Source organism: Melospiza georgiana, chromosome 19 (assembly GCF_028018845.1).
Source record: "Melospiza georgiana isolate bMelGeo1 chromosome 19, bMelGeo1.pri, whole genome shotgun sequence".
Taxonomy (NCBI): domain Eukaryota; kingdom Metazoa; phylum Chordata; class Aves; order Passeriformes; family Passerellidae; genus Melospiza; species Melospiza georgiana.
Window position 1 is genome coordinate 13,511,832 of NC_080448.1, and position 136,018 is coordinate 13,647,849.

The 136,018-nt window shown below is 43.5% G+C and overlaps 5 protein-coding genes and 1 long non-coding RNA gene across 11 annotated transcripts; 3 read left to right on the plus strand and 3 right to left on the minus strand.

The window, feature by feature from the left end:
* The first annotated feature begins 560 nt into the window (after window positions 1-560).
* PITPNM3 (PITPNM family member 3) lies at window positions 561-37,158 on the plus strand. Of its 2 annotated transcripts, none has more exons than XM_058037360.1 (19): window positions 561-751; window positions 8,758-8,853; window positions 12,022-12,129; window positions 13,318-13,394; window positions 15,351-15,586; window positions 16,590-16,779; window positions 17,981-18,100; window positions 18,748-18,929; window positions 20,222-20,391; window positions 21,863-22,033; window positions 23,090-23,284; window positions 24,080-24,228; window positions 25,879-25,995; window positions 26,683-26,799; window positions 27,945-28,093; window positions 29,129-29,278; window positions 30,108-30,291; window positions 30,691-30,819; window positions 31,205-37,158. In XM_058037360.1, the coding sequence occupies exons 1-19, from the start codon at window positions 730-732 to the stop codon at window positions 31,511-31,513; spliced, it is 2,871 nt and encodes a 956-aa protein (XP_057893343.1). In that variant the 5' UTR covers window positions 561-729; the 3' UTR covers window positions 31,514-37,158. The 2 variants fall into 2 exon arrangements, with proteins under 2 accessions (XP_057893343.1, XP_057893344.1); XM_058037361.1 differs by lacking the exon at window positions 561-751 and adding an exon at window positions 7,788-7,912.
* A 1,603-nt stretch (window positions 37,159-38,761) lies between these two features.
* Window positions 38,762-43,351, minus strand: PIMREG (PICALM interacting mitotic regulator). The gene is made up of 4 exons (XM_058037712.1): window positions 42,996-43,351; window positions 41,862-42,193; window positions 41,049-41,144; window positions 38,762-38,984 (listed from the first exon to the last, which is right to left on the minus strand). The coding sequence occupies exons 1-4, from the start codon at window positions 43,284-43,286 to the stop codon at window positions 38,858-38,860; spliced, it is 846 nt and encodes a 281-aa protein (XP_057893695.1). The 5' UTR covers window positions 43,287-43,351; the 3' UTR covers window positions 38,762-38,857.
* Window positions 43,352-46,499: 3,148 nt separating this feature from the next.
* On the plus strand, window positions 46,500-49,766 carry FBXO39 (F-box protein 39). The gene is made up of 3 exons (XM_058037713.1): window positions 46,500-47,513; window positions 48,290-48,466; window positions 49,503-49,766. The coding sequence occupies exons 1-3, from the start codon at window positions 46,500-46,502 to the stop codon at window positions 49,629-49,631; spliced, it is 1,320 nt and encodes a 439-aa protein (XP_057893696.1). The 3' UTR covers window positions 49,632-49,766.
* A 577-nt stretch (window positions 49,767-50,343) lies between these two features.
* On the minus strand, window positions 50,344-57,258 carry TEKT1 (tektin 1). 2 transcript variants are annotated; one of them, XM_058037814.1, is made up of 8 exons: window positions 57,172-57,258; window positions 54,636-54,879; window positions 54,097-54,262; window positions 53,759-53,887; window positions 53,181-53,324; window positions 51,796-52,018; window positions 51,011-51,207; window positions 50,344-50,722 (listed from the first exon to the last, which is right to left on the minus strand). In XM_058037814.1, the coding sequence occupies exons 2-8, from the start codon at window positions 54,823-54,825 to the stop codon at window positions 50,563-50,565; spliced, it is 1,209 nt and encodes a 402-aa protein (XP_057893797.1). In that variant the 5' UTR covers window positions 54,826-54,879; window positions 57,172-57,258; the 3' UTR covers window positions 50,344-50,562. The 2 variants fall into 2 exon arrangements, with proteins under 2 accessions (XP_057893797.1, XP_057893796.1); XM_058037813.1 differs by lacking the exon at window positions 57,172-57,258 and adding an exon at window positions 56,072-56,659.
* Window positions 57,259-58,223: 965 nt separating this feature from the next.
* Window positions 58,224-76,745, minus strand: SMTNL2 (smoothelin like 2). Its single transcript, XM_058037613.1, has 9 exons — window positions 75,864-76,745; window positions 69,907-69,997; window positions 68,971-69,213; window positions 68,241-68,291; window positions 66,698-66,773; window positions 64,505-64,675; window positions 63,821-63,938; window positions 62,357-62,508; window positions 58,224-60,656 (listed from the first exon to the last, which is right to left on the minus strand). The coding sequence occupies exons 1-9, from the start codon at window positions 76,266-76,268 to the stop codon at window positions 60,530-60,532; spliced, it is 1,434 nt and encodes a 477-aa protein (XP_057893596.1). The 5' UTR covers window positions 76,269-76,745; the 3' UTR covers window positions 58,224-60,529.
* Window positions 76,746-97,800: 21,055 nt separating this feature from the next.
* On the plus strand, window positions 97,801-104,598 carry LOC131091519 (uncharacterized). 4 transcript variants are annotated; one of them, XR_009115401.1, is made up of 5 exons: window positions 101,156-101,206; window positions 101,897-101,972; window positions 102,091-102,350; window positions 102,460-102,859; window positions 103,632-104,598. It is a non-coding gene; the product is annotated as an uncharacterized LOC131091519 (long non-coding RNA). The 4 variants fall into 4 exon arrangements; XR_009115402.1 differs by lacking the exon at window positions 101,156-101,206 and adding an exon at window positions 97,801-97,947 and having other exon boundaries at window positions 102,091-102,859; XR_009115403.1 differs by having other exon boundaries at window positions 102,091-102,859; window positions 103,454-104,598.
* Window positions 104,599-136,018: the final 31,420 nt, after the last annotated feature.

The following is a 136,018-nucleotide window of genomic DNA, read 5'->3' on the forward strand; positions in this document are numbered from 1 at the left end:
CAGCTTTGCAGTTGTTCCACCACTGCATTGACACGGGGCTTGGCAGCACTCGGAGGAATTTTGCTCTTCAAATCCAGAGCAGCCGCTCGCAGGAGCAGCTTGGCAGGGGCAATGCGGCAACCGCAGCCGAGCCGTGCGCGCCCTAGCACCACGGGCCGGCGCAGGGACAGCGCCTCTGGGCCCCGGACAGCTGAGGGCACGGCTGAGGGCGGGCCTCAGCCCCCTCCGGCTCTGCGGGCTCGCAGCTCCGAGGGGCGCCAGGACGGCGGGGGAGCCGCGACCCCTCGGCGGGAGGGAGGCGTGCCGTGAGGGCTGCGGGCGAGGCGAGCTCCAAGCAGAGGGACGTTGCCGGCAGCGCCGCGGCGAGACCCGCCGCCGAGCCCTTGCCGGGAGCGGGGGCTGCTCGCACGGCGCGGCCGCTCTCTCCAGGCCGTATATGCGCAGCCACGTCCCCGTGCTGGCCCGGCCCGGCCCCCGCTCTCCGCGGAGCCGCTCACTGCGCCTTGAGCGACGGCGGCTGCGCCTTTAGCGGCGGGCGGGCGGCACCGGGCGGCGGCGGTGGCGGCGTCGGCGTCTCCCGGCCGCGTCTCTCAGCGCCGCAGGCAAGGGGGCGGCCCGGGGCCTCTGCCGAAAGCCGATGGGGCGCCGGAGAGCAGGGTGCCGGAGCGCCCAGCAGGCGAGCACCTGACACAGCGGAGGACGGCTTGGCTGCGGGCGGGCAGCCCTGAAATGGCGAAAGCTCCGCTCCCAGGTAAGTGCTGAGCCTGCGCGGCGCAATGGGGCAGTCCCGAGGGGAGAGCGAGGCCCCCGGGGCGGGATGGGGCGGCCCCGAGGGGAGCGCGGGGCCCCGGGGGCGCGGCGGGCATGAAGCTCCGGCGCGTTCCCCGCCCACCCGCGGCTCCGTGGCAGCGCCGTGTCCGCGTCCTTCGCCGCCGGCCCCGCGGGGCGGTGAACGCCAACTCGTGTGAACGAGGCGCGGGTACATTCGTCCTCGTCGTCGTTATCGAGCACGGCCCGCTCTGCTTCGGCGCCCGCATCTGCCGGTGCCGTGGTCAAGGCACGGCCGTGCGGGTCTGCGGGGGCATCGCAGGCGCCCTCGCCCATCGCCGCTGCCCGGCCTCCTCCCCGCGCTCCGCCGGTGCTGCTCCGGGAAGGGTCGCTTCCAGCTCCCGGGCAATTCCGTGGCTGGTCCCGGGCAATTCCTGGTCGGGCCGGTGCTCGCTGCCGCCCGCTCGGGAGCAACAGACTCGAGAGCAGCAGCCGTGGTCGAATAGCAATACAGGTGTGCACTTGGGTGGAAAGCCTGCCCTGCGCCTTACCCATTCATGTGACTTGTGCTTCCTCTGGAGCCTGAGCAGTGTGGAGCTTGGATGCCGGTTGGCTGGGGCTGAGAGCAACGCTTGAGGGTGCTCAGCGGCAGCAGCAGCGCCCAGATGTCCCGTGCCCGGTGGCAGGTGCGGCCTCAAGGAGGTAGCATGTGTTCTGTGTGCACGAAGCCAGAGCAGATGAGAGTGCAGTTGCTGATGAAGAAGTGGTTTTATTCTAGGTTGCACACAGAACCCATTGCTGTTGCAGGTGAAGGCCCAATTGCTGTGACTGAATGAATGGTCAGTATGTGACATTTCTGGTGTTTGGTGCCAGGTCTGGACACAGCTTCACAGCAGCATGGCAGTATTAAAGCTAAACCCAAAAGGGTGGTTTTTTCCAGCACTGTTTATTTCTTTACTAAATAAAAAATTTTGTAAATTCTTTATTGTGATGGCAATAGTTATTGCCATCTTTGCAATACTTATTGCAAAGAAGAGACCATTCACAAAGAAGGTCTGGAAGAAACTATCTGGTCTAGGCATAGGAAAAATGTGCTGTTTTTATAAATTGAGCTTACTGAGTTTACCAATGTGAGCTGCAAAATGCACAAATATTAAAAAGTTGTTTTGCTTGTATGTATGCTACCTTGCAGCCCCTGCTAGTGCTGTAGCCTTACCTCAAATAGAAAGGAGGACCAAAATTGTAGTGTTTGCTCACTGTTGAATGACAGGTGTGCTTGTAAAGGGGTTTTAGACATGGTCCACACTTTACTCATTTGAGTAGCCAGATCTCACCTGGTGAACTCCAGACCCTAAGCACTTGAAGTCGTCCCTATGCAGAAATGCTTGGGTATTTGCAAGTGTAGATTGTAAAACCACATAAAGACAATTGCAGATCACCACCTGGCATGTCCCCGTGGGAGTGGTAGAGTATCTGCTTTGCAGCTCTGACTTCATTTTTAACAGAGCACAGTGACTCAAAAATGCCAGAGCCTCCTCAGAAAGCCAGAATCTCTGCACTATGAAAGTAAAGACTTTGGGATGTGTTGCAGGCAGTCCACCTACAGTCATTGCAGGAAAAGACTGGAGAATATTCATATCTTCTCTGGTTTTGGGGAGTCAGTTTGGAGGAGGTAATGACACTGCTTGAGAGGGAGAGTGAAGTTAATTTCAGCTGTGGGGAAGCTGGCATCTGAAGCATCAAGAAACAGCTCTGGGAGATGTACAATGTTTACAGGAAACTTTGATCTAGGATTTGAAGTCTGCACAGTCATGTTAAACCTCTTCTCTTTCTTCCTCCACCTCACTAGTAATCCTGTAAAGTGCAAGACTGCAAATGTCACTGGTACCTTAAAATAGGGGCTTTAAGACCTGCATGGCTTAGTTTCTTGATTTGTTTTCTGTACTCAATATTCAAATACATGCCTATCCTTACCATCTGCTGCAGAACTGCCAGTGGAGGGATATAAACAGCAGACAACCAGGGATTTATCACTGTGAAATTGCTGTGACATGAAAGACACTGAATGAGGAATGGGAGAGAGGAGATGATTGTGTTGGCCACTTCTGACCGCAGTGGCTATCAGTTAGGTCTTTCACTTCTTGACAAGAGAACCTGCAGTCTTTGTGGACTTTTTTCTATCTGTAATTATGTCTGGCTTTGTCAACTGTGTATTTTGACAAGGGAGCTTGACATCTTGACTTGATCTTCCGCTTTTTTCTTCCCCCTCCCCTTTGGCATTTTATGTTCTCTCCACCCTCCCTCTCACCTCCCACTGTTATTTTTTTTCCTCTTCTCTGTTAGCCTCACAGTTTTGTAGACCTCCCACTCCATGCCCCTCCTCAGCCCCTTCTGCTGAGTGTGTTCCATTTCAGCTTCAACTGATTTTATTTCAGTTCCAGTCTCTGATGCAGATTCATTCTGTGATTTTGGATGAGGAGGCCTGCTATCAGTGATGGCATATATGGTCCATCTTTTTTGGTGGTCAGTGTGCAGGCAAGGACTTCTTCTGATCAGCATCTCCCTCTGTCTTGTATGAGCTCCTGAGTCTTAGGAGTGCCTCCAGTAGTTAAATTCACATACGTGTAATGTACGTCTTTAGTTTTACGATTTCCAAATAAGAAATAAAAAATAAGTAGGAAATAATAGTGGGTGAAGTTGGCCTCCAGTAAGTCTTAACTTCATAGTCACTAGGTAACACTGTGTGGGTAGCTCTGTTAAATCACTTAATGGGTAGGCAAGAAGCATCTGAAAGCAGCAAAACAGAAGGAAATATTATTATGCAACCACAGTTGGTAGCAATAGCAAAGGTCATTCCTCCTACCCAGCATCTCTATCCAAATGGAAAAATGACTTGTGCTTTTAAGTTTTATTAGGACAACTGCCCCTGAATTCAAAATAATGTGCTTCTAAAACAAGTTTTGACAGGTGGAAATTTTTTAATCTCTGTAATAGAGTCTATTGTTTTGGGTTTTTTTTAATTGAGGTTAATTCAGTCCTCAATATTTGACTTTGTAAAAGACTGAGTTTCCAGTAGCTATGAGAACACTGTGAGCTGTTTCATCTCTACCTAGGTGTGGTGATAGTAGTCAGGAGTGCTTTCTTTATCATTGCCTGTCTTCTGGCATGTGCTTATGTCTGGGCTTGATTGGAAACTGGAAGATGTTTCCAAGCAAAAGATGTGGAAAAAGGTTTGGTCTCCTGCAAAGCTTGAAATCTGTGATAATATAACAGTGAAGTGAATAATATTGAATTCATTTGACAGCAAAGCCCAGTGCTGTAATTGCATCCAGTGAAAACTGCAGCTCTTAGCCCAATCAGCTTGAATGCCTTTTCCTGGCAAGTCTGGTGTGAGCACACCTGAGCTGGGATGGCCTCTGGAACTAGCCTGTGATGCTGCCGCTACACAAGGGGCTGGCATGGCTGGCATTTGGGTCATCCTGCTCGCTTTCTGTCTGTCCTGCTTGCCTGACAAGGTGGCCAGTGACACATGCACTGGTAAGGAGAAGAGGGAGATGCTGCAGTGACTCTTAGACTGATGCGTCTAGACTGACCCTACTGTGCTGCTACTCTGCCCTCACAAGTATGTTTCAGGAATGAAATCAACATACTCTCATTTCCAAAGAGTATGTGCCAGTCCTGCCCATGAAGTGCTTCTGTAAACAGTGATGTGATGACTCCAGTAATGGGGTTTTTTTTTCAGTTTCAGTAAGAATTTTTAAAAGCTTTCAAAATTAGGGGAAGGCAGAACCAGTGAAGAAAGGTAACATGGCTGTGTTTTCACAGCAGGGCTAGGCTTACTTCCTGCTGCATTTGAAAATTAATTTTCTGCTTGTTAGATCCAGTAGCAGATTCAATCCCTGTGCCTTGGTAAAGTGTGCTAAGAGAACATAATTTCCACAGGAAATTGTTCCTTCCTTTCCCCAGAAGATATTCTTGTGCTCTCACATGTTTCACCTCTAGGTGTATGCCACCTAAGGACCTGGAGCCCGTACTGTGTGGTGTTGCTTTGTGTTGTCAGAATTGATGCCAGTTACTGGAATGGAAATGGAAAGTAGATGTCTTTTCTTTCTCCTGACATGGTGTGCATTTTGAATACTATCTTTCTTAACAGGTAATATTGAAGCAGCATTTTTGGTACTGGTAGCAGAACATGTGCATACTGCTGAGTGACAGTGGTGAGCTGTTTTGTCTTAGGGTGCTTGGGACTTCTATGATGAGTGTGTTTTGGACACTGGGCCTTCCAAAGGATATAGGAAAGCAATTAAAGTTGGGAATCAACACCATTAGCTGTTCAGTTTTCAGAGAAAAAGCTTCGTTTTTTAAACTTTTTCAGAGCCACTTCAGCCTTATTTCACTTCTTACCTGTTTATCTGTTGCCATTTCCTTAGTCCTGAGAATGTTGGCTAAAGACCAGTAGGGTCACTTTAATTCCTCTTCTGTTTTTCTTTTTTTTTTCTCTCTTTTAGAATCACCCTCATATCACTTGTAATGAAGCATGCTCATGCACTGCTCTATTGTCATATCATTGCCAGCTTGTAAAAAAAAAAGAGACACCTTTGGAAAGAATTTGGGTTTATGCCTCCTGACCAGAGGAAGCTAGAGCTGATTCTTGTCTTATATGTACTTTTCAACTGCTGGTGATTTCTTGTGGAGCTATGGAAGAGTGAGCCCTGCTGGTGTTTGTGGGTGAAAGTAGAATTGGCATTTTCCATGACTGTTCTGCTCCTTTGGTCTATTTGTGGAACATATCAGAGATTGCATCATTTTAGTGGGTTGTTCCTTCTCTGGATGGACAGTATTAGAAGCTGCTGGTATATGAGTGGGAACTGTTTCTTCTGCTGTTTGCTGGAATTATATACACTCACTAAACACCAAGGATTAAATTTGTCTTGCATCTGAATTAGGATGACGTGTACAGAGGTGCAGTCTGCCTCGCCTTCAACCAAAGTGCGAGTGTTGCATAATAGAACACGGAACTATTTCTGTAGCAATTTTTAGTCAAATAAGATCCTGGCTATTTTGCTGCTTATCACAAGAGGTTGCAGCCGATTATCATCTGTGGCTCTTCCCCTTATGGAAGCTGTTATGCAGGATAGATTTCAGTTGTGATCCTTACTTATACATAGTAGGGGTAAGGAAATCAGTATCTAACATGCATCACAACACCTCCCATCAGTCACCAGATCACTGATGCAGCAAAGTAGCAGTGAAATTCCAGCTGTTCTTTGTTGAAGAAAAGAAGACTTTTTTTTTTTTTTTTTTTACTGCGGAGAATCCCTGATTGTATTCTTAATTACAATTACTTATGGTTAGTGCTAGCCTACTAGGGGATTGAGCTTCTGTTCATAGTTCTGCAGCGATGGCTCTGCTGTTGTATTCTCCCTTGCTTTTACTGTGCCTCTGTGCTCGGGGCAAGCCCCTGCCAGCTGCCTCTGTGACAGGTGACTGTCACAACTTGCAGTCCTGTGCAGAGAGAACAGGTTAGATAGGAAACTTTACTTCTGCTTCTTCTAGAAGTAAAGCACCTGTGCATTTCTGTGGGCTCTCCTTCCTCCTTTGGGAAATGTTACTCTTATATCCTACTGTCTCTCTGTCGTGCCGCCCCGACAGCTTGTGGGGAACTACTGTATGTGCTTCCAGTTCAACTATTGTGACTCACAAATTTGTCACGTAGTGTTCAAGGCATTTCTCCATGCTTTCCCCTACTTTGATCAGAAATTGTGATACTGAACAACTGAAATGAAATGAAAGTTGCTACCTGGGTGCAAAAACTTCTGAAATCTGGCTGCTAAGAGTCAGCTGACTGATCTGATAAAGGTAGGATCACTGCTGTAGAAGCATAAAGTGTCATTACCGAGGAGCTCACCTGTGCTCTGAAGTAGGGCTGGTCTTTTCATTCTCTGAAACAAAATTATAAAATAAGATATGCAGCAGTTGACAGTGTAAATCAAATCAGTGAGTCCAGGAAATGCCAGTGTCTAATAAAATCAAGAAATGTTAATAGAGTCCTCTGAAGGTTAGCCTAATGCTAATCTGCTGGCACTGAAGGAAGCAGACTCAATAGGACCAATGTATTAGGGCAATGCAATGCAGTCCAGCCAGCAAATCAGTCTAGATGTGGAGAGCTGTGAGCTTTATGCATATTTGTGCTGCTGACTGTGGTTATGTTTAAGCTGCTTCTAAATCTAGAAGCATTCCCAGTGCAATATAATAAAACTTATGCTCCCAAGATCTTTTCTCATAACCAGAATTTATGCCTGGATATTTGTGACTCTTTTCCCTGCCCTCCCTTCACATTCTACATCAAACTCCAAGGTCCCTGGAACCATGGGCTTTTTTTGTGGGGTGAGTACTATTATTGATTTTCAGCCAGGCTAGTGGCAGTTCTTCTCCAGGGAATTGCTGTTTGCTTTGGAGTACCTTTGAAGTTTTTACAATTTTTTATTTTTATAGCCTCCTCCCTTGCTCCCTTGCTCCCTCCCTCTTTCGGTCCAACCCTCCATTCATCACTCTGGTTTTTTTGTGGTGCTTCCCACTTTGTGCTTTTGGAATTTTGGAATGCTTTCTGTTCCAAGCATTGACCCAATGCAGACTTTTTTTCATTTGAAGGTCAGAATAGTGTTCTTTCTCCCACTATTTTGATGACTGTAGTGGTGCGTTTTAGGATAGATATGTACCTGAATGGAGGGGCTCCAGTAGCTGCCAGATATCACTGGACACATTGCCAAAACATACTGTACTCTTGGAATGAATACTGACTCCTTAATAGCCATTAAAAAAAAATTAAAATGCTATTAATTGACTATTATTTTTACTTACTTCTTAATAGCCAATTTTTTTAACCCTATTAAAATGATATTAATTGATTATTGTTTTTACTCACGTCTTGGCCAGCTAAAATCTGCTGCTTCTTACCCCCCTTCACTTATATTTCTGATTAATTCAGCTATAGGTGGAGTAAATGAAGAACAGAAGGCCGTGACCTAGTGGCATATTTTCTCCAGAATAATACAGAAGGATGCATCCTCTGTTTGAGTTGCTCTTTTACTGCTGAGAGAAGAAGAATGCTTTTGTGGCCAGGGGCTCAGGATATTAGAATCAGGTCTGATGTCATCATTTGCGGAAATGAATCAAACGAAGGACACTATTCTGGTGGGCGATGAGTGTCCTTTCTACAATAGTGTTGTTAGGGGTATGGTGGATTTGATCCCACTGATTGTGGGGAGACTTTGTTGTTAATATAAGGAATATATTTCACTGCTTCTTTCTAGTGTTGGGTTGCTTAGATGTAAGGAGAATTCAGATATTTAGACAAGGCTGGCTTACTAACTACAAATTAGTTTGAATATGATAATCCATTTGGACCATCTAAGCTGTCATGACTATATCTATTCCTGTACCTATTGTAATGTGGTTTTCCCTTCCTATCTTCAAATGGCAAGCTTCAAGTGAAAGCCCCAGGCCCCAGCATAGCAGAGCTCTCTGATGAAACCAGTTCAGTGAGTGAGAATTAAGTAGCTTGTCTGCAAATCTGTGAGCCAAATAAGATGGCACTTATTTTAGGAGTTAAATTGAATTTAAGTGGGAGCTACTGTCATGTCCTGGGGAAATGCTGCTTTGTGTCTTAGAAACAATGTGCAGTTTGAGTGTTGGAATGGAACAGTCAGACGAATTCAACAGAAAAGAGTTTATCTTTTGAGGTCACTGCATTAGCTGAATGCAGGCTTATCTTTAACACAAACTTGTTTTAATCACTTTCGTTAAGTGGAAGTATTTTTTTGCCATCCTGAGAGCTATTGCTGGCTGACAATTGAGATTAAAGTGTGCATGATGACCATCTTCCTGAGGCACCTACACAAACTGGTCATTAATGTGTTGGGTCAGGGTCTTTTCTGGAGCAGAGGTGAGCATTCCCTTGTGTTAATGTGGGTCTCCTTGTGTTTTCAGCCGGCCCATGCCGATTTGGTGGTGCTCAGCGGCACATGCAGAGTGTTCTCAGAGACTCTGTGGAGAGCTCCGATGATGAATTCTTTGATGCGCGGGGTGAGTACACATTTTTGTCCTCCCCTCCCCTTTTTTCCCCCCCAGTTTTGCAACAACTAACTCAGCTCCTTCATGGGTGAACTGACAGCATTGTCCTCATTAGACAAAACCTCCATCAGTTCTATCCAGGATTTGTGCATGGACCTGAATTTACCGGACTTTGTTGAGGTGCTGGGGTGGATGAGTGAGCTGCCCTGAGCTGAATCTGGTGTCAGAAGCAGCAAAACACCAGCAGTGCAGAGCTCATGGGGTCTGACCCTGATCCTCCCCAGCTCAGACAGTGTATGAGGTTACAGTGGGAGTGTTCTTGATCGCAGTTCCTGATGAAGGCCATCAGTGTCCATGTTGTCCACTTTAAAGACCAATATCTTAGGTTTTCCACTCTATCAAAACTTTTCCCACTGGGTACTCAGTGAGACTAGGATACCCAATTTGTTTAAGCTGCATTTAAATCTTAAGCTTTAATGAATAGAAGAGTTGGAAATAGAAAATAAATATACCCTATGCTGATCTTCCTCCACATGCCTTTGTGCTTTGCAATGTTCTACCATGTGCTTAAAATAGCTCTCTTGATGATTTCAGAATGTTTCCAAATTCCGCGTGAAGCTGCACTTGTAACTTTGAGCACCAACTCATACTTCAGTTTTTTTCTCCATAAAGAGAACTAAAATGATGATGTTTCAGACATTCTAGATGGCATAGTTTTCTTTGATGTGAATAGATCAAAAGTCTGACTAGATTCTGTCTTTGGGAGTATGATCACTTACTGTGCTTGATGGAATATTCTTTTGAATCATCAAGATTCATTGTTCAGTAGTGCTTTGAAGGTCCGTTTGGTGCCTGCATTTTTGGAGCTGGCGAGGCATGCATTGTAGACTGAATTTGCTGGACATAGTCCATATTGAGTTAACACAAATATTTCCAAGTTTAGATTACTTGATAGTTAGCTTGCAAAAATGCTCTTCAAATCAAGTTTTGTTTAGATAGATTTTTATTTCTTCAAATCCTGTCACTGGTCACGAGAGAGATATCAGCAACTCCCTCTCCATTGCCCACCTTGAGGAAGTTGCAGACTGCGATGAAGTCTCCCGTCAGTCTTCTCCAAACTGAACAAACCGAGGGACCTCAATCGTTCCTCATAAATCTTGGTCTTGAGGCCATTCAGCATCTTGGTTGTCCTCCTCTGAATGCTCTCTAATAGCTTTAGATCTTGTATTATGGCACCAAAACTAGACACAGGACTCCCATGTGAGGTTGCGCCAGAGCAGAGCGGGGCAGTCACCTTCCTTCAGCTGGCTAGGGTGCTGTGCCTGATGCACCCCAGGACACTGTTGGCCTTTCTAGTTGCCAGGATGCACCATTGACTCATATGCAATTTACCATTAACCTAAACCCTCAGGTCTCTTTCCCCATGGCTTCTCTTTAGCCCCCTCTCCCACAGTTCGTAGGTCTAACCAGGATTACCCCATCCCAGGTGCACAATCCAGCACTTGCGCATGTTAAATTTCATATGGCTGGTGATTGCCCACCTCTGTGGTCTATCCATATCTCTCTGCAAAGCCTCACTACCCTTGAGGCAGTCCTTAGGTCCTCCTAATTTAGTATCATCTCTGCTTTCTCCTGACCAGCCTTTCAGAAATAAAGTGTTTAAATGTCAGGAAAATAAATGTACACAGAAATAAATACTAGCAAAAGAGGCAGAAGGCATTTCTACATTCAGAAGCTCTCTTGGTGATAAGGGAGCTTGTGTCTTTGGTAGAGGAAGACATATGTGTGGGCTGAAGTAATTGGCATTATCAGTAGATTAAGTTTAGCACCAAAGAAACAAGAGGAGTTTGTTTGTGCTGGAGTGAGAGAGACCTGTCCAGGACAGAGACTGTGGCTTTCACCTCCTAAAAATGAGGTAGCTTGATAACCTTTTTCTGTCTCCAGCATAAAATTTTCTGCAGTGTTTCTTACCTATATTCCTCACCCATTCTCTGTAACTTATACAGAGTGCTTCATCAATGTTTGATATTCTTGCAGCTGCAAAGTGCAGCTGGAGTTGAGTACTATGGGGTTTCTTCATGGGAGAATTTGGAAGCTACTACCCATGTGTAATTTGTACTTCATAGACAGGCTGAAGTAGGAAACAGTGGGCACAGCAGGAGGCACCATTAAAACATAACATTAGTGAGCTGCTTTTGTATTCTGAAAAACAGCTGGGGTCAAATCTCAGTTTCTCAAACAAAGTTTCTGGCTGGCAGCCTTGTAAACATAGAGTCAAGCACCTGTGTTTGAGATGAAGCAGCTGTACATGTTTTGATTGTTGATTCATCTGTCATGGCTAACTACTTAATTCAGTGAAATCCATATGGAAATGGAGAAGTAATATTTTACTGTTTTATATTGCCTGGCTTTCCTTTGTTTCTTGCTTTCTATGTGACATGCCATAAGTTAGGCAGGAATTTTACAGTGTCAACATGCAAAATTATATTTGATGCAGGAAACTATCTTATAATTTAATTGCGACATACCTCTGATCACAGAAGATGAAAATTACAGCTGAATACATCATCACAAAATTGTCAGAATATGAAATTCCATGTTTGACTAACATTTTTTTCCTCAGATTTGAAAAGCTATTCAGAGAAGCCTGTGCATTCCCATTTGGTTGTTTTATCAGACTTCAACAGCAGACAGGCAAACACCCCTATACCGATCTCCCCACATACCTGCCCCACAGCCTTTTAGCTGAAAAAAAATCTTCCATAACAGCCCTCTCATTTATTTTCCGTTCTTTTCACTGGTCTTTGTGCCTGCTGCACACACCTGCCAGTGTTCTTCTAATAAAAAAGTTAAAAAAAAACAAAACAAAACCAGCCAACTACTCTAACACTCAAAGTGATTGTTATAGACTTTGTTTTGCAAAGTGGCTGCTCAAGAGAGAAAAGATTCAGGCAGTCCTCTCTTTTCCATGTTTTTCCTGCACATAATCTATGAAGCGTATAGGATTGCTGTAAAGTATATGAGTAGGCAAGAAGCTTTCCTGGATAGTCCTGCATAACCTGTTACATGTTCCCATTAGGGGTTCTAATGAGTGTTTATTTCTCTTGATTGCTAGTTCTCACTCTGTCTTTTTTCTCTTTTTTGTCACAGCAATTTATTTTGTTCTATTTCCTCTTACAGAAGAGATGGTGGAAGGAAAAAATGCTATTCTTATAGGCATGAGCCAGTGGAACTCAAATGACCTTGTTGAGCAGATAGAAACAATTGGGAAGCTTGAAGAAAATCAAGGTAACATTTAGCTTATGTAACATAATGCTTAAGAGTTAACAAAAACATCTGACTACTGAAGCAGTTCACAGTGAAATGTCAGTTCTTTATTCCTGCAGCTGTGTTCATGAGCACATTGTCACTAGGTGCCAACTCCTTCCCTTTTGGAAATCATACTTTTCCCATTTTGCCTGGTCTTTTAACTGGAATTGTGGAGCATTTTGAGTTGAGATTCACAGCTAAATCCTGTGTGCTTTTCTTCTTCTGTGCTCTGTAGTAGTAATTTATGAGATCTGGTGGTGTGTGTATGTGTAAGACTCATTCAATGAAGAAACTGTGGAACTTAACACAGGAACTATATCATGCTGTGATTTTCAGAGCAGGATTGGACTCAGTGATGCATGCCATTATTTTCCTATAAACAGTGCAGTCTGCAAAATGCATCTGCAGTATATTTACAGTATTCTTTCTCATTTGTTAATAGAAAGCATATGTCACAGCCTTCATGTGAACATATTTTTTATGACAGATTTGTCATTATGAAGGGTTAGCAATAGTGAAGCAGATGGCAAGAAACAGCATCATTTCTCATGCGAGCATGATAATGGAAATAGCAGTTTTCTTTTGGGACTATCACCCCTTTATGCTTTGTAGCTAACACAAGTTCTCTTTTTCTTTTTTTTCCCCTCTAAATTTCTCCCTAATTAGCACAGCAAAATATTAGGGATATTTTAAATGATCTGTGTAATAAAAAAAAAGAGGACCTGTCTTGATTCTTAGTATGGGTCCAAACTTTACCTCATGATCTCAGAAGTTTAGGAGTGGTCGTATGAATTGTCTTCTAGATTCAGGGTACAAACCTTTTTTTTTGGTCATGTATCAAACCCATGCCTTTCATGCCTGCTTTAGGGTGTGGAATCACTCAGTGTTTTTCCTTTCACCTGGCTTTCTTCTTGTGGTGATCTTGAGATCTGTTGTACTCCACCTGAAGAGGCAGGGCAACAAGTTACTTCAGGAAAGCCAGAGACGCAGAACTTGCTTAGTGTCTCTGAATCACTGGTGAACGTGTATTGTTCTGTTTGTCTACAGGATTTCCTGTGAACAGAACTTTCTGTCTCGAAATCAGAAATGGGCCTTACCTCCACAAATGTCTGTAAAAGATGTAACAGACAAATATTTATATTATTAATATGTCTCTTTTCCTTTCAGGTGAATTATATAGAACTTCTTTAAGAAAACAAAGGTTCCCTGCACAAGGCAGTATTGAAATACATGAGGACAATGAGGTGAGATTGTTTCCTAAAACAAGCTGCGCTGATTTTCAAGGAGTAGACGTGTGGAAGTACTCTCATATTGTGTTATGTAACTGTAAACTCATCTGATGCCTTAGTGTGTTTTTCCCGTGTTTAGTAGGTGCACATGTACTCACTGAAAATCATCACAAGATTTTTAGACATTGCTTACTTACATGGAAATAGGACTCAGTTTTCTGAAGAGAAATGGTTATGTCTGCTTAGTACTTGACTGGAAATGCAGGTTTTGTGAAGCAGATTCAGCAGCAGTCATGAATTTGGTAGTAACAGAATTGCCTTTATTTAGAAGCAGGAAAGAATCTCAACGAGTGGTCCTTCCAGAAAACTGATTAAGGTCCTCTGTCCACACATAGGACAGGTAATGGAAATGTCTACTTTACCATTTTTGAAGAACTCAGTCCTACAACCCCCATAAAATGATGACAGTCATTGATTGGCTGCAGTCAATTAGTCCTTGAGCACCTTGTCTAAGTCATGGCTGAGCTACTCCTTAGAGACAAATTAATTTTATTCTCTTTGAATCTTCCTGTGAAAGATACCAGTTAAATTTAGCTGAGAGACTTCTCATACCATTGACTTCAGCAATATTGACCCACTTGATTTTTTTTCTTTTTGAAGCTTTCAGTTTCATCAGCTCCTCAGCGGTGGTCCTTATTTACAAGCAGACATTGTCCATGGAAGGAAATATATTTAGCTTTTAAAGGGAATTAAATTTCTCTTCTGAAAACTGGAATGAAACCTTATGGAGAAGGAAATTGTAAATCAGTGCATGGAAAAGTGGAACCTGAAAAATGCTTACATGATTCTCCTGTATTTAAGCAGATACAAGTCAGGTCAGCAAAAAGCCTTCAGAATTAGTACTTCTACTGGATACTAAAATTCATGGGCTGAACAGAGATAGTGGAATAACCTACAATTCTCTCATTTTTGGCCATTTCTCTGTCACCATAATACAAGTGCTAAAGTTACCCATTTCCTTTCATTCCAGAACTTAAGAATAAACTGTCCAGAACATTGCCTGATTCTGAATAAATCACCCAATCTAGCATTTAATGATCCTTAGTCAAAAAATGTTACTGTCATTTTTACAGTGTGTTCATATTTGGTCAGGAACTAGAAATCTTAAGGAATCCTGACATCCAAAGTGAAGAAGAAAATAGCAGTCAAGATTTAACGACAAAAAATCTAACCTTTTAATGTATTACTGAGTTCTTCAAGTGCACACGAGTATCAAGGGGTAAAGAGAAAAAAAAGGGTGAAATTGTGAGACATTCAAAATGCTCTTCTGGTTTCAACAGGAAACATCTTGGTTATCTACAAAACATGCTGATTATTGTCTGTGTATGCACCTGTTCACATATTCATAAATTTGTTTGTGAATTTTATGGATATCAGCAATGATGCATTTTTTTACTTTTTCAGTAAGTGTCTTTCATTTTAATGAGAAGTTACCAGTCTCAAAAGCCTGAGATAACTGCATCATCTGCTTTTGCTGAATGTTTTCATTGACAGAGGAATTTGTCTTTTTTGGACTCGTGATGGTTTGAATGAAAACCTTGCCAGTAAATTAAGCAATCACTAGGATACCTAGACGGATAATAGCTTATACTGCCTGTGGAGTTTGGAATTTTTCTCCAGTCTCAGAGTATTTAAAGTAACTTCTGATGTACACAAAGCTATCTTAATCTTTGTTGATCTGAAACCTTCATCTGTGCTGCACAGTTTGTGTCAGAGCATAGTGGGCTCTGCATGATTCAGACATACACGAATTAAATGGAACACAGGACATGCATATATGCACACACATGCCCCCACCCACTCCAGTGAAAGGCAATATAAAAAAATTACCATGATGGGTGTTGACACCAGGTAAACTAACAAAGTCCATGAAAATGCCTCCTCCTTTCCTATTTCGTGTTTTTCTCATAGGAAGGAGTTCAACACCAGAACTGCAAAACTCATGTGTTAATTTTGATCCTACATGGGGGGAACATATTAGACACTGGAAGTGGGGACCACAGCAGCAAGCTGGCAGACATCAACACCTTCAGTTCTGTGTTTGAGAAAGTGACCCGAGCCCATTTCCCTGCCTCTTTGGGCCACATCTTAATGAGACTTGTTCCCTGCCCAGCAATTTGTTCAGCAGCTTTCTCTCTTGTTTCCAGGTAAGTTGATTTGCATTCCCTGTGTTTGGTTATGCATTGTGGTTTTGAATGGCTTTCTGTGACCTATATATTTCATAATGAAATTTTGTGATTCATTCTTAATCTTCTGCCGACTGGAAGACTTGCAGAGATCTTTCATCCTTGTCTAAGTGGATTAATTTGTTTAAAAATAAATTTTATTGGATGTATCCACTTCAGGAGTGGCTCTTCCTCAGCTGCTTTTTCAGTCTAGAAATTCTGTCATTGAATGAGAGAATATTTTCAAGTAACCTTGCTTTCCATGACATAAGTATTTTAAATGGCACAATAGAGAAAGATGAAAGAAACACATACTCCTGCATCAATTCTTCTACAAGTGCAAACTAGGATTAACTGCTGAACTCTGGTGAAGGGAGGAGAGAATCAGATTTCCTTGGTTTCTGTTTTTCTAAGCAAAGAGATGCTTCTCTTGGTTTTATCTGGGGCTTCCTTAAGTGATACTTGCTTTTAGACTATTTTTATTTCAGTATAGTGCCCAGGGTTACATTTGAAGCTCGTGATTTCAGATTGTTTGCAGCTTTGTTTCATCTTTTTGAAAAGTTTGGACACTGGGAAAAATGTCATAATATGCTTTTGAATAATACACCTGTCATTGTATTCTTGGAAACTATTCCATTGTGATGGTTGGATTCTGCTCTCTGGTGCAGTGAGTTATTATATGGGGGGGAAACAAAAGCTGAAATGTAATCATGTCATTGCCATTTCAAATTATGTCTAGTTGTATGTAGAACAATTGCACCAAGTGTGTTTAACTACAGAAATGCCTTCTAGTGTGATCCCGTTCACCTGAAGCAGTAATGATTTGGTTTTTTTAAGGAGTTGAATTCTCTGAGAAAATGATCCTTCCTGTGTTTGCTCATTGTGAAGTGCAGTAGCCCAACCCATTTCTGTTAGTAATTGCTCATTCTCTAATGCTGTGCGCTGCCTCTTGCAGCTTTCCTGATGATAACATGTCCTTTTCCAGCCTGAATCCCTACAGCTATGATGAGAGCTGTCTCAGCAGCAGTGAAGACCACATCCCACTGGCTGCCTTGCCTTTGCTGGCTGTTTCATCTCCTCAGTACCAGGATGCCGTTGCCATGGTGATCAGTAGAGCCAATCAAGTTTATAACGAGTTTCTCAAATCTACTGATGGGGCTGGTTTTAATGGACAGGTAGGACTGTTTTCTCTTACATCAAGGTAAAATTTCTTCAGAGCAAGGCTGTTTGGTTTTAAGCCATTATGTTGAGGGGTTGGAGTTATGAGTGTGGGATGCTACAAATATGAATGAATGTTAGCATGGGATCATCTACACAAAATGTCCTCTCCGTGTCCAGCACAAGACAGGCACTTTTGGAATCCTGTGCATTAACTCACATGGATTTACATAGAAATATGATATTGATACCCTGAGTTACTGATATTATTTTGTAATGGGGCCATCTACAATGGCCAGAAACATGCACTTCCTTTAAGTACAGTGACCTCCACACTTCAGAAAAAGAAAGAAAATACATTTAATATAGAGTACAGTGTAAACTTTGAAGGGAAGCATGTGTCTTATTACACAAATTCTTTTCTGTGGCACTAATAAGATTATGCTGTGATATATCAGTATTTTTAGACTATAATTTGGTTATAAGCCATTTTTACTGTGCACAGTAAACTGTTCTTGGTTAAAGCATAAAACCAGCCCAGCTGCAGTGACAGAACATTATGAAAGGTGAAATTATGTAAAGAAGAATGACACCAGTTACAAAAATAATATGGAAACTATCTCAATAGAACTTTAGTGTTATGATTTTTTTTCCTTGGCAGAGCTACAAAAAAGTCTCTCTCTTGTGGTTTACAAATAATATATTGTATTTACTGCTTGACCTCTATATGTTCCACAGAATTTTCACCATCAACTACCAGCACAGTTAAAATGCAAGTGACTTCTCTGTGCTCTCCAAAGTACTTTGCTTTCTTCCTTAGATAGAAATTTCAGCTCTGACTCTGAATAAGCCCTGTACTGATTGAGTATCGTATATCCTGGCATGCACCCTGTGTGGATCTTTCCTATAATATTTTTGTCTCTTCTGTCAATTTGCATTCCAAGTTCATTAGATCAGAGATTGCCTTTTTTGATTTTATATTGTATGTGGAACAGATTAACTCCCACTCATTAAAATAGTTCCTGACACAGATAATCTTTGCGCAGGGCATATTTCTGGTAGTAAAAGAAAGTAGAAAAAAGTAGCTGCAATATAAACCTAAGTGTAGAAACCAGTAACAAGGGAATGAAGTAAGATAGAAACTCTTCTGCAGTACTGTGATGCTTTTTGTCTCTTTTGAAAACTTGCTACATCTTAAAATTAAAATCTTTTTTTCAGGTGTGTCTTATCGGTGACTGCATTGGAGGAATTTTGGGCTTTGATGCCATCTGCTATAATTCTAATACCGCTTACGAGAGTCAGAACAGTAGCAGGAGAGGAAGCATCAGCAGCATCCAGGTGAAGAGGAAAAAATACACAGAGCTGAAACCCCATAGATGCATTCCATGGAGGAAATCAGCTTCATATAAATCAGAGGAAAGTTAAGGATTTGGTAAATTACCGTGATAGAATGGGATTCTATCCATGTATCAAACTTCCTCTCATGAGGGTTCTATAGACTGCTATGAGGTCTCCCCTCAGTCCCCTTTTCTCCAGCCTGACCAAGCCACGAAACCTCAACTGTTCCTTATATGGCTTCCCCTCCAGACCCTTCACTATCTTTATAGCCCTCTTTCAGGCACCTTCTAATAGCTTTTTTATCTTTCTTGTTACTGTGGTGCCCAAAACTGCACACAGGACTCAAAGTGAGGCCACACCAGAGCATAGTAGGACAGTCACCTTCCCTGGACTGGCTAGCAATGCTGTGCCTGATGCACCTCAAGATGAAATTGGTCCTCCTGGATGCCAGGGCACACTGTTGAGTTGTATTCAACTTGCTATTGACCACAGCCTCCATGGTGCCTTTCTGCGTGGCTACTCTCCAGCCTCTCGTTCCCCAGTTGGATTAAGTGAGGTCATATGTATAAATGCAGGCATTTCATATAAGCTCTTTTGTATTTTGTTATCTGTCTAAATCTTCCCTTTGCTCTGTTAATTTTCTGAAGGATAATCCACTCTCAGCAGAGGACTCCAGTCTGGGTGACAGCAAACACCTGAGCAAAAGCAATATTGACATCTCGGGAATCCTGGAGGATGAGAAGCAAAGGCCACCGCTGCCTCGGAAACAGAGTGACTCATCCACTTATGAGTGTGATACCATAACCCAGCATCATGCCTTCCTGTCCAGGTAACCAGTGCCCGATGACTGAGTCAAAGAAATGGGCTTGCCATTGAAAGGAACCTGTTAGCAGCAGAGCATAGAGGCATTATTATTGTTTGTGGTGTGTTTCTGGAGGTTTGCCCAAAGTTCTTGTCTCTCCCTCAAAGAAAACTATGGATTTAGTGGGTCTAGTATGAACATACTCCCATCTGGAGAGTTTTTTATTTGATCTTTATTAGTTGTGAGGGTTTTGAACATGCAAAAATGAATGCACAAAGTTCTATTTCTTAAGTCCACTCAAAACAAGATGGATGAATACTTGATAATTGTAAATTTCTGTTACCTATTTCTTTTTAACAATCCCTCTGACTTCACTTTCAGGACCTTTATTATTCTCTAGTGAGATAATTGCTTTAGGTGCTCCCATTGATCTATAAGCTATTCAGATCAGCTTTAAAGCAACAACAGAAAAAAAGCCCTGCATAAACATTTGGCTTAAATGAGGAGGGAACTGGAGGGAGAAGTTAACTTAGTTTTCCTTTATCCTAAAAAACCTTTGAAATACATGGGATGGGAACACAGCCATTCCTTTTGTCTCATTGTTCCTGCTGGTTCTAAGCTATTTGGTTTTTTACTTACCTGAGCTATTCAGGCTTTTGTTTCTCCTATCTATCTTCCTATTTCCTTTATTTCATTGTGAGTGATGCAGAGGAGCAAGAATTACTGTGTGTTGAAGATTCAGTTCTGCTTGAGTTGAGTATAGTGCAGACTTACTACTGTGCCTTACTTCAAGTCTGGCATTTTTCTTAGTAGCAGGTTAAGGTAATTCTGTAGTCTTGCTGCAATGGAATGCCCTTTGCTTTGTTTTCTTTGACTATTCTGCATTTATTTTGAAACCATTGCATTTTCTGGACATCAATGTGTTGTAGATTGTTTTTCCTCTGAGACAGAATGGTTGTTTTTCTCTTGTCTGCAACTGAAAACATGAAGATTTATTTGGTCAGTCACTTTTAGGATCTTTTATAGGAGAAATACAGTGTTTTATTTAGAACAGTAAACTTAAATATTCATAGTCCTTGCAAAACTTTACCAAGTATTGTGTAGAATAATTGCAGGAAACTCTTGCGTGTTGAAGGCAGTAAATTTGCTGAATAGCCACACTGAAAAATCATGGCTGCTATACTGCAATATCATTTTACAATTTTAAGGTTTGGATCTAAATGCCATTGCTGGAACTTTCCAAGTATCCTGTTTTGGTACTGTTATATTTTTCTGAATGCTCTCTTTATTATTTTTGATTCAATATTTTATTTGTTCAGCATCCACTCAAGCGTGTTGAAAGATGGTGCAGAACTTCCTCCTGTGGATTCCAGTTTCTCAGAAGTAAATCTGGGCCGATTTGAATTTGAGGTGTCTGATTTCTTCCTTTTTGGATCACCGCTCGGTTTGGTGCTGGCCATGAGGAGCACAGTTCTGCCTGGTCTGGATGGTAAGTTCTTGGGGTTAAAATACAAGATGCATGAAGACCTTTGTAAACAAAGAGGCTCACACAAAAAGAAGGAAAACAAAGGAGCCTGGTTAAAGTCAGGGAGTGAGGTAAGTTTCTTTCTTTAAGAGATGGTAATGTTAATGTAGGTAGGTACTGAGGGTGATGAGGATTGCTCTAGCACTTAAAAAAGTGTATCTTAAGTTAATTGTATACCCAGTGTCATACATCATGAAGCTCACACTTCACCAAGGATGAGTCCTTGAAAACAATACCAAAAATAACATCTCTTCTTGGTTCAGCATTACCTCTTGTTCATGTCTGGCTTCGCGGGTGGGTTTGGCCCTCGGGTGTGTTGCTTGTGAGCCATTCTTCCTCTCTAGTAACAGAGCCTACTGATCAGACACAGAGAATTTTTAAAATCATCTGGATTTTTTAAGTTTTTCAGTTAAAAGATTACTTTACTTTTCATTATTCAGCACATGCTTTGTCTCTTTGCATGGTATGAGCTTTGGATAGCGCAGCATCTTTATAGGAAATGATGCATTCATTTATTAAGAGGCGAGGGAGGAAATCTGTTGCAATAATGAGAAGAGACGACAACTCAGAGCTCCAAGGGTTTTTTTTTCCTGGCCAGTCCTTTCCACAGTCTCCGCTCTGTTACCCTCTGGGCACTTTGAAAGGAAAATTTCATGATAATTACTAGTATTTTAAACTATTTTCTTCAAATTAGCTCTCACTTTCATCCTTCCTCAAATATCCTACAAAGGAGTATGCTTTGAAAGCAGCTCAACTGATGGGCATTTCAAACACATTCTGAGGTGAGCAGTGTCTACTTGAAGCATAATTAGTCTTTAGAGGTGCATATGATAAAAGAATCCCATTTTAAAGTGATAATTGTGACACAGTTGAGAGGAGAACAGACAAATTTAAATCTATCATGCAGACAGTTGGAAATTGGTTGAGAAGAGTAAGGTGCCCTCTTTACTGAAATGAATGGTAGAAAGCTACCTGAAAATGTAACAAGTAAAATTCAGATGTATTTATTTGTTTTGTTAGAATTAGTTTTTATAATATAAGGGAGTGTTCTGCTGTCCCCTAGGTTTAAGTCTTCGGGATGACAAAAGCCCGTCAGGCTGTTTTGCTGGTATATATTTGAAGTGCTGAGCATTACAGCTATAATGCTCAATAATGTATTTACAAGATTTTAAAATTATTTTTCATTTCTCACTTCCTTCTGTTTCTCTTCTTCTGCTCTTCACATTTCATATGTGCCTGCATTTCAGACTGTGATGTCTCTTTAAACTCCTGTGCAGTGAACTGTCCCTTACATATGAAATAAGAAACAATTCAATTTGGCCAGCTGTGTGCTAATCTGGAGTTTGCAGAAGACCCTATTAACTGTGTTTCTGCACAGACTCTTTGAAATTTGTAAAGCAGCAATACTGGCCTTTTTGTCTCTTTCTCATCCAAGTATGCCAGGTCCGACCAGCCTGCAGCCAAGTTTACAGCTTCTTTCACTCTGCTGACCCCTCTGCCTGCAGACTTGAACCATTGTTGGAGAAAAGATTCCATCTTCTTCCTCCATTCAGTGTCCCACGGTACCAGAGGTACCCACTAGGGGATGGAAGATCTCACCAGTTAGGTATAGTGCCTGTTTTCATAGCTCTCATTACCTGTTGTTCTCTTAAGTGTTCTCTCCTTATACAGCTCAAGAGAATTTGAAATAGCAATGTGCCAGCATGCTGAAAACAAACTCTGGGACTGAGTAGCACAGACATACTTAGCAACTGTGGAACCAAAGAGGATTACTAAGAAAAATTTTTCTTATGCATGAGGTTTGTGATACTAGTTGTGTTAAAGAGGAGTTTGAAGGTGATACCACTGTTCTAGTTGAAATATCACTTGGAAAATTCCATATCCTTGACTATCATTTTAAACAATTTATTTTTACAATTAGTTGGCCTTTGCCTAGATCTTCATATGTTGTTTCTTTTGGTCACTTATGGTTGGTTTGTTGTAGATATCTACTAGGACAAATCAGACCACTGAGCAGTCTTGATTGCACTTCTCCAGGGTGGATTACTAAGCAATAGTTATGTTGGTAATAAAGATTTGAATCCAGGAGAAGAAAACCAAAGAGAAATGGATTGATTTCTGGGGAAGAAAGAGAAAGGGGTGGATGAGCAAGGTGCTAGTAGAAGGAATTGTGCTTTTTTGACTTAATAGAAAATAAAGTGAAATCATATGAAGTATCTTTGACTTGTCACGTTATGCAAAAAAGGACATTTTGCTCATGCCAGAAGTAGGACCAGAGAAGTATCACAGATTCCCAGGACTATGTAGTTCTTCTCAGAAAATTACTTTAAAATGAGTAGGGTTGAGTGTGAACTAAAATAGCATCCCAGCATCACTACCCAGTTTGGAAGATCCTGGCCAAAAGCACCCAGCTGCCATTGCACGTTCATGGCAGTAGGGTGTGTGCTTTCTCTATGCAGTCATGCTGGGTCATGCTATTCGCACTCTGAAGGAGGAAGTTTCATCCATGAGCATTAAATGAGATATTATTCAGGAAAACATTCATTAGCCCTGCATTTAAAAATAGATGAATAAATAAGGAAATAAGATATACACAGATGCACTAGTTTCAAAACCATGGTGTGCATCCTTTTTTTGTTATTTTCACTTTTGTAACCTGCAGGTGATGCTCTCCACAATCACAGTGGTCTGTTCCTTGAGAATAGCTCTTTGAACATACCTTTCTCTCAGGAGAGTCCTGGATCTCCAAATACATCTGATCAACCACAAGGGAAAACAAGAAAGTTGAGCTTGGCCAGCATGAACAGTGAAAACTCCGGGTCAACTGAAAGCTTGCTATCGGCATGCCTCACCAACAGTGAGTGAAGCTTTGTGCCCGGTGCTATTGGATATGGCAACAGCCTTTCTCTTTGCATTGTTTCTGTGAAAAAGTTGATTATGAAAATAAAATATATCTGCTTGGAATTTGGGGAGAATGAGAATAGCCAAAATTTCTGCAATTTTACATAACACAAGTTATCTTTCTTTTCTGTTTGTAATTAGATAGATAAAGTAATAGAAGTCAGTTTTATATTATGGCGTTACTCATAAATAGCCACAGGAGTTTCATAGTAACAGGGGTTTATGATCATGTTCCAGGCATGAAGCAGCATAGGTAGATAAGATTTGTTACTCATAATTAAAAGTGCTGTAAATGAGTATATTGTCTTGCTATGGACTACAGTCATATGTGTGTGTATATATGTATGTATGTATGTATGTATGTATGTATGTACGTATCTCTCTCTCTCTCTCTCTCAATATTTGTTTCACTGTTTGGGAGGCATTTGCAATTCTTACCCTATAATATGATTATAAAAGTAGTAATCTTTCACTGTACATTTTCCATGGACTAGAAAGCAGTGGGGATCATGCTGAAGTGATTTCTGCTTCCCAAAACTTGGACCCAGAAGAACTCTTTAGATGTTAGGCAGTTAAGTGATGATGCAGTCAGTAAAAACTGTACTTTTGTGAATGATAGATAGCTTTAACAGACATCAAATGTCAAGAGTAAGAAAGCAGAAAACTTAATTCCATTATGTAGCTTAAAATGAAGACAGCAAGAAATGTATTGATATAAAAATGTTATGCTATTTTGTTTCATTTTTTGTAGTTACTGCAAAATGGTGGGGAACAAAACGAATAGATTATGCCTTGTATTGTCCAGATGTGCTGACAGCCTTTCCAACGGTGGCCCTGCCACATCTCTTTCATGCCAGCTACTGGGAATCAACAGATGTTGTGGCCTTCATCTTAAGACAGGTAACTGGTATTTTTTTTTAATCTCTGCAACAGATAACCTTGTGCTTGTTAATTGCATTTTCCAAGGGTCAGTCTTTAAATCTTTCAGTCAGTTAGGGGGCTACGTGTGGATGCATCACATACAAGTGCATTTAGGAGTGACAGATCTGTATTTATTGGAGAGGTAAAGGGGACAGTGAGCCCACCATTAGTACTGCTGGCTTTGTGACCAGTAATATTGTGCCTTTATGCATATCTCTCCCCTCCTGTGCCCCAGATCAGTCTAACCCTGTATTATATATTAATTTTGTCCTGGTTTTGAAGGAATAGGCTATCTCCAGCCTTACATAATTATTTATCTCCCTATTAAGTATCAAATTACTAGCATACATCTGATAGTAAACCAGCTTGAAAATACTGAAAATACGAAAAATACTGAAAATAAGAAAGTTGAGTCTCTCCTTTACAGGACACTTTCCTAGCTTTGTAAACACATTACATCTTTTAGAATTTATTAAGCTTTTCAAGCTTAGATATTTAGAACATATCTCTAAAGCTGTATGTGAGCTTACAGCTCTACATAAAGGACTAGTTAGTTCCAGTACAGTCTGGGCCTTCTACCCTTGTTGGGGGTTAAGAATAAGACTACTGGCTCCTGAATGCCCTGTGGCTGCATGTATTGCCTGCACATTACCTCTAGTGAATAGAATTTATGCCAATTTGTTAAAAACCATGCTTACTTCTCAACACTGCTGTAATTTGTTGCAAACCAGCTGCTTTGCTGACTGTGATTGCAGCATGATTTTACTCAAGGGATTTCATATAAGACATCTTTTAAAAGAATTCTAGATCACTCTCTTAGCAAGGGTACTGAGATTGTAAAACTTCAGCACAGAAAACCAGCTGTTCAACTTGAAAAATTTGCTAATCTATTTCTCATTCAAAATAGCTATTTGTGATTGCAGGTACAACACACAGATTTCAGCGAGACAGAGCTTCTGGTTTCAGTTGAAATGTGGCATAACGCACACCCAGATTCTGAATTCTGTAGGTTGTGTCCTGAAATCTGAGTTGGACATGAAAGTTTCTTGGTAAATGTATGATGTTTGGTGATGTTTAGGTTGTAAGAATGTGTATGACAAAATAAGGTTCTGCATATTCAGTTGGATTTCAGTGCGTCCTTGTGGGTCCCTACCTATCAGCTACTGAAGCAGTAATACCCAAAAGGGGTAAGAAACATTTTCTCTGAGTAGATGTGTAGAAAATCAGTATAGATGATGTCAGGAGTCTGATGTCTGCCACATAAAGGATATTAAAAAATGCTTGTGTGGTTTTATGCTGCTTTACTGACTTTGCAGACCATAGACAATGTGACTTGTCACTTGATACCATCCTAATGTTTTCACTGTTTCTCTGGAGGAATGTGTAGGCTCTGCTGTGAATGAAAAGCTTTCAATAAGTATTTGAAATTAAGTGTTGGCCAACAGAGTGAAAGCAGTTTCTTTGTCTGTGCAGGTTTTGTGGATATATGGATTTACCACTCTACTTGCATTGTGCTTTTGGCTCTGCAGTGTCACTCAACTGGGGCAGCAGTGTAATTTCTCTTTCTTTGCCAAGTACCAGGACTCCTCAGGCCACAAGCTGTTTATTAAAATATTAATATAATTTCAGGTCATGAGGTATGAAAATGTAAATTTCAAGGAAAATGACAACCTGGATCCAGAAACACTAAGTCCATCCAATCCACGAGAAAAATGGCTACGCAAAAGGACACATGTCAAATTGAGAGTAAGTTTAACACTGAATATATATGGCAGCTATGGAAGATGGGTTTGACAGAAATTTAAATGGAGTTTGATCTCCCCAAGTAAGAGTTTACATAACTGAATATCACTAAAGAGCTGAAAACTGATAACTCAATCCAGAGGCAGGCAGATCAATGGTTAGGGAATATGAGCAATGTCATCTTGGTTTATCACTTCATGTTGGGAGAAAGTATTTCTTTCTTTCTTTAATATTTATTCTTTAATTTTTATATTTCTTTCTTTAAATAACAGGCCCTAAGTTTCCATTATGCAAAGAGCTTTCTTTTATGCTGGACAAATCCATAAGCCAAGCAGAAATATTTCCTACTTTCTTCAGGTGCTAAGTCAATTAATAATGTCAGTTAAAGTGTGTGTGCCTTGCGCATAGTGATGTGGCACTGTGGCCCCACTTGAAGTGAAAAAGAATTGGCTTTCCCTCAAATGTTCTCTCTTGTTTGGTCATTTTGAGTACTCTCTCTAGAAAGTCTATTCAGGAACCCACCATAAGTGAAAATTAGGCTCCAGCTGAAATGGGAATGCAGTGCACTTCATGTACCTCAGACATACTGCCCAGGACTGTGTTTCTGTGTCACTGTTCATAATAAAATAGAGACAGCAGCCTTGTGACAAAAATGAACCATACCCTTCTCATCTTCTGTTCTTATTTCAGAATGTGACTGCTAATCACCGAGCTAATGATGTCATTGCAGCAGAAGATGGTCCTCAGGTACTGGTTGGGCGCTTTATGTATGGACCTCTGGACATGGTGGCTTTAACAGGTGAAAAGGTGAAGTCTGAGTAATCCATTTTCTTCGTTTCGCTTGAAACAGTTGTTGAATGTAGCACACATGTACGGTGTCAGAAAAAGCCTTACAGTGAGGGGAAATGTCACTAGCCCCCTACTACTTAGGCACAAATATGCTATAAAGTGGGCTTTCCTGATGGCTGACCTGTTTCTGAGCTCTTGTCTCTCTTACCTGATTATGGGTATCTCCTTTGGTTGGTGGTGAGTGTGATGTGCAGTGCCAGCTGTACCACCTACTGGAGACAGTTAACTTTCCGAGGAAGAAGGAAAAAGAATTTTATAGTAGTTGACAAAGCAGTAAAAGAAAACCACATATCATCCTATCCAGGTAAAACAACTAGATAAAAGAATAAGCATTCTAGAAGCTAGGTGGCTGCTGTATCTTACACATGGGCAAGTAAAGATTAGTTTTAGAAATTAGTAGTGATGTGACAATTGAAACAGTCATTCCTAAAGCTGCCTGCAGAAGCCAGGCTTACAGCTAATAAAGCCAAGCATAAGTGAACACATTTTTTCATATTCACTGATATTGTAGGAGTTTCTGAGCAAACTAAGAGAGCAATGCTGCTGAGCTGAGGGCAAAACTGAAGCATGTGGGCTTCACTTGGCTTGTTTCAGGTCTAGCAAAGTATTTAATATAGTTTATGTTAATTTTGATTAAATATTTCAGTTGAAGAAAACCATATTGATTAAATCTTTTGATAATTTGAACTGTTTTGGTTGTAGGCGAGATTATAATATGAGAAAGATTTTGTCTCAAGAACCAGATGCAGGAGGTTTTCTTGTAGGTTTAGTGTGTGAAAAGGTAATATAGCTATGCAAGATAAAATTGGTTTTTTCCTAGTTTAGGGCTCTTCCCAAATTTCTGACCTCTATATTTGACATGTGCAGTGCTAAGATCAGGGCTTTAAATTATGAAGACAATAAACTCTTGTATGTTAGAAAGCATTTGCTTATTGAGAGGACTCTCTTTGAAGTTATTAACTGAAGTTCCTTCAAACTTCCTTGAAAGCTTTTACTACCAGACATGGCTGGAGATACTAATATTATTGAGGCTTGGCAGGCCTTGCACATTGGGGGTGTTTTGTTGGCTGTCACACTAGATTACTGTTTCATTGGTTTTGCAGGTGGATATCTTCATAATGACTGAGCCATCTTCGGGTAGGTGGGTGTATTTTGACACAGAGATATCCAACAGCAGTGGACGAATATCCTACAATATACCTGAACAGAAGAGACTGAGAGTTGGTGTGTATCCCATCAAAATGGTGGTCAGGTAATAACTCCAAGCTGGAGCTAAAGCTGTGATGGGTTGTGGTGATCAGGAAGGAACTTCAAAACTGAGTAAAAACATCATTTAAATCCCTGGTTGGGAGATTAAATCAATGAGGAGAATTTAGCTGAAATAGAATGTGTTGTTATCCACCAGTTAACAAAGTCCAAAGTCAGCTTACAATCCCATGCAGTGCAACTTGAAAAGGAGAAAATGTTTTACCTCAGTTAAATAAAAAAGGCAATCAATTCAAGAAAATAGTTACTGAAACACAAATAGAATTATATTCAAAAATGAAGATTTAGAGTGCAGGAGTAAGTTTCAAAAAGGAAAAAAATTAACTGTCCTCTTTTCATTACGCTGTGAGCACATATTTATAGGAATCTTCATCACCAGATAGGAACGTGGTCTTTAGATTACAGGTTTTAGGGAACATGAGGTGGTGGGATGAGAAGAGCTTTGGATTTCCTTGTCATTTACCCATTTTTTTAACATCCAGTTCTCTTGGAGAAAATACATCATAAGGAAATGGTTTTCACATGTGTTTCCATGACAAGAATCATGTATGCCTGCTTTTTTTTTTTTTATTGTTGTTTTTGTTTGTTTGTTTGCTTGCTGCTTTTGTTTTTTTGTTTTTCACTTTTCTCAACTGGCATTCCCATTGCAAGGGGGGGATATTTGGAAGAATAGAGGGTGGCTAATGTCCATATTATGAATTGTTAAGCTTATGGAGAAAGTTTGAATAGTAATTAGAGTACTTCAAGGTGTTTTGCAGTGTTTTTTTTCTAATTCTTTTGGCTACTTGTACGCATGTGATTTCTTATTAAGATCAGCTTCCAAATTTCTCTTTGAAAAACTATTTCCTAAAAGTGTAAGTTTTGATTGTCCCACATAAGACTGAAATCAGAAGCCATATTTGACAGTGATTTTTAAAGCTGTAGGTCTAGAAAGATCTAATTTCAAATCTTAACTAGAACATGCAGAAAATACATTCTGACATTTTGCTTTTTAAATTAATTTCTTGCTTTGACTCTGCAGAGGGGACCAGAGCAGTGCAGCAAGTTACCTGACTGTACTGCCCCGAGGAATGGAATGTGTTGTGTTCAGCATTGATGGCTCCTTTGCAGCAAGCGTTTCAATTATGGGAAGTGACCCCAAAGTCCGAGCAGGGGCCGTTGATGTTGTCAGGTAAATGAGGTTTGAACACTTCAAATCTCCGACTTTCTGCTTGAACACAGTAGAAAGGAAAAGGGTTGTTATACTAAACAGACAGCAATTTTCTAAGGGCCAAGATTCTCTGCAGATATATTTCTGTATTTTCTTGCACAGCATATCTGCCTGAATTTCAGAGAAATATTACAATGCTGTGGATTACATTGAAATTTGTAGTTTAAATTGCCTAAAGACAAAAATTTGCCTCTTGGGAATATGATCTTGAAGTGTGTGCAGTGAGTTAATAATGATTCCATGTGTATTTTGTGTTTCACTAATTTCAAATAAGGACATATTTGTACTTAAAAAATATCAGGTGCCATGAATGCAAGAATGTTTTTTGGAGGAAAAGTGAAAAGGCCTTTTAATTCATTCTTGCAGGTCTGTTAATGTTGCACTGGATGGGAAAAGGCAGTTCTCATTTTGGAACTTGCATGAGAATGTAAAGTGTCAGTTTTCAAGGGTTTCCATTCCTTACAGCTGAAATGGCAGGAAATCTCATTAAAGATTTCAAAAGTAGCAGTACCTGATGTGTTGCATGGTTTATTCTAAGTATATTTTTGAATGGCTCTTAACATTTTAGGTAATATTTTATATAAGAATGTCTCTTGCTTTCCTCCATCTCCCCCAAGGTGTAGACATTATTACTTAGTTTCTGGATTGGAGCAGAGACTTAGGCATGCTGCTGTCCACTTGTTGAAGGATTTCATATGACTTCTAACTGGTCTGAGAAAAGATGCTGACCTGACCTGTGAGCATTGTTGCTCTTTCTGCACTTATATAATTTAACTGCTTCTTCTGACAGGCATTGGCAGGACCTGGGATATCTGATTATCTATATCACCGGCCGTCCAGATATGCAGAAACAGCGTGTAGTCTCCTGGTTGTCCCAACACAATTTCCCACAAGGGATGATCTTCTTCTCAGATGGACTCGTTCATGACCCACTGCGACAAAAGACCATTTTTCTCCGGAATCTCATGCAAGAGGTACTAGAAACCTATTTGTAGCCTTAAAACCTCTTTTCAGGGAATGCAATTCAGTAGAGATCTCCCTTCTTTCTGAGCAGTAAGTCTTACTGAACATCGCAAAGTCTTTTTGCCACTCCTCACTTCTTTTCTCACTTTTAAAAGAGTAAGGAAAGCTGATAAAACATCCAAAGGGACCTCCAATCATGACAAATCAGCAAATGAACTGTTTGTCCTTTCCTGTGCACATAGCTGTAGTTCTTGCTCACATGCAGGCAGATTGATTTAGCTTTCTGTGGTTTGCAAATTGAAATTGTTAACAGGAAACTCATATGCTGCTTTACTGTAAATCAAGCACCAGCTTTGTAGCTGCATGGTGTTCAATAAGTGCGTTCACTTTGGAAGTAATGTTTGTTTCAGTGCCACATCAAAATCTGTGCCGCATACGGTTCCATGAAGGATATTTCTGTGTACAGTGTCTTGGCTCTGTCGCCATCCCAGATCTACATAGTTGGACGATCCACAAAGAAATACCAGGCACAGTGCCAAGTAAGTAAGTCTTGCTATTCAGTCAGGAAGACCTAGGGAAGACGAGGCAATGCATGCAAGTGAATGCATGTGCAAACTTACAAATACACAAAGCAGCAACGGTATTTCAAAGAAAGGCAGTTGGGGTTATAAATGAGGCATTTTCTGGAAGGGTGAATAGTAAAGAGAATCAAGTGGTTGCAGGTTGTATCTACAAGTGAATGCATTGCATATTTCTGAATGACAAAATGAAATGGGTCACTTTAAAAAAAAATTGAGGGGAGAGGAGTATTAGTATTTTATAGGTGTCTAACTGGGATGCCAGTGATCAAAACTTGATACCTCATAGCACTTATTGGTCAAGGCATCGGTAATTTGTCATTCCCTTCTTTTCTTCCTATTTCAGTTCCTCAGTGAAGGTTATGCAGCCCACTTGGCCTCGCTGGAGTTCAGTCTCCATTCACGACCCAAAAAGAACAACTCTCGGATGATCTTGAGAAAAGGCAGCTTTGGCCTCCACTCGCAGCCCGAGTTTTTGCGCAAGAGAAACCACCTCCGCAGGACTATGTCTGTGCAGCAACCTGACCCACCTTCCTTAAACCCCAAGCCAGAGCGTGCTCAGAGCCAGCCTGAATCAGACAAAGATCATGAGAGGCATTTTCCTTCCATTGCTTGGGTTCGAGGTGGAGTTCACAAATTTGAATCTATTCCCTAGGAGGATTGGGACTGTAGATTTTGGATGCACCCCATAAAACTTGTGGGCATGCCTGAAAGGTAGGATTTAGGCAGCTCCAAATTAAGAGAAGTGGACAGGAATTTGTACCTTGGAGTCTTCCCTGTTCTGACATCTGCCTTCTTACACCAACTGGGGCACTTCCAGTCTCTTCCTCTTATCATGTGTATTGGGGAAGTTTAAAACAACCTAAAACTATCACAAGTTTATCATCATAGCAACAGGTTATTTTGGGAACAAATATAATATGTGCAGTAAGAGGAAAAGATACTGATTTTACTCAGAAGGATTGTGGTATCAGCTAATTAGCTGCACCCAAACCAGCATCAAGGGTAGGTCCTGTAGGTTACAGAGCAGGTTTACACTTTAAACATTAAGTAGATCATGTCTGTTTCCACTTCACTTTTCAATAGAAGTGATAAAAGAGAAGCAGCAGCGGAAGCTACAATAACAGGTGGTTAGGACTTCTACAAGATGCTTTCTGGGCGCCTTAAACCCAAGGTTTCCTTTCAGCCTACAGTGTTGGTCAACAGACTCCAACATGGGCACTCTCATTTGTGTGAGGCGCTGGACAAATAAGTGCGAGAACTTCACTTGTGAACCAAACATAAAAACTTCATGTTAAAAATAAATATGTCAGCCACAGTTTAAACACAGTTAGCGTTGTCGTAACCAAAGTAGTGTGCAACTGTACAAAGATCACATTGTTTGTGGAAGTCGATGACTGTGCAAAAATGTGTGGACTACTCCAAAGAAGATGGCTCTGATGATCTCAGTCTGAGAGTCAGATCCTAAGAGGGCAAGCTAATAGGAACCATTTTACTAAGGGATCTGCAAACTTCAGAGCAATTGCTTTTTAATTATTTGAACTAGAATATTTACACTGGAGGGGAAAAAAACTAATTAAGTAAATTGATAAATTGTTTACCTTCTCATGCTTCACAGCAACTTCTGCATTAAGACAATCTGTAGCATTCAGAATTATAGCATTTGAGCTTCAAAGAGTGGACATGCAAAAATACAGGTGCCACATAGACATTTCTCTGCTGATTTAAATTTCTCTCTGATCTCTCAATGGACTTACTAGAAGTAAAATGTGTGATGTTTTCCCTAAGTAGTAATATTTCTAGAGCGTTATAGTTACTTTAACATAGTAGCAGTTTGCAGATTCTTCATGCAGACACTTCGATGGAAATTCAAGATAATTTTAATGACTGAACTGACGCATGTTTTAAACCTGCAATGAAGTTACAAGTGCACATAAAACCCCTGTTTTTTTAGAGTTAAAAACATACTATTGACACTGAGAAAGCTTGAAGTCAAAAGAACATTCCTTTTTCAGGTTTGTTGTTTGTTTTTTATTTCAGGGAATTGGGGTAGAGAGGGTGTGATGCCTCTCCATCCCCCTTTCAGGTTTTGCTAGACCAGACAGAGTCTCTCACCAAGTCGGTTAATGATTTTAAAAGTTAACATGTAAAACAATAAATGCAATGGAAAACCATTAAGACAGTGCAGAAGTAAAGTAAGTCTGTACTTTCTGTTAACCATGAAGTTTCAGTGGACTTTTGGAATGGTGTAAGAGAGTAGCTTTTGCCTTAAGAGGCAGCAAAATAGGTTGTAAGTGGAGATGTTTGATTTAAATTTTCAGACATTTCTTGGCAAGATTGTCAGTTATCTATTTCAAACGTCCTGAAATATCTCTGGCACATGAGTAGTTGGTTGTTTTGTTGTTTTTTTGTTTTTTTTTTTTTTTTTTTCCTATTGCTTCCATTAAGGGAAGGGGTAACCTCTGCTAAAGATTAAGGAAAGATGTAAAATGTTTGGTAGCAAACACTCTTTGGGAGCAGGTAAATATGTTACAAGGGGCTAGGGTTTGTGCTCTGTTGCTACAGAAGCTAAATGAAAGATAGCTTGCAAACTGCATTGAAACACTCTTAGCATTTACAAATGCTTTCCCAGTAGTATCATAGTTTTTGAACCCATGAAGTTGGAGAAATTATTCAATGTTCTGTCTCACTGCACACTGTCTCACTGTATTAATTCTAGTCACATAGTCCATTTCTTCTCTGCTTTGCACCATGAAGAGGTTGCACAGGTGCACCAGCCTCCATCTCCTTCTAGTGAATTTACTGTTAGCACTCCTGCTTGTTAGTTTTAAATGGGCATGGAAATACAAGGCTTGTGAGAGGAACTTAATAGGAAAATATTTAGTTTGATGAGGGGTCTAAAATATTGACTGATCAAAAAGCTCTTTTTAATCATTGGATGTTGTTTAGCATGTCTCCTGACTGTAATCGCTATTCCTGTTCAAAGCTACTGTTGTTTTAGCCATCTACCTCTATCACCCAAGAGACTTGAAAACCTATTTTTTTGTTTTCAATTGCTGTAGTAGAAAGGTCTACTGCCTTTCAAAAGAGGGATCTGTGTGTAATTCTGTGACTGTATTGAAGGAAATAGTGTCTAAGTACAAGGTTAGAAAAATCTCCTAGGTTATAAAGGGCTGTCTTTTACTCTTGGAGACATAATGTCATTTTACATTTACATCAAGACTCTGATTTTGTGTATTTCTATTAATAGCTGGGTCACCTTTACAGTAGTCACTGTGCTGGCTTCCCTTAAGAATATTAGGAGCTAATAGCAGTAAAACAAGTGTGTGCGTGTGCATGTGTGTATATGATTTAGTGTGGTAACAATTTCAAAGTTTCTACACATGGTATTAAAATCAAGCTGAAAATACTCTCCCTAACTTTTTCATACAATGTATGAGAGCTTATATGCATAATTCCAGCACTGCTGATTGCTCATGGCTAGAATGGTTTATCTTGTGATCCCACACTCCAGCTGTGCACTTTGGCAAAATAGTGACACGGGCTTCTTAGTTACACACTTTGTTCACATGGAACTGCATCCAGTCATTCACAGGCATTCAGCTTGCAATTGGATTTCAGTTCTACTTGTGTTTTCATGGAAGATCAGTCCCTTAGGAAGCCATTCGCTGAGGCTAAGTTTGATCCTACAGTCATCTTATTCTTGATTGCAAGTCCTCATTGCTGCAGTTTCTGTGCAGTCAGCACTTACTTAAACTACATAGACTATGAAAGTGTTTTAGCATATACAGAAGGGAAAGGGACAGTGAAGTCAGGTGGGTGTGCCCAAAGAATATACATTACATTCATCAGTTGTTTCAGCACCATCTTTTGTTTAGTGCCTCCAGTGTGTAACAGAAAAGCACATTCTTTTTAGTGTGCTGCCTGGAGGAAGCATAAATGAAATTGTAAAACACAAAATCGTTAGTCCAGTGGGTGCTAAGGGTACAGTACAACTCTGCCACAGTTGGAAGCATTTACTTCTTTGTCCTGTTGATATGGATCCGTTTTAAATTACTGTAAAAAATGGCTGTGATTAATAGCAGTGGTAGAGTTATTTCAGATATTGTGAAAACACACCTTCACAACTGTGGTGTTTTGGTTTTGTCTGTGTGTATGTGTGTATAGCTGCTGGAAGACACTAGTTTTGGTTCTGCTTTCACAGCAAATTTGTAACCAATACACATTATAAAAAAAAAAAAAAAGAACAAAACTCAAACACAGCAACAGTGGCTGTTCAATTTTGTTGTCTAGCTAGGTAGGTTTGGAACACGATATCATTGTATTGATTGCAGAATTGAATATGTTAGTCCAAATCTGCTTATTTTGAATAACATTTTTGTTTGCGTACACTAGTGCTCTTGGTATAGATTTTTGCTTGACCAAAGTATTCCTGTTTAGTTTTGTGGCATGGTTTGTATCTATTCAGCATAAAATTCTGTTAGGTGTAAAAATGACAAAGTACTGGTAATTCTTATTCATTGGGGTTCATGAGAGCTGTCATTTTTGTTTGTTTACATTAAACTAGTCTTAATTTATACAGATTACTTCACTTTTTCCTCTAGTATACCTAGGGAAGTCACTTCCAAACAGCTAAAACTTTCACTGGTTATGTAGAAGTGGAATTATCAGTAAACTAGAGGGAAAAAAATTACACTCCCTGGTTTATGCAGGACAAAGACATTTTTCTCAGAAGCCCCAGTATTTCTGCAAAATAGCCTTTGTTTACCATTAGTAGTGAACAAGTTGTCCTGTTTATACATTGCAGTCTTTCTTTAGCCAGGACACTACTAATGCGTGTATTTAACAAATCCTCAATACTTAGATCTATAGTATCATCATAGAATCTATAGTATAATTTATGGAATAAATTTAGAAAGAGAAAACTTTTTCCCTTCTTTCTGTACCATTTCTGTTTTAAACTTGCTAAAAGCTTTTTTAATAAGCATTTAAAACAATACCTGAAACCAGTAGGTATTTTGTTTTAAAATTTGTAAGTCCAACAGTTGTTACTGAACAAGTAGGATTTTCCTCAGTTTTTTTTCCCTGTTGCCATCTAGGCTGCAGAAAGGTGAGTACATCATAGGACTAGCTGATTGGAGCATGGGTATCTTTTTAGTAAACTCATTGGCTTGATAATGGAGAGATGAGGATTATGCACCACAATTTCATGATTTTTCTGATTAGAGATTGATTTATGGCATCTGAACTCAAGATTTCTGCATTGAATTGTTCATGTCAGGCATGCAGGGGAGAAGGTGGCACTTTCATCCTCATCTGGAGCTGGTACAGGATAGAATTCCTATACACACAAAACCTTCCAGCCTACCTTCTCTAAGAGCAGTGATTCCTCATGGTCTGTGTTCAAAGCTTAAGCAAAAATTGTGGGTTTGTGAAAGTAATTAAGACTTCCATTATGTTTAGTCACTCAAGGTAACAATATGTTCCTATAGATAAGCCTAAATTCAGAATCCCCATAAAAATGGAAGTAATAACACATTTTTCTGGATGAAAATATCTGTTTTTCAGAAATAAGACCTGGAACAGCTAGAATCATGTGCATGGATACTGGAATTGAAGTCATGTGTTGACTTTTTCACTCATTTTAGGTCAAGCCCAAACAGATTATTACAGTTTAGCCACTACTTGTATTAATCTCAATAAGCTATCCTTGAAACTGAATGGAATTTTAGGGGGTTTGGGGAGATAAATTTTACAGTTCATTTGTCATTTCTATGGATGTATAGAACATAGGAGGGGGAAAAGAGAGAGGCAGGTTTACTGTGACATGGTGGGAGATGGAATATTAGAGATCGCAACACTGAAACGTGATTTGCAGATAGCAAGTTTGAAAGGTAGTGTTTTACCTGGATGACTGGTATACAGCCCAGAATGGCAGTCCTCTCACAGAACCCCAAGTTTTATGCATAATTTGTTTTTCTATTTGTTGGGGTGAAAAGGGGCAGTCCCCTTACAACTGAATTCACTCAAGGAAACTTGAAATTGTAGGTGTTCTTTCAGTCCATAATTTTATTAAGTGCATACTTTTAAATACTGTCAGTGAGAAGGTTCTATCTGGTGACAAATGTTTATATTTCTTATGGCTGCCTTGTAAAGATTCAAAAATGTACAATAATGAATTTCTTAATATGAAATAAGGAGTAAGATTTCTACAACTGCTATAGATTTTGATGTGAGCTGGTTTTTAAAATCTTAAAACAGATTAGCCACTTAAATAAAACCTTCTTGCCTTTAAACAAACAGTGTCACTGATTTTTCTTACCAGTAATTTGAGAAATATTGGATCACGATTGTACGTGTCCGAGTAGCTGGTGGAAACATTATAAGTAGAAGCCGGTTGATCTGTCTGAAATAATACTTAGATTGGAGGTCAACTTTTCAAAAATCTCCAACTCTCCTTTTCAAAAGTCATAGAAAAAAGCATTTCACTAATGAGACAACATATTTGTGAAAGCTTTATAGAAGTAGTTTCAGGACATACAAAGGACAACTTAGAGATACTATACTTATACTTCCATATAGAAAAGTTGTTTAAAAACCCACAAAACACACACAAACACTAGATCAAGAAATAACACAAGCTAAAATTCTCAGTTATCTGAAAGTCTAGAAGTCTTCAGGCTGGAAGGGTTGCTTTGATATTTCGAGGCCTCATTAACTGTTCAAATGTTTTAAAATGGGTTCATTTGAAAAGAAAAAAAGAAAAATTTGGAGCAAGTTTAAAAATCAATACTTATACATAAATCATAACTGAATGCTTTTCATATTTATACCTGATACCATTAAAATTTTAGTAACACTGGAACTACTAGGTCACATGAACATTTTAAAAATTACCAAGTAGAGCAAAGTTTCCCAAATCAGTCTTTTGTTTGAAAGTTCATTTTAGAGTGAACATAATTGGAGAAGCCTGCACAAAGCTTACCATGGAAAACAGCCCTGCTGTTGAATTCTAAAAACTTGACAAATCTTTGCTTTCATGGGAAAGACTAAACTTTGTTATACTGAATGACAGACCAAAAAAGGCTTGTCAAATGAATGTTAATTTTATTAAAAGTAATTAGAAGCAAAATACAGGTATCAAATGCTAAGTATACATAATCAAAATACTTCCATGTGATATTAACTAATCAGAGTAGTTACAACGTGTTACATTAATTGTAGTAACAAATTTCTGTATATAACTAAAAGACAGATGCAGCACAAAAGCAATGTTTAACTCAACTGCCAAGATGCTATCTAAAGCATCAGTAAGAAATTACAAAGTTGATCTGATTTGTCTGGAGACAAACTACCTAAGATAGGATTAGATGGCTAATCCTTAAGGCCATAAAGTAAGAGTCCTAAAATGGCTCTGTTATTGTGGCATGAGTGACTCCACAGAATGCTGTTGCTTTGGAATGGCAGTTTTGCTTAGAACTCAAAGAAGCCACTACTGTTTTATTAACTTCCAGCTAATGTGATTAATAACTTTAGTTTGCTAGTAACAAAAAAAACCCCAACAAGTTAGGCTTTCAAAATAATAGACCAATCTTTTTTACATGGAAAGTATTTGTGCTAAATCTCATGGCTGCTGGATACCAATTTAAGCACTACTCTTACCCAGGATTACCCCTCATAAGTCTGTCATAAGCCCTTGCTTTGGCCATTCTTACTGGCCAGTTCAGCATCATTTTCTAAGTACTTACTGCCTCACGAAATACGGTTTCAATGCAGTTCCCTCATCTCAGCAGGGATAATACACTGTGGTTGGTACTATTTTGCTTCTCTCTTTACTTGAAAAGAGAAAGCAAGGAAAGTCCTGAGCTGTTTCATAAAAAAAAAGTGTAATGGCTCCATTAAGTGTATAGAGTGCAGCCTTTCAGGTGCTATTCAGACCTCTCCCTTATATGTGCTCATAAACTTGGAAACATGAAAAAATAGTTACAGCCATCTCTGTCTAGGTACCAAGTGTTTGATGGAGTTTCTTTGCTTGCATTCTGATAGCTTGAGATGGTTTCAGGGATCGATGTACAGACTGTGAGTTTCGTGCCATTAGATAGTAGTAGTTCGATATTGCTTGTTGCCTGCAGAAGAACAACAGGACTACCATTAGCAGCATGAAGTCAGTAGAGTTAATCAACTGGTTATCTCACATATTGCTGGAAAACAAAGAGGAGAAAGGAAGAGGTCTGGTACACTTTCACTGTGTAACTGTTCTAAACACTAGCAAGAAATTATTTTGTTATCTTCAGTGAACGTAAATGGCAAGTACACAAATGAAGTACTGTGATATTTTAACTAGCAACAGGAGTATTTCTTGTGATATAATCTAATTCATTAAAATGCAAAACAATAGAACAATACTTTGAATTGGAAACAATCATTTGAGATCAAGACTTGCTTCATCATTAAAAAAATGAAAACGAAGCACTAACATTAAAACTCATGGCAATTGGATACCAGAAGAGAAAGTCTCATGCAAGGCTAAAGGCACCTCCAAAAAAAGTTCATTTCATAATTATTCCAGTAGGCAACTAGGCAGTAACAGAGCACAGTGTATGCATCTACACATGCAGGAGTACTGTACTGCAGAAGCACTTCAAATGACTGTTGAAACTGTCAGTCCAGCATTTGAAACTGCTCTCATTTTTCTTGATAAGTGTCTTGCACCTGTCTTTGTTGCTAAAATGGCACATAGTATTCAGGATGTACCTTTCCCTCTAACAAAAAGAACAATTCCAACATAATGGGTGAAAATATTTATGTCACATCCACTTGGGTACAATTGCTGTGTTTAAAAATGCCACCAATACAATTATGAGCTGCTGTTAATTGTGATAGCATAGACTAAACTGCTATGAAAATTTGAGGGATGGAAAAGAAAGGCTGTAAAATCAAACAGCTCAGGATAACGGTTGGTTCTCTCATGCTTTGTGATCATTAGTAACCAGTCAGAACTGATCCTGAGTGACAAAAAGATTAGTACTAGTCATTTTTGATCTGGAGTGAGAAAAGCTGATGTTTGCATAAGAGGTTCATTGTAAACCCATGAGGACTCACTTATCCATAATTTAGAGGTGAAGTTTTACAACTGCACAATGATCTGCTGTAGCAGAGATGGCCACAGTGAATATGAAGGAAGAATCCTGTGGTTCTACATAATACTGCCTTAAAGAAGCATGAGATAATAAGCCTTTCTCTCTATAAACAGCAGGTTTTCTCCCCACAGATGCATGCAGGCATAGCCAAGGTGAACAACTACTTTACCTGGTTGCTACTATCTTCAGTTACGAATGAGAGAAACTGTCACATCACTAGCAGATGGGAGAATATTAGGAGTGAGATTTAGTGACCTTTCAGTGGGTATGATAAAATTAACTTGATACAAATTTTAATCTATAGTTATCTAGACATGGTCCCATTGATACAAATTTTTGCAATTATCTGGGATGTTAAACCCTTACTTCTTTGTAGGTAAAGTATTTGATGCTAAACTCTCTTTAGAGAATTTGAGGTGCTTGACATTTAGTTATTGAATACTTTACATGGTCTAAGAGAAGAAGAAATTTAGGGAATCACCCTATGACAAGATTTCTGAACTTTAATTTTTATTTTCTTAATATGTCTAATTCAGAATGACATAACCTTCACAAATACAGCAGCCTACCACCTTGTGGATTAACAAAGGTGTTTTATAAGAGGCTTCTTCAGTTGGGTACCATGGACTGTTTGTTAACATAATGCTACCTAATAAAAGTGTTTTTTAATGGATGTGCAGACATCAGTGACTGTGCCAGTACATTGGAATTTTCCCACCTCCTCCCCCAGTCTGGATTGGCACCTCTTTTCAACAAGAGTCAGGGAGGGATTGTTCTCACACAAGGTCAAAGGTAGGCTCCTTCTGATAAAAATCTGACTTTCACAACAAGGAAACTGAAGACAAGTAGAGCATTTGGCAGGTTTTAGAAGCTGCAAATCCAACTGCAGATTTAAACTTCCCAGGTATCTTTAAGAAAAAACAGATGTACTACATTACACTTGGAAAAGTTCTGCAACTATTCCTAATCGTGAGTTACAGGGACTACTTGGCCTGCAATTGGCTATGTTCTGGTGGCAGGTAAAGTTGAGGGACACTTAGCAGTATTTACCTCTCCTCTTTCACAATGGCATCATCAAATGCTTGGGAGATATGCTTCAACTGGCAAATCCCTGAGGAGACCAGTTCCAGCTCACAGTCAAACTCTCTGCAAACAGAATGGTCATTGCTACAGATCAAACAGGACAGGTGACAGTACTCAAGCCTTCATCCCTGAAGTACCACTCTTGTTACCTCTAGACTTTACCCAGAGAAGTTTAGGGCTGTGGAAATTATACTCTTAATTCCATTGGCCAACTGCTTCACGTCTCCATTCATCCCCCGAACAGCTATCTTCCAACTGAGACATAGGATTCAGGTTCACAAGGCGTGGATTCAACTTCTAGCTTTAACCTTTCTTGTGACTTCAACCAAAAGAAAAACCTGTGTGCACATTATTATTTCCCTAGCTCCCAACCCTTGATCTAATTTGTTTGTTCTATGAGGCGGGAATCTCTCTACGTTATATAAAGAACTCAGCATAAGCAGAGGTATTCCTGGTATCTTTGGAATACAAACAGCAGCTTTGGAAAAGTTACAATTAAATCAGAGTAAGATACTGAGCATTTTCCTTTACCCAAAAGGCACCAGCAAAAAACTCAGGTATGTCTCTAAGAAAAAATTACTTTTTATGTTTCAGCTTTATGCATAGCTCAGTCCCAGTCCAGGGAGCTGGAACTACTTTCTTAACTATTCAAGCAGCACACAGCTTCAGGGGAATAGGACAGAAAACTTCATACCTTGCCTTTCACTTTATCAGATACTCTAATCAGTGTAATAAATTTAAAAAAAATTTAAAAAAAGTTTACAAACTAATGTGACTTACATCTTTCTGCTGGAAGGAGCAGGAGATGAATAAGGGCTCTTCAGTGCTGCTGCTCTTCTGGATCTCCGGAGAGAGAGAGCATTTTTACCAAGCCAGGATGAGAAATCCCTCCATTCTCTATGTTCTGACACCTTTGTTGGCCCAAGCAAGGCCCTTTTGCTGGACTTTGGAGTGCCTTTGGAACTGGCTGCTGGAGTAACACTCATATAGCAAGGTGTTTGAGGTGTAGCAGTTCTTTTTTTGGTAGAACTGGTTGCACAGCTTCTGCTGATGGATTCAGCTGGAAAGGTCACCATTGAGCGTACTGGGCTTTGGCAAGACTTCTGTATTTTCTGAAAGAAGCATTAGACATGTTAGGCTAAATGAAGTGAATTAGCCATGAGTTTGGAACCAGGAAGGCTAGGAATATTTGGGCTGAATTACTAGCTTCCATGCTCATATCAGGTTTCAACTAACATGAATGCATCTCAACTTCTGTACTCATTTGAATAGGAAGTCTCTTGCTTCCCTAGCCCTTGGCACTCATCAAGGACTTCAGAGCAGGCATTGGACAAAGCTCTTGCTTCTCCTATGCTGGAAAAATTCAGGCTCCACAACACAGAATACATGCATTTAAAAAACTGACGTCTGCAAGAAAGGGAAGTGCAAGCTTGAATCTGCTACTCTGCTACCTTGTGGCAGGTTTTGTCAGTCTAAATTTAGATTAACTATAATGAAGAACATGAAAATAAATAGTATGGGTACAGGAGAATAAATAAAAGAAAAAAAATCCAAAGTGCTGCACATTTCTCAGTAACCATTCTTTGCAAATTATGGCAATTTCTACCCAATTTCCTCTGTGTAAAGACTGTTCTGCAATATATGATTAAATACAAGAGGGGAAAAAGCTCTTATAACAAAATAAACTGTTTTCACCTTCCTCCATGTTCTGCCAGAACCATAATTTGCCTGTCTATACTTTAGGAAAAGATATTAAAGATTTTAAAAGTTAGTAGCTATGAGACAAACACTAAGGTGTGCAAGTGTGTGGGAATGAACTCTCTGGAATAGAGCACTCAGTACAGAATTCAGAAGTCTTAGTACTGGAGTTGAAGCAAAAACTAAACTCTATGTTCTACTGCAAAGACAAAGTACCTGGGACACTGTTCCAAAAGCATATTTTGCTGTTCTTTTAATAGTCTGAAGAGTTTGGCACCTCTGCCTTGGTTCCAGACTTTCCCTAGTTGGGGTTTCATGAAAATTCAACTCGACTGGCTTTAATGGTACCCGTTTCCTTAAAGACATGCGAATGGTATTGAGAGAACTCAGAGAGGCCCTTCTCTTGAATTTGTCAGGCACAGGGCTCTCATCCTCATTGAGGTCAGCTAGGAGCCGGTGTTTTCTCCTCGCCACTGTTGCTTGGACATTTTGGAGCACAGACGCCATCTTGTTCCAGCTCTTGATCAACTTTATTTCTAAAACAATGAAAATGAGACCAAAGCTTAGGCAGAACAAGGTACAAAGCAGTGTAAAAAAAGAGAAATGGAAACTGTTACACAATATATTCGGTTACACTTGCCTGAAACAAGAAAACAAGAGCTCAGCAGACTTTTAGTTGGAGAACAGGGTTGATTTTTGAAAGAGAACAGGTTGAAAGAGGTTGAAAGAGAACAGGGTTGATTTTTAAGGCTATTTAGGTTTGCTCAAGTCCACCAGGAAGCCTTGTATTGCAATTCCACTGGAAAACTCTAGTTTGAGAGGTAGAATGCTCTATGAGTGCATCTTTTTGGTTTATGTCTCAGATCAAGATCTGATATCCCAAATTTTTGCCCTCTTTAATCAAAACAACCTTCCACAGAGAGACAGGTCTACACAGCTGCTATTGTCTCCTGCCACACTTGCTAGCTGAAGGCTTCTGCTACAGTACCAGTTATGATTATGGATAGGTAAATCGTGAAACAGACAGGATTATTACTGGCAGAAGACTTTGGTGAGAAGGGCTAAAATGCTAGTTATCTATATGACATATGATAATTTAAACATATATACTTTCCATCCTTGATTTTCACTAGTTAACAAATACGACTGAAAAGAGAGAGAGCGCCGCTGCTGTCCTACGGTTACAATGATCTGTTTATTAAACGGGTATTGCACAGGACAGCGCGGTGCCTTCTTTCTTCTGCAGGCCGCGGCGCTCTGGGGTAGCCCCCGGCCGAGCCCCTGGACACACCCGGGCCCACGCCTCGTCCGAGCCCCTCTCGCCGCAGGAACTCTGCTCTGCTGGCACTGGCCGTGCTCCCCGCCGACAGCCGCGGCAGATCCGCCGCGCCGCCACATCGGGCTAACGGGACTGGGCGGGACCAGCCGGTGCCGTTTTTGCGCCTACTGGGACAGTAGCAACAAGCGCGAAAAGTGTCGCCAAGGCCGGAGGAGACGGGTTCGGGCAAAGGGAGCCGCGACTGGGCCGCTCTGGCAGCTGCTCGGGGCAGTACTCACTCAGCGCGCCGCACGCGACCGGGACCCGGATCGGGACGGAGCCGCCAGCTCCCCACAGCAGCTCCTCTGTGCGCCGCCGCCGCGTTTGAACGCCGCGCCGCCCCCTCCGAGTCCCCGGATTGGCGCCGCCGCCGCCGCCGCCCGCCGCAATTGGCTGGGCCCCGCGCGGGGCTGCCGTTACTCGGCCGGGCGCGCGCGGCGTAGCCGGCGGTGAGAGAGCGGCCCGCGCTGGCTGAGGGGAATGTCCGGGCCCAGCGGCGCAACCGCAGGGGCTGCGCTGCGCCCCCGCCGGCCGCGGCTCTGGCGCCTTCGCGGACCTCGGCCCAGAGATCCGCGTCAGCAGGACTAGTAAAAGGACTCAGGCTGGGTTGCCCACTTGGGTGTCCAAGCCACAGCTCCTGTTGCTTCTGGTAATTATCGGTCAAAGTCTTAGAAGGTCTTTGTTTGTTTGCTTTTACTCCACGGGCTTCTGCAGCTCTTGCTGGAGGAGACAGCTAGTGTAACTGTCCGTATGAGATCGTAAACCATCCGGGATGCCCTCTGAAGCAAAGAGGGCCAAGGGAAAAGGATGTATGTGTTCAGCGGTGGGGGATTTTATTTTTATTTGTTGGGTTTTTTTTTCTTACCCTAGTGGCAAACAAGACATGCAAAGCGTTCATTTATCTTGAAATTACTTCTGCTTGGAAAAAAATTGCTCTAGAAAGAACTGTAGCAGCGTTTTTTTCCAAAGATATGTTTTCCCCGCACCAAGTTAAACTCGGAGCTGACAGCTAGAACACCTCCTTAACTAAGACTTCGCTTATAGTGATGGAAAAGCCAACCCAACACTGCAGGATACCTCTTGAATCACACCACTGGCTCATAAACAAACATACTTTTTACAGATTCATAAGAACTCTGGTTTTAAAAAAGTTCCACATGATGGTGTTTGCGCCACTTTGTATTCACACGCTAATATTGATGAGTGCAGTGTAATAAACATCCTTTATTAACAGATGTGTTTCTATGTACTACTGTCCTATATTCTGTTCTGCTTTCCTCTGTCCATTGCCTTCACGGCTTCCAGTTAGCTGAAGTGTTAGACCTCTTCCCCTGTGTTCTCCTCACTCTCTCTAGCAAAAGTTTCAGGTTCTTCTCACTAGCAAACTGGAGCTTCAGCCACCATATTTTAAGACTTGGTTTGGATTTTTGGAAATTGATCTAGAGACCTCCTAAATGACTAACAGTTCTGCAAAACAAAGAGCTCTCCTTGGAGGTGCTAAATACAAGAGAGACAGAGAGTCAGGTAGTAATCAGACCACATGATCAGTTTCTAAGGGTTTTGTTGATAGCTGGGGATGTGGGTTGGTACTTTGAATGGCAAGAGTGGGCAGAGGAATCCCTAAGAATAGAAACAGTGCTAATTGAAAAGAGTATGTGTACAGGCAGAGAGATTCTATGTGACACAAGAACTGTAGGCAAAAAGACTAACAGCAGACTGAAGCTTAATTGTGCTATCAACCTGTCCTTTCATGCCTGTTTATACAATTAAAATAGAAATAGCTGAGCTTTTGTAATTGTAAACAGACTCTCAGGGATCTGCATGTTTTCTTCTTTGTATGGTGCACTTCTTGTTTCCATCCATTTCAACTTTTTTTTATCCAGCCTTTATCTAAGGCAGGGTACTGATTGTCATGGAATGGTACCCTAGAAGACTATGAAAAGTCATTAGTGCTAATTTTGCACTGATGTTCCTGTTCAAATGTATACAGCCCAAAGAACTGAGTACTTTCAAACGCTAGGCATCAGATCACAGACTATGATCAATTAATTGCAGCTGATGCCAACCAAAGGTTTTGCAGACAATGTGGCTACTGTCGCAGCATTTGATACCATTTCACTGTTTAGCTAGACTGAAGGTGAAGGCCCAGAAATTAAAATATGTGTCCTGTGCTTGTACTGTGATTGTTCTTCACTCTTTTTTTCTTTTGATTTAGGTAAGACTATACTTTAGACTCAAGGGCTTGTTTGACAGCTGGAGTACAGAGGTTGTTGGTTTTGATTGTGAAGAAACAAACTTTCATCCATTTGTTTAGAAGCCTATTATGTTGGGACTGGCAAGAAATCTACCCACAGCTTTCTGCATGTTGGTTTGATTTAAGACCCAGAAGAGAAGTCCTCTCAATGGAAGATGACAGTGAACCCGAGCAAAGCTCCTGGGCCTATCTACCTGATGTCTGTCTGAGGCATGTGTTCCATTGGTTAGATGACAGAGACAGATCTCGGGCTGCCTTGGTCTGTAAAAAATGGAGTTGTGCCATGCACTCTGGATCTCTCTGGAGATGCAGAACCATCACCTTTTATGGCCAGCCATCAAGGGCACGCACACTGGAGTTTCAAAGTGCACTGTGGTATACCAAGAAATTTGGCAAGTATTTGAAGCACCTTGAGATCAAGTTATCGAATCCTTACAATACTCCCTTTATCAAAAAATTTCAAGTGATTATGAGAGGTCTTCTTTCACACCTGGGTAAGTGTAATAGTCACCTAGTATCCCTGAGCATCAAGTACCTAGAATTGGACTGCTTGATCTGGAGAAATGTGGTTAGGGCTCAGTTTATCAAGAATTTAGCTGCCTTCCTGAAAAGAATGAGCAATCAACTTGATTATCTTAACTTAAAAGGAGCAAGAATAACTTTGGAAGAAGGCTGTGAGCTTCTGAATTCTCTAAGCAGTTTGACAAACAGAAGCTTTATATCTGAAATCAATATTGAGGATTTCTTCAGTCTTCACCTTTCTGTCTACAGCAGTGCCTTGTTCCACCAAACTATGTCTAAGTTCCACAGGCTGACCATCCTGACTTTCAATTATAACTGCATGTCTGATGAACTGCTGGACATCCTGCGGGAGCGCAGCTCTCATTCTCTGTGCACCTTGAATATCAAGTGTCATATCCATGACCCTCATGGGCAAGTGGTCTCAGGAATGTCATGGGCAAACTTGGCCAAGAGAGCCCCAAAACTGAATGTGAACTTCTTCTTTGAAAGAGTCATGAAGCATGATCACCTAGCTAGGATCCTGCTAGAGGAGATCCCAGTTAGGAGCATCAGCCTACGGAGCTGTTATTTTAGTGACCCAGACTGGACTATGAGACCTACTCTCACCAACCTTCTCCCAGCTTACTGGCATGGTCTGCAGGTAAGGGAAACGAGAGACACCCCACTGCAGTGTCACAAAGCTCTACAAAGCAATCATGTAGGCCTTCGGCATAACAGCAGTCAGCAACAGAAGTTCCTGACCACTTTAGTTTTACATTCAGAGGGCAGTTTTCCTAAGAAATTTCAGTGTTTCATCCATAATGTCGTTAATGAAATTATCCTTGTCCAGTTAAAACCCTCCATAATGCTATCAGGCTGCTCTATTTTGGCAATACACAAATGTCCTATAGCATATCTAAATTAACTAGTGCCCATGTCAAAGCACTTTGGTGTCACAAGGGATGTGTCATCAAAGGTTTGCAACAGCTGACCCACATAAGTGAGCATCAGGTCTTTGCATGCCAGAGGGAAACAAGTGGCCTTACACCTGACGGCTGCTGACAGCTTTCTGTAAGTCCTGTTTCCATTGCTGAGTTGTGAATAAACACCATAGATATGTAAAGCTTTCTAGAAACCACCATTGGCTCTACTCTTGTCTCTGGGATAATTTTCATTATGTCAGGTAAGATCATGGTGTGACTGTAGGTGCAGTGTTTTCTAATAAATGCACAAGGGATCACCCCCTCTTAGCAGGACAGTGATTTACTGTAGCACATACACTGTTGCCATAATACAAAACAGATTGTCAGCTAATATCAAGGTATAAAATTGATCTGCTGACTTTTTTTTTATTAACTTGGAAAACTATTTGTTGAATTCTAGTTACTGCATGCAACATCTGTTTAGTAGTACTAACAGTGTTCATTTTTTTCCAAGAAATTAACACTTGAATTAAACAATGACCATGAGTTGCTGGACAATGAGCTCCTACAGCTTATTTTATCATGCAAGAGGTTGTTATTTCTGAAAGTCTGGGCATTTCTAAGTGTCAGCTTTATGGAGAGGCTGCTACAAAACCGTGCAGAAAGGAAATGCATTTTGACTACCATAAAGGTAAGACTTTGTGCTTCCAAACTCTCATTCCCATTCTTGTTCCTATACCCAAAGGTTCCCATGCCCAGGCAAAGATCACTTACAGAAATGTTAATCTAACTATCTTCCCTATGTTATGCCTTAGTACCAAAGAGCTTGGGAGCCACTCACAGAAAGGAGGCTTTCCAACCCTACTTAGCCACATACAGATACTATAGAAGTTTATGATGAAGTCCTGAAAATTCCAGAAGCCCTTCCCAGACTGGCACTCCCTCTGTCACCTCTAGTTCAAGCCCTCTCCCACTTCCAGGGTTTCTCAGTTACCTCTCAGGCTCAGTGCTTATGTCTATAACCAAGGAAGGTGGACTGAATCCCACTAAACTGCAAAGATACAAACACATCACACCCTTTAGGGGTCCTGTCTTGAACTGAGGCCAAGCCACAACTGTAGCTGGTGTAAACCATGCTGACATGCTACTTTCTGTGCTACAATCTGAATTCTGCAGGTCCTTACAAATCTGTGCAGATCCCAGGGATGCATCAGTTCTGGGGGTAAAAAGAACCTTGTTCTTCCTGTGTGAGTCAGCACAGTCAGCAGGGACAACCACAAAACCACAGCTAAAAGATAAAGAGTAAATTTACTTCCCTTCTTTTGCTTACCAAGGCATCCCCAAAGCAACCCCCAGGCAGACACAAGTGGAGAGATAGAGGCACAGTTAAACTTGCTCCGTGCCAGAGGATCACTTGCTGGCATTCATACTGGGTTATCAAGGGCTATTCCCATCTGCAAGGTCACCTGAATGATTTACAATCCTTCTTGCTAGTCTTCCACTATTTAACCCATTCCTCCCAACACCTCCCAAAAATTCTTTGGCAGGAGATGATGTTTTCAGTCAGGTGGGAGTGGGAAGAGAGTACAGCATCAAGATTCTATTCCAATTCAAGCAATTTTGCTTCTCTAGATTCCTTATTAGTCACAGATGCTTCTTGTTGCCATGAGCTGTAATGGGTTTAGCTCCCTATATCTGAGAGACATGACTGCTCTTTGTGCATACAGGTCAGGATTTATACAGCCCAAGACGACAGCACTGAGGAGGAGCGGCTGCTGGCTGATATTTACAGGAAATTCAAGTACCTGATTGACTCAGAACTGAATTATTTTGTCATCACTTACCCAATGGTATAAACTACAGGAAGAGAACACCCAGTGACATCTGCATTAATGGATCCTTTGGAGTGCTTTAGTAAGGGATTTGAATTTTGACAGCAGTGCTTCCAAAAGGGAGTTATCATTCCAGCAAGTGAGAAGCAAGGGACAATTTTAAACTCCATGCATTAAAATGTTGGACTTGGGAACTGGACTCTTTTGTCTCCAGCATTATTTATTCTTTCTCTTGCTTTGGTTTTCCTTGCCAGAACCAAAGGAAGCAGTGATCCCTTTCCCACCCTTACAGGCATCTCTGATAAAAATAAGACCCTCCTTTTTTTTTAGCACTTCTCATTTCAGAGCTTCAAACATTTACCACTGAAGCCCACCTCAATGTTTCCGTTTTACGAATGGGGGAACTGAGACATGGGGTGAACAAGTGATTTTCCCAAAGTCAGCCTTGACTTGATCTCGATTCAGATGCAGAGAGATGCACTATCTAGTGTATCAGTTAGGTAAGTTAGGTCCTGTTAAGTTGGCCATACTGTCTAGTTCTTAGCAGCAGATGCTAAGATAAAAACAAAACATCACATGGCCAGTCTTGAGAGACATCCCTCCCACTTGCTCAGCTGTCCAATGAGTGATTTATGAGGACACTCCTGCTCTGGCTTCCACACAGTTGCCTTCTGACACCTTTCAATGGCACAAGATATCATTAGTTACACATGAGAGAAACATGGAAGAAGGGGCATTTCTCATTATTCTGAATTTTATTGCCAAGTGGAAGATTTCATCAAACATTTTAGAGCATAGATAGTTCTGAAACAGATAGCTGTAAGTACTAGGTCTGTTTTAATTACTTTGTGCAATTAGACAGCATTACATTTGGAAGCCAATACATTTGGAAGCCTGCAAATAAAATTTCAGCAGGAGCTGGTTCTTTGGAGCACAGTCTCCCAGTATAATGACTTCAGTAATTGTTTATGCAAACAGACTCTCTCATTTGCATGCACAGCACTTCATCAATGTACAGTGTGTTCTCCTTGACCTTGATCTCTTCCTCCAAGGAAAGCTGTCGACGGCTCAGGCCTTTCAGCTCTGTCTGAGCCTGTGCCAATGCATCCTTTAATCTAACAGGGAAAATAGAGACAGGCATTAGTTGAAAACACATGGGTAGTGGGTTTTTTTCTCATAAGGGTTAGGATTTCTGGGCAAGAAAAAGAAAGATGGAAAGGGATTCACAGAGAATATCCATTGTCTTCCCCTAAAGTCTATCCACTAACTTCCCTTAAAGTGTCCTGCCCTTAAAAGAAAAGCAATTCCCAACTTTTCAGGGAGAATAGTTGGGACCCATTGTCATGCTAACACATTAAATTAACCAATACCACAGATTTTCCTCTTGCGTAATTTCCACTTGCCTTTGAATATTTTTGGTAATCTCTTGAACTTCACTCATCAGGCTGCTGTGCACTGTGTCATAGCACAGTTCCACATTGGGGCGATGGTTCCTCGCTTCCAAGCGGGTTTGAGCCACTTTCACAGGTGCTTCCTTATCAGTGATTGCTTTCTTTAAGGCTGCAATGTTCTTCTCCTGTGAGGCAGTCTCATCCATCACCTTAACAAATCCAACAATTAAATTCTGTACACTGCCTCTTACAACGTGTGAAACCATCATCATCTACTTTAATAGTTGCAACAATCACAGTACCACTCAATATGTTGTTATTTCATCAAATAATATTTTTCAAAGCTTAGCCAGGAGTATGATTCCTTCATTGGAAAGCAGATGACACGGTTCTGGGTAAACCCAGAAATTCATGCTCAGCAATTAATATTTTTTAATGTTAATACTCAGTTTTCATGTGTCAAATTTTGAGCACATTGACTCTGCTGTTATCAATTATCAGGCTCTTACATCACAATCCTGAAAAAGCTATAGGAGCCTCATGCAACTAAAAATCACAAGGAAAATCCTGTCTTTACTGATGGCTACAGCAACATTTAGATTGTATGAGTGACTCCAGAAATTCGTCTCTTTGGTGGTGCACACAGAGCTAAGAAAAAAAAACTAAAGTTACTTTTACGGAGAAGGGAACAAAAAGGAAAATGTGGCAGATAAGAGCAACCCACTGGATTAGGTGAACTGGTAGATAACCCAAGCCTTGTGTTTCCACTTTTTCACTGACTGTCCCCTATGACTTACCATTGCAAGAAGCATCTCTAGCTTGTGCTTGGCATCCTTGACTTCCTTCACTCTATTTCTAAAAGCATTATTCACCAACTCACATTGCTTGCGCATGTCATTTGCTATCTGTGAGAGGATGCCATCGATAAGTGCCTTCAGTGCCAAAGAATTGTTTCGCTGCTTGTCAGCCTTTTCAACATTTATGTTTGTGAAATCTATCCAGTCCTCAGGGCTAACAAAACTGAAAGGGAATCAAAATAAGAGGTCACCAACAGACAGCAGCAGGCCCTCCATGACTTCATAAATCTGTAATTGTGCCACAAAATCAAGAACAAAGCAGCACTTTTAACCGCATGTCACAGCAAGTGCCATATGTCCAGGGAGTGCTACAGATACAAAGGAAAGACTCTGTCACAATCATTTTGTAATGAAGTAGATGAGAGTTCAATGAAAACAAATTTGCTAGAGACATAGAGGAGCCTTGCTGTTACTTTCCCCTGGCAAAGGGGAACTTACAAGTTAACATGGCGGGAAACACACATAATAATCAGTATTTCTTAGAACATCTTTCATTAATAAAGCTGTTACTATTACTAGCAGGCAACTATGCACACAACACATTCCCTTATTCTCTCACAGAGTTCACCTCTACGACACTTACAGTATCTGCCGGGAACAATAGTTGAGAAGCCCAGCCTCAAGCTTGCAGGCGGGTGTTTGAGAAGTTCTTCAGAGGGTTTGTTCCTTGTCTCATTGGGTGAATATATAAAGTTTTAATTGTCATTTGCACATAGCAGGCAACACCATCCTGGGTGTGCTCTGAGTTACATAACCTGTTTTGAGTGCTGGCAGCCTCTTGGTGTTGCAAGTTTGCTAGCTGTTACATAGCAACAGGGATTTTATGAGGCTCTTGCACAAATTGTTTTCTCAGTACACCTCCTCTTTTCAGTCCATTTTTCTGTGGCAGCTATTTTTGCATTTAAACCTTTCATACTAACTAACCCATGCAGAATGGGCACATTTGACAGCTTAATGTCTGAGTGAGAAACTGACTTGACACCTCATGGGTCTCAGTCCAGCATTCTCCCCAGTGGGACACCCTGGGAGAGGAAAGAAGTTAAGATCAATAAATCTATTCTGTGTTTAAGCAATATGTGAAATTCTTCCTTAGCTAACTGTGAGCTTCAAAAACTATTTTAAAAACTGCAGTTCACTGGGAGCATAATCATTGTGGTTTCCCAGACATACTACACAGATACAGAAGTGATGGACAGAAGTATAAGAAACAATTACATGGCAAAAAGATAAAGCCTGTTTTACACAAAACTAATCTTGCTGTTACTGGGACAGCTCGTATTATCTGTATAATTATCATATGTTTGTTGAACTAAAGAACCACTTACTTTCCTTCTAGTTTCACTGCATTATCAGCATATATAATATGAGGAGTGTCATTTGTCAAGCTAGCACAGTAATCATCAATTGTCAAAGCTGTGAATTTGTCCTTCAGATCCATGTCCAGGTCGTATTTTGCTGAACGGTTCCGTCTAGGAGAAAAAACAACCAAAACTCTAAGACCATGTGTAGGCATTCACAGGTATCCTTAATATGTATGCATACATATGCATTAGATAATTCAAACGCTGTTACAGAAATCATCGTGTAAGAACTCTTAGTTGTCAAGTCACAAAATCTACAGTATGAAGTTGCCTTTTTATAAATTGATGGTACAATTCTCACTGAAATTAAAGGCACAGGACTGGATCATGAGAAGACCAAGGATCAAGCACAAGTACTTCGTATTCTACAAGCAGAACCTCTCACCACTACTGATTGAGTGGTATGAATTAGGACTGACCTCCTGCTAGTGTTTAGCATTGAAGATAACTTAGGACCTGTGTTCAGCCTGACAACTTCTCAGTATTATGGCTGTCTTAACTTTCATCTAATTAGTGTTCTGTTATGCTCTCTGCCTCTGCACCTGATTTGCTCATTTGCTTGTTCCAATGTACGTCCAAGTAAAGCAATAATCCCCTGGAGGACTTCAACTTCCTTCAGCAGCTGCTGTTCCACTTCATCATGCACCAAGTCAATCCCAACTCGCCTCTGCCTACATGAAAAAAGGAAAAAACTATCAGCCACATTGTTCAAATGCCTGCATCGAATAGAGATGATAATGTTCCACTCTCCTCAGTGCTGTAACACCTAAATCAGACTGTGACTTCACTGTAAAGAGAGGTGGGCCTTTAGTTTGCAGTCTTTTTTCTTATTTGTTAAAGCTTCATTACCTAGACTTTTTCTGTCTCCTTGAATGCTCACCTGTACAGGAGACACTTCTGGGCAACGACAAGGGGCTCTTTGCAACCCTCCAAAGCTCTCTCCAGCCTATTCTTGAAAGTCAACAAAATCTCTGTCTCATGAACAATTTGTTCTAGCTTGTTATCTAATTCTTGCTTCCAGAATTTTATCTCTTCCCGTCTCTGTTCTATAGAATCAAAATAACAAACACATATTAATATGGGCCCATTCTATGAGCAAGGGAACTGCAGCTCAGGTCTTAGGTATGGCTAAAAATAGACTTATTCTGTAGTGGAGTGCCTGTAGTGCTGTGGGCTGTGTGGAAACAGTTTAGCAACCCTGTGTCAGGAGGTTTTGTTAAGAGAGCTTTTTGTGTGTTTTGTTATAAAAACAAAGAGTCTGCCTCAAAATATTTTATAAAATATTTTTGATTTTTTCATGACATTAACAAGCATGGCATTGATATATACTCCTATTCATTATCAACTAATTTGCTAAGTCCTTCTTGAAATTACAGCTCAAATAAAACATTTTGACCCTTGCAGAAGACATGGGATTACCTAATTTCTTGTTGACATCACTCTGGGTTTTTTGAGTTGTCTTTTCTATTTCATCCACCAGCCTCCAACTCTCAGCTGTCATGCATTCTGACCTGGATTTCTGGGACTCTGTACTGGCACGCTGCATCTGGTTTGCAGTGTACCATTCTGAGGGATGAAGTTTAGATGGATCTTGTAACAGCCTGGCCATTGCTATTTTGAAAGTTTCTGGATATAATGCAGGTCAGTTTTTGGAATATCAAACCTGAAAACAGAAATAGCATTATATTTGGCTGCCAAAGCAAGAAGGGGAGAAGACAGGTCTATAAGGATGAGAAATATTTTATTCTTTTTACCTGCAAAATCACACTGATATGAAAAAAAGATTTTTTGCTCAAAGTTCCCAAGTCTTTGCTGATGAGTAGGGAAGAATGTGCTGATATGTTTGGAGTGGGAGAATGAAGAAACAGAAGAATTTGTGAGGGGAATTTACGAGGAGAGAAGTGGATCTGAAAGGAAAAGACGGACTACGCAATAGGAAGGAGAAGAGAAAGGAGACCTGTGGAGAAAGATGGAATTACTAAACAAGCAATCACAGAAAACAACAGAAAAAGTGAATAAATATAAAAGATAAATAGCCTCACAGAGGAGGCTATTTGGAGAAGCAAACATCTTTCAATAATATGACTGGAGAAATGGATAAAATCTAGACTGTAAAAAGAAATGTAACCACAGAATTATTAGTGTTGGAAAAGACCTCTAAGATCATTGAGTCCAACTGTTAATGCAGCACAGCTGTGTTCACTACTAAACCATATTCTCAAGTTTTAAAATCACATGCCTTTTGAACACATCCAGGGATGAGAATTCCACCACTTCCCAGGGCAGGCTGTTGCAATGCCTGATTAGGTGACTTTTTTTCTAATGATGATTAGGGAAAAAAAAAAAAAAAAAAAAAAAAAAAAAAAAAAAAACAACAAAAAAACTAAACAAAAAATAAACCCAAAACAACCACCCCCCCCCAAAAAAAAAAAAAAAAACAAACAAAAAAAACCCCAAAAGAAAACATAACCTCAACAACAACAAAAAAAACTACAACCACAAAACCGACAAAACAAAACATCAAACCCCAAAACCCCAAATCAAAATCGGACCTGAAAAACTGAAGGAAAAAATTCAGCAGGCAAATGAGGAAATGGGAAAGTCCAGAAAGGATTAAAGAAGAACAAAGCATACTGAGGACACTTGTTTAGTGGAGGGTGAAACCAATGCCCCGAATTTGCACAAAGTAGTTTGATTATAAATTTTCCTATTGCAGTATGCTCATCCAGTGTTCCTGAGACAGTTCCTGAGCCCAAATGCACACAACTGCGCAGCAACACACAGCTCTGCCCACACTCCATTCAGCACAGCCACCCTGAACTCGACTTCCTTCGCCCTCACACATCTCGACTGACCTCGATCCTCCGCTCAACTGCTCTGAAGTTCAAAGCCTGGCAAAGTGCCACGTCCTCAATTCCCCTTCCCTAGGAAGGGTCTTTCAGCCTCAGAGACCCCTCAAGAGTCTCTCAGCCTCCTCAGCAGCAGCACAGGTTCTTTTTAAATGTGCGACTCAATGCTGCAGGAGGCGGCTGGAACTACACGCAAGGCAAACAAACTGGCTGCTGTGGGAACTCCCGCAGCTACCTCTGCTAGCAGCTTGGTGCTGTGGCACCGGCTGGAGGAGGCACAGCACACACAAGTCCGTGGTGCTTCATTTCACCCACTTCCTCTTAAGATTTCTCAGGAAAAAGCCCACGTGTTCGCTGTACATTATTTTTTTTCATAGTTCCCAGAGCTCTGGACAGTAATTCTCAATTGATTTGTTGTAGAAATGCATAAAGATTGTGAAACAAATGAGAGGCGTATTAAGTATCCAGCTATCTAAAATGTCAGTCATAAAATATCCTTAGTAGTATGCTCTATCTTTACATCAACAATATTCTTTCCTGGGAGAAAATATTCTGGGAGCCAGACACAAGAGATGAAGGAGATAAGGAGCTTGACATTAGACGGTACAATTGTGTTCCCTCCGTATAGCTCTGCTACAGTTTAGATAGATCAGGTTTCTCAGAGTGAAATCCGACGAAGTTCCAAAAGATCACAAAATGATAAAGAAGTGACATTACTCAAAAAAAAAAAAAAAAAAGGCACAGCAGAGATAATGTCATGTTTCTGAAAATGTGCTCAGTCACCCTGAAAGGTGAGGAAACTCCCAGTGGTGGTTTTCCACGAAGTTATTGCGGGACCGGTGGGACTTCATGCTGTTTTGTTCTGAAAACCCAGTATCGCATGCTGTCCTGCCCCAGATTGTAGCGACACTGCCACAAATTAAAGCTACAAACCACAAATCCATTCATCAATGTAAAAGACAATGGCCTTTCAAACAATGTAAAAGACAATGGCCTTTCAAACTGTTTCAAACTGTTAATATGAAATTTACAACCGATCCTGCAATATAAACTTTTAAGACAAAAAAAAAAAAAAAAAAAAAAAAAAAAAAAAGCTTTAGTTTTACCTCAGATGGTTTTCTCTACCGACTCACAGGGCTAGAAAACGGCTCCACGGCCGCCGGGGCTGCGCGCACCGGACGGGACGGTCCCAGCGCGCGCCCCCCGGGCGAGCGCCGCCCGCCGCGCCCCGCGCTAACGAACAGCCCCCGGAGAGCGGCGGAGGCACCGCCCGCCGCGCCGGCACCCGCGCCGCCTTTCCACACCGCTTGTAAGCGCCCAGTTACGGCCGGATGAAAAAGGAAGTCCTGCACAGCAGTAGGGGTAAGCTAACACCAGCTTGCTTACCACATTCCATTGCGATGCCTTTGAAAAGGATTTTACAAAGGAGCGGTTCCTCACATTGTAAATTTTGTCTGGATGTAGAAAATAGGGTCACTATTTGTGAAATGGCCAAGTCCTCAGTCAGGAAACGTCTCACGTTTTCTGTGGAGGAGTCTAACCAGCCAGCATTAATGAGACTAGATCTAAATTAAGTATGTGGCCATATTCCTTGTTGGGTGCATGAAAAATAACATAAATAGTCTTATTTGTCATAGAATCAATCAGCAGAACTGCTGCCACTGTGTTGAAGTAGGAGAGTTCTCTAGGTTGAGCTCACACTGCAGCATCATCAACTACTTTCTTTCAGTGTTGCTGAAATCCTAAAGCAGATTAACGTAATAGGTCTGAACAGTGGTGTTCCACTAGAGTCCAAAATAATCCATGAAGAAAGGCTGAGAGGGCTAGGACTGTTCAGCCTCCAGAAGGCTCATCAGCAGCCTTTCAGAATAGTCTTAAAAAGTAGATGATATCTCTGCTGACATTATCTTGAAAATATTGCACAGAACAAACTGATTTAGCCTTTAAAAGTAGGATCAGGTTGACAATAAACAGCCATAGATATACTTTTACATGTTATACAGAAACATTGGAAAAGTTAAGAAATGGTCCATTTGAGTAAAATATGTACTACACCAACTTAATAGATTGTTCTTTTATCATCCATGTTAAACACACTGTCATATACACAAACACACATGCTCTGCATTAAAAAAAAATAAAAATACTGAAAAATCAATTGGGGGCATACATTATATACTTTAATTTCAATTTAATCATACAATCAAATAGTTGAGGTTATTCATATAGAGCAGATCTCTTAATGCACAAAGCTGTAAGTTTTTCTAGAAGTATGTCATAGCACAATCTCCCTAAACCCTTACACACAAACCATCAATAGATCAACTCAGCTTACAGTCTTCAACTATCCTGCAAGCAGGTGGCTGTTAAGTCCCAGATATCTTTACAATCACCTCTCTGAAGTGGGAAGACTTTAGAAAACCTGTACAAATACCTTGTGGATAGCTGCAAAACCAAGCTAAATTACAGAAAGTATGTAGATTCACCCTGCTGAATTAGCAATAATTTTACAGTCCAAAAGTTCCTTTATATAATTATATGCTATTAGGCCTAAATTGGCCAAGCACTTACCTGCATCTTCAGCACTCACATCATACAGTAAAATCATCTATGACCTCGGACTGTGAAGGAATGCGATGTATTAAGCCAGTATTGCCCCTCTTGTGGTAATTATGATGGACTCACTAAAAAGTATTCTACTGTACGAATGTAAATAGGTGTGTTGTATATGCCAGTTTTGGACAGATTTCTCCACATGCTTAAACAAAACTCTTTCAAAACACAACTACAATGTGTTTATCTTTACAGTGCATTTGGTAGAGCTATAGGCACACACTTACTCATCAGAATTATAATCATTCAAGACAAAGTAAAGAACTGAAGGCAATGGCATTTATATGCTAACAAAGCGGTTGCTTCATTCATGGTTTTTAAGTAAACTAGACTAGAAAGGGAGACTGAAGTAAAATCGTATTTCAAATGCAGTTGAACTTATGTACTTTTTAAACTGAAATTCAGAGCACACAGAATCATGACTGGAACAAAAATCTTTTAAGTAAAAGGTCTGTGTTTTCACTGATTTTACTTGGCTGTCACATCATTCTAAAAAGATGCAATAAATCTGAAGAATGCTTGACATATTTTATTATAAATGTTCATCAATACAGAACCAAATTAATCTTTCTAAATATCTACACATCAATGTAGAACCAAATTAATCCTTCTAAATATCTACAAAAAGCACAAGGGCAGGTTAAAAAATATTCTCTAGCATGAGCAGACAATTTGTGGCTTTCAGTTTTTTTCTTTCTATGAGCCTGTTCTTAGGGAAGAAATAATTTTAGAAGGCATTTTTTTAGTCCAGTAAATCTGGAATAATCTAACTGTACTGTGGTTTTGATAGTAATTTAACTGAAAACTGAAACTAGTGCAAATAATTTTGAAACTATTTCAAAACTCCCACATCTTTCCATATATATTTTTGTGTATTGTTCATTTGCCTCAGAATCAGCATCTGTACTGAAAAGAGTTCACTCTTGTCCACACTGAACAGCTGCTCTCCCCCGAGTCCAGGTAAAAGGACATTACAGGCTTGTTTCTATTACAACTGTTCAAAGGATTTTGTACCTTGCTAGCTCCTACCTTTCCTGCAATCCTAAACCATGCAAGCACACGATCTCAGACAAAGAGGAGTCCCAGCTCTTGCTAGTAGTCTGATCAAGAAATCAATCCAGGACTGCCAGTAGAGGCATTAGCAACCCTCTCAGCAATTACTATTAGATTTGACCATTACAGACAAATGCCATTATGTAACATAGTTATCTGTCACCACATTCATCAGACAAGAGGTTATGCTCTCTTTATGATTTAAGAGAACAAAACAATGCCTGTTTGATCTCTCTGTGTGTATGCTAGAGTAGAGGGGTAGGGTTGGAGGAGAGGCATGATTGCTCTAATGGTTGAGTACTCTAGGTCATTATTTGCTAAACGGAATTTTCCTTGTCCATCTGCCATTTCTTTTATACTGTGTTTAACAGAGAAGTGAAACTGAAGGTGCTGTCTTCTGGAGTTTTACCTGCATTTTAAGATGGAACACCTTCATAGCAGAATCACTGCATAAAATTGTCCCTAACCTTACAGACAGGAGAAGTACATTTGCTTCCTGTGATCTTTAAACATAAAAATCCTAAAAATCCAATCTACTACTAGCACTGAAATCACAATATTTGCTTTTGCCAATGTCTTTTTGTCTTTGTCAAACCTATTTCCGTATTACTGACACGGTGATGTGATCAACACTTCAGGGCAGTGCTCAGCAATACTTCAGCCAGCCAGCTACACAGCTGAATGTAAGCAAAGGGACAGTACAAAGCAAGAAATAATACTGTGTTCCATTTGCAAAATGTCAGTCTTCCTGTTAGTATACTGTACTTGACCCTTCTGGCTGGAGAGGTGTTGATGGTTTTATTCAAAACATCGTAGATGACTGTACAGAGACTGGACATAGGTGAAGACGCACATGGGATCTGGCTTGTGACCCATCACCATCATGTCTTCCACTTCTATCAGACGGTCACAGTGAGCCATTTTCCTGTATTAACAATAAAACACATACAACAAATCAAGAGTTACATAACTGCTTCCAGGATTCATTTGATGCTCTGAGTATAATTGAAACATTTAAGAAATCCTGAGGTTTATTGACAGCATTTCATTTCACAATTAATTGAGCAGGGTCAGGCTGGACATTGTTATTTTTCTGACAACAGAATATTCCTGTTCTTTCTGTCTCTTGCTTTATAGTGGGATCTGATCTAAAGCCCTGGAGGGGTGGTGCTTTTTTCACTATGATTCACATTCCTTATATCTGTAGCATGTAACCCAATCTCACACTACTCTGCCCATGTCTCAGTTCTTGGTTAATATATAGGGAGTTCCAAAAGAATGGAAAAACTCAGGAGGAGATGAGATGTGCTGATGAAGGCCTATGTGGCTGTGAATTGTTTGTTCTCCACCACACCCATTTTGTCAAGATGTGAGTGATCTGGATCAGCAGAAAGGAACAGATCTGCAGAGGCTTAAGATGAAAAATCAAAAGGGCAGGGATCAATTGTATCAGCATAGCTAGTACTGGGGTGAACAGCAATAGCTGAGAAAATAGCCTTTACTGACACTCAAATAAATCAGTTTAAAGGCAATCATAGCTACGAATAGTTTATGTAATTTTCTCTCACGTAATGTTTCTTAGTGGTGTGTTTATGGTGTCTTTTGTTCTCCCCTGAACTTACTGTTTATATAAACTGAGGTAGAAGAACACTGCAGCTTTCTTTTGAGAGTTGTAGATAGTTTTTTGGAGATCACCTAAATGTATCACAGAATCTCCTTCAACTCACTGACAAGCAACAAAATTTTTTTATATATACATATATGTGTACTTAAAAAAATACTTGTATTTCCCAAATTAATTCCTTTGCTAGAGGCTGTAATAAGGAGAAACAACATTATGTCAAGAAATGTGAAAGGTTTTTTCTGAATGGGCAATGGCAAATCCAGTACCTCATTAGCCATGTGTTCGTACTGCCTGTTACCATTTGGAAAAAGTGTACCAAACCCAGCTGCATACCACATGGAGAGGTCTTACCCTAAGAATCCCATTGATACCAGCTCAAAAATGTTACTATTTCTGACTGGCAGGTTCACATTCATAATGACTTTAACAAATTAGTTAGCATTTAACTAGCTGCTATACAGCATAAAAAAGAATCTGGATAATGTGACTGAGGGTATTAGCTCTGCCTGTCTTCAGAAATGCAGTTACCTGGTTGAGATACTGAGAAGCTCTCAGTCTTGATCTGTACTTACACTGAATTCAACCTTTGTTCTTTTTCAAGCAAAACAAGGTACAGTTAGAGATGAAGTCTCACACGTTCTATGCATTCTCTCTGCAGAGCAATCTGGGAGGATGGGGCTTCATAATCTGAAGGTGTAATTGGACAATTAACCCCCAATATGTAAATGGACCAAAACTTACAAAAGTGTAAAAATGTGTGATCCGTCATCCATCCTGGATGTAGCCTTGGCCAGGCTCTTGGACTGTCCAAGGTGTTTCCTTTGAAGGTCTTTTTATATTAAATACCTACTTTATTCCTTTGACACTGTCTAGCCTCTGTTCTAGGTAGCCTCCCAAGGCATCAACAGAGAGTCAAAAAGAATAATAATGAAACTCTTCACTGCTGCTCTGGTGCATTAGACTTGAACTGGAAGCACTTCCCAGAGCGCTAATGTACTCACTCAGCCGTTGTGAAGGCCAGCTCAAAGTTCTGCTTGCGGTTAGCTGGGTCAAGCTTATTATAATCAAAAGCTTCAGGAAAGAAAGAATGCACAAGAGCGCAGAACGCCATCCCATCATTCCAGCTTGAGGAGAAGTTCTGCAGATCAATGTGCTGTCATGATGAAAAAAATACACATGTTAATGCAGCACAGGGGAACAAATGAGAGCAGCTGCTTTTGTTCAATGCAGTTTTCTATCATTCTTTCCCACCAGCAAGAGCACAGGCTTTATTTTCTTCTTCCTACCTTTGTATGTCCGTTTCATTGTTGACATTCTGGGAAAAAAATGGCACTAAAAAGCAATAAAAGCTCTTTGCCTGAAATAGCCAGATGCAAAGTAGACACATAGTCAAGGTCCCTGATCCAAAGCCCACTGAAAATACTGTGAAGAATCTCATCAACATCAGTGAGCACTGGAGAAGGCCAGATGCACCTGCTCAGTATCTGCGGAAATCAAGGACACTGCTTATATATAACCATAATCACCCTATGGAGGATTTAAAATTGAAGAACAGTTCATTTTGTGAATAACCCTAGATAAAGACTATGCTTGCTGGCTTTGCCCAATTCAGTATCTGTTTACACATAGATAGGTAGAAACATAAGAAAAATCATACCTACTGCACAACCTGATTCTCAAGACAGATTCTTATTGTTACTTTCAAATGCCACAGTGAAAAGAAACATATTTGTTTCGTGCTGCTTTCTCATCATATAAAATTCAAGTCCCAGCTTTTCTGATAAGCAATTAACCATAATTTTAATTAGTTCTGCTTATTTATACTATAATCTACAGTTTAGCAATAATTATGCGCATTTAGTAATGTTGAAAAACATACTAAACACATGCAAAAAATCCCTAGGAAAAAAATTCTGTATTTCTTTGACAGTTGCAGTTTAAGGCCAGGTAAAACGAGTAAAATCTCAACTGCTGTATTCCTATAGTGACACTGATGCTACCTCATAAAAATTTACTCAAAGTATGATTGCAACTCAACCATTTATTACAAATTTATTTGTCGAATACTAAGAGAGTACTTGGGTGTGCATGTAGCAAAATGGCCATAGTCTCCATGTATTCAGAAATTGTCATGTATAATGTGAATAAAAAATTACAGCCTGCAACTAAGAAAAAAAAGTCTGAGTGTATACTGAAATTTTTATCCATAAGCACAAAAAGGTTGGCTTTTAGAAAAACAATAATGCATTGCTTTAATATACATACAGAATCTCATTCATGCAATCACTGACAGTCTTGAATTGCTGCCTACACAAACCATATTCATGTTACCCACACAAAAATTAATGACTTTGAGGAAGTTAACTAATTCTCTAGCATATTTTACATTCACCCTTTGAGCACGGAATTTGGCAAATTCTCTTGAAACAAAAAAGAGAGAGATGAAAATACTACCATATCTTTACCTTGTATCCTATGGTTTTTGAGCGACACCAGTCTAACAGAATTTGTTTAATGCTGCTAGCGCTGGCAACCCCAAAACTCAGCGACCTCTTCAGCTTAGCTCTGGATTCTCCTTTTCCTCTGGAAAATTAACAGAGACCAGATTAAATTATATTCTAGAAAAACTTAAACCTATTTGTCAGGAACATCTATACAGCTTTGCTCAGGTCAGCCCTTGTCCAGGTGATATTTGAGAAACATGTTGCTGAAATCTCGACTTGTTGGTCCTGCAAGAAGAACTTAGTTTTATTAAACGAAAGCCAGAATTCCAATTCCAATTCCTCTTTTCTTTAAATCATACTCCCATCAAGAAGTGTATATATTTTGATCCTTAATGAATGGCAACAGAAAGTCACTATATTTGCAGTCTCCTATAATGATGGAGAAGGCAGCTTTCACAGAACTCTTCCCTGATAAAAGGGAACCTGCTGCTGCAGCTGAACAACTCCAAAGTCAGAGGATTCTGTAGCTGTGAATTTCCAAGGCTTGGTCTGTGGAGTCAGTGAAACTTTAGGGGCCTCATATTGTCGCTAAGCTCCAAATCCTACACAGAGAGAGTTCTCCCACCCAGCTGTACTCTGCTGGTAATAACCAACAAATTAGTTTTCCATTAACAAACCATTCTGGGGACAAGGACTGAGACGTACTTTGCATCATCGCGTTCAAGTTTTTCAAAAAGCGCTTTCCTGGCCTGCGTTTCTGAAGTCCGCGGGAGCGTCTGAGACCGCACCAATTCTCGCCTCCTTTCAACCGGGCGATGCACAGTAGGGGGAGGTGAGTGAGAGCTGGGGGTCACCTCACAGCAACTGTCAACGGCACTGGAGAAACATAACGTGAAAAGTAAGTGGTAAATGAAAGAGTAACTCTCTGCAGTGACAAGAGCAAGCATAAAGGTTCAACTGTTGTCTCTAAACCTTCCAAAAGATCCATTTCAAGAGGACCTGCATGAAAAGGACCTGCATCAAAAGCAATGTTAATAAAAGTAAAATTATTATTAAGACACAACAGCACATAAGTATTGAAGCACCTGAGGTACTGTTACAAATAAAGACACAGCTGGGCAAGCCACAAGCACTTTGCAGCATTGAGCAGAACAACAATTACAAACCTTCAAGAAAAAAAAGAAGACAAAAAAGTTGTGGCCACACACGAGCACTAAATCCCATCAGTTTCCAACTTCAGGGTTCTTGGAGGCTGTGACATTTTTAAAATGAAACTTGAAGAATAAATCTGGAAGTACTTTTGAAATTTTTACTTGTAGCACACAGAATTCTGACCTTCTGACAGTGTTGCTTTACTGACTGCAAGCTGTATATGTGACTGAGAAATATATTCTAATTTGTGTTTGTTTGAGCCATATACTGCTTCATTGGCATTAATGAAGCAAGCCAAACATCCATATCGCAGAGATGGGGAAACAGGCAAAGAACAACGACATCAGTGTCACACGTTAATTTCTGTTACAGATGGAGGTCGGGTATGACACCAAGGTTTCTGGGGTGCTCACTGTATCATGACTCAAATACTGAAGTGCTGATGTTGGAACTACCTGGGAGGAAATGTAATACCTAATTTGGGATTGTTTTCAATACAGATACAAGCCTAATTTAAGAGATTTAAACTTTCTTCTCTCCAATTCTTTTATTGATGGATATTTTGCATGCTAAGCATGTCTGTATATGCCAGGAATAATTGTGATAACATGTAATCCTCTACTAAGCAACTGCAACTTGAGTTAATAAAGAGTGTGTAGTACTCCTCAGGAAGGCATTTATCTACAAATTAAAGTCTAGGCTAGCCAAACTAAGGATATTTGCTGGTAATTATATGTTGGTTTCCAAAAATAAACCTAAAGTACTAATTTCAACACAGATTAGTATATTTAAAACTGTTTTCAAAGGATCTGACAACTTCCTCCTCCTAACAAAAATCCACCACTATCAAGCACTGATAATCTTACTGAATAAGGCTAAAACAAAGTGTAAATCCACAGTTAGGTCTACTTGAAAGTGCTCTGTAAAATTTTGTCCCTTCTCATCTCTGTTCCACTTAGCCCAGAGGAAAGCTCACAGCCTTTAACACACTTAAAATATAGCACGAGTGTCTCATTAGTTCTTTGGTGCACTGGTGGGACAGCCTGAAGAAGCACTCCCCGCCAAAAAAGGAGCCAAACGTGCTAAGGCTATCCAAAGCTGTAATCACAGGTGTGATGCTCATGTACAGCCTACCAGATGCCTCGTGGAAAGAATGGTGTGAGGATTAACCAGGATATGGCCCTGATATAGGAATCAGAGGCACAAAAGAGCAAGTCATGCAGGGAGAATGAGTGATCCCCAAACTAGACATATAGCATGATGTGTACAGCAAGTTGCTGATTTCCTGTGAGAAGTACAATCAATAAATAACCTGGTATGTTTCACCTGAGAACATTCAGGGTATGTATATAAGCACTGCTGTGTTGAATGAAAACTACTCTGTACAGTACATCACTAGGATGGTTTTAGTACAGATAGTGTGATTATTCCAGTAGTCATTGACATCGATTGGTTATTCGCTGAAAGTAGAAGTGTGGTTAAGAGGAATATGCCCATTTACATGTTGATGGGCATAGCACATACATTACATACATTAATGTAATTTAATGTATGTACATACATACATTAAATGAACTACCTATGTTAATGTAAGAGATTATGGGGCAAGTAGATTAATGTACAATTATACATCCAGTGCTTAAAACAGCATCTGGGACTCACCTGTTTTCCAAGTCAGCAGAACACCTGTCCCTTGCGACTACATTGACCACAATGGCCTAACAAAATGTCATGAAAAATGCATACCTTTCACCAGTTTTGGCTCCACTACGCAGCCCGTAGTTCACAGTTGACACAGGCTTGGTGACAGAAGTAGCATTCTCTATGTAAAAACAGAAAAGATGCATTAGTGCAGAAACTTTCCTCATGTGCTTTCAAATAGAAAATTTCCTCATGTGCTTTCCTGGCGGATAGATACGCATTGATTTTTACTCACCACACTGTAAAGCTGCAGGCCTCTGACTTCCATTTGAGCTAACAGGCTGGGGAAGGATTTTCCCCAGCAGTTCAATTCCTCTGTAAAACTGCAGCGAGGATAGTATAGGCATACCAGGAAGGACTCCAAGAGGACGCCTTTGATAAAACTGCATTTGGAAGGTGAGATCACTTCGGGCCCTCAGAGCAGGGCACACTGCCACTGACATTTCAGTTAAAGGAAAAAGTGGTGCTTGCAAAAGTCATTCTAGCAGACAAGCCCTGGGGAGTTTAATGTAATTGAGTATGTTGATGAGTACATAATTTAAATGATCTCATTTCTACCAGGAAGACATTTTAGTTTGTAAAGTAGAACAGACTCGAAGTTGCAAATGTGGCTTAAAATCAACTTTGCCTCTTCCTCCCTCCACCTCTGAGGTTTACCTTATGTGCTTTGCCTCTTAGGGCTCAGCTTTGGACTCCAGCTATGCTCTATAATTGCAAAACAGTGGAGTGTCTTGCCCATTTTTAACATACCAAAGCCAAAACTTGTTGCATAAACCAGCAGCCGATTTCTTGAAAGCTCCTTCTATACACGAAGGACTGCCATCTTAGAAGCAGTCCAACCTGATCACTGTCTTACTCTCTGAAAATGCAGAATTCTTCCCTCTTCTTATAGAAGTGATCCAGATCAACTACACTTCTCATGTAAAACACACTGGTAGATGCCAGCATACAGGTGTGACAAATTTGTGACCACTTACAATTGCCATATACTTATGCCAATCTCAGATGTTTTCAGATGAGGAGGAATTTAATCCTTATTCCAGAAGAGCTACATATTTTGCTAAATAGACCGACACTTGAGACCACTGTGAAATGTCAGTACATTGTGCAGAGAGTAACAACTTGGTGACAGCAATCACAGGTACTTTTGGAGAGAGATCAACTCATCTATTTCAACTGAAATCAGAAAGCTCAAAGTAATTTGCTTCAGCATACGAGGGTGGGCACGCCACTTTCCAACTGCCTTGTGTGCAGTCACAGTTTTCACTTGATCAGCTGAAATCTTCACTGCTCAAGCTGCCTGCCTCACTTTTCTGGCACCTATGGTTTCCACAGCAGAGATTGCCTAAGGGTACACACGTACATCACTGTGAAAGTAAGGGTAAGTACCCCTCACTTTGAACTGATTGAGAATCTGATGGAGTAGAACAAGTGTTTGTGATTCTATGAGTCTGTATACATATACTTGTTAGCAATGTTAGTATTACCGTGTACCTACAAGGCAGAAGTACATGCTCAGATCCCCCCAAAGAGCCCAGAATCACTCTCAATTTTTGTTGCATAAGGGCATGCATATAGGAATACTCACCAGTAGCAGATGAATCCATTGTTCTCACTGTAATTGAATTCCAGTCCTTCACTGTATCAGCACAAATACAAAGGAAGTGTTTGCTACATTTTTAGTTTTAGTAGGATAAAAACTGAAAGAATCATCTGCAAATAACCCCTACCTCTTGCTAGCAATCCCATCCCAGTCTCCTTCTGTAATTTCTGACTCATATATATGTAGTCCAATTTGTAAGTGTCACAGCCAAGGACGAACGGCTTCCATGTGATTTTTTTTTTTAAACTCAGTTTCAATATAACTAAGATTCTGCAATCACGGACATATGTATATGTGTCAGACTGCTGTCAGTCATTCCTTCTTCCAAATGACTATTAGAACCTGCTGGCCAAATATCTGCCTAACTTCACCCAGGACCTCCAGTCCTAAAGCTTTAAAAATGTCCACAAATTTCATGAAAACAGCTGGGCATGTTTAAGAGATTCAGTAACTTACTGAATTCAGTAACTGTGCTGTAAGATACACTTCACTAAAAACTCAACTACGTTAGGCACAAGAATTCTCTGCAGATGTGACATTACAACTGAAAGCTCCAGCTAGGACCCACAGTTCCAAAATGGAATGTCCCACAATGGGATAAATAGCCATAGAAGCAAGGTTTCATAATGGCCACTAGGTCACAGGACAAAACTCATAGCACCAGTTGAAGAAAGGAAATGGGATGCGGCTTCAGCAAGTTATTTTTCTCTTTTACCTGGCTGGTTGGAAGATTTTACTCCCATTTTATTTGCGCTCTTGCCCTGTCCCAGCAGGCAAGAAGATGTATTAGTTGTTCCTGCTGAACAGATGCTCTCTCCTGAAAACTTCTCAGGTATCCTGGTTACTGCAGTAACGGGAAGGTGGGGCATCTGTAAGGTGACTGCAGGGGCATGGGCTTCGGGGGATGAAGATTCTGATATCTGAAAACAGGTCAGTTCATGGGCGACTTTTGCCTGACCTGAATAAAAAATAGGAGAGAGGAAGTAAATGTGTTTGCAGTTTGTAACAAAGCTACAAATGAATGTTCATGCAACAACTTTATTTTACAGGTCATTGGACTTACTCCTCTTTGAAACATTATACCATCTACATAGCAGAAACAACCCTAGCCCAAGTGACCCTTGCAGCAATCACACTTACTCTATGTGAACCTCAGCAGGAGCAATATCTTCAGATCATTAATATATTCGCATTTGCATTTGGTAAGCTTCTCTTCCTCTGTGCAGCTCTCACTCACAATCTCCTGCCCCAGTTACGGAAGCAGCATTTTTGTTCATGGTTTTATGAAACACTGTATATGACTCTTTCCTTCCTCCACTGAAGGATGACAGAAGCAGATGGGTGACTTGCAACATGTTTTGGGACACAAGACTACAACGGCACCCACCACAGAAGGTCTTACCGCTCGTGTCTCAAGGTAATGCAGGTGTAATAGCCTCCAATTTATGAAACACCGTAGTACATGCTTAACAGTAAAGCCAAAGTTTAGAAATTAAACTCCTAATTATGAAATAAAGTACAGGTGCCACTGGACAATATCCATAGAAACTATAGAAGATTCTAACCCTTCAAAAATGTGAGTCCTGCTCTATGACTGCCAAGATCAGGTATTTTACAAGCGGTGCTGCTTCATTTCATGCCCTGTTCCTACCTGATGATGAAGATCGATGCCCATTTTCAATGATGGAAGAACTAAAAACTCTTCTGAACTCAGGTTTCTGGTGGTCATCCAGGTCTACACTCTGTCAGAAAAGAAAACAGACACGACAGCTAAATTTCAAACAGCAGCAAAAGTGGGAAGAATATCCAGAAACACCTGCCAAGAACAGGTCTTCCTCATGCAAGAGGCCACAAAATAAGAAAGGAACAATTACCTAACCCCAGGAGCTGAGCCTGCGAATGAAGCATTGGCAATGCATAACTTAAATCAGTCTTCACATGTGTGTCCTTAAAGGACCCTAGGAGATGTTATCTTTTGTTAGATAAAGGTATCAGCACCTACTGCAATGGTGATAAACAGAAGACTTGATGTAACAGTGGAGAAATTGATTGAGATTGCATAGAATAATGCTGTTCATTTTTTTTATTTGCTGCAGAAAGAAAATACAGTATAAAAACATATTGTACAGGCATTACAAAGTCAATTCAATCCTAGGACACTACAGCTATTTTATGATCTGCAGCGTTTGTAAGGATAGCTTTTTTTCTGGCAAAAGCATAAGTTGTTCTCGTAATGGCTGTCAATATAATTCCAGAAAAATCAGCCAGGAGTTTTTTTGTGGGTTTAGTAGGAGGTTGTGGGGGTTTTTGAGGGGTTTGATTGCGTTTTTTGTCTGGTGGGGATGGGGTTTTTTTGGGGGGTGAAGGGGCATGTTAAATCATGAGGAACTATGTGATTTTTGGCTGCATAACTAAAGGAAGAAGAAACTGCTTCGCAGATACATGATTACAGCAGTTAAGTTTCCAAGAAGAAGCAGCAGCTACAAGTAGTAGAGAGAAATTCCCCAACACACATTCCACAAAAACGTTCATTGATTGTGTAGTTATACCCAGATGTTTTAATTTCTGGGAGAATCCCACTATTTTGAAACTTTTGAAAAAGGTACTGTGCATGAATAAACTCAGTCATCACTAGCTGCCAAGACTGAGAAAATTACAAATTAAACAAGTACTAATTATAGAAACCACGCAGAATCAGAGGTTCAGAACCTTTATTGCTGCATTTAGTGCAACTGAGATCCCAGTCGACAGTTACTGCCCAAATCCAGAAATGAAATGTGAAGCACAGCTAATGCAGCTCCCTATAATGTACCCATGATACACAGTTAGAACTGTTTAGCCATTCATGTCACATTATGACCTGAATGTGAAGAATGCCTGTGTATGCTGTAAACATGAATCTACTTTTATAAGCTGGGGAGGTGTGGGTGAGTAAAATCGTCAAATGACATGATTGTTGCAAAGGTCACGTAGCATTCTACACACTGAACTGGCTTTCTAATGCAATGTCAAGTGCTGCGTTACATTATTTCATGCAAACCTGACTGCTACAGTTTGGCTAACAGTGCCAAAGAAGAAACTGATACCAGGCTGGAGGATGGGGAAGAAGGCCCATGTGCTGACAGAACAGTGGGAGGATCTCAGGTCAGATTCTGATGTGCATTTAGTAGTGTCAGACTGAAGTACTTTCAGAATTCACTGTGGAGATGCCAAGCTTCTGACAAACTCGTGTTTAGCAATACTACTTCTGTCAGTGCTGGTTATATAGATTATAAATAGCAGAGGGATAACTACACATATCTGATCTTAATAATAAGAAGTACACATTTGTACAACTCATGTGACAACAACACAATGAAGAACTGATGAAGAAAAGAAGGTTAACACTAATATTTTGGATGCCTTATCCAAAACTGGTTTGCAGAACTAATCTCTGTGTAGGTCAGAGGTTTCCATGTAAGGAGGGTGATAATACTTTCCATAGTTATAGCGCTGCTGGAATTTCTCCTTTGCTGCAAAGAAGTTACACTTTGGAGATCCTTAACTGGAAGCTGCATTTATCGCAAGCCAGTAGTAAAAATTCAATGCATTCAGAAAAAATAAGCACCAGTTCACAAGATTAGGAAAAAAAAAAGAAATACAATTGTTGTTTCCTCGCTGAACCTCTAAGGTGCATGTCAGTTATGTCTCTTCAAGATTTTGTCTGCAACAAGGTCAAATTCTAGAAGAATGACAGACACATATGATATTGCTCTCACTCAAATGACAGATTTCAGTCATTCAGTGTCATTCATAAAACCACCAACTACCACAAGGGTCACAGTACAAATCACTGGTTCTAGAAATGCTGTTTATGTAGGAGAAGTACATCCCATTCTTAAATATGATAGGTGAAATTGTTGCTTCACTTTGATGAACAGTAATATTGCCACTGACTGCCACAGAGGCAAAGTTCCACACTCTGTTCCTTGCATATATTGAGATCACTGAGATATCAGATACTGGGAACAATGAAATTTTGAGGAAATGGAAACAAGCCAGCTAGACACCAGCAAGAAGTGTACCATGTTTACACCTTAATTCTACTACAAGAAAGCCATTGTCCACAAGACAATACAAGTATTCTCTATCTGTTAGTGACCCTGCTACGTGAAAAAAAAGCCATGAACATATTAACACCATGAACATATTAGAAAAGCTATTGCACTGAAGAAAAACAATAGGAGTACTGGATATAAACGGATAGGAGGGAACAATTCTCTCTTAGCAGCTTCAGCAGGATGCCACAGTGAGTTAAAACAAACAACAAAAATCTAGATAAGGATCAAGGCAACCATGAAATGTCACCATTCCAAAAGGACACTTCTGGAAGTATAAGAGAATAATGAAGAAGTTAAACCAACAGACTTCCTTTATCAAACAGAGGAGTTAAGATAGTTTGGAAACAGAGTATGTAATGCTCTAGTAATCATGTAATCTCCCGGTCATTATAGAACCATAGAACGGTTTGAATTGGAAGGGATCATAAAGATCATCTTGTTTCAACACCTTGACATGCACATGGATTCCATGCATTAGATGAGGTTGCTCAGGAGCCCTTCCAACCTGGCCCCAAAGACCGATAGGGGTGAGGCATCCACAACTTTCCCGGGCAACCTGTGCTTCACCACCCTTTGAGTGAACAGTTTCTTCCTAACATCTAATCTAAACCCACCCACTTTAAAACCATTGCCCCTTGTCCTGTTGCTATCTGCCTGTACAAAACCAAGTGCCTCACCCTCTTTTTGTAAGCCCCCTAAAGTATTTGAAGGCCACAGTGAGGTTTCCCTGAAGTCTTCTCTTCTCCGGGCTGAATAACCCCAGCTCTCTCAGCCCATCTTTGCTGGAAATACTTAGGTCATTATATAGACCCCAGGTCATGTCTTATCCAGTTACTCACAGACTGCCTAAGCGCCGGGTGCCATCAGGTCATCAGGGAGAGATCCCAATGGGTAGTAATACTTGTTTAGACCTTCATAGGTGGTCATAGCCAGCTATCTATCTCTCTGTGGCTTTGACCACTGCCGGAAGATTCTCTGCAGCTGTCTGTCCAAGTTATACAGAAACTCTTCTGACAGTTTTAAAATGGGACACCCTTAAAATACTTTTAGTTCTCCCTCTTAACAAAGGCATCATGCTTAATCACAAAAACTATGGAAATATCGTAAGTTATGAAGCCCTTGCCAAAATGTAAAATCAGACCAACAAAAGAAAGATCAAAACTCTTTCTTTGTAAATGCTCAGTAGCGCAGGTATGGCTCCAGGATCCAGATCTTTGAAACTACCTCTTCAAATATCCCCTATTTTCCACCTTTGTGAAAGCAGCTCTCAAGACTCTGGCGTGGTTAAGAGAGCTGAGTTGAAGTCTGGTATCAAAATAACAGAAAGACTCACCTCCAAGTCGGAGCAGCTAACATCCATTTAAAATTCCACCAAAACCAGCATTTAGACTGCTCCATATCAGCTTTCAGGGACATCATAGCAGAAATTGCCCAGATTAGAATTAAAAGGAGATTTGTGTCCTCGCTTCTGAACTATGCTTGGAATTCCCTGGATTCATTTTTTTCCCAAATGAAATTATCATTAAAAATAATCTAGCAATATTAGAATATAATGGCTGAGATACCAAATATGCTCAGAATCTCTGATATTCAATTAATGCAGCATCGACCGCACAATAAAAAGGAACTCAGCCAATAAATCTTTTCAGGAGCAAGAGAGCACATCTTGATTTGCTACTATTTCCAGGTCAGCGTTATTTGCTTCTCGTGTCTCACATTATAGAAGTATTTCCTAAGACTAGAAGCGTCACCAGTTTTATTATAGGTGCTTGTGTGTCTGTAAACATACACAGTGCCATTTATGGTATTCTGTTTCAAATGCTTCAGTCATATAACCAGAAATTGAAATCAGCTGAAGGAACAGTGTTGATTACAGAAAATCTGAGCAACTGTCCCAGCAACCAAGGCTTGGTCTTTCATCATTTGCATGCAGCCACATCAGAACCTGACCCACAAACTCATGTTTTCACTACACAAATTTGGCACGTAGAGCTGTAGTTGCACCTCCCATACTTCTCAGTACTGAAATTCCCTTTCGGTCAGCTCTGCTAACTTGGGAACTTCTCTAACCTAAATTGTTGGGAGGGCACTGAAGAACGATCAGCACTTAAGTGATCTTCCTTGAACCCCCAAAGCAAAGCAGGAAGGTTCCCATCCAAACAAAAGCTCATACTGTGCTTTAACGCAGACCGATACCTAAAGCTGGATATTGGCCGTAACATTGATGAAAGACTTTCACAGACTGTGGACACCACAGCATAGACAGTGGTGATGGAGTGAGGGACCACAATCCCTTGTCCCTTCTGTATCACTCATCTTATTTCAATTCCTTGCAATACAAGCAAGTGTGGATAGCTCCGCAGAACAAAAAGGAAGCTGTCTGGAAGTTGTATGGATGCTGCTTACCTTTGTCACATAGGGGAAAGGCAGCAATTGCTAGAATATATCAAATAACAGTTTTACCTTTCCATTTGCCCAGAGGTAGGAAGCCCAATGATCCCATTCACAGGTCAGTAGGAATGAAGAGGGCTGGAATGCAATACAGACTCTGCTCATTCCCACCAATTCTAGTAAATGTAACTTCCAAGCTTTTCTTCTTTAACCCCAAGCCTAGATAGACCACAGACCCAATTTTTAAAGCTCCAACAATTTTAAAACCCCCTTAAGACATGCTTAACCCAGAGGACATGAAACAGCCTGTCATCTGTGAAAGCCAAGTCTCTAGTATCTTAGTTTTATGTGACCAAATCACAGTGTACTGACTGGTAGCGCTCTCCTGGCATCCAAGGTGGCACAGGAGCTCTCAATTCTTATCGCAGAGACAGACACAGAAAAAGAATTACACAAAACATCTCGGTACCAGATGAGCTTTCCACTATTGGGATTTCTGTGCACCAAGTTACAGTGCTCCATTACACTGCAGAAAGTTTTATCAGTGGGATGGATGACTACGTTTGTGCAAGTTCAGGTCATGGACACCACGAAAGCTTGTGTCAACCTCTCAGGGACGAGTGCAGCAGTGAGGGACAGTGGTTGGACAGCAAAACTGACTCACTGTGGGATGTTATCTTATGGAAACCTCTGCCTGCTATATGCTTAAGCTATTCCCCTTTGCAAGTTTTCCAACTGGCAAACAGCACTGTTGGCACATAGATCCCCCAGAATCGAGTCCAAAAAGGATACAAAAATATTCGCATACACACGTACATTGATAGCCTAGACTGCCCCATCTCCTCTTATTTCTAACCACAGGGAACCGACAGATTGCTACTACTCTAACCAAGATCCCAGTCTGACCAAAGAGGGCCATAATCAGGTAGATCTCTAGATGGTATCACAGCCAAGACCATCTCTCACAGCACCTCCCAAAATACCACTGACCCCTGGCAAAAGAGGAACCCCGTGTACTTAAACATTATCCCGTGCCAACGCAGTCTGGCAACACCCGTGAAGCATCCCTACATGCTTGCCCTTGGCCCTCCCTCCTGTCGTCTCCCTGGCCGCTTACTTGGCTCCGGCCAGCGACCGTTCGCTTGGCATGACCGGAGAAGGCGCTGTCGGCCGAGCCTTGCGCCGGCGAGCCGGGCCCCACGACCTGGGGGCTCTCTGCCGCCTCGTTCACCCACTCCTGCGACAGCCCCGCCGACCTGCCCAGGGCCTCCACCTGCCGAGACAGGCGCTCCAGCTGTACCCGGAGGCGCCGGTTCTCCTGCTGCAGCTCAGAGACAGCGTGTGCCAGGGGGCTGGCGAGGCGCAGCACCTCCTCCACCTGCCGGCCTACTCCTTGCTTGAACAGCTGGATGTCCACATGTATCTCCCGGACGGCGCCCCGCAGCGTGTCCTCGTAGCGTTCCAGGCCGTCGCAGACAGTCTGCGCCTCTCGACTGTTCAAATCCTCGCTCTCGCCGGCCATGGTGTCCAGGCTGCGCGGGCAGGGACGCAGGAAGGTCGGGAGCGGCTATCGGCAGACGCCGGACCGTCTCCCTCTTCGCCGTCGCCTCTCCACCTCTTAGAGACCTCCCCGTGCCCCCCGGCGGCCCCTAGCCCAGCCCTAAGCCCGGCCCCCGGCGCCGCCGGGCACGGCCCGTTCTGCTGGGACGCGGGGGCTCGGCGGGGCGCGCTCCGGGCAGCCGCCGCACAGAAGCGGCGCGGATGGTGCGGGTCGTGCGCCTGTCCGGTGTGCTCCGCTCAGCGTGCACTCCTTCAAAGGGGGAGATGGAATTTCGGGAGGGAATGGTGGAACAAGCAAGGGGAAGGGGCGGGGCCACGAGATCGTTCTCAGCTGCCCGAGGCCTTTAGCCCGCGATGGGCTGCGGGCGGGGCCGCGGGAGCGAGACGGCTCGAATCGGGCGGCAGCGCTGGTGTGGAGCAAGGAAGAAGCGGGAGATGGGGGTCGGGAAGGAATCGGAGAGAGACAGAACGAGGGGAGGAGGGGTTTGTACCAGGTCTTTCCCGGCTTGCTTGGACGATGACGATGTGAAAGTATGCACAGATTGTCTCTTTAGCTGGGAACACGGAGGCGAGGGGAGGAGAGAACGGTCTTTGAGGGCATAGAGACGGAAATGCACGCACAAGCACCCTTAGACAAACTGCCAAATTTCTGCGCTTTCATGGGCAGAAACTTGTAACCAGCATGTTCACACTTACACGTTTCCCACAGTAGGCTGCAATTCCATGGCCATTAGTATTGAACTGTCAAGTCGTCCAGCAGATCCAGTCTGGGTGCATGGTGGATGCGACGCATTTCTATCCACGTAACCAGAGCCACGATGCACAACCCTTTCAGGCATATTCTTTACTGCAGCACAAGACAAAAAAGCCCCACAGAAAAAGGGAATCTGAGAAATATTTTAAGCAAATTTGCATCATCAGGTAGCCTATACATGACAGCACTTTATGTCAGGTGGCTACAACTTCTTTGGTACCATTTAACAGTTGTCAATAGTAGCCTACTTGCAGCAGCAAGTAGCTAAGCCTGTAAATCTGGAATGTGCAGGGAAAGTTGGCATTCTGCGCCAGTCAGTATATGTAAAACCCTAAAACAATAATAACAGATAACAGAATTCAATTACCATTAGCTCACAGGCAATTTCTTAGCATATGCAACCTTATTGAAAAACAATATGTGCATGTGTGTGGTTATTACTGTTGACAGCTCATAGCTATTAGCTAATGGTACTAATAGTGTAATTCTTTGGAAAATACTCTTCTCTAGCAAATATTTCCATTTTTTACAATTTTTTTAATTGCTAAAGAAAATTTCTACTTTTTCACAGAACAACTATCTAGTAGACATTTTAGTTTTCTGACAAAAGGTGTTTTGAAAGAAAATTTCCAACCTATTCTCAGCTAGGTCTAGCAGAGCTAAGCAAATAAAATTGTTTGGCTGTTTACAGAGACTCAGCAACCATAGAGTAATTGCAAACTGCCAGTGTTCTTAAAACTGCCTCTCATTCATGCTTTTAGAGCAATTTACAGTACAGGTGAACGTACCAATAGTTAACGTACATCCTAATTTCACAGAAAAATTAAGTACAACTTTCTGTCTGTCTCTCTGTCCTGTTGCAAAAAAGGAATTAGCTTTATACTTCAACAGTCTGAAACCACACCCCCCTTTCTGTTCCCTTTTGAAATCTTCTCCTTCGGACCTTTTGCAGGTGGACAGAGCATGGGAATATGTCACTCTCCAAAAGCCTCTCAAAGCAGTTATTGGATGTAAATAGCACAGGTGAAGCCCAAACCAGTGATTCAAAGATGGAAAGATAATGCTCAGTTTCTCAGAGCTTAAACTGAGAGATTTAGAATATTTTGATGCCCAAATGACACTAGATTCTCTGTCTCAATATCTGATGGTTTTTCTTCTTCTGCAAAACTCTATTGGAAAATAGGATTTCTTTTGAAGTACAGGCAGTCAAGGACCTCTTTTCAGGTCTGAGCCACAAACCAAAGACCAAGATCAATGGGTGCATTTCTGTTCATGGTGTTTCAATAGTTCCCTAAGCACCTGTGGTTATCACTTTTTAGAATCAATCTGGAGTGCTAGAAAAAAACTGAAAACTATCCTAGAACAGCAGCAACATGTAATTTCATTAAAACAAACTCTGTTTCCTTCCCTGCATGTCTTCAAACAAAGACAAACGCACGTATAATGTAGGTGGGTGTACCCGTGTGCATTCAGAAGCCAAACCATGAGCTGGGAAGTCTTCACCTGATAAGTTCTTTCTAGACTTGTGTTAAAAGCATACTCATTTCAGACCATGGGAAAACACAACTTACTGAAACGTACTAATCTAAAAGCTAAGCAATCCCGTGGTAGTTATGCAACAAGGATTTAAAGAGGTATCTTAGACACAAGATTTTGGATAGTTTAAATATCAAAAGCCCATTCTGAAATTGGGTCAGTTGAGTGCATGGGTACAATCACTGCTCAGATGAAATTTCACAGCCTGTCTGCATGTGAAACAACAGTTTTTTAGGGGATACAAGCATCATAACGTCACCCTAGGACACTGAGGAAGGATAAACCTTCTAAATATAAAACATGAGTTACATTCTTAGTCACTTATCTCAGTCATTAGTTCTAATTTGCAAAGCTTACTGAAAACAGCCAAAGATAACAATCACTCCAAGCAGGCTAACAGTCAAGAAGCCTCAGTTGTTTCTTATAACTGACAGGCAGCTTCTCACTTGTACCAGGAGTTATTGTAACATTGAAATCACGGTGGCAGAAGGTATCAGAGCGTATGCATGAGGCACGTGTTCACAGACCTACATGCAGTCGCATGCACCCAAAGGCAGCAATAGGAGCAGCCATTCCCTGACTTGTGGAAGGTATGCAGCTCCTTTGGCCGTGTTCACTCACCACAAGAAGGACTAACAGTCTCCGTTACACCTAAGGATGCCAAGCCCTGTAAAGGGTAACATTTAAGAGACAACAGTCGCTGCCATGGCTGCAAACTTTGTTTTCTCAATACTGATCTCGGGTATCTGAGACCTGGTCATCCTCTTCTTAGCAATCACTGGGTGATCATGTGTCTGACAGCGTTCCACGGGCAGTTCCAATTCTTTCCAGATCAGAGTTCTAGCTTTTCACAGCATAAAGCAACCTGATACTCTGGGCTAGCTCCAGCTTACACAAGACTGCCAGCCAAGGGGAAGGCCTCAGCAAGAGGACATTTTTTGTCAGCACCTGTCTAAAAGCGCTCTGTTACAGAAGAAGTGGAAAAATTCTACAGTTACTTCACAGAAACCAGTTCCTTATTCACATCTCCTCCTTAGCACCTGCTTCAGCAAGTGCAGCATCTTACAATGTGGCTTATTATTTATTTTCCAGAGCACTCAGCTCACTCCATGTGATAAGAGGTGACACCACTTGAAATTCTGAGACCAGGACAGAGGTGGGTAAAAATGAGAAGCAACCACAAGACTTACGAGTATCTGGTGCGCTGTGGGAGTGATTCGGGCTGAGTGTCTCACAAGCAAATCTTTTATTAGGAGAATGAAAACCTGCTATTGCATTAATTCATCATTGGGTTTTGCATTTGAAAGGAGTAGGATTGCCCAACGCTATGGGAAGGCAACAGCACCCTAGTATTGTCCAGCTGGGGTGCTGCTGCATGTTTTCATGGCTGCGGTACTTCCCCAGTGGAGTTGCCAAAAGACATACAAAACTCCAGCTAAAATGTCCCCAAATCAGCTAATTACAGTCTTCATTCTAAGAAACACCTTTACTGAGCATCTGGAGATTTTCAGGAATATCAAAAGATCAGTAGCAGGCTGTTTTTGCTCATTCCTCCTGTGTAATCTTCTGCTAGGTACTCCACTATCTCACTTTGCATTATGTTATGGAATTCATCAGTGATATTTGACCATTTATCAGGCCAGGGCTTGGTAATGGCTTTCCTGTCTGATAATGCTGATTGATGAGCTCCTCAACCACCCTTCCTAAAGCCTCCAAGACATTCCTATGTACCATGTAAAATTCCCACAGTTTGGATAGAGGCCTGACTGGTACATATGTTTGTCTCTTTTCCTGACTGGGATTCACTTTTTTCTGAATGCTCTGGTCTTCCAACTTCTTATTCTTCTCGGCTTGCTGCAATCTTTCTTGATCTACAGGAAACTGATCCCGTTATGCCTCCTTTTAGGAGGGAGACGCCAAGTGTTAAAGCACGCTTACATTCTGTCTCAAATCTGTACAAAATTGATACTGCACCAGAGACCAGTCAGCTTCCTTCCTTCAACAGGAGAGCTTTAGCCCTTGGCTGCTGCTGTGGCCTTTTGGCCTGTAACACAGCTAATGTTCATTGTGTCGCTGACTGTACTTAGCAATTGACAGTAGAGTCAGACATTTGCCAAGGGCAGCCATGTAATTATCACAGTACGGTTTCTAAAGGGCTGAGAAAGACTTCTACTGCAGATAGAACCCAGACCTTGCATTAAGCTCAATGGAAGGAATGATCTGAAGCTCCTACTTGAGGTAAATATGCACATGCCATGCTGGTAATTTAAAAGTTACCAGGGCAACTTCCAGTCTCAGCTAGATAATCACTAATGTGAAATTATTCTTTGAATTCCTGAAGTCACCTGATATTTACTGTTATCTCTCTAAAATCAGAATGCAGGCTTTGGTCTTGATTTTGAGGGTTGCCCATACCAAGTACTGGATTTTTTCCTCCCTTACATGCCAAGAAATGGGCAACAAAGGTAGGCGATATATCTAGGCTTAGAAGAGCATCACAAAAAGAAGCAGAGGAAAACATTTGTTTTTTGCTTCATGAAAAATATTTTACCCCAACTATTATTCATTATCAGAGCAATAAACACAGAGATGTGGACAGTGGCAGTGGTGTGTTCACCAATGACCTTGCTTCGACTGTTTTAATATAGAGCCAAACTCATAACTGATTTCTCAGATGCATATGCTTCTTATTGCAAGCAGAAGGCATCATTAGGTTCCTTAAGAAAGCTAGGACTTTTTCTCCTTTCTTTATAGGCAGGACAAAAACAGAGGCATTTTCTGAGATGATCTGTCTACTGCACCAGCAGTTAAACCACTGAATGAGAACTCAACATTGTACAGTTCCCAACTGGCTTTCTAGCACCAGGCCTCAGCTTTACCTCTCTGCTGCTTCAGCGAGTGTCCCAACAACCATGCAAGTAGGATGCCAGGGCAGTGCACCTAGCCAACTGCGTCTCTCAGCACCCTAAGCTAAGCTATGTCCGTTAGCAAAGGAATATTTAGGACTTCCCCAACAGAAGTAAACCTATACAACTTCCTCATACTTCACCCTAAAATCAGAGAAAATATGGGAACCTTTCATAAGCTTCTGGTTTAGAGCTTTTTCATGAACATCAGCATCAAATCGTTCCAGAATCCCCGTGCCACCATTCCTCACAACAGGTTTAGAAAGGTAGTGTTTTCTTCCATAATTTACATAATTGTGGCAGCTCCTTTACCAGTATCCTGTGCTGTTTGGTACATGTTGGAAATTTTTTTGCAAAATAACTTTGCAAGCAATGCCTGGAAGTATTGAGATGCAGAGCAGAATAAAAGGCATTTGACAAGCATTATCCTGAAACCTGTGGAATATACAATGACTAGGTTCCCACCCTGCTACTGCATTCCTAATGAGCTTCTTTACAGCATAGAGCAGCACGAGGCTGCCCACACCAACAGTCATGGGCAACAGCAGTATGCCTCTTTCTACATTGGAGCTTGCTTTCATGCTGTGTGCAAACCAGAAGCTCCGTCAATGGGATTAACCAGTAGTACTTAGTACCAGTAGTCAGGACCTGAAGCTTACCTTTCCTTAGAGTACATGCAGAGTAAACTAGGCTCTCCTTTGAGAGATCTTTGAAGATTTGCCAAGATTCAGAAAGCTCACAGGCAGTTAAAGAGCCTGGCTCACACAACTAAGGAACGCACAATTTTTCTCTGAAGGTTTTTAGCAGTCAACAGAAATAGCACTCGGTAAAGGTCAGTAACTCATCTTTCCAGACCTAATAACAATAACAGGGCCAGCAAGGTTGTTCTGTGATGACACAGTGATTTATGACCTACAAGGGGCTGCCTTACAGCAGGAGCACATAAAATGCGGTAATGCTAGTTGCATCTCAGACGGGTTAACAAAACCTGTAGCTGAGGGTAGGAAAGGCTATTCTGCCCTTGTTAGCTAATGTGTCTCTGTGGCTTTTAATAGGCTCCTTCTCCCATGGAGAACTGAGACCCAGTGGAGCCAAAGAGTTTGGCAAGAAAGTTGTGAAAAGACCAGGAAGATCAGCTTTTGATCGTTACTTGCAGCTACACTTTTATGGCCTGCAGGTAGTTATTTTTTCACATGTATTTTGTTGCCTGGGAAGAAGAGAAGATGGCAAAATGGACAACTTATGTACTGAATAACTTGGTTGGGGGAAATGCAGGGCAGAGTTGCATGCTGGAAGGACCGCTTTCTAATTTTGTGCCACAGATGGACAGATTGGAAACTATTTCTGACAGCTGAATGCAACGTGCATTTATTACTTGCAGCTTTCCCCAGTAAGCATGACACTATAGCATCAGGAGTGAAGACTGAGTTGAAGAATTACCTCTAATCAATCAAATTACAAAAGGGTTGGGGAGGGGCTGGGGGAGGGAAGAAGAAAAGACGAAGAAACCCCAACCAAACTCTCCTCTCATCTGTGCCAGGTAGACCCATTAATGGGCAGAGAATGAAAGAACAAGTGAGTGAATTCCTCCTCAGCACTTCATCAGCACAGCTGTGGAACTGACATGCATAGAAACAGAACTAAAGGAAGAACAGCAGCATTGACAGCCTTGATGATAAAAGGAAAAAGTTGCCAGCTGTCACCAGCTGTCTTCCTACAACCCAAGTAACTGTCACTGAATCCTCTCTGGAGATGGCACATGCTCCACAGATAGCCTTGTCAGTCATGCTGTGATTCTAAGGGTAAGCTCAGTTTTTGACAATGTCACAATTTTTCTAAGAAAGGCAATAACTGGCTCTAAATGAAGGTTCCCTCCAGAGTGGAGACACTAACTAAATGTGCAATGCAGCAAAGCCTCTGTAGGAAGGATCCTTCATTCATACAACAAACTTCAGTAGGTGTCTCTTGTGGAAATGTGGAAGTCAAGATAGATACACTGAAAAAGTTCTTGGAGATACTGGATTTAACAGCCCCATCCCAAAATAGGCCGCTGACAGCTAAAGGGTAGCAAGCAAAGCAGTCTGCAAACTCCTTTCGGTGTCCAAGAGACAGCACAAGCTAAATACTATTAAACCTAGATTGTATGGACTCTGTCTGAAGGAAAGGCACAGCATAGAGTGAAGTCAAGGGTGTGTCAAGGATCAGAATAAGCAGTACTTCCCTCTGCAGCAGCTCCTAAGGCCTCTTCCTCACTGGCATCATCTCCTTTTGCTCCCAGCAAAGGTTACCATAGCCCCAGCAGCTGTGTGAAAATGACAGTTATTTGGTTTTAAAAGAAAAATCTCCTCCCCAAGTATTTTTACATTTACCTTTTACAACTCAATTGTTTTATATAACCCCACAGAGCTATGGACATTAAGACCTCCCAAGCTAGGTCAGAGCCTCTGCCTTTTCCTCTGTCCTTCTCCATAGTCCACTCCTCTTCCTCTTTTATTCTGTGTGGTGATTTCCATGCCATTCTTTCTCACTGGATGCTTATGAACCATTCCCTGTCCCGATCCTTTTTTAATCCCTCTCTATAATGCTGCCCATCCCAGTCTGGTTTTCTTTGGTTTTGGATTTTAGTTTTTTTGTTTTGTTCTGGTTTTTTTTTTGGGGGGGGAGGGGGGGGGGGGTGTTCTAGTTTTGGGGGCTTTTTGGTTTTTTTTTTTTTTTTTTTGTGGAGTTTTTTGGTGATTTTTTTTATGCTTTCCTTTTACTCCTTTTTTATTCTTGGTGGCTCTCTGGTGCTCCAGTGTGCCATTGCTTCTCTACTGGATCCTTGTGTGCCGTTCCCTGTCCCCGTCCTTTTTTAATCCCTCTCTGTTATGCTGTCCATCCCAGGTTTTGTTGTTGTTTCTGTTTTTGGTTGTTTTTTCAACTTCATTCTGCGTCCAGTTCTTACTTTTCTTCCTGTGTCCTCTCTGCTGCCCTGCCCCTCCCTCTTTCTTCCTCTCTCCTGTGACTGCGGGGCTGGGGAGGAACTTCTGGGGGCTGCCCTCCATTCTTGTTCCAGCAGAGTCCCTTTTGGGGGAGATGTGGAAAGGGCTTGAATAAAGGGCTTGACAGCTTGACACTGCTGTCAAGGGCAGTTCCATTCCTTCTGTGCCTTCCTTGGGGGTGAGGAAGGAAGGCTGAGGGAGAAGGGCTGGAGACTTGGGGGCTCTGATGTCAGGTCTCAGAGGGGTCTTGGTGCTTTCTTGAGGGTCCCAATGGGTCTGGGGGTGCTCTCAGGGGGGTCCCAGGGGTCTCACAGAGGGCTGATGTGCAGAGTTTGGGGTTCCCCGATGGGTTTGGGGTTCCCTGATGGGGTTGGGGGTGTCAGAGCCCCCCTGACCACATGTACCCCCTCCCTCGGGCAGAGGTGGGCGTGTGGAACCCGGCGTTAGACGTCATGCCGCACGACCTGATCACAGGGGGCATCATCACCGAGTGGGGGGGGTGTTCCCCCAGTCCCAGCTCTGCCTGGAGCTGGAGGAGCGCGGGGAGCTCAGACGGCTTCCATCTCGCTATATCCCGGCAGCCCTTGCAGCAATAAAGCCTCAGTATATCCCGGCATTCTTGGCGTCATTAAGGCCTCGGTGTATCCCCGCAGTCTTTGCGTCGCTATGGCCTCGATAAATCCCGGCAGCCTTTGCCACAGTTTCAGCCTCGATAAATCCCAGCAGCCTTTGCGGCAGTTTCAGCCTCGTTATATCCCAGCAGACTTTGCGGCCGTTATGCCCCGGTATATCCCGATAACCTTTGCGTCGCAAGATGGCGGCGTCCATGTGAGGGGAATGTGCAGGGCGGGCCGCGCGGGTGGGCGGCGGGAGAGACACAGAGGGGACGGTGGGGGGACACCGGGGACACACACTGGAAGTTTAACCCCTCCCCCGGCCTTGCCACATGCTGGGAAGGGGGCGGCGGGACTCCGTACGACCCCCGGTCCCGGTTTTCGTGTGAGGGGGGTGCGTGGGGGGCTGTCTCGCCCTTCTTACGGGGGTTCCGTATCCTCCACCCCCTCCCATTCCCCACCTCTTCCTCCCCTTTTCCGGGGGGGGTCTCCTCCCCTTTTCCCGCCCTCCGGGCCCGAGCCCAAATTCTGCCTTTTTTCCCCCAAAACCGCTCCAGTGCTGCCGTCACCCCCCCCCCCCCCCCCAGCCCCGGGGTTACCCTTTGCGGCAGTCTCCGCCCCGCTATATCCCAGCACCTTTTGCAGCATCAAAGCCACGGTGTATCCCGGCAGCCTAGAGAAGGAACATTTCAGAAGAAGTTGTTATTACAGTCTTGGAAAAATCTTTTGTTCGAGCTAATAATAGAAGTTAGTTTAAATAAAAAAAAAAAAAAACAAAAAAAAAAAACCAAACAAATGTAGGGGTTTTTCCCCTTCACTATTATATTCATTTGTGGTATATGGTGTGTGTTCTTTTATTTCTTGGTATTATTAAATCTGTGTAAATTGTTTTTTGAGTGAATCTAACTCTGGATGGGCTGGTTTGTATTTGAGATAGGATTAATGTCAATAGCTTTCTTTCATAGACTTCTGATAGGTATTACTGGGATTTTGGTTTTGTTTACTGTATGTATAAACATACAGATTTAGTAGGGCCAGCTCTGCTGCTGGAGTTTTGGGTGTTAATTTATTATGTAGCTTTTGTTAAACACCAAATAATTATGCAGGGTAACAACAAATTATCCTATTACCCAATTTATCTAGCTATGCTACCTAAACACAAAGTTTTATGTCTTACCAGTTTTCTGTTCTTCTGCTCCAAGTAGTTGATGCAAAAAAAAAAGCACTGTTATTTTTCTGAAGAGTTTTCTTCTATAACAAGTCCTTTACTCCCCTTGAATTCAAGTCAGAGGAGCCAAACAGCTGCACCTGCTCTGAGGGCTTTTATACCCGGTGGGGTTTGCCCCCTCCCTTTTCTTGGGTGCCATGGGAACGAGAGGCGGGCACCATCAGGGGTATATAAACCCCAGCCGTGGCTGAGGAGCTTCATTCCCTCTCTGGGATGTGCTGGGGTAAGAGCTCTCCTCTCATTTTAGTAGAAAGGCTCTTTCAGCTCATCTCAGCTTGTTTCCAGCAGGTGTTTCTGGGCATCTAAAGCAACAGAGGCTTTGAAGAGACTGTGAGGAGAACAGCATGGAATAATGGGAGTATTTAAATTCATGATTTTGGGGTTTGTGTTTAGGGGTGGTGAAGTGCATTTGCAGTCTCTGGTGTTGTGCTTGTTTTGTTTTTTGTTTCTTTTTTGGAGGAGTACAGCTTCTAGAGATGCCAGGTTGTTTCAAACACAACACTTTTTCCAGCAGATTCATCATGTCACAAGAGGGATCTCCCCAGTGTCAAAAAGGCAAAAATGATGTTTGAGATTGAGGCTTCAGATGAATTGAGGGTTGTGACTAGGAGAAGGATGGTTAGCAGGTATCCAGTTAGGAGTTATGGGGGGCAGGGGGGTTTGCAGGCAGCAGGGTGAGAAAGGGTGTTTATTTGAGGGCTCACCCCACCAAGGCTTTTCAGAGGCATGGCAGAGGCATTCCCATGTCTTTCAGCACACACGGTCATCCACTGCCATTTAATTTTAGAAATGCCATTAAATTTTGCCTTTCTCTAACCCACGTGCCACTAATAATAAAGGCCACACCCTTAGAATCAGGATGAAGCTGCAGCCTGAAGGAGCCAGGCACACTCAGGAGAGGGCAAGTAGCTGACTTGCTGGCATTTGGCCCACGTAAGTCTGGACTCATACTTTGGTTTTGGTTTTCTTTATTGTAGCTGACCGAGAGACTCACAGGCCGTCACAAGGCCCTCTGTGGCCGACTCATTTCAGGTGCAGCGTGGATTCCCATCACCCATCATCCAAAAGATAAGTCGGGGGCCATGGCCTGGAGATGGGAGCGTAGCAGGTTGGGAGTTGTTGGGGTAGATGTAAAACATAGCGGAGGGAAAAGCAATCTTCTCCAAGGGCCTCTTAGGACAGCTGAAGGGAGAGGCTCTACTTTTGATGGCAGCTTTCAGGCAGGCAGTGCAGAACAGCTCTGGTCTGTGTTGTGTTGTCCGGTGTGCCGTGTTCCCTAGTGTGTCTTTGGGGTCCCTTTTGCCTTCTTCCCTCGAGAGCCTCACCACAAGCATGATGTGTCGTGTTTAATGTCCCCCTGTTTGTCATGTTCTGTGTCACGGGTGTGTGCACACATTTGTGCTGGAGCTGTTCTGCCCTGCTGCATGGTCTGCTGCAGTAGGACAAACCATGGGGAGTTGAAATTTGTAATGTGGGCTGTACTTGGGCTCTAGAGGCTGTTCCTAGATTGACATAAGGTGTTTGCAGCTTTTGAGTTATCCCGCAGGTGTTTGACCTATGTTCTAACTTTCTTTCAGGTGCAGATGCATTCCATGTGTGGCAGAGGGTCAGGGTTAGGAGGTGCCGGGCCTCCTTTGGAGCACAGTGAGTAGCAGAGTGGTGGGGTTTTGGGCAATGTGGTGCCACGATCAAGCACTGATGTTTGGTTTTCGTTAATACAGCTGTCTGAGAGACACCAGCCCGGTGCCAGCAGGACCTTCCCAGGTGACGAGGTTGCCTTTCTTTGCACCTGACACAGACTGGCATCCCCAGATGTCTGAGAGATAAGTAGGAGGGCTGTGACCCACAGAGGGGATGAACGTGGGGTGCTGGTTTGGGAATTACTGGGAGGGGTTTTTGAGTCCAATTTGGAGGTGAGGGGTGTCCATGAAGTGGCCCCTTAGGCCCCATGAAAGCAAAGTCTCACTCTTGACCACAGTGCTGAGGTGCGCAGGGCAGAGCAGTCCCGGGGTGTCTCATGTCACTTGTCTTTTGTGTATTGTGTGTTGTCTGGATATCTCATGTCTCTTATCTTAGCCCTGTGCGGGGCCTCTCAGAAACCTTTCCTAGCATCCGTGATCTCAGCGTTCCTCGCCCTGGCACCCATGCCATAGATCTTTTGACTGGGGAGCTCACACAGGCATCAGAAATGCATCTTTCTTTAGAAGAATCCAGTCAGATGTCTTTTCAGGTCTTGTTCTGAGCTGTACGGACAGCCATGCTGTGCAATGATCCATTATAGCAGACTAGGACTTGTAAGGATGTGAGGTTAGGGAGAGGATTCTGACTGTAGGATTCTCGAGCATCCATCTTTGCAGTTTTTGGAATAAATCATTCCGTTTGCATCTTCTTCCTCCAAGGTTCTCTGAGCCTCATCAGCTCGCCATCATCTTCAACTCTTCTTCTTTTGCGTTCTCTCAGTCCTTGCAGCCATTTTCCTTGCTAAGAGATTTCTGTTCCTGTTGTGTCCCCAGTGTTTGTCATGTCTTGTCTGTCCTGTGTCACGGGTGTCTGCACACATTTGGGACGGGGCTGTTCTGCCCTGCTGCATAGCCTGGTGCGATAGGAGAAGTCCCAGGGACTTGGAATGTGTAATGTGGGGTGTAGTTGGACTCTAGATGGGATTTGTAGATGGACACAGGATATCTGGAGTTCTTAAATTATCCTGCAACAGTGTGACTCTTGTCCTAACTTTCTTTTCAGATACAGATGGATTAAATCTGTGCCAGAGGGCCCCATCCAGGGTTAGGGGATTGCCCTGAGCAGGTGAGGCCCCATTTGTCTCTGCAGCAGAAGTGTATGTGGTGACTCTGTTACAGCTCTGTTCTTTGTCTTTCTTTTTAGGAAGTAAAACTGGATGCCAGCAGCCAAGGTGAGCAGCGGAGAGAAGTGGTTGTTATTGCTCAGCTCTCAAGCACAACAATTTTTCAGCAGATTGATCGTGTCACAAGAGATATCTGCCCAGTGTCAAGGATGATGTTTGAGATTGAGGCTTCAGGTGAGTTGGGGATTGTGAATGGGAGAGGGAGGGTGATCAGGTATCCAGTTTAGGAGTTCTTGGGAGGGGTTTTGAAGGCAGCAGGGTGAGAAAGGATGTTTATTTGTTTATTTGAGGGCCCCCCTCTACAAGGCTGTTCAGAAGCCTAGCAGAGGCATTCCCATGTCTTAGAGCACACAAGGTCATCCATTGCACTCACAGGAATGCCATTTAACTTTGCCTTTCTCTTACCCAGGTGCCACTCCTAAGGAAGGCCACAGCCTTGGAATCAGGATGAAGCTGGAGCCTGAAGGAGCCAGGCACATTCAGGAGAGGGCAAGTAGCTGACTTGCTGGCATTTGGCCCACATAACTGTGGACTCACACTTTGGTTTTGGTTTTCTTTATTGCAGCTGACCGAGAGACTCACAGGCCATCACAGAGCCCTCCGAGGCAGACGCATTTCAGGTGCAACGTGGATGCACATCACCCATCATCTAAAAGATAAGTCGAGTGCCATGGCCTGGAGATGGGGGAGTAGCGGGTTGGGAGTTGTTGGGGTAGATGTAAAACATAGCAGAGGGAAAAGCAATCTTCTCCAACGGCCTCTTAGGACGGCTAAAGGGAGAGGCTCTACTTTTGATGGCAGCTTTCAGGCGGGCAGTGCAGAACAGCTCTGGTCTGTGTCGTGTTGTCCGGTGTGCCGTGTTCCCTAGTGTTTCTTTGGGGTCCCTTTTGCCTTCTCCCCTCGAGGCCCTCACCACAAGCATGATGTGTCGTGTTTCTTGTCCCCCTGTTTGTCACGTTATGTGTCACGGGTGTGTGCACACATTTGTGCTGGAGCTGTTCTGCCCTGCCGCATGGCCTTCTGCCGTAGTAAAAATTTCAGAAGTAAAAATCTTGACGCAGAAATATTTAATCAAATATAAAAAAATATGAATAAAAAGATATAAAAAATATGAAAAACTACTCGCATCACATCTAATATAGAATATAAATTTAGTTTTAAATTGACATTGGTAAAGATAAATGTGTAAGTAAGCAATATACATTAATATACATTATAAATACAAATATGAATATAAAAATTGAACATTAGGATAAAACCTATTTAAATTTTGTTTAAAATAAAGGGTTGGGGTATTTTTTATTCTTATTGTGTTAGAGGCAGGGTTTTTATTTTAAATAATATGAATGTAGATATTATTGTCATGTATTTCTAAATATTGAGATAAACAAACAAGATATAAATATATATAAACACAAAATACAAAGAAACACAAATAATAGGAAGAGATGTAATGAAGAATACAAATAACAGTATCCATAAGTATACATTTTAAATGTACATGTGAATATGAACCTGAAAAATAGAATTTTAAAAAATATATAAATACACTTTATAAAAAAGGGGTTCTTTTTGGCTTTAGTTTGGATGGAGGTAAAGGTTTTATTTTAAATCATCCAAGTGTTACAGAAGTAAAAATCATAACAGAAATATATACTTACTATGTAAAAATATGTATAAAAATACACAAATAAATTTAAGTTTTAGGGATATATGCAATATGGAATAGAAATGTATTTATAAAAAGAAATGTATAAATGGACAGTGTACATCAATATACATTGTAAATAGAAATGTGAATATTAATATGAAAAAATACTTTAAAAAATAGTTAAATATTTTTAAAATAAATTGATGTCTTTTTGGGTTTTTTTTTGTGTGTAGTGTTTTATAATTAATAAGGAAAGGAAATGAAAGGAAGAAAGAAGGAAGGACAGGAAAAAAGGGAGGAAGGAAGCAAGGAAGGAAGACAGACAAAAAAACCCAAAAACCACAGGGCAAGGAGAAACCTAGGGAAAAAAAAAAAAAAAGAAAAAAGAAAAGAAAAGAAAACCAAAAAAAACCAAAAAAAAAAAACCCACAGAAAAAAACCTCGGGCTGGGCGAGCACCCCCCCCCCCCCCCCCCGAAAAATCCAAGATGGGCAAGAAAAGTCCCAGAAATACCACAGAAAAAAACCCAGGAATAAAACAAAATAAAGACAAAACCAAAAATACCCATAAAACAACAACAAGGGCAAGAAAAAAACGCAGAAGAAAACCCCAAGATGGGCATGAAAAAGCCCAGGAAAAAACACAAACAAACAAAAAAAAACCCCAGAAAAATACGTAAGAAAGGCAGAGGAAAAAAAAAACACAGAAAAAAAACCAAGATGGGCAAGAAAAATCCCTGAAAACAGACTAGAGAAAAATCCCAAGATGGGCAAGTAAAAAAATCACAACAAAAAACCAAGATGGAGAAGAAAAATCCAGAAAAGAAAAACCCAGGAAAAAAAAAAAAACTGAAAAAAAAAACCCAAGGGAGGCAAGGAAAAACCAGAAAAAACACCAAGATGGGCAAGAAGAATCCCAGAAAAAAAATGTGAGATGGACCAGAAAAAACCCCGGAAAAACCAGGAAAAAAAAAAAAACAGGGGAAAAAAGTGGAAAAAAATCCCAAGATGGGCAAGGAAAAACCCAGAAAAAACCAAGAAAAAAAACCCCAAGATGGGCAAGGAGAAAATCTACAAAAATCCCAGAAAATCACAGAAAAAACCCCCATGAAGGGCAAGAAAAAATCCAGAAAACACCCACAGAAAACCAAGGAAAAAACCCCAAGATGGGCGAGAAAACTCTCAGGAAAAAAAACCAAGATGGACCAGAGAAAAACCTTAAAAAACCAAGAAAAAAAAAAATAACCAGGAAAAAAAACTGGAAAAAAACCCAAGGATGGGCAAGAACAATCCAAAAAAAAACTCAGAGAAAATCCCCCAAGATGGGCAAGAAAAAAAACCAGAAAAAAACACAGAAAAAAACCCCAAGATGGGCAAGAAGAAATCTGGAAAAAACCCCCCAAGACTGGCAACAAAAAAAACCAGAAAAAACGCCAAGATGGGCTAGGAAAAAAATGTGGTAAAAGGTGCCGCAAAGCGCGTCTGTCGTAAATACGGCCGTAAAGCGCGACTGTCGTAAAATGTGCCGTAAAGCGCGACTGTCGTAAAATGTGCCGTAAAGCGCGACTGTCGTAAATACGGCCGTAAAGCGCGACTGTCGTAAAAGGTGCCGTAAAGCGCGACTGTCGTAAATACGGCCGTAAAGCGCGACTGTCGTAAATACGGCCGTAAAGCGCGACTGTCGTAAATACGGCCGTAAAGCGCGACTGTCGTAAATACGGCCGTAAAGCGCGACTGTCGTAAAAGGTGCCGTAAAGCGCGACTGTCGTAAAAGGTGCCGTAAAGCGCGACTGTCGTAAAATGGGCCGTAAAGCGCGACTGTCGTAAAAGGTGCCGTAAAGCGCGACTGTCGCAAATACGGCCGTAAAGCGCGACTGTCGTAAAAGGTGCCGTAAAGCGCGACTGTCGTAAATACGGCCGTAAAGCGCGACTGTCGTAAAAGGTGCCGTAAAGCGCGACTGTCGTAAATACGGCCGTAAAGCGCGACTGTCGTAAATACGGCCGTAAAGCGCGACTGTCGTAAAAGGTGCCGTAAAGCGCGACTGTCGTAAAAGGTGCCGTAAAGCGCGACTGTCGTAAATACGGCCGTAAAGCGCGACTGTCGTAAAAGGTGCCGTAAAGCGCGACTGTCGCAAATACGGCCGTAAAGCGCGACTGTCGTAAAAGGTGCCGTAAAGCGCGACTGTCGTAAATACGGCCGTAAAGCGCGACTGTCGTAAAAGGTGCCGTAAAGCGCGACTGTCGTAAATACGGCCGTAAAGCGCGACTGTCGTAAAAGATGCCGTAAAGCGCGACTGTCGTAAAAGGTGCCGTAAAGCGCGACTGTCGTAAATACGGCCGTGCGCGACTGTCGTAAATACGGCCGTAAAGCGCGACTGTCGTAAAAGGTGCCGTAAAGCGCGACTGTCGTAAAAGGTGCCGTAAAGCGCGACTGTCGTAAATACGGCCGTAAAGCGCGACTGTCGTAAAAGGTGCCGTAAAGCGCGACTGTCGTAAATACGGCCGTAAAGCGCGACTGTCGCAAATACGGCCGTAAAGCGCGACTGTCGTAAAAGGTGCCGTAAAGCGCGACTGTCGTAAATACGGCCGTAAAGCGCGACTGTCGTAAAAGGTGCCGTAAAGCGCGACTGTCGTAAATACGGCCGTAAAGCGCGACTGTCGTAAATACGGCCGTAAAGCGCGACTGTCGTAAAAGGTGCCGTAAAGCGCGACTGTCTTAAATACGGCCGTAAAGCGCGACTGTCGTAAAAGGTGCCGTAAAGCGCGACTGTCGTAAATACGGCCGTAAAGCGCGACTGTCGTAAATACGGCCGTAAAGCGCGACTGTCGTAAAAGGTGCCGTAAAGCGCGACTGTCGTAAAATGTGCCGTAAAGCGCGACTGTCGTAAAAGGTGCCGTAAAGCGCGACTGTCGTAAAAGGTGCCGTAAAGCGCGACTGTCGTAAATACGGCCGTAAAGCGCGACTGTCGTAAAAGGTGCCGTAAAGCGCGACTGTCGTAAATACGGCCGTAAAGCGCGACTGTCGTAAAAGGTGCCGTAAAGCGCGACTGTCGTAAAATGTGCCGTAAAGCGCGACTGTCGTAAATACGGCCGTAAAGCGCGACTGTCGTAAAAGGTGCCGTAAAGCGCGACTGTCGTAAAAGGTGCCGTAAAGCGCGACTGTCGTAAATACGGCCGTAAAGCGCGACTGTCGTAAAAGGTGCCGTAAAGCGCGACTGTCGCAAATACGGCCGTAAAGCGCGACTGTCGTAAAAGGTGCCGTAAAGCGCGACTGTCGTAAATACGGCCGTAAAGCGCGACTGTCGTAAAAGGTGCCGTAAAGCGCGACTGTCGTAAATACGGCCGTAAAGCGCGACTGTCGTAAATACGGCCGTAAAGCGCGACTGTCGTAAAAGGTGCCGTAAAGCGCGACTGTCGTAAATACGGCCGTAAAGCGCGACTGTCGCAAATACGGCCGTAAAGCGCGACTGTCGTAAAAGGTGCCGTAAAGCGCGACTGTCGTAAATACGGCCGTAAAGCGCGACTGTCGTAAAAGGTGCCGTAAAGCGCGACTGTCGTAAATACGGCCGTAAAGCGCGACTGTCGTAAATACGGCCGTAAAGCGCGACTGTCGTAAAAGGTGCCGTAAAGCGCGACTGTCTTAAATACGGCCGTAAAGCGCGACTGTCGTAAAAGGTGCCGTAAAGCGCGACTGTCGTAAATACGGCCGTAAAGCGCGACTGTCGTAAATACGGCCGTAAAGCGCGACTGTCGTAAAAGGTGCCGTAAAGCGCGACTGTCGTAAAATGTGCCGTAAAGCGCGACTGTCGTAAAAGGTGCCGTAAAGCGCGACTGTCGTAAAAGGTGCCGTAAAGCGCGACTGTCGTAAATACGGCCGTAAAGCGCGACTGTCGTAAAAGGTGCCGTAAAGCGCGACTGTCGTAAATACGGCCGTAAAGCGCGACTGTCGTAAAAGGTGCCGTAAAGCGCGACTGTCGTAAAATGTGCCGTAAAGCGCGACTGTCGTAAATACGGCCGTAAAGCGCGACTGTCGTAAAAGGTGCCGTAAAGCGCGACTGTCGTAAAAGGTGCCGTAAAGCGCGACTGTCGTAAATACGGCCGTAAAGCGCGACTGTCGTAAAGACGGCCGTAAAGAAAAAACCAGGAGGGCAAGGAGTAACCTAGGGGGTAAAAAAAGAAAAAAAAAAGAAAGAAAATGCAACAAAAAACAAACCCACCGAAAAAAACCTCGAGATGGGCGAGAAGACCGCCCCCCCCCCGGAAAAAACCCCAAGATGGGTAAGAAAAATCCCAGAAATACCTCAGGAAAAAAAAAAAAAAAACAGGAAAAAAAACCCCAAAACCAACCAAACAAAAAAACCCAAACAACAACAACAACAAAATGGGTAAGAAAACAACGCAGAAGAAAACCCCAAGATGGGCAAGAAAAAGCCCACAATAGAACCCCGAGATGGGCGAGAAAAATCCCAGAAAAAAAAAAAAAACGGAAAAAAACCCTAAGAAAAACCCAGAAAAAAAAAACCAGAAAAGAACCCAAGATGGGCAAGAAAAATCCCCTGAAACTGACCAGGGAAAAAGCCCAAGATGGGCAAGAAATAAAATCAGAACAAAATACTAAGATGGGGAAGAAAAATCCAGGAAAAAAAAAAAAAAAAACCAAAATGGCAACGAAAAACCCAGAAAAAAAAATAAACAGAAAAAAAAATCCCAAGGGGCAAGGAAAAACCAGAAAAAACACCAAAATGGGCAAGAAGAAACGAAGAAAAAACCCCAAGAAATGCCAGAAAAAAATCAAGGAAAAAGGGAGTAAAAGCCCCAAGAAACAAGGCAAGAAAGAGAGGCAATAAAGGCCACAAAAACTCAAGACAAAAAAAACAAAAACAAGACATGCCAGAAAAAGGTATGAAAATGGTTCTGCCAGGCGCGATCAAGGTGAGCGGGTTCAGATTCAGGTCCAGGAGATGAACAAGTGTCAGATTAGCTTGGGGCACTGCTGTGCAATGCAGCTGTGCCAGGATTTATGTTTAAATATAGTTTAAATAAATTGGGGATTGTTTGGCTTTTATAGGGGGATAGGCTGGAGATTTCATAAAAAATATAAAACTAGAAATCCAAATATATCATATATATGTCAATATCAATAAATATTTAATATATATAGATATAAGTAAAAGAAATATATTGTGTCAAAAGAATATATCTATTATTATATAAAAAGGTATTCTCTCCAATATATATAATATCTATAAATATAACAAATGGAAATTACAAATATAGATATGAATAGAATTATGACAAACAAAATTATTTTTAAAATTTTAAATGTGTTTTAAAGAAAGGGGTGTCTTTGCTTTTTATTTCATTAGAGGCAGAGGTTTTATTTTAAATAATGTAAGTACTATAGAAATGTAAATCGATATACAGAAATATATAATAAATATATAGAGACATAAAGATATAATACCAAACTATGAATAGAAATAGAAATAGAAATCTATGTAAGTAACATAAAGAGATGCAATATATAATATAATTTTTATTCTACAGTAATATAAATTCTAAATATACATGCGAATATAAATATGAAAAATATATGATGGGGGGCTCGGAGCAGCCCAGGTGTGAGTGTGAGGATGATGGGGGCTCAGAGCAGCCCAGGTGTGAGTGTGAGGATGATGAGGGGCTGGCTCCTGCCGGGGCGAGGCTTTGCCTCAGCTCTCTTTTGCATGGAGCTGCTGAGTGGAGGGGTTTATGGGGCGCTCCCGGCGCTGTCTCATGGAAGAACTGCGGGAGCTTCCCACAGGGTTGGGGGAACGCCTGGATCCGCGCTTGGGTACGTGGAGCATCGCTTAAAGGAGGTGCCGAGGGATGAATCTTTGTGCCGGGGAGCAGCAGCCGAACAGGTGAGCCCGTGTGGGTTTGGAGCGGGGACTTTTCTCCTTCCCCTTTGCAATTTCATCTTGCCAGTCCCTCCCCGGTTCCCCAGGAACAAAAGTGGAGCTTATGAGGACAAAAGGAATTACGGAGAAGGAAGCAGCTCCTCTTCTCTTATTGTCTGTGTTTGAACTGAGGGGATCCCTCTTCACTTGTGGTTTTAAGGGTGTTGATTGCAGGAAAAGCTGCCTTTTCCAGGCTGTTAGGGGTATCCCGGGGGTGACAGGGAATCCCTGCGTTCTATTTTAAGGGGAATGGGAAAAATATTCTTGTGGTAGTATGGGTTTGATTTGAAGGCAGCCCACCCCATTTTCATCACCCTAGGGTTTAAATGGAGGGGGCAGCCCTGGTGTCCCTCCTTTTCAAGGGTTTGAAATCGCCCTTTCCCATCAGTCGAAGGCTTTCATTTGAGGAGCACCCCTTCTTTTCTGCTCTCCTAGGGGGTGAAATTGGAGGGGAGAAGGCATTTCTTTGCCCTTGTTGAAGTGAGGTGAGCCCCGCCTGCGGCGTAGGTTTCGGGGTTGGCTTGTGGGAAGCCGCAGCTCCGGCAGCGTTTGCAGGGCTGCAATGGGCCTGTGCCGCTGCATTGGAGGGCGCTCCTCGTGCCCGCGGCCCGGCCCGGAACGTTCCTGGGCCGGAGCGTTCCCGCTCGGGAGCGCTGCTGGCACGGCCCGAGCAGCTGCCGGGGCGCACGGGGTTTTGGCGCGGCCAGGGCGGCAGTGGTGGAGCCGCGCCGGTGCGAGCCGTGCGGAGCCGAGCGGAGCCGGGCCAGGCCGGCCAAGGGCGGCAGAGGCGGCGCGGGCGCTGCTGCGCCGGCCCGGGCGGTGCCGGCCGCTCCGTCCGCTCCGGGCACGGGGCTCGGGCGCCGCCGGTAGCCCCGGGCCCGGTGCCGGCCCCGCCGGGCAGGGGCAGCGGGCGGGGCTCCCCGGGATGGCACCGGCCCCGCGTGCCGGAACATCCGCCGCAGGAGCCGCTTTCCTGCTGGGAGCCGCGCTCCGTCTGGGGCCGGCAGCAAGCGCGGGGTTCGGCCGCTCATAGTTCGGCGGTGCCGTGGCTCGGAGGCGCTTTGGAGGCGTTGATTGCATCGCTGTGTTCGGTTTGCAGCGGGTGTACGCTAAGGGATAAAGTGTTCTTCCTGAGTGGTACGGTTCTCGGTGCCGGTAGGGATGATAAAGGTTTGTTTTGGATTGAGTTTTGTAGTCGGAGTTTTTTTTTTTTTCCGGGGTATTATGTTTAGAAGGGCGCGCAATGTTTTTTACGGGTCATAGCGTGAAGCAGCGGTTCGGATTTTAATTCTGTTGCGGTGGCTTTTATTAGTGTGAGTGTGTAGTGTTTGTTTTGGAGGGCTTGAGGTAGCGTCGTGTCGTTCATAGCAGCGGGTTTTTAATCTTTATAATTGCATGTGTGTTTATCGTCTTCCAGGGCTTTTATTTGGTTGGTTTATTTGATTGTAGTGTATGTTTTATGGTTACGGGTAAATTGGGGGACATTGTTTATGGTTACGTTTGTCTTTAGTCTTTGTGTTTGTTTCTAGGTGGTATTTTTATTTTGATAGCTTGAGGCACTATGGGTTTATTCAGTTGGGAATAATTTTTTTGTTGCAGTTTTAAGTTTATCTGGTTTTTGGTATTATTCTTGTTGGTTTCTTTATTTTCTTTTTTTTTGTTGTTGTTGTTGTTGTCTTTTAATTTTTTTGAGTATTGTTTATCAGGGTTTATTTTGGGAACATGGGTATTTATATGGTGGTTTTTTAAACTATTTATTTATTTGGGTAGTTAATTTCTTAGTTTTTAGTGGTTGAGATGTTTTTCTATTTTGTTAATTAGTTCAGGTTTTAAAGTTACTTTTACAGAGGATTGTTTATTCGTTAAGTTAGTGTAGAGGTAGAATTTTGTTGGTTTTTTCTTTTTTAGTAACGTCGTTCAGGGTGAGTGGCACTGGCTTGAGTTTAGTAGATTGGTTTGACTTTTTTTTAGTACTTTTTGTAATTTGCTGTGTGTGTTTCTATAGGATTTTCTTTTATTTTGGTTCCATTTTTCTGTCGTGATGAGAATTGTTATTGAAAAGAGTGTTCTTGGTTTTTTCGCTGACACTTGTTTGGCTGTTGGAGGTATCTTGATGTTTTTGGAAGATATTGGTGGGAATTTGATGCTGTTTGTTTTGTCATTTCATTTAGGAATTGGATTTTAAATATGCAATTATGACTCTAACTATATTGAAACAAAAGAAATAGATGTGTAGCAATGGGAATGAGCCAATTTTATTTTTATATATTCGGTCAATTTTTAAAATTTAACATGTAACATAAGTCATTATATGTTACAATAAGTTACTCTAATTTTAATAGAGTATTGTGTATGTTTATAGATATATGAATAGAGAATATAAATGTAAATACAAGCCAAGCCAAAATACAAATATATAAATGTATTGCAACTATATGCAGATCTATAAAAAATTAATAATAAATTGTAAATGTAAAATAACATAAATTGATACAATATATAATACACGTAATACTGCATATATTTTATGAAAAATATTATAGGAAATGGATATAAAATAGATATAAATGCGGGTGTGATATATCTATCTACTTATATCTATCATTTGTTGTATATTATGATAAATATAAATATAAAAAAAATTTAGGTAGTTTAAAATAATGGATGGTTTTGTTTTTTCTTTGCCAAAGCAGGGGTTTTAGTGTAAAAATTACAAATACAAATAATATAAAGGTAGAAATATAAGTATAGAAATATATCATAAACACATTAAAGATTTATATAAAAATTAGAAATATAAGGAAAAATAAGTTGTAGCAGTAGATATGGTAAATAATTTAAAAAATAATTCCCGTATATTTTTTGAATAAGGTGCATATTATATGTAGTTATTAATATAATGCATCAACATAAACTATAAATATATATAAAATATCAACTATCTATAAGAAGGAATAAAAGCTCTGTGTCACATGCAGCAGTAGAAAATTTCAGGCTCCCAGGGAATAAATCGTTTTCTTTAAAGCATTTTCGTTTTGGAGTTTTTTTTTTACTCCCGGGTAGCCTGAAAGTTTCTACTGCTGCTTTTTTATTCTAAAGGTGGAAAGGTAAACCAAGATCAGAAATAGAAGAAAGGCAAAGGGAAGGGAAGGAAAGGAAAGGAAATGAAAGGAAGCAGGAGAGCAAGGGGGAAGGGAAGTGGTGAAAAAAAAAACAGAGTGAAAAAAGTAAAAAGAGTTGGAGGAAAAAAGAGAGGGCATCCGGGAGGAGCGGTGCTGCCTCAGGTCCTTCCCCGCCCTGGGGCGAAGGACCCGTTTGATGCCCAGGAGGGACTGCAGCTCCCGGTGGCGGGGGACGGAGTCGTGGCTGTCAGCCCGAGACTACAACTCCCGGCAGGCCCTGTTGCCGGCGCGGCGTGTGACGCAGCGGCTGATGCGGCACGTGAGTGGCTGCCAGCCCGAGACTCCAACTCCCGGCAGGCCCTGCTGCCAGCGCGGCGTGTGACGCAACGGCCGACGCGGCCCGGCATTTTTCTCTAAATCGGCAGTAAATACAGCTGAGTAAAATTAGCTTGGTTTTCTTCCTTCTTTTGTAACTGAACTGTTTTTATTAAAAATTCTATTTGAATATGTAGAAAAAGTGGGGATATCCTGTAATATATCGTAGCTTTTCTTGTTTACAGGGTGCTCAGAAAGCATGCGTCCCTTAGAGTCCCACAGAAAGGTTCTCAGTGCGCTCTCTATCAAGGTATGTATTTACAAATAAGTGATCCCTTTAGATATTTGCCTGTGTACCTTTTCCTGTAATTCAGAGCTTGCGTTCTGTGGGTTGTATGATAAAGCTGTAAAACATGTAAGAATGGTTTTGCAAGTCTGAATCGTTGAAGGCAGCAATAAGTGGATTTAGAGCCTGTTCTTGAGCAGACAAAGGGAAAAAGTGTGACTCTGATGCTGAACTTGTAATTTTTCATTTGACTTGTCTTGAATGATTTAGGAATAGAGAGAACTAGAAAAAGAGAGAAATAGAATTGATTATTGAGCAGTCCTCAAATGCTCACCATAATTCAGTGTAGAGCCAAAGGGAAGGGTGATGGAACAGAGCTCTGTGCTTTGGAAGGAAATAAATTTAAACCTGATCTCCGCACAGAGTCTCACTAACTTCTGTGGTTTTAAAATACAAAATACGTTTAGGAAGTGTTGGAAGTTAGTATTTTGGGAAAGAAACGGCAGTTCCACAGAACATTCCATTTCACAGAGGCTCTAGGAAGGATTCATGTTGTAACTGCTGTCACTGCAATCAGTTGGTGGTTCAGCCTTGAAACGTGCACTTGGCCTTCTATAAAGTGCTGTTTTGTTTGCCTTTCATTGCTATGAGTCTTGATAAATTGGAGAAGAGCCCAAGAGAAATTTTTCATCCCTTGATATAAAAGGTAGGAAGTGACTTTTTTTGGTTTGGTTCTTTTTCTTTATTATTTCCTGGAAATAAAAGTAATTAAGTATAGGTACTACTGGTTTGTTTCTTCCAGTAGCAGATGATAACAATAGCAGTAGTAATAGTAAAAATAATAATAGACATAATAATAATAGCAATGTAATACTACCTAAACTGTCTTTATCCATTGGACTGGCCATTTCAAATCAAAACTTCTAAACACAAATCAAACCATCATCCTTGTAGAATCTTTCACAGCAGTGGGCTAAAGATCCTGGTTTTGTTGACAGGATTTATTGGTTCTGGAAGAGCAAGAGGGAAGTACAAGCCTAACTACTTCTAGCTCACAGACCCATCCAGTGAACCCAGCTTTGTGTTTTGGTGGGCTTTTGATGACTTTGAAATCAATTGCTCATTCCAGTAAAAAAAATTCATGTTTTTTTGAACGTGACAGCAGAAATAACTTTAAGCACCAACTTAATAATAATAGATCACCAGTTTAAGTTAAAAATTCATGCTATACTAACAAAGTTCAAAGGTAAATTATTACCTATTAGGAGATGGTATAAAGTGTATGTTCTAATGTGTAATGCAAAGATACATACATACCAGATAGTCCTTAGAGGAAACAAATTTTTATGACTGCTGTTTGATTGTTTACCATACGATATTTGGTTTTATTTCCCAGGGATCGGTGAATTTTAACTTTGGAGTCCTCTATGCTAAGGATGCTCAGCTTACAGATGATGAAATGTTCAGTAATGGTGAGTTTTTCACGTTCTCTTTAATTGCTGTGCTGATCTGAATAAGAAAAAAACAAAAGCAAGAGGGAAAAAAAAGGATGGTTTATTATTTTTTACGCTGTTATGTTTGTTTCCTCAGTATTTGCTGCAGCTCTGCTTACCCAAGCTTTGTGTTCCTTCTGTCCCACTGGGAGTTGCCCAGTTTGGTTGCATCTGGTGAAATTCACCCTGAGACCTTACACAACTAGCTCAAACTACGTGAGAGCCATTTGCAGTTCTCTCCAGACACCTGGAGAATGGGTGACGTTTCTGAGGGTCTGGCAAGTGTACTTCTATCAAAACTCAGTCTGTGAAGTTTCTGGGGAAAACCCTTCTGTGTCCTGAAGGGTTCAAACTCCTGTGAGGATCCATTTATCAGGTGCTCACCTGGATGGTTCCAGCTCTTAAAGTGAACACTTGTACTCTTACCCTGTAGTTTACATCTATTGTATTTTTGTTATTTTGCAAGATTTTTTTATCTTTGCAAAATATTGTGCATTTCACTCTTTGGAACCTCTCAGATGGTTCTTTGGTGCAGCACCACCCCATGGGACACTTGGCTGCTGTCCTGAAGGGGATGGTCGCTAGAATTGTAAATTCTGGAGAGTTTATAAGTCTTCTGTCCCCAGGGAGGTACCATGCTTTGTTTACTTTTGTTCTGTTTGTTAGGCGCTGCTTCTCGTTGCAAGTATGAATTTCAAACTGCCCTGTTCTTATTTTAACTGTTTTCCTGGTTCTCTCCGTCCGACAGGGAAAGACTCTCATATCCTCGTCGTCGGGCTCGGTGCTGTCCAAGAAGATACAGAGACTAAAAAAATCATAAGAAGCAAAATATGACTGCAGGGAAAAGAAGCTGGAGAGAACAGAAGGTGATATTGTTATCCTTACCCTGTATTAGAAACATCCGCTGTGCTTTGATGCTGGCAGCTGCCAGGGGCTTGTTAGCTCTTTGTAGGCAGGTGTAGGTGTTCACTTGTAGGTTTTTTCTCTGGACAAGTCAATTCAAACTTTGCTAAGCTTATATTTGCAAATTACTCTCTAGCACAGTCCAGCATGACATTTTTGAATGTTGTAAAAATACCATGTTACTTGGAAATTGCTAATGATGAGAAGCTTTAGGGGAAAATAAGATGTCAGTGTTGGGAGATGTGAGAAGAATTTTGAGGGGATGTTAGACTGAAATAAAGCACACTTGAAGCTGGACTGGCATGCTGGCAGATCCCCTATTAAACAGTAGTGCTGAGATTAGCCTGGGGGTTGCCCATTGTTTCTGTAGAAATAAATGTTTTCTGGTCTTCAGAAGTAAGCTGCTTTGAAAAGCTGGAAGGCGCAGCATAGTGACAATCCGTGTGCTTCGCATTAAAAATAGATTTCAGAAGGGTCCTAGGCTTTTGTCTTTTCCTAGAAGTCGATGTAATCCTGTCGAGGAGTTTTTAATTCTGTGCTGCCATGTCATCAATCAGGGCCCTGTCGTACTAATCATCATCCAGATGCAAAACAAAAAATCAGACCCTGTCCCAAGCACTTAGAGCCCAGAATACGATTTCCTCAGGCTGCCATTTGTGTGCCATCGGTACTCACCATGGAAGCGAGCTGGGGATTGTTGCACCCGTTGGGAACAAACTGCTTCTTGTCACACAGAAATGGAATTGGGACGACGCCTCGGCCAGCCCCTCTCTGCCATCGTCTCCTGAATCTGCAGCAGAGCAGTTCCAGTCCATCCGGGCACGTGCAATCCAGTTCCTGATGATCTGAGCACACGGAGCAGCGCTCAGCTGCTATGGGGGGCTCAGGGAAGGCAGAGTGTGCATTGTCATCTTCCTGAACCTACAGACAAATCAAAGTGAGAAGCCACAGGGTGGAAATCAGTTGCATATATGCTAAACAAAACTTGCAGGTTGTTTTTAAGAATTGTTTTTGCTTGTTCTTTGTTGTGCTTCTGTGCTTAGAAAACCTCCCTTTAAAATCAGTTCAGTTCATCAGTTGAACCTTTGTTTGCAGACCCTCAGTGAGCAGAATTTGTTGCAGACTCAGTGCACGCTGTGCCGGCCTCCCGGGAGTGTGAGGAGCTCATGTGTGCTACTTTTTGCTTTAGGACGCTCTGAGGTATTTATTCCTTTTGGGATACGTGATGAGAATTCCCAAGAGAGGTAGTTATAAGGTATGACATTGGGAAAAAGCCTGTGTGGTTGGAATGTTGTTGCTGTCAAAAGTTAATTTTTCCTTCATTCTTAGCCAGTAGTTAGCTTTTTGCTTTATTTTTGTGGTATCAGTATTTTATTGTTTAAAAAATTCCTTCAAAATAACTTCAGTGGTTGCCCACCAGTATCTTGTTCAGATTTGCCTATTTGCTTGTAGCTGAAATGTTCACATCTTGTTTATCATTCTGTTTAAGAAACTGCTGCCCAGCCAACTAATAACTGAATATCCATCTGTCTGGGACACGGGGAGAGGATTTAGGTAATGTCTTTGTTTCCAGAAAAAAGTTCCAGTGAAGTTTCTAAATAGAGGAGAAGGGGGTGAAGACTCAGGGCTCTGATGCCGTTGGGGCACCCCAAGGTCCCCAGGAGAGGGAGCGGTGCAGGAGCAGGTGTGTTCTCATCTAATATTGAACAAATTATAAATATAAATATGAAAATTATAAACACGAAAATATTTTTAAAATACTTAAATAAAGCGGGTTTTCTTTATTGGTCAATAGGCAGGGTTTTGATTGTAAAATGTATAAATACAAATAATATAAAAGTAGAAATCTAAGTTTAGAAATATATAATAAATACATACAGATAAATATAAAAATTAAAAATATAAGAAAAAATTAGTTGTAGCAGTAGATATTATACATAATTTAAATAATAATTTAAATCTATTTAAAAATTTTATATATATAATATGTCATTATTAATGTAATACATCCAAAGAAACGATAAATTAAAATATGAATGTATAATTATACAAAGTATAAATAAAAAACATTTCAATATCCTTTAAAAGAATGGGGTTTTTTTTATTTATTTGGTTAGAGACGGGGTTTTTATTTGGAATAATGGAAGTATTATAGAAGTATAAAACTAAATATAGAAATATACAGTCAATATAGAAAGATATTTGTAAAAAACACGAGCGAACGACGCCTCCTTCGGCCGAATGGAACGAGCTCAGCCGAACCAAGGCGAGACCGGCGGAACCTGACGGCCTCGAGCGAACCGAGGCCAGGCTTGCGAGGCTGCCTGAACCGAGCCGAGCTCAGCCGAACCGAGCCCGCTGCTCTCGTGCGCGCTAATTAGCGCGAGTGCGGTCACAGCCCAATGAGCTACTGTGCCACGCCGCGCTCCCGATCGTGTCCGTGCGATGGCCGGGCCGCCCGCGGGACGCGGCAGCAGGAGAGCCCCGAGTCGGGCGAGTTTAACGTGAGGCGGCGACGGGAGCCGAGCGGAGCCGAGCTCAGCCGAACGCGCAGAGAGCGGCTCCGAGTTCGGCCGAAGCGAGCCGGGCCGCGCCGAGCGCACTGAGCGGCTCCGAGTTCGGCCGAAGCGAGCCGAGGCGCGCCGAGCGCACTGAGCGGCTCCGAGTTAGGCCGAAGAGAGCCGAGGCGCGCCGAGCGCACAGAGCGGCTCCGAGTGCGGCCGAAGAGAGCCGAGCCGCGCCGAGCGCACAGAACGGCTCCGAGTTCGGCCGAAGCGAGCCGAGCCGTGCCGAGCGCACTGAGCGGCTCCGAGTTCGGCCGTAGCGAGCCTCGCCTCGCCGAGCGCACTAAGCGGCTCCGAGTTCGGCCGAATGAAGCCGAGCCGCGCCGAGCGCACAGAACGGCTCCGAGTTCGGCCGAAGCGAGCCGAGCCGTGCCGAGCGCACTAAGCGGCTCCGAGTTCGGCCGAAGCGAGCCGAGCCGCGCCGAGCGCACCGAGCGGCTCCGAGTTGGGCCGAAGCGAGCCGAGCCCCGCCGAGCGCACGGAGAGGCTCCGAGTTGGGCCGAAGCGAGCCGAGCCGCGCCGAGCGCACTGAGCGGCTCCGAGTTGGGCCGAAGAGAGCCGAGCCGCGCCGAGCGCACTAAGCGGCTCCGAGTTCGGCCGAAGCGAGCCGAGCCGCGCCGAGCGCACCGAGAGGCTCCGAGTTGGGCCGAAGAGAGCCGAGGCGCGCCGAGCGCACTGATCGGCTCCGAGTTGGGCCGAAGCGAGCCGAGCCGCGCCGAGCGCACCGAGAGGCTCCGAGTTGGGCCGAAGAGAGCCGAGCCGCGCCGAGCGCAGAGAGCGGCTCCGAGTTCGGCCGAAGCGAGCCGAGCCGCACCGAGCGCACTGAGCGGCTCCGAGTTCGGCCGAAGCGAGCCGAGCCCCGCCGAGCGCACTGAGCGGCTCCGAGTTGGGCCGAAGAGAGCCGAGGCGCGCCGAGCGCACTGATCGGCTCCGAGTTGGGCCGAAGCGAGCCGAGCCGCGCCGAGCGCACTGAGCGGCTCCGAGTTCGGCCGAAGCGAGCCGAGGCGCGCCGAGCGCAGAGAGCGGCTCCGAGTGCGGCCGAAGAGAGCCGAGGCGCGCCGAGCGCAGAGAACGGCTCCGAGTTAGGCCGAAGAGAGCCGAGCCCCGCCGAGCGCACAGAACGGCTCCGAGTTCGGCCGAATGAAGCCGAGCCGCGCCGAGCGCACAGAACGGCTCCGAGTTCGGCCGAAGCGAGCCGAGCCGTGCCGAGCGCACTGAGCGGCTCCGAGTTCGGCCGTAGCGAGCCTCGCCTCGCCGAGCGCACTAAGCGGCTCCGAGTTGGGCCGAAGCGAGCCGAGCCGTGCCGAGCGCACTGAGCGGCTCCGAGTTCGGCCGAAGCGAGCCGAGCCGTGCCGAGCGCACTGAGCGGCTCCGAGTTCGGCCGAAGCGAGCCGAGCCCCGCCGAGCGCACGGAGAGGCTCCGAGTTGGGCCGAAGCGAGCCGAGCCCCGCCGAGCGCACTGATCGGCTCCGAGTTGGGCCGAAGCGAGCCGAGCCCCGCCGAGCGCACTGATCGGCTCCGAGTTGGGCCGAAGCGAGCCGAGCCGCGCCGAGCGCAGAGAGCGGCTCCGAGTTCGGCCGAAGCGAGCCGAGCCGTGCCGAGCGCACTAAGCGGCTCCGAGTTCGGCCGAAGCGAGCCGAGCCGTGCCGAAGGGTAGAGTCCAGCCGAATGCAGATGACAATGCCCGAGTTTAGCCGATTACAGCCGAATTTAGCCGAGCAGCTGTGAGACTTGCGCGCTTGAGGTGAGCGTGCATCGTTGCCGGCCTGGGATTGAGTGAAATGCACTAAGGAAACCAGCTCTGGGGAGGGAGGCAGGGAAATCCTCTCTTAACGTTTACCAATTCTTCCGTCAAACTCATCACGGCAGGACAGCGTGAAGACTGCAAGTGTAAGAAGATGTGAAGAGAAACAGAGAATCTGACAGGAGCATCGAACGCACAAGTGCACGAATTTTGCTTTTTGCTTGGATGTGAACTCAGAAGTTGTAAGGAATTTGGGAAGGAGAAGGGACATTTCAGAAGGAGAAGAAGGAAAAGAAGTTGTTGTTGCAGTCCTGGCAAAAGCTTTTGTTCTAGCTAATAAAAGAAGTTAGTTTAAATTAAGAAAAAAAAAAAAAGTGGTTTCTTTTTTCTTCACTATTATATTCTTTGGTGGTATATGGTGTGTTGTTTTATTTCTTGGTGTTATTAGCTCTGTGTAAATTGTTTTTTGAGTCAAGCTAACTTTGCATGGGATGTTTTGTATTTGAGGTAGGATCAATTTCAAGAGGTTTCTTTCACAGATAGGTATTACTGGGATTTTGGTTTTGTTTACTGTATGCATAAACATAGAGATTTGGTAGGGCCAGCTGGGCTGCTGGAGCTTTGGGTGTGAATTTATTAGATGGCTTTTGTTAAACACAGAATAATTATGTAAGGTAACAGCAAATTACCCAATTACCCAATTGATCTAGCTATGTAACCTTACCACAAAGTTTTATATCTTGCCAGTTTTCTGTTCTTCTGCTCCAAGTAGTTGTTGTAAAAAAGAAAGCACTGCTATTTTTCTGAAGAGTTTTCTTCTATAACAAGCCTTTTACTGCCCTTGAATGTGAGTCAGAGGAGCAAACAGCTGCAGCTGCTCTGAGGGCTTGGTGGGATTAGCCCCCTCCCTTTTCCTGGGTGCCATGGGAACGAGAGGCGGGCACCATCAGGGGTATATTAACCCCAGCCGTGGCTGAGGGGCTTCATTCCCTCTCTGGGATGTGCTGGGTTAAGAGCTCTCCTCATTTCAGTGAAGAGGCTTTTTCAGCCCATCTCAGCTTCTTTCCAGCAGGTGTTTCTGGACATCTAAAGCACAGAGGCTTTGAAGATTCTGTGAAGAAAACAGCATGGAATACAGGGAGTATTTAGGTTTGTGATTTTGGGTTTTGTGTTTAGGAGTGGTAAGGTGCTTTTGTAATGTTTACTTTTGCTCTGGTTTTTTTTTGGTTGGATTTGTTTTTTTGGAGTTTTTGGATTTTTTGGGGGTTTTTGGTTGGTTTTCGTGGGTTTTTTGGATTTTTTAATGTTTTCTGTGTTTTTTTTGTTTCTGTGGGGAGTTAGGTGTTTTGGGTTTTATGGTTTTTGTGGGTTTTTGTTTGTTTCTTTTTTGTTCTTTGTTTGCTTTTGGGATTGTTTTTGTTTTTTTTGTTTTTTTTTTTTTTTTTTTTTTTATTTAAGGAGTGCAACTCCCTGAAATTCCAAGCTGTGTCAAGCACAACATTTTTTTCAGCAGATTGATCATGTCACAAGAGGGATCTGCCCAGTGTCCAAGAAGATGTTTGAGATTGAGGCTTCAGGTGAGTTGAGGATTGTAATTGGGAGAGGGAGGGTGATCAGGTATCCAGTTTAGGAGTTCTTGGGAGGGGGTTTGAAGGCAGCAGGGTGAGAAAGGGTGTTTATTTGAGGGCCCCCCCACACAAGGCTGTTCACAAGCCTATCAGAGGCATTCCCATGTTTTAGAGCACACAAGGTCATCCAGTGCACTCACTTTGCCTTTCTCTAACCCAGGTGGCACTCCTAATGAAGGCCACAGCCTTGGAATCAGGATGAAGCTGGAGCCTGAAGGAGCCAGGCACACTCAGGAGAGGGCAAGTAGCTGACTTGCTGGCATTTGGCCCACATAACTCTGGACTCACACTTTGGTTTTGGTTTTCTTTATTGCAGCTGACCGAGAGGCTCACAGGCAAACACAGAGCCCTCCGAGGCAGACTCATTTCAGGTGCAGCGTGGATTCCCCTCACCGATCATCCAAAAGATAAGTCGGGGGCCACGGCCTGGAGAAGGCGGAGTAGCAGGTTGGGAGTTCTTGGGACAGATTCAAAAATGAGCAGCGGGGAGAGCAATCTTGTCCAAGGGCCTCTTAGGACAGCTAAAGGGAGAGGCTCTGCTTTTGATGGCAGCTTTCAGGCGGGCAGTGCAGATCAGCTCTGGTCTGTGTCGTGTTGTCCGGTGTGCCGTGTTCCCTAGTGTGTCTTTGGGGTCCCTTTTGCCTTTTCCCCTCGAGGCCCTCACCACAAGCATGATGTGTCGTGTTTAATGTCCCCCTGTTTGTCACGTTCTGTGTCACGGGTGTGTGCACACGTTTGTGCCGGAGCTGTTCTGCCCTGCCGCATGGCCTGCTGCAATAGGACAAACCGTGGGGAGTTGGAATTTGTAATGTGGGCTGTACTTGGGCTCTAGATGCTGTTCCTAGATTGACATAAGGTGTTTGCAGCTTGTGAGTTACCCTGGTGGTGTTTGACATATGTTGTAACTTTCTTTCAGGTGCAGATGCATTCCATGTGTGGCAGAGGGTCAGGGTTAGGAGGTGCCGGGCCTTCTTAGGAGCGCGGTGAGTAGCCGAGTGGTGGGGTTTTGGCCGATGCGGTGCCAAGATCAGGCACTGATGTTTGGTTCTCTTTAATACAGCTGTCTGAGAGACCCCAGCCCGGTGCCAGCAGGACCTTCCCAGGTGACGAGGTGGCCTTTCTTTGCACCAGAGACCAGCATCCCCAGATGTCTGAGAGATAAGTAGAGGGCTGGGACGCACAGAGGGGATGAAGGCATGGTGCTTGTTTGGGAATTACTGGGAGGGGTTTTTGAGTCCAGTTTTGGGCGGGGGTGGTGGTGTGTCCATGAAGTGGCACCTTCGGCCCCATGAAAGCCAAGTCTCACTTTTGATCACAGTGCTGAGGTGTGTAGCAGGGCAGAGCAGTCCCGGTGTGTCTCGTGTCACTTGTCTATTGTGCATTATGTGTTGTTTGTGTATCCCATGTCTTTATATTAGGGGGCCCTCTCAGAAACCCTGGCATCCTTGTTAGCATCTGTGATCTCTGCATTCCCTGGCCTGGCACCCGGGCCACAGAACTTTTGACTGGGGAGCTCAGACAGGCATCAGACTCTCTTCTCTCTTTGGAAGCATCCAGTCAGGTGTCTTGTCAGGTCTTCTTCGGAGCTGTACAGACAGCTGTGCCCCACCTGGATCCATTATGGTGGATTAGGACTTGCAATAATATGAGGTTAGGTGCAGCATTCTGACAGTAGGATTCCTGGGCATCCATCATTGCTGTCCTTGGAATAAATCATTCAGTTATCATCTTCTTCCTTCATGGTTCTCTGAGCCTCATCAGCTCACCATTGGTCTCAGCTCGGTCATCTCCTTTTGCCTTCTCTCAGGCCTTGCAGCCATTTTCCTTGCCTAGAGATTTCTGTCTGTGTCTTGTGCCCATTGTTTGTCACGTCCTGTCCTGTGTCACGGGTGTCTGCACACATTTGGGACGGGGCTGCTCTGCCGTGCCGCACAGCCTGGTGCGATAGGAGAAGTCTTGGAGACTTGGAATTTGTAATGTGGGGTGTAGTTGGACTCCAGGTGGGATTTGTAGATGGACACATCATATCTGGAGCTCATCAGTTATCCTGCAACAGTGTGACTCTTGTCCTAACTTTTTTTTCAGATTCAGATGGATTAAATCTGTGCCAGAGGCCTCATCCTGGGTGAGGGGATTGCCCCGAGCAGGTGAGGCCCCATTTGTCTCTGCAGCAGAAGTGTGTATGGTGACTGTGTTACAGCTCTGGTCTTTGTCTTTCTTTTTAGGAAGTCAGTCTGGATGCCAGCAGTCAAGGTGAGCAGCGGAGAGAAGTGGTTGTTATTGCTCATCTCTCAAGAATAACAATTTCTCAGCAGATTCATCGTGTCACAAGAGGGATCTGCCCAGTGTCAAGGATGATGTTTGAGATTGAGGCTTCAGGTGAGTTGAGGATGGTGACTGGGAGAGGGAGGGTGATCAGGTATCCAGTTTAGGAGTTCTTGGGAGGAGGTTTGCAGGCAGCAGGGTGAGAAAGGGTGTTTATTTGAGGGCCCCCCCCACACAAGGCTGTTCAGAAGCCTAGCAGAGGCATTGCCATGTCTTAGAGCACACAAGGTCATCCAGTGCACTCACAGGAATGCCATTTAACTTTGCCTTTCTCTTACCCAGGTGCCACTCCTAAGGAAGGCCACAGCCTTGGAACCAGGATGAAGCTGGAGCCTGAAGGAGCCAGGCACACTCAGGCAAGAGCAAGTAGCTGACTTGCAGGGATTTGGCCCACATAACTCTGGACTCACACTTTGGTTTTGGTTTTCTTTATTGCAGCTGACCGAGAGGCTCACAGGCCATCACAGAGCCCTCCGAGGCAGACTCATTTCAGGTGCAACGTGGATTCCCCTCACCGATCATCCAAAAGATAAGTCGGGGGCCACGGCCTGGAGATGAGAGAATAGTGGGTTTGAAGTTCTTGGGGCAGATGTAAAAATTGGCAGCAGAAAAAGCAATCTTCTGCAAGGGCCTCTTAGGACAGCTAAAGGGAGAGGCTCTACTTTTGATGGCAGCTTTCAGGCGGGCAGTGCAGAACAGCTCCGGTCTGTGTCGTGTTGTCCGGTGTGCCGTGTTCCCTAGTGTGTCTTTGGGGTCCCTTTTGCCTTCTCCCCTCGAGGTCCTCACCACAAGCATGATGTGCCGTGTTTCACGTCCCCCTCTTTGTCACGTCCTGTGTCACGGGTGTCTGCACACATTTGGGACGGGGCTGCTCTGCACTGCCGCATAGCCTGGTGCGACAGGAGAAGTCCCAGGGACTTGGAATTTGTAATGTGGGGTGTAGTTGGACTCTAGATGGGATTTGTAGATGGACACAGGATATCTGGAGCTGTTCAGTTATCCTGCAAGAGTTTGACTCTTGTCCTAACTTTTTGTTCAGATTCAGATGGATTAAATCTGTGCCAGAGGGCCCCATCCCGGGTTAGAGGATTGCCCCGAGCAGGTGAGGCCCCATTTGTCTCTGCAGCAGAAGTGTATGTGGTGACTGTGTTACAGCTCTGTTCTTTGTCTTTCTTTTTAGGAAGTCAATCTGGATACCAGCAGCCAAGGTGAGCAGCGGAGAGAAGTGGTTGTTATTGCTCAGCTCTCAAGAACAACAATTTCTCAGCAGATTCATCGTGTCACAAGAGGGATCTGCCCAGTGTCAAGGATGATGTTTGAGATTGAGGCTTCAGGTGAGCTGAGGATGGTGACTGGGAGAAGGAGGGTGAGCAGGTGTCCATTTAGGAGTTCTTGGGAGGGGGTTTGCAGGCAGCAGCGTGAGAAAGGGTGTTTATTTGAAGACGCTCCCCAAGGTTTCAGAACACTAGCAGAGGCATTTCCAAGTCTTACAGCATACAGTCATCCAGTGCACTCACAGGAATGCCATTTAACTTTGCCTTTCTCTAACCCAGGTGGCACTCCTAATGAAGGCCACAGCCTTGGAATCAGGATGAAGCTGGAGCCTGAAGGAGCCAGGCACATTCAGGAGAGGGCAAGTAGCTGACTTGCGGGCATTTGGCCCACATAACTCTGGACTCACACTTTGGTTTTGGTTTTCTTTATTGCAGCTGACCGAGAGGCTCACAGGCAAACACAGAGCCCTCCGAGGCAGACTCATTTCAGGTGCAACGTGGATTCCCCTCACCGATCATCCAAAAGATAAGTCGGGGGCCACGGCCTGGAGAAGGCGGAGTAGCAGGTTGGGAGTTCTTGGGACAGATTCAAAAATGAGCAGCGGGCAGAGCAATCTTGTCCAAGGGCCTCTTAGGACAGCTAAAGGGAGAGGCTCTGCTTTTGATGGCAGCTTTCAGGCGGGCAGTGCAGAACAGCTCTGGTCTGTGTCGTGTTGTCCGGTGTGCCGTGTTCCCTAGCGTGTCTTTGGGGTCCCTTTTGCCTTGTCCCCTCGAGGCCCTCACCACAAGCATGATGTGTCGTGTTTAATGTCCCCCTGTTTGTCACGTTCTGTGTCACGGGTGTGTGCACACGTTTGTGCCGGAGCTGTTCTGCCCTGCCGCATGGCCTGCTGCAATAGGACAAACCGTGGGGAGTTGGAATTTGTAATGTGGGCTGTACTTGGGCTCTAGATGCTGTTCCTAGATTGACATAAGGTGTTTGCAGCTTGTGAGTTACCCTGGTGGTGTTTGACATATGTTGTAACTTTCTTTCAGGTGCAGATGCATTCCATGTGTGGCAGAGGGTCAGGGTTAGGAGGTGCCGGGCCTTCTTAGGAGCGCGGTGAGTAGCAGAGTGGTGGGGTTTTGGCCGATGCGGTGCCAAGATCAGGCACTGATGTTTGGTTCTCTTTAATACAGCTGTCTGAGAGACCCCAGCCCCGGTGCCAGCAGGACCTTCCCAGGTGACAAGGTGGCCTTTCTTTGCACCAGAGACCAGCATCCCCAGATGTCTGAGAGATAAGTAGAGGGCTGGGACGCACAGAGGGGATGAAGGCATGGTGCTTGTTTGGGAATTACTGGGAGGGGTTTTTGAGTCCAGTTTTGGGCGGGGGTGGTGGTGTGTCCATGAAGTGGCACCTTCGGCCCCATGAAAGCCAAGTCTCACTTTTGATCACAGTGCTGAGGTGTGTAGCAGGGCAGAGCAGTCCCGGTGTGTCTCGTGTCACTTGTCTATTGTGCATTATGTGTTGTTTGTGTATCCCATGTCTTTATATTAGGGGGCCCTCTCAGAAACCCTGGCATCCTTGTTAGCATCTGTGATCTCTGCATTCCCTGGCCTGGCACCCGGGCCACAGAACTTTTGACTGGGGAGCTCAGACAGGCATCAGACTCTCTTCTCTCTTTGGAAGCATCCAGTCAGGTGTCTTGTCAGGTCTTCTTCGGAGCTGTACAGACAGCTGTGCCCCACCTGGATCCATTATGGTGGATTAGGACTTGCAATAATATGAGGTTAGGTGCAGCATTCTGACAGTAGGATTCCTGGGCATCCATCATTGCTGTCCTTGGAATAAATCATTCAGTTATCATCTTCTTCCTTCATGGTTCTCTGAGCCTCATCAGCTCACCATTGGTCTCAGCTCGGTCATCTCCTTTTGCCTTCTCTCAGGCCTTGCAGCCATTTTCCTTGCCTAGAGATTTCTGTCTGTGTCTTGTGCCCATTGTTTGTCACGTCCTGTCCTGTGTCACGGGTGTCTGCACACATTTGGGACGGGGCTGCTCTGCCGTGCCGCACAGCCTGGTGCGATAGGAGAAGTCTTGGAGACTTGGAATTTGTAATGTGGGGTGTAGTTGGACTCCAGGTGGGATTTGTAGATGGACACATCATATCTGGAGCTCATCAGTTATCCTGCAACAGTGTGACTCTTGTCCTAACTTTTTTTTCAGATTCAGATGGATTAAATCTGTGCCAGAGGCCTCATCCTGGGTGAGGGGATTGCCCCGAGCAGGTGAGGCCCCATTTGTCTCTGCAGCAGAAGTGTGTATGGTGACTGTGTTACAGCTCTGGTCTTTGTCTTTCTTTTTAGGAAGTCAGTCTGGATGCCAGCAGTCAAGGTGAGCAGCGGAGAGAAGTGGTTGTTATTGCTCATCTCTCAAGAATAACAATTTCTCAGCAGATTCATCGTGTCACAAGAGGGATCTGCCCAGTGTCAAGGATGATGTTTGAGATTGAGGCTTCAGGTGAGTTGAGGATGGTGACTGGGAGAAGGAGGGTGAGCAGGTGTCCATTTAGGAGTTCTTGGGAGGGGGTTTGCAAGCAGCAGCGTGAGAAAGGGTGTTTATTTGAAGACGCTCCCCAAGATTTCAGAACACTAGCAGAGGCATTCCCATGTCTTACAGCATACAGTCATCCAGTGCACTCACAGGAATGCCATTTAACTTTGCCTTTCTCTAACCCAGGTGGCACTCCTAATGAAGGCCACAGCCTTGGAATCAGGATGAAGCTGGAGCCTGAAGGAGCCAGGCACATTCAGGAGAGGGCAAGTAGCTGACTTGCTGGCATTTGGCCCACATAACTCTGGACTCACACTTTGGTTTTGGTTTTCTTTATTGCAGCTGACCGAGAGGCTCACAGGCAAACACAGAGCCCTCCGAGGCAGTCTCATTTCAGGTGCAGCGTGGATTCCCCTCACCGATCATCCAAAAGATAAGTCGGGGGCCACGGCCTGGAGATGAGAGAATAGTGGGTTTGAAGTTCTTGGGGCAGATGTAAAAATTGGCAGCAGAAAAAGCAATCTTCTGCAAGGGCCTCTTAGGACAGCTAAAGGGAGAGGCTCTACTTTTGATGGCAGCTTTCAGGCGGGCAGTGCAGAACAGCTCCGGTCTGTGTCGTGTTGTCCGGTGTGCCGTGTTCCCTAGTGTGTCTTTGGGGTCCCTTTTGCCTTCTCCCCTTGAGGTCCTCACCACAAGCATGATGTGCCGTGTTTCACGTCCCCCTCTTTGTCACGTCCTGTGTCACGGGTGTCTGCACACATTTGGGACGGGGCTGCTCTGCACTGCCGCATAGCCTGGTGCGACAGGAGAAGTCCCAGGGACTTGGAATTTGTAATGTGGGGTGTAGTTGGACTCTAGATGGGATTTGTAGATGGACACAGGATATCTGGAGCTGTTCAGTTATCCTGCAAGAGTTTGACTCTTGTCCTAACTTTTTGTTCAGATTCAGATGGATTAAATCTGTGCCAGAGGGCCCCATCCCGGGTTAGGGGATTGCCCCGAGCAGGTGAGGCCCTATTTGTCTCTGCAGCAGAAGTGTGTATGGTGACTGTGTTACAGCTCTGTTCTTTGTCTTTCTTTTTAGGAAGTCAATCTGGATACCAGCAGCCAAGGTGAGCAGCGGAGAGAAGTGGTTGTTATTGCTCAGCTCTCAAGAACAAAAATTTTTCAACCGATTCATCATGACACAAGAGAGATCTGCCCAGTGTAAAGGATGATGTTTGAGATTGAGGCTTCAGGTGAGTTGGGGATTGTGACTGGGAGAGGGAGGGTGAGCAGGTATCCAGTTAGGAGTTCTTGGGAGGGGTTTTGAAGGCAGCAGGGTGAGAAAGGGTGTTTATTTGAGGACCCCCTCTACAAGGCTGTTCAGAAGCCTAGCAGAGGCATTCCCGTGCCTTACGGCACACAAGGTCATCCAGTGCACTCACAGGAATGCCATTTAACTTTGCCTTTCTCTTACCCAGGTGCCACTCCTAAGGAAGGCCACAGCCTTGGAATCAGGATGAAGCTGGAGCCTGAAGGAGCCAGGCACACTCAGGAAAGGGCAAGTAGCTGCCTTGGTGGGATTTGGCCCACATAACTCTGGACTCACACTTTGGTTTTGGTTTTCTTCATTGCAGCTGACCGAGAGGCTCACAGGCAATCACAGAGCCCTCCGAGGCAGACTCATTTCAGGTGCAACGTGGATTCCCCTCACCGATCATCCAAAAGATAAGTCGGGGGCCACGGCCTGGAGATGAGAGAATAGTGGGTTTGAAGTTCTTGGGGCAGATGTAAAAATTGGCAGCAGAAAAAGCAATCTTCTGCAAGGGCCTCTTAGGACAGCTAAAGGGAGAGGCTCTACTTTTGATGGCAGCTTTCAGGCGGGCAGTGCAGAACAGCTCCAGTCTGTGTCGTGTTGTCCGGTGTGCCGTGTTCCCTAGTGTGTCTTTGGGGTCCCTTTTGCCTTCTCCCCTTGAGGTCCTCACCACAAGCATGATGTGCCGTGTTTCACGTCCCCCTCTTTGTCACGTCCTGTGTCACGGGTGTCTGCACACATTTGGGACGGGGCTGCTCTGCACTGCCGCATAGCCTGGTGCGACAGGAGAAGTCCCAGGGACTTGGAATTTGTAATGTGGGGTGTAGTTGGACTCTAGATGGGATTTGTAGATGGACACAGGATATCTAGAGCTGGTCAGTTATCCTGCAAGAGTTTGACTCTTGTCCTAACTTTTTGTTCAGATTCAGATGGATTAAATCTGTGCCAGAGGGCCCCATCCCGGGTTAGGGAATTGCCCCGAGCAGGTGAGGCCCTATTTGTCTCTGCAGCAGAAGTGTGTATGGTGACTGTGTTACAGCTCTGTTCTTTGTCTTTCTTTTTAGGAAGTCAATCTGGATACCAGCAGCCAAGGTGAGCAGCGGAGAGAAGTGGTTGTTATTGCTCAGCTCTCAAGAACAAAAATTTTTCAACCGATTCATCATGACACAAGAGAGATCTGCCCAGTGTAAAGGATGATGTTTGAGATTGAGGCTTCAGGTGAGTTGGGGATTGTGACTGGGAGAGGGAGGGTGAGCAGGTATCCAGTTAGGAGTTCTTGGGAGGGGTTTTGAAGGCAGCAGGGTGAGAAAGGGTGTTTATTTGAGGACCCCCTCTACAAGGCTGTTCAGAAGCCTAGCAGAGGCATTCCCGTGCCTTACGGCACACAAGGTCATCCAGTGCACTCACAGGAATGCCATTTAACTTTGCCTTTCTCTTACCCAGGTGCCACTCCTAAGGAAGGCCACAGCCTTGGAATCAGGATGAAGCTGGAGCCTGAAGGAGCCAGGCACACTCAGGAAAGGGCAAGTAGCTGCCTTGGTGGGATTTGGCCCACATAACTCTGGACTCACACTTTGGTTTTGGTTTTCTTCATTGCAGCTGACCGAGAGGCTCACAGGCAATCACAGAGCCCTCCGAGGCAGACTCATTTCAGGTGCAACGTGGATTCCCCTCACCGATCATCCAAAAGATAAGTCGGGGGCCACGGCCTGGAGATGAGAGAATAGTGGGTTTGAAGTTCTTGGGGCAGATGTAAAAATTGGCAGCAGAAAAAGCAATCTTCTGCAAGGGCCTCTTAGGACAGCTAAAGGGAGAGGCTCTACTTTTGATGGCAGCTTTCAGGCGGGCAGTGCAGAACAGCTCCAGTCTGTGTCGTGTTGTCCGGTGTGCCGTGTTCCCTAGTGTGTCTTTGGGGTCCCTTTTGCCTTCTCCCCTTGAGGTCCTCACCACAAGCATGATGTGCCGTGTTTCACGTCCCCCTCTTTGTCACGTCCTGTGTCACGGGTGTCTGCACACATTTGGGACGGGGCTGCTCTGCACTGCCGCATAGCCTGGTGCGACAGGAGAAGTCCCAGGGACTTGGAATTTGTAATGTGGGGTGTAGTTGGACTCTAGATGGGATTTGTAGATGGACACAGGATATCTAGAGCTGGTCAGTTATCCTGCAAGAGTTTGACTCTTGTCCTAACTTTTTGTTCAGATTCAGATGGATTAAATCTGTGCCAGAGGGCCCCATCCCGGGTTAGGGAATTGCCCCGAGCAGGTGAGGCCCTATTTGTCTCTGCAGCAGAAGTGTGTATGGTGACTGTGTTACAGCTCTGTTCTTTGTCTTTCTTTTTAGGAAGTCAATCTGGATACCAGCAGCCAAGGTGAGCAGCGGAGAGAAGTGGTTGTTATTGCTCAGCTCTCAAGAACAAAAATTTTTCAACCGATTCATCATGACACAAGAGAGATCTGCCCAGTGTAAAGGATGATGTTTGAGATTGAGGCTTCAGGTGAGTTGGGGATTGTGACTGGGAGAGGGAGGGTGAGCAGGTATCCAGTTAGGAGTTCTTGGGAGGGGTTTTGAAGGCAGCAGGGTGAGAAAGGGTGTTTATTTGAGGACCCCCTCTACAAGGCTGTTCAGAAGCCTAGCAGAGGCATTCCCGTGCCTTACGGCACACAAGGTCATCCATTGCACTCACAGGAATGCCATTTAACTTTGCCTTTCTCTAACCCAGGTGCCACTCCTAAGGAAGGCCACAGCCTTGGAATCAGGATGAAGCTGGAGCCTGAAGGAGCCAGGCACACTCAGGAAAGGGCAAGTAGCTGCCTTGGTGGGATTTGGCCCACATAACTCTGGACTCACACTTTGGTTTTGGTTTTCTTCATTGCAGCTGACCGAGAGGCTCACAGGCCATCACAGAGCCCTCCGAGGCAGACTCATTTCAGGTGCAACGTGGATTCCCCTCACCGATCATCCAAAAGATAAGTCGGGGGCTACGGCCTGGAGATGGGGGAGTAGCAGGTTGGAAATCCCTGGGACAGATTTAAAAATTGGCAGCGGGAAAAGCAATCTTCTCCAAGGGCCTCATAGGACAGCTAAAGGGAGAGGCTCTACTTTTGATGGCAGCTTTCAGGCGGGCAGTGCAGAACAGCTCTGGTCTGTGTCGTGTTGTCCGGTGTGCCGTGTTCCCTAGTGTGTCTTTGGGGTCCCTTTTGCCTTTTCCCCTTGAGGCCCTCACCACAAGCATGATGTGTCGTGTTTAATGTCCCCCTGTTTGTCACGTTCTGTGTCACGGGTGTGTGCACACATTTGTGCCGGAGCTGTTCTGCTCTGCCGCATGGCCTGCTGCAATAGGACAAACCATAGGGAGTGGGAATTTGTAATGTGGGCTGTACTTGGGCTCTAGATGCTGTTCCTAGATTGACATAAGGTGTTTGCAGCTTGTGAGTTACCCTGGTGGTGTTTGACATATGTTGTAACTTTCTTTCAGGTGCAGATGCATTCCATGTGTGGCAGAGGGTCAGGGTTAGGAGGTGCCGGGCCCTCTTAGGAGCGCGGTGAGTAGCAGAGTGGTGGGGTTTTGGCCGATGCGGTGCCAAGATCAGGCACTGATGTTTGGTTCTCTTTAATACAGCTGTCTGAGAGACCCCAGCCCCGGTGCCAGCAGGACCTTCCCATCTGACGAGGTGGCCTTTCTTTGCACCTGACAGGGACCAGCATCCCCAGATGTCTGAGAGATAAGTAGAGGGCTGTGACCCACAGTGGGGATGAAGGCACGGTGCTTGTTTGGGAATTACTGGGAGGGGTTTTTGAGTCCTGTTTGGAGCGGGGGGTGTTCATTAAACGGCTGGTTAGGCCCCATGAAAGCCAAGTCTCACTTTTGATCACAGTGCTGACGTGTGCAGGGCAGAGCAGTCCCGGTGTGTGTCGTGTCACTTGTCTGTTGTGCCTTGTGTGTTGTTTGTGTATCTCCTGTCTTTTAGCTTAGGCCTTTGAGGGCCCTATCAGTACCCCTGGCATCATCGTTAGCATCTGTGATCTCTGCCTTCCCTGGTCTGGCACCCGGGCCATAGAACTTTTGACTCGGGAGCTCAGACAGGCATCAGACTCTCTTCTCTCTTTGGAAGCGTCCAGTCAGGTGTCTTGTCAGGTTTTCTTCTGAGCTGTATGGACAGCTGTGCCCCACCTGGATCCATTATGGTGGATTAGGACTTGCAATAATATATGGTTAGGTGCAGCATTCTGACAGTAGGATTCCTGGGCATCCATCTTTGCTGTCCTTGGAATTAATCATTCAGTTAGCATCTTCTTCCTTCAGGGTTCTCTGAGCCTCATCAGCTCACCATCGGTCTCAGCTCGGTCATCTCCTTTTGCATTCTCTCAGTCCTTGCAGCCCTTTTCCTTGCCAAGTGATTTCTGTCTGTGTGTTGTGCCCATTGTTTGTCACGTCCTGTCCTGTGTTACGGCTGTCTGCACACATTTGGGACGGGGCTGCTCTGCCCTGCCGCACAGCCTGGTGCAATAGGAGAAGTCCCGGGGACTTGGAATTTGTAAAGTGGGGTGTACTTGGACTCTAGATGGGATTTGTAGATGGACACAGGATATCTGGAGCTCATCAGTTATCCTGCAACAGTGTGACTCTTGTCCTAACCTTTTTTCCAGATTCAGATGGATTAAATCTGTGCCAGAGGGCCCCATGCCACGTGAGGGGATTGCCCCGAGCAGGTGAGGCCCCATTTGTCTCTGCAGCAGAAGTGTATGTGGTGACTGTGTTACAGCTCTGTTCTTTGTCTTTCTTTTTAGGAAGTCAGTCTGGATACCAGCAGCCAAGGTGAGCAGCGGAGAGAAGTGGTTGTTATTGCTCAGCTCTCAAGAACAACAATTTCTCAGCAGATTCATCTTGACACAAGAGGGATCCGCCCAGTGTCAAGGATGATGTTTGAGATTGAGGCTTCAGGTGAGTTGAGGATTGTGACTGGGAGAGGGAGGGTGATCAGGTATCCAGTTAGGAGTTCTTGGGAGGGGGTTTGCAGGCAGCAGGGTGAGAAAGGGTGTTTATTTGAGGCCCCCCCCCACAAGGCTATTCAGAAGCCTAGCAGAGGCATTGCCATGTCTCAGAGCTCGCAAGGTCATCCATTGCACTCACAGGAATGCCATTTAACTTTGCCTTTCTCTAACCCAGGTGCCACTCCTAAGGAAGGCCACAGCCTTGGAATCAGGATGAAGCTGGAGCCTGAAGGAGCCAGGCACACTCAGGAAAGGGCAAGTAGCTGACTTGCAGGGATTTGGCCCAGATAACTCTGGACTCACACTTTGGTTTTGGTTTTCTTCATTGCAGCTGACCGAGAGGCTCACAGGCCATCACAGAGCCCTCCGAGGCAGACTCATTTCAGGTGCAGCGTGGATTCCCCTCACCGATCATCCAAAAGATAAGTCGAGTGCCATGGCCTGGAGATGGGGGAGTAGCAGGTTTGGAGTTCTTGGGACTGATTCAAAAATGAGCAGAGGGGAAAGCCATCTTGTCCAAGGGCCTCTCAGGACAGCTAAAGGGAGAGGCTCTACTTTTGATGGCAGCTTTCAGGCGGGCAGTGCAGAACAGCTCCGGTCTGTGTCATGTTGTCCGGTGTGCCGTGCTCCCTAGTGTGTCTTTGGGGTCCCTTTTGCCTTCTCCCCTCGAGGCCCTCACCACAAGCATGATGTGTCGTGTTTAATGTCCCCCTGTTTGTCACGTTCTGTGTCACGGGTGTGTGCACATATTTGTGCCGGAGCTGTTCTGCCCTGCCGCATGGCCTGCTGCAATAGGACAAACCGTGGGGAGTTGGAATTTGTAATGTGGGCTGTACTTGGGCTCTAGATGCTGTTCCTAGATTGACATAAGGTGTTTGCAGCTTGTGAGTTACCCTGGTGGTGTTTGACATATGTTGTAACTTTCTTTCAGGTGCAGATGCATTCCATGTGTGGCAGAGGGTCAGGGTTAGGAGGTGCCGGGCCCTCTTAGGAGCGCGGTGAGTAGCAGAGTGGTGGGGTTTTGGCCGATGCGGTGCCAAGATCAGGCACTGATGTTTGGTTCTCTTTAATACAGCTGTCTGAGAGACCCCAGCCCCGGTGCCAGCAGGACCTTCCCATCTGACGAGGTGGCCTTTCTTTGCACCTGACAGGGACCAGCATCCCCAGATGTCTGAGAGATAAGTAGAGGGCTGTGACCCACAGTGGGGATGAAGGCACGGTGCTTGTTTGGGAATTACTGGGAGGGGTTTTTGAGTCCAGTTTGGAGCGGGTGTGTTCATTAAACGGCTCGTTAGGCCCCATGAAAGCCAAGTCTCACTTTTGATCACAGTGCTGACGTGTGCAGGGCAGAGCAGTCCCGGTGTGTATCGTGTCACTTGTCTGTTGTGCATTGTGTGTTGTTTGTGTGTCTCATCTCCTGTCTTTTGCCTTAGGGGGGCCTGTCAGAAACCCTGGCATCCTTGTTAGCATCTGTGATCTCTGCATTCCTTGGCCTGGCACCCGAGCCACAGAACTTTTGACTGGGGAGCTCAGACAGGCATCAGACTCTCTTCTCTCTTTTGAAGCATCCCATCTGATGTCTTGTCAGGTCTTGTTCTGAGCTGTATGGACAGCTATGCCCACCTGGATCCATTCAGGTGGATTAGGACTTGGCGTAATATGAGGTTAGGTAGAGGATTCTGACAGTAGGATTCCTAGGCATCCATCTTTGCAGTTTTTGGAAGAAATCATTCAGTTATCATCTTTTTCCTTCGGGGTTCTCTGAGCCTCATCAGCTCACCATCAGTTTGAACTCAGTCATCTCCTTTTGCATTCTCTCAGTCCTTGCAGCCATTTTCCTTGCCTAGAATTTTCTGTGTTGTGTCCCCATTGTCTGTCCTGTCCTGTCTGTCCTGTGTCACGGGTGTCTGCACACATTTGTGCCCGAGCTGCTCTGCCCTGTCGCATAGCCTGGTGCAATAGGAGAGGGCCCGGGGATTTGGAATGTGTAATGTGGGGTGTAGTTAGACTCTAGATGGGATTTGTAGATGGACACAGGATATATGGAGCTCTTCAGTTATCATTGAACCGTCCGACTGTTGTCCTAACTTTTTTTTCAGATGCACCTCCTCAGATGACTGCAGTAGTTCTGTAGATTCCGTCTTCTGAAAGGGAATAGGGCTCAAGAATTCATCTTCCAGAGAATTTTTGCAAGTCCTGGCTTGTATTGTATCTGCCTATGGTGGCTTATGTTCTATGTACCTATACATCTGTCTTCTATTGGATTTTGGGTAGAAAATTTATCAGTCCAGAGTGGGGACAAGTCCTAGCTGTCAGATAGCCACTCGTTGACCCTTCCTGTCGTCTCACAGGTCCCCGAGGCTGCTGATTTCCCCAGGATCTGCCATTTTACCTCACGGAGCGGCAGCCAGAAGATGTGTCACAGCACGTTCTTCAGCATCTCGAGTAAGGGCCGCAGTGAGCGTTTAAGTGGAAAGATTGTGTGAGCGTGTGTGAGAGCACGTGGCTGTGTCTGCTCGTCTCTGCGCGTGTGAGCGCATGCTGACTGGATTTAACCTTGTGTGTGTGACTTTTGCTTTCCAGGTTTTGCGACTCCTTGTTAAATTCAGAATAAAAAATCCCCAGCCGGGTTGTATTGCATGAACTGACATGGTATGTACCGATGTTGGCTTAAAACCCAGAAAACCAGACGAAGATGAGCAGGAAAAAACCAGAAAAAAACCCTATGATGGACAAGAAAAAAACCCAGAAAAAGCCCAGGATGGGCAAGAAAGAAATGAGAAAAAAACCCCAGAAAATAATCCCAGATGGGCAAGAAAAAAACCTGGAAAAAACCCCAGAAAATCACCCAAGATGGGCAAGAAAAAAACCCAGAAAAAACCACAAGAAAAAAACTCTGAGATGGGCAAGAAAAAAACCAGAAAAAAGTCTGAAGATGGGCAAGAAAAAACCTGGAAAAAACCCCCAAGATGGACAAGAAATAACCCAGAAAAAAAATTCGAAGAAGGGAAGAAAAGACCCAGAAAACACCCAGAAAAAGATCGCAACCCAAGTATAAATATAGAAATGTTTGTCAAGTATATGCAGATATATAAAGAAATGTTAAATTATTTGTAATATAAAAAATAACATAAATATAACATATATACAGTATTACTTGTATTTTGGATCGTATTGATTTATGTTTATTTCCTATAATACACTACAATATTTATATCAATTTTACATCTATCATCTCTATCATTTGTTATATGTTACACCATATTGATATACTCTAGGTTTTTTTAAGTAGTTTAAAATAAAGGGGAGTTTTTTTTTATTTGGCAAAAGCAGGTGTTTTAGTATAGAAATTATAAATACAAATAATATAAAGGTAGAAATCTAAGAATAGAAATAGATCATAAATAGCTGAAGGTTAATATAAAAATTAAAATTGTAAGAAAAAATAAGTTGTAGCAGTAGATATGGTACATAATTAGGAAAATAATTTATCTCTATTATTTGAATACGATACATATTATGCATAATTATTAATATAATACTTAAGTATAAACTATAAATATAAATGTGAATATAGTCATGAGCGCTATAAATATAAAAATATTTCCATGTAGTTTAAAAGAATAGAGCTTTTTTGTATTTAGTTAGCATGGGATTTTTATTTTAAATAATGAAAGCATGATAGAAATGTAATTTTAGACATAGAAATATACAATCAATGTGGAAAGATATTTATAAAACCACAAAATATAAGTAAATATAAATAATAGAAATAGACAGAATATATTATATAAATTACATGATACATCAATGTCCACTATAGCTATGCATGTGAATATAAATACGAAAAATGGAAATAAAAAATTTATTTAAACATGGCTTTAAATCAAGGGGGCTTGTTTGCTTCTGGTGGGGTAAGAGGCAGGTTTTTGGCATTTATTTCAGAGCAGTTTTTGGCGGGAGTCGGCCCTGTTCTTTTTTGCCACCTTGCCTGCCCGCAGCCCCGAGGCGCGCTGCGCCCCCGGCTGGGGCGGGCGGCAGTGCTGCCGCCTTGTGGGCAGAGCGCGGTACTGCAGCTCTGTCGCTACCGGCAGCCGCGAGGCCGCCATCTTGGGAGTGGCGAGTCGCGGGTGTCACGGACTTTTCCTTGACCTTCTTAACGTGGCAGCGAGAAGGGCGGGGAAGTCGAGGGCCCGCCTCGGTCTAATTGGCTGCCTGCATGAAACACCGACGCCGATGGATTTTTATGTGGCATTTTAAGTGTATAAGACACGGTCTATGGGGTCAGCGGCGCCGTGGGCGGGCATATTTAGGCGGGTTGCTGAGAGGCATCTGGGTAAAACCCTATTTCTTCCGAGGGTCCTCCTCGGCCGCCATCTTGGGAAAGGCGCGTCGCAAATGTCGCGGGCTTTCTTTGACCTTCTCAAGATGGCGGCGAAATGGGCGGGGAAATCTCGCACCCCCCCCCCCCCCGAGCCAGCGCCCTGCCCCTCGCTGCTGAGTGCCGGGGGCGGGGCAAGGGCGCGGCTGCCGAGCGAGGGAAGGGCGAGGGGCGGGAGCCAGCGGCGGTCGCCGCAGGGTCTGTAAATGGCGGGGACGGGTGAAGGACATTCGGTCATGCAAAGGGATGCGATGGCCGAGGAGAACGGCCGCGGCGGGGGCGGCCGGGCGGGGCCGGTTTCGGCGGGCGGCGGGGGTGCGGTCGCAGCGCTGCGCGGGCCGGGGCAGCGGGCGGGGGCGGGCGAGCGGCGTCGGAACAGGACGGCAGCCCCCGAGCCCGCGCCCGCCCCGCTCCAGGCGCTGGGAGCGACCGCGGGCCGGACAATCCCGGCGGGGCGGCCCCGGGGCGGCGGGCAGGCGGCGGAGCGGGGCCGTGGCGCTCCCCGCCCTCGCTGCCGCCAGCTTTGGAAGGTCGGGCCGGGCGCCCGCCCCGTCCCGCTGCCTCCCGGTCTCTGTAAACTCCTCTCTGGCTTCCATGCTGGGGACAAAGGGACAAAGGGCCCTGCTGGTTGCCGTGTCCTCGGGGGGCAGAGAGTTCTGACCTTGGCCGCATGGGCTGCTGAGTGTTGGAACAATGGGGATGCGCTTTTATGTATTTAGTGACATTTATGTATTTTTATTTGTGTCCATTTTATGTATTTAGTGACATTTAGAGATTTATTCCCCTGCTTCAGGTAAGCGTGCATCATTGCCGGTATGGGATTGAGTGAAATGGCTGAGGAAACCAGCTCTGGCGAGGGAGGCAGGGAAATCCTCTCTTTACCCATTCTTCCGACAAACTCATCACGGCAGGACAGCCTGAAGACTGAAAGTGTAAGAAGATGTGGAGGAAAACAGAGAATCTGGCAGGAGCATCGAACGCACAAGTGCACGAATTTTGCATTTTGCTTGGATTTAAACTCAGAAGTTGTGAGGAATTTGGGAGTGAGAAGGGATATTTCAGAAGGAGAAGAAGAAAAAGAAGTTGTTGTTACAGTCTTGGCAAAAGCTTTTGTTCTAGCTAATAGAAGAAGTTAGTTTAAATAAAAAAAAAAGAAAAAAAAACGTGGAGTATTTTTTTCCTTCACTATGATATTCCTTGGTGGTATATGGTGTGTTGTTTTATTTCTTGGTATTATTAACTCTGTGTAAAGTGTTTTTTGAGTGAAGCTGACTTTCTGGATGGGTTGGTTTGTATTTGAGCTAGGATTAATTTCAAGAGGTTTCTTTCATAGACTTCTTTCATAGACAGGTATTACTGGCATTTTGGTTTTGTTTAACGTATGTATAAACATACAGCTTTGGTAGGGCCAGCTGGGCTGCTGGAGTTTTGGGTGTGAATTTATTAGATGGCTTTTGTTAAATGCAGTTTTTCATTTTTGAAATATTTTTCAATGTAGTGGTTTTAAGGTGGTTTTTAAGAATTCACTGTATTGTTTTATGTTGTTTGTAGTTGGTGTATGATAAGGGATGTGTGTGACTTCTTGAACACTCTGGTTTTAGTGTTCCTAAGTTCTGATTTCTTTCTGGTTCATTAGGTGTTTTTAGTTTTATTGTTGGGGAGAGGGGCATTTATGTGGTGGGTTTTTATAGGCAATATTTTTTAAATTTAGTTAGTGATATTTTGTAGTATTTTAATAGTTTAGATTTTTTTATTTTCATGCTTTTAGTTAATTTGTAAAATTTTTTCAAATAGCTTTTCCAGATTATTGGTTATTATTTGTGCATAAAGATATAGCTTTTTTTTGTTAGTACTGTTTTGGGTCAGTTGTACAGTTTTGAGTGTAGTGAGTTGGTTAGATTTAATTTTTAATGGGTGTTTGTTTTTATTAGTAGTTGTGTCATTTTCAAGGTGTATTTGAGTTTTTTGGGTGTTTGAGATATTGGTTTAGGAGGAAGTTTATGATGAGAATGTGTGGAGGCTTTGGGCTGCTTATAGTGGGATTTAAAATTTTTTTACAGTTAGGTTTATTTGAGTTTTTATTAGGGTTCAATGTTGTGGGATGTTTGTTCCGTTAGTAATAGAAATAGGTTTTGTTTTGATGTCCTGCAATGGGATGAGCGCGGGCTGCGTACAGGTGCTGACAAAGGTACAGTCTTGTTGTGGTTCTGATGTGTCGGGTTAATGAAGTTATATGGTCTAACATATACATGAAAATAGAAATAAATATAAATTTTAAAATAAATATGAAATTAGAGTGGTAGACATAGATAACAGATACATACATAAAAGTATAACATATGGTATATAATTGTAACATTATATATAGAGTGGAGTATAATTTATATATATTAAGAAAGATATATAAACATAGAATGTAAAGATAAAAAGCTTAAAATAAATTGGAGATTTTTTTCGTTTTTTTAGGTTATAGGCTGTTTTTTTAAATAAATAATATAAATAGAAACAATATAAAAGTAGAAATCCAGATATACAAATATATAATTCATATACCGATATCTATAAATATCTAATATGAATAAATATAAGTAAAAGAACTACATAATATAAAAAAAATACATCTATTATTATAATAAAAGGTATTCTCTCTAATATATATCTATAAATATAATAAATAAAAATTTTAAAGGTAGATGTGAATAGAATTTTAACTATTGTTGAAATCAAGGGGTGTCCTCAGTTTTTATAGAGGCAGGAGTTTTATTTTAAATACCATAAGTCTTATAAAAATGTGAATCTTAAGTTAGAAATATATAATAATTATATAAAGAGAAATTGCTAAACTATGAATATAAATTTAAATATAAACATAAGTAAGTAAAATGCAGATTTGTAATATAGAATATAAATAACATTATACAGCACTATAAATTATAAATAGGAATAAAAATATAAAAATATGTAAATATATTTCAAAGGAAAGGAATTTTTTTGGCTTTTATTTAAGTAGAGGCAGATGTTATTTAAAATAAAACATAAGTGTTACAGAAGTAAAAATCTTGAAAGGGGAATATATAATCAATATGTAAAAATAGGTATAAAATAGATAAATAAGTGCTTGGAGTAGATATAATATAGAATAAAAATTTATTTATAAATTGACATTGATAAAGATAAATGTATAAGTAAGCAATATACATTTATATTTTTAATGCATATTGTGAATGTAAATATGAAAACAAGGATATATATATTTGAATATTTTTTAGAAGAAAGGGTTGGGGGTTTTTTTGGTTCTTACTGGGTTAGAGGATGCCTCCCAGACCCAAGCTGCCACCTCAGCCGACTCAAGCAATCTGCAACAAGGAATCTGGGGGGCTGAGTTTTGCTTACCTGGGGAAAGCGTCAGCACTAGTGTTCAGGAGCCTCTGGCCAAGAGGGGCCGGCCGTCTGCCTGCTGAAATTCTGCATGGCACAGGATGCCTCCCAGACCCAAGCTGGCAGCACCGCAGAGTCAGGCTGGTTTGAGGGTCCCCAAATGTGTCCAGCAATCTCCCATCAGGAACCTGGGCTGCTGAGTTTTTTTCTTCTGGGAAAGGGCAGTATTGGTGTTCAGGACATAGGGGCCCTTCGTGGCAGGCTGTCTGGTGAAATTCCGCAGGATGCCTCCCAGACCCAAGCCACCACCTCAGCCAAGTCGAGCTCGTTTGAGAGTCCCAAGCGCTTTGAGCAATATGCCACCAAGAACTTGGGCTGCTGAGTTTTGCTTACCTGGGAAAAAGGTCAGCCCTAATGTTCAGGGGCCTGTGGCCCGAGCAGCCGGCCGTCTGCCTGCTGGAGTTCTCCATTGCGCAGGATGCCTCGCGGACCCAAGCTGCCACCACTGCAAAGTCAGGCTGGTTTGAGCGTCCCAAATGGCTCCAGCAATCTCCCATCAGGAGCCTGGGCTGCTGAGTTTTCTTCTTCTGGGAAAGGGCTGGCATTTGTGTTCAGGAGGCCTCGCCTGGACTGGCTGGCTGCCTGCTGATCTTTCTGCATTGCCAAATGTGCCTCCCAGACCCAAGCCGGCACCAGTTCCAACTCCAGCTGCTTTTGCCGCGCCACGTGTCTCCTGCCATCTGCCATCAGGAACCTGAGCTGCTGATTTACACTTCCCTGTGTAATGGGCAACATTGGTGTCCAGGGCCCAGGGGCCCTTACTGGCCAGTTGCCTGCTCAAATTCTGCATTGCGCAGGATGCCTCCCCGACCCAAGCTGCCACCACCGCAGAGTCTGGCTGGTTTGAGGGTCCCAAATGGCCCCAGCAATCTTCCATCACGAACCTGAGCTGGTGAGTTACACTTACCTGTGTCAAGGGCAGCATTTCTGTTCAGAGCCCAGGGGCCCTTCGTGGCTGGCTGCCTGCTGAAATTCTCCATTGCGCAGGATGCCTCCTGGATCCAAGCTGCCACCTCAGCCGAGTTGAGCTCGTTTGAGAGTCCCAAGCACCTTGAGCAATCTGCCACCAGGAACTTGGGCTGCTGAGTTTTGCTTACATGGGGGAAGGGTACGCCCTAGTGATCAGGGGCCTGTGGCCCGGAGTCGCCATCCATCTGCCTGCTGAAGTTCTCCATTGCACAGGATGCCTCCCACACCCAAGCTGCCACCACCGAAAAGTCAGGCTGGTTTGAGGATCCCAAATGGATCCAGCAATCTTCCATCAGGAACCTGGGCGTCTGAGTTTTCTTCTTCTTGGAAAGGGCTGGCATTGGTGTTAAGGAGGCCTCAGCTGAAGTGGCTGGCTGTCTGGTCAAATTCTGCATTGCCAAATGTGCCTCCCAGACTCAAGCTGGCAACAGTGGTAACTCCAGGTGTTTTTGCCTCGGCACCTGTCTCCTGCCATCTGCCATCAGGAACCTGGAAGCTGAGTTACACTTCCTTGTGCAATGGGCGGCATTTGTGCCCAGTGCCCCGTAGTGGCCGGCTGTCTGCTGAAATTCCGCGTTGCGCAGGATGCCTCCCAGCCCCAAGCTGCCACCTCAGCCGAGTCGAGTTTGTTTGAGAGTCCCAAACGCCTCCACCAATCTGCAACAAGGAATCTGGGGGGCTGAGTTTTGCTTACCTGGGGGAAAGTGTCAGCATTAGTGTTCAGGAGCCTGGGGACTGGAGTGGGCGGCTGCCTGCTGAAATTTAACATGGTGCAGGATGCCTCCCAGACTCAAGCTGCCACCACCGCAAAGTCAGGCTGGTTTAAGGATCCCCAATGGCCCCAGCAATCTGCCATCAGGAACCTGAGCTGGTGAGTTACACTTCCCTGTCTAAAGGGCGGCATTGGTTTTCAGGGCCCAGGGGCCCTTAGTGACCGGCTGTCTGCTGAAATTCTGCATTGTGCAGGATGCCTCCCAGACCCAAGCTGCCACCTAAGCGGAGTCGAGCTCGTTTGAGAGTCCCAAGCGCCTCCACCAATCTGCAATAAGGAACCTGGGGGGCTGTGTTTTGCTTACCTGGGCAAAGGGTCAGCATGTGTCTTCAGGAGCCTGGGGACAGGAGTGGCTGGCTGTCTGCTGAAATCTAACATTGCACAGGATGCCTGCTGGACCCAAGCTGCCACCACCGCAGAGTCAGGCTGGTTTGAAGGTCTCAACTGGCCCCAGAAATCTGCCATCAAGAACCTGAGCTGGTGAGTTACACTTCCCTGTGTAAAGGGCAGCATTGGTGTCGAGGACTCAGGGGCCCTTAGTGACTGGCTGTCTGCTGAAATTCTGCATTGTGCAGGATGCCTCCCAGACCCAAGCTGCCACCGCTGCAGAGTGAGGAGGCTTTGAGGCTCCCAAATGGCTTCAGCAATCTCCCATCAGGAACCTGGGCTGCTGAGTTTTCCTCTTCTGGGAAAGGGCTGGCATTTGTGTTCACGAGGCCCTGCCTGGATTGGCTGGCTGCCTGCTGATATTTCTGCTTTGCCAAATGTGCCTCCCAGACCCAAGCCGGCACCAGTTCCAACTCTAGCTGCTTTGTCCTCGGCACGTGTCTCCTGCCATCTGCCATCAGGAACCTGGGTGGCTGATTTACATTTCCCTGTGTAATGGGCGGCATTTTTGTCCAGTGCCCAGGGGCCCTAAGTGGCCGGCTGCCTGGTGAAATTCTGCATTGCGCAGGATGCCTCCCAGACCCCAGCTGCCACCAGCGCAAAGTCAAGCTGGTTTGAGAGTCTCAAGTGGCTCCAGCAATCTTCCGTCAGGAACCTGAGCTGCTGAGTTATACTTCCCTGTGTAATGGGCAGCATTGGTGTCCAGGGCCCTTAGTGGCCCGTAGTGGCCTGCTGTGTCCTGAAATTCTGCATTGGTCTGGATGCGTCCCAGCCCCAAGCTGCCACCTGTGCCTAGTTGATCTTTTTGAGAGTCCCAAGCGCCTCGAACAATATGCCACCAGGAACTTGGGTGGCTGAGTTTTCCTTACCTGGGAAAAGGGACAGGACTAATTTTCAGGATCCTGTGGCCCGGAGTGGCCGCCTGTCTGCCTGCTGAAGGTCTGCATTGCTCAGGATGCCTCCCCGACCGAAGCTGCCACCTCAGCCACGTCGAGCTCGTTTGAGAGTCCCAAGTGCCTCCACTAATCTGCATCAAGGAACCTGTGGGGCTGAGTTTTGCTTACCTGGGAAAAGGGACAGCACTAGTGTTTAGGAGCCTCTGGTCCGGAGGGGCTGGCTGTCTGCCATCTGAAAATCTGCATTGCACACTATGCCTCCCTGACCCTAGCTGCCTGCACCGCAAAGTCAGGCTGGTTTGAAGGTTCAGAATGTCCCCAGCAATCTTCCATGAAGAATCTGAGCTGGTGAGTTACACTTACCTGGGGTAATGGGCGGCATTTGTGTCCAGGGTGCAGGGGCCCTTTGTGGACGGCTGTCTGCTGAAATTCTGTATTGCACAGGATCCCTCCTGGACCCAAGCTGCCACCGCCGCAAAGTCAGGCTGGTTTGAGGGTCCCAAATAGCTCCAGCAATATTCCATCAGGAACCTGGGCTGCTGAGTTTTCTTCTTCTGGGACAGGGCTGGCATTTTTGTTCAGGAGGCCTTGCCTCGAGTGGCTAACTGCCTGCTTAAATTCTGCATTGCCAAATGTGCCTCCCAGACCCAAGCTGGCACCAGTTCCAAGTCCAGCTTCTTTTCCCTTGGCACGTGTCTCCTGCCATCTGCCATCAGGAACCAGGGTGGCTGAGTAACGCTTCCCTGAGAAATGGGCTGGCGTTCCTGTTCAGGGGCCAGGGGCCCTTAGTGGATGGCTAGCTCCTGAAATTCCGCATTGAGCAGGATGCCTCCCAGATCCAAGTTGCCATAGGTGCTGAGTCGACATGGTTTGAGACTGCCAAGCGCCTCCAGCAATTTGAAATCAGGAACCGGTGTTGCTCGGTTTTCTTTACCTGGGAAAAGGGTCAGCACTAGTGTTCAGGGGCGTTTGGCCCGGAGTGGCCGGCTGTTCGCCTTCTGAAATTCTGCATTTCCCAATCTGCCTCCCAGACCCAGTTGGCCCCTGTCCCAATACCAGCTGCTTTGGCCTCGGCACGTGTCTCCTTCTATCTCCCATCAGGGACCTGGCAGCTGAGTCACGCTTAACTGACAAAAGGGCTGGTGTTCACATTCAGGGCCAGGGGCCCTTCGTGGCCATCAGCCGGCTAAAATTCTGCATTGCACAGGATGGCTCCCAGACCCAAGCTGCCACCACCGTACAGTCAGTCTCGTTTGAGGGTCCCAAATGGCTTCAGCAATCTCCCATCAGGAACCTGGGCTGCTGAGTTTTCTTCTTCTGGGAAAGGGCTGGCATTTGTGTTCAGGAGGCCTGGCCTGGAGTTGCTAGCTGCCTGCTGAAATTACTGCATTGCCAAATATGCCTCCTAGAGCCAAGGTGGCACGAGTTCCAACTCCAGCTGCTTTTGCCTCAGCATGTGTCTCCTGCCGTCTGCTATCAGGAACCTCGGCTAGTGAGTTACACTTCCCTGTGTAAAGGGCTGCCTATTGTGTTCAGGTCCTAGGGGCCGTCTGCCTACTGACCTTTTGCCTTGCGCAGGTGCCCCCAGACCTCAGGTGGAATCAGTTCTGACTCTAGCTGGTTTCACAGTGCTAAGTGGCTTCTGTAATCTGCCATCTAGAACGTGATCTGGTGAGTGTTGATTGCTAGGGGAAAAGGCCGGTCATGGTGTTGAGGGGCCAGTTGTCCGGAGAGGCCCATCGCCTGCTAAACTTCTGCATTGCAGAGGATGCCTCCCGGACTCTAGCTGCCACCACTGCAAAGTCAAGCTACTTTGACAGCGCCCAGTGTCTCCTGGAATCTGCCATCAGGACCCTGCGCTGTTGAGTGTTGTTTCCCAGGGCAACGGGTCAGCATTTTTTTTCAGGTGCCTCAGGCCCAGAGTGTTCCGCTGCCTGTCGAAATTCCCTATTGCGCAGGATGCTTCCAGGTCGTAAGCTGGCACAACTTGCAGATCAGGCTGGTTTGAGCGTCTTAAGGCACTCCCGCAATCTGCCATCGGGAATGTAGTCTGTTGCATTTTCTTTCCAGGGAAAAGACCTAGCTTTGGTGTTTGGGTGCCTATGGCCTGGAGCGGCTGTTTGGCTCCTAAAATTCTGCATTGCGCCAGATGCCTTGCAGACCCAAGCTGGCACCAGTGAACACTCAGGCTGCATTAACAATAACAAGTGCTTTCTGCAAAGGGACACCAGGAACGCTGAATGGTTAGTTTTGTTTACCTAGGAAACGGGGTGGCATTTTTGGTAAGGCCTCAGCCGCCATGAGTGCCCAGCGGGCTCCTCATATTTTGCATTGCACAGGATGCCTCTCAAGCCCACACCGGCACCACTGCAAAATCAGGCCGCGTAGTCAGTCCCAAGCGCCTCCTCTGAACCAACCCGGGCAGGTGAGTTTTGTTTGCCAGGGGAAAGGGCCGGTGTTTGTGGTCACGGGCCTGTAGCCCGGAGTGGTGCGGTGCCTGCTGAAATTCTATTTTGTGAAGTATGCCTTCCAGATTCAAGATGGCACCAGGGACACCTGAAGGTACTTTGGTAGGGCCAAGTACCTCTTGAAAATTGCCATCTTGAACCTGAGTTAGTTAGCTGTCATTGCTAGGGAAAAGGGCCAGCACCGGTGTTCAGAGGTCTACGGACCAGAGCGGCCAGCCGCTTGCTGAAAATTGTGCCTCGCGCCAGATGTCTGCCAGACACAAGCCGTCACCACCGCAAAGTCAGGTCGCTTTGTGAGTCTTAAGTGCCTCCTGCAAACCTTCCCCAGCCGTCCCTCGTTGTTAAGGGTTTTGATTGACAGAAAAAATTCTGTTTTTTCATTGCTTGAGGGATTTAAATTGAGGAGAACCCTTCTTTTCACAATATTTTTAGAGAATGAATTATAGGGTAGAATCAGTTTATTTGCCATGTTATCAGTTTCAGTGGACCTAACTGCCCTGCTTTCTAATTTTTATGGGTTCACTTGAAGGAAGCTGTGACTTTTTCAGCATTTTTAGGATTTAAGTATTCATTTCTGGCCACTTTTTTTCCGTGCCTTTGGAACAGGTATCTTAGAGAAGAGCGTGCCCGGCGCGTACTTAACACATAAGCCACCCAGGAGGTTTATTTTCTCATTTTTCTTTTTAATGTAGTTAGGCCTAATGAGGAGTCCCAATGAGACTTAGACTATTTATGTCATTATCATTCTTCTCCACCCTACTCAGTCCTACATGATGATCTACTTAGCAATTACCAAAGACTAATTACGTAAGGTAGCAGCATATTACCCAATTTATCTATCTATGTGACCTTAAGAGAAAGTTTAATGTCTTACCAGTTTTTTCTTCTTCTGCTGCAAGTAGTTGCTGTGAAAATAGAAAGCACTGTCCTTTCTGTGAAGAGCTTTCTTCTTTAACAACCCCTTTACTCCTCTTGAATCTGAGTTAGAGGAGCCAAACTACTGCAGCTCTTCTGAGGGCTTTTATACCCGGTGGGATTAGCCCCCTCCCTTTTCCTGGGCATCATGGGAATGAGAGGCGGGCACTATCAGGGGTATATTAACCCCAGCCTTAGCTGAGGGCCTTCATTCCCTCTCTGGGATGTGGTAGGGTAAGAGCTCTCCTCTCATTTCAGTGCAGAGTCTCTTTGAGCTTATCTCAGCTTGTTTTTAGCAGCTGTTTTTGGGCATCTAAAGCAAGAGAGGCTTGGAAAACACTGTGAAGAAAACCCCTTGGAATACAGGGAGTATTTGGGTTTGTGACTTTGGGTTTTGTGTTTAGGGGTGGTAAAACACATTTGTAATTTCTGGTTTTGTTCTTGTTTGGTTTTTTTTTTTTTTTTGCCTTGTTTTTAGTAGGAGTGTATCGTTCAGAGATTCCAGGTTGTGTCAACTCCACTTTTTTCAGCAGATGAAT

Bases quoted from the DNA above. Each gene is read 5' to 3' on its own strand.
- PITPNM3 (XM_058037360.1), top strand. From the start codon at position 730: ATGGCGAAAGCTCCGCTCCCAG. The intron at 18,930-20,221 runs GTAACCAGTGCC...TTATTTGTTCAG, and splicing joins CATCATGCCTTCCTGTCCAG to CATCCACTCAAGCGTGTTGA. The intron at 26,800-27,944 runs GTGAAGTCTGAG...TTGGTTTTGCAG, and splicing joins TGGCTTTAACAGGTGAAAAG to GTGGATATCTTCATAATGAC.
- PIMREG (XM_058037712.1), bottom strand. From the start codon at position 43,286: ATGGCGTCTGTGCTCCAAAATGTCCAAGCAACAGTGGCGAGGAGAAAA. The intron at 42,194-42,995 runs GTACTTTGTCTT...TGCTTCTTTCAG, and splicing joins CTTTTGGAACAGTGTCCCAG to AAAATACAGAAGTCTTGCCA. The intron at 41,145-41,861 runs GTAAGTCACATT...TTCTGTTTGCAG, and splicing joins GCTCCTTCCAGCAGAAAGAT to AGAGTTTGACTGTGAGCTGG.
- FBXO39 (XM_058037713.1), top strand. From the start codon at position 46,500: ATGGAAGATGACAGTGAACCCGAGCAAAGCTCCTGGGCCTATCTACCT. The intron at 47,514-48,289 runs GTAAGGGAAACG...TTTTTTTCCAAG, and splicing joins CTTACTGGCATGGTCTGCAG to AAATTAACACTTGAATTAAA. The intron at 48,467-49,502 runs GTAAGACTTTGT...TTGTGCATACAG, and splicing joins GCATTTTGACTACCATAAAG to GTCAGGATTTATACAGCCCA.
- TEKT1 (XM_058037814.1), bottom strand. From the start codon at position 54,825: ATGGCCAGGCTGTTACAAGATCCATCTAAACTTCATCCCTCAGAATGG. The intron at 54,263-54,635 runs GTAATCCCATGT...TTGATTCTATAG, and splicing joins TGATGTCAACAAGAAATTAG to AACAGAGACGGGAAGAGATA. The intron at 52,019-53,180 runs GTAAGTGGTTCT...ATTCCCTTTCAG, and splicing joins GCAGTGAAACTAGAAGGAAA to TTTTGTTAGCCCTGAGGACT.
- SMTNL2 (XM_058037613.1), bottom strand. From the start codon at position 76,268: ATGGCCGGCGAGAGCGAGGATTTGAACAGTCGAGAGGCGCAGACTGTC. The intron at 69,998-75,863 runs GTAAGCGGCCAG...CTTTTCTGACAG, and splicing joins CGGTCGCTGGCCGGAGCCAA to AGTGTAGACCTGGATGACCA. The intron at 60,657-62,356 runs GTGAGTACATTA...TTGTTAATACAG, and splicing joins CTGGCCTTCACAACGGCTGA to GAAAATGGCTCACTGTGACC.